This window comes from Panicum virgatum, chromosome 4K (genome assembly GCF_016808335.1).
Source record: "Panicum virgatum strain AP13 chromosome 4K, P.virgatum_v5, whole genome shotgun sequence".
NCBI classification, from domain to species: domain Eukaryota; kingdom Viridiplantae; phylum Streptophyta; class Magnoliopsida; order Poales; family Poaceae; genus Panicum; species Panicum virgatum.
Genome location: NC_053139.1, coordinates 31,863,902 through 32,004,548, shown reverse-complemented (window position 1 = coordinate 32,004,548; position 140,647 = coordinate 31,863,902). Strand labels below are relative to the sequence as shown.

The 140,647-nt window shown below is 47.9% G+C and overlaps 9 protein-coding genes, 1 long non-coding RNA gene and 1 pseudogene across 31 annotated transcripts; 7 read left to right on the top strand and 4 right to left on the bottom strand.

The window, feature by feature from the left end:
• Positions 1-16,793: 16,793 nt before the first annotated feature.
• Positions 16,794-21,778, bottom strand: LOC120703670 (probable transcription factor GLK1). Its single transcript, XM_039987819.1, has 6 exons — positions 21,033-21,778; positions 20,680-20,820; positions 17,954-18,307; positions 17,824-17,883; positions 17,589-17,714; positions 16,794-17,203 (listed from the first exon to the last, which is right to left on the bottom strand). The coding sequence occupies exons 1-6, from the start codon at positions 21,588-21,590 to the stop codon at positions 17,054-17,056; spliced, it is 1,389 nt and encodes a 462-aa protein (XP_039843753.1). The 5' UTR covers positions 21,591-21,778; the 3' UTR covers positions 16,794-17,053.
• A 39,100-nt stretch (positions 21,779-60,878) lies between these two features.
• Positions 60,879-62,480, top strand: LOC120702134 (berberine bridge enzyme-like Cyn d 4). Its single transcript, XM_039985893.1, has one exon. The coding sequence runs from the start codon at positions 60,879-60,881 to the stop codon at positions 62,478-62,480; it is 1,602 nt and encodes a 533-aa protein (XP_039841827.1).
• A 2,080-nt stretch (positions 62,481-64,560) lies between these two features.
• On the top strand, positions 64,561-66,532 carry LOC120703666 (annotated as a pseudogene).
• Positions 66,533-67,345: 813 nt separating this feature from the next.
• Positions 67,346-72,272, bottom strand: LOC120703668. 14 transcript variants are annotated; one of them, XR_005687113.1, is made up of 9 exons: positions 71,725-72,272; positions 71,323-71,545; positions 71,103-71,209; positions 70,431-70,595; positions 70,190-70,294; positions 69,202-70,076; positions 68,740-68,808; positions 68,509-68,650; positions 67,352-67,831 (listed from the first exon to the last, which is right to left on the bottom strand). It is a non-coding gene; the product is annotated as an uncharacterized LOC120703668 (long non-coding RNA). The 14 variants fall into 14 exon arrangements; XR_005687117.1 differs by having other exon boundaries at positions 68,509-68,808; positions 69,202-69,426; positions 70,026-70,076; XR_005687121.1 differs by having other exon boundaries at positions 68,509-68,808; positions 69,202-69,420; positions 70,026-70,076.
• A 2,456-nt stretch (positions 72,273-74,728) lies between these two features.
• On the top strand, positions 74,729-79,240 carry LOC120703665 (agamous-like MADS-box protein AGL29). 7 transcript variants are annotated; one of them, XM_039987813.1, is made up of 9 exons: positions 74,729-74,915; positions 76,397-76,508; positions 76,608-76,681; positions 76,858-76,938; positions 77,187-77,279; positions 77,871-77,990; positions 78,279-78,350; positions 78,611-78,688; positions 78,774-79,239. In XM_039987813.1, exons 2-9 carry the CDS (start codon positions 76,415-76,417, stop codon positions 78,963-78,965), a joined length of 804 nt encoding a protein of 267 aa, XP_039843747.1. In that variant the 5' UTR covers positions 74,729-74,915; positions 76,397-76,414; the 3' UTR covers positions 78,966-79,239. The 7 variants fall into 7 exon arrangements, with proteins under 7 accessions (XP_039843747.1, XP_039843752.1, XP_039843750.1 ...); XM_039987816.1 differs by having other exon boundaries at positions 74,733-74,915; positions 76,250-76,508; positions 76,594-76,681; positions 78,774-79,240; XM_039987811.1 differs by having other exon boundaries at positions 74,733-74,915; positions 76,250-76,508.
• A 130-nt stretch (positions 79,241-79,370) lies between these two features.
• LOC120702133 (putative UDP-rhamnose:rhamnosyltransferase 1) lies at positions 79,371-80,785 on the top strand. Its single transcript, XM_039985892.1, has 2 exons — positions 79,371-79,634; positions 79,691-80,785. Exons 1-2 carry the CDS (start codon positions 79,371-79,373, stop codon positions 80,783-80,785), a joined length of 1,359 nt encoding a protein of 452 aa, XP_039841826.1.
• Positions 80,786-85,548: 4,763 nt separating this feature from the next.
• On the bottom strand, positions 85,549-89,334 carry LOC120703664 (receptor kinase-like protein Xa21). Its single transcript, XM_039987810.1, has 4 exons — positions 89,321-89,334; positions 89,142-89,227; positions 87,232-87,401; positions 85,549-87,107 (listed from the first exon to the last, which is right to left on the bottom strand). Exons 3-4 carry the CDS (start codon positions 87,338-87,340, stop codon positions 85,648-85,650), a joined length of 1,569 nt encoding a protein of 522 aa, XP_039843744.1. The 5' UTR covers positions 87,341-87,401; positions 89,142-89,227; positions 89,321-89,334; the 3' UTR covers positions 85,549-85,647.
• A 3,119-nt stretch (positions 89,335-92,453) lies between these two features.
• On the bottom strand, positions 92,454-99,472 carry LOC120703662 (shaggy-related protein kinase GSK4-like). The gene is made up of 12 exons (XM_039987809.1): positions 99,184-99,472; positions 98,199-98,288; positions 98,044-98,103; positions 97,678-97,950; positions 97,084-97,158; positions 96,926-96,982; positions 95,933-96,073; positions 95,760-95,810; positions 95,560-95,655; positions 95,080-95,163; positions 93,748-93,849; positions 92,454-92,897 (listed from the first exon to the last, which is right to left on the bottom strand). Exons 1-12 carry the CDS (start codon positions 99,274-99,276, stop codon positions 92,802-92,804), a joined length of 1,218 nt encoding a protein of 405 aa, XP_039843743.1. The 5' UTR covers positions 99,277-99,472; the 3' UTR covers positions 92,454-92,801.
• A 5,840-nt stretch (positions 99,473-105,312) lies between these two features.
• Positions 105,313-106,143, top strand: LOC120705175. Of its 2 annotated transcripts, none has more exons than XR_005687820.1 (2): positions 105,313-105,722; positions 105,895-106,143. XR_005687820.1 is itself a non-coding variant. In XM_039989664.1 (2 exons), exons 1-2 carry the CDS (start codon positions 105,362-105,364, stop codon positions 105,938-105,940), a joined length of 489 nt encoding a protein of 162 aa, XP_039845598.1. In that variant the 5' UTR covers positions 105,313-105,361; the 3' UTR covers positions 105,941-106,143. The 2 variants fall into 2 exon arrangements, 1 of the variants encoding a protein (XP_039845598.1); XM_039989664.1 differs by having other exon boundaries at positions 105,813-106,143.
• Positions 106,144-124,765: 18,622 nt separating this feature from the next.
• On the top strand, positions 124,766-127,397 carry LOC120703661. Of its 2 annotated transcripts, XR_005687109.1 has the most exons (4): positions 124,766-125,237; positions 125,388-125,439; positions 126,847-126,987; positions 127,087-127,296. XR_005687109.1 is itself a non-coding variant. In XM_039987808.1 (3 exons), exons 1-3 carry the CDS (start codon positions 125,196-125,198, stop codon positions 127,311-127,313), a joined length of 321 nt encoding a protein of 106 aa, XP_039843742.1. In that variant the 5' UTR covers positions 124,769-125,195; the 3' UTR covers positions 127,314-127,397. The 2 variants fall into 2 exon arrangements, 1 of the variants encoding a protein (XP_039843742.1); XM_039987808.1 differs by lacking the exon at positions 126,847-126,987 and having other exon boundaries at positions 124,769-125,237; positions 127,087-127,397.
• A 3,572-nt stretch (positions 127,398-130,969) lies between these two features.
• LOC120703658 (peroxidase P7-like) lies at positions 130,970-132,568 on the top strand. The gene is made up of 3 exons (XM_039987806.1): positions 130,970-131,298; positions 131,436-131,627; positions 131,787-132,568. The coding sequence occupies exons 1-3, from the start codon at positions 131,065-131,067 to the stop codon at positions 132,336-132,338; spliced, it is 978 nt and encodes a 325-aa protein (XP_039843740.1). The 5' UTR covers positions 130,970-131,064; the 3' UTR covers positions 132,339-132,568.
• Positions 132,569-140,647: the final 8,079 nt, after the last annotated feature.

Sequence of the window (140,647 nt, the reverse complement as noted above, 5' to 3'; positions counted from 1 at the left end):
TATAAGCCCCACGGAGTAAGGCAAAAGGTGCGAACAAGGCCAACTTATTCAGAATGAAGGTTAGAACACTCGGTTGTGCCTTGGGCATAAGTCAGGAATGCGACATTGTATGTAACACCCTAATTCAAATTTTCAGCTTAAATAATAAATTTAATGGGTTTTAATTAAATTTCTAAGGTTTTTGGTGATTAGACTTGCATTTAATCTAATTTTTGTTCCTTAATTAATTAAAATTTACATAGATTAAAACTTTGTTACTGCATTCATGCTGGAGCATTTATTTTATTTGCTTGTGTGCTTTGGGTGGTTGAATTCAAATTTTGTTTGAATTCAAATAGATTTGTTTGAGTTAGAATTAGAATTAGAAAGGAAAACCAAAACAAGAAAAACCCAGCCCAAACCCCAACTGGACACAATCCAATCCAGAAGCCAGCCCGTCATCTCCTTCCCCTATCCCACTCTTTTCCTGGGCCCGCTCTCCGCAGCCCAGCCGGCCCAAAACTCCCACGGCCCGTTCTCCCTTTCCCTCCCACGCTCGGCCCAACAAGCCGCTCCCAGCAGCTCCGCGCGATGCTCTCGCAGATGCTCCTCGGGCCCAACCGCCAGCGATCGAAACCCTCTCCACGCGCCTCAGCCACGCAGCGCACGCCACCAACGCTCCCCGCACCCGCTGACAAACGGGCCACACCAGTCAGCCTCCTCCCGTCGCTCAGCCGCTCGGCCCGCGAAGCTCAGCAAACCAGCAACTCAAGCCCACGTACTCCTTTCCTTTTCCCAGCACATGGCCCACACCCTCTACCCAACTTCCCTCCCCGCACATGCTCTGGCCCAGCCGTGCGCACAGCCGCTGAAAGTGATCGGGTGCTCTAGCCTAAGAGGGGGAGGGGGTGAATTAGGCTCTAATAAAAACTTAGACCTATGGCTCCAACTAGTTTGCACAAAGCTTAAACTAAAACAAGCTATCTAGATGTGCAACTAGGTTGTTCTAGTGTAAAACCCCTATCCCAAAAGAGTTTAGCAACCTATAGCCTTTTCTATCAAGAAACTATTCTATGAAAGTAAAGGCATACAAATTACTAGAATGAAATGCGGAAGCTTAAAGAGCGGGATAGGAGATAGCAAACTCTTGACGCGGGTGTTTATCCCGTGGTTCGGTTAGCCACAAAGGCACACCTACATCCACGTTGTTGTAGCACTCACTAAGAGTATTGCTACTCGGCCACCAAGTCTCTTCCGTGAACACAATCACGGTCACCTTGGCCCCGGGTTCCACTAAGGAGCTTCTCCACAAAGGATGGGGGTCTCCACGTCCCCCGCACAAAGGTGTCGTCGCCGCTCCACACCAAGTCGGAGGGTCGATGACGTTGCCGGCGAGCTCCACGCTCCAAGGTGCCGGCGCACCAAGCTCTTGTTTTGGTTCACTAATGAACCACAGCACAAAGGCTCTAAGCCTTGCAAACTCACTCACTAAGAGCTAATCCTTTACACAACACTCTCAAAGTGTGCTAAGGGCTAAGGATATGATCTTGATGCTTTTGTATGGCTTGGAGATGTTCTTGGGTGTGTGTGGGATGTCCAGCAACTCCAGCAATCTTCAAATGGCCGGGGTGAGGCGTATATATAGGCCACCAAGTCTTGTAGCCGTTGCTCCAACGGTTAGCTGAAAATCTGCGTACCACCGGAAGAACCGATGCCTCTTGGCAGGGTAGCGTCGGTTCATCCGGTCACTCATAACACGAAGTAGCCGTTGGACTCCTGATGTCTGACGCAGAGACCACCGGTTGAACCGATGCTTTGTACCGATGCCTCACCGGTTCAACCGGTGCTGAAGGAATCTTCTCCTGGACGCTGACGTCATTACACCGGTGGTATGCACCGATGCACCGTCGGTTGAACCGGTGCTGAAGAAACTTCTTCTGGGCACTTGACATCGTCTCTGGTACAAAGGACGGCCATTGCACCGATGCCCTATTTTAGACCGTCGGTTCAACCGGTGCCTATAGGCTGACTTGGCTTCGATTCCCTTCTGCACCAAAGTATCAAGGCGTCGGTTCTTCCGACTACCATCGGATGCTCCGATGCCCTGGCGTCGGTTCTTCCGGTGCTCCTGAATCGAAGAGCCTTGCTACGCCTATTTTCTCTTTCTCTTTGTCATCACTTGAACCTAAAAGCCTGAGAATGATCATCTTAACAATCATATTAGTCCAAGTGTTGTGTTGTCATTCGATCACCAAAATCACTCGAAATGGCATCAATGGTGCCATGTTCGTTACAGCCGCCCCTCCTCCCGTTTCGGCCCACGCCTCACGCCCCACACGGCCGCTCGCTGATGCCTTGGCCCCACACGGCAGAACTTTCCCCTTCCTCCGCCCGCTATCCTCGCCGGACTCCCTTTGCTCCGCTCTCGCCGCGCTCCCTCGCTACCCCGTGGCCCCGTTCCACCCCACGCTTGTGCCTGGACCCTTTGGTCAGCCCGACCCGCACCTCGTTCCTTCTAGAAGCCCCGCCCCTAGAACCGGATCACGCCGAGCAGTTGGGCGATCCGCTTCGTCTGCGCACGGATTGCGGCCGCAATCACCGCGACGCCCGTGTGGTGCACGCCTCCCCAAGATCCTCGGTTCCCTTTAATTGGCACCGCCTCACATCCCTACGCACCTCCCACTCCACGCCCTAGCCGCCACCACAAGCCCAGAGTCCACGCCCGTCTTGCCGCTGGAGCCGAACCGCTGCTCCACCCCGGTCACGCCGCACCGCCGTGTTCTAGCCCCGGCAGACTCCGGTGCACCATCACGGGACACGCACGGCCTTCCTGGACGGATCAACAGGCTCGGGGCTCCACCACATCGCTCTTTCCCCGAGCCCCGCCGTGTGCCGCCGCGGTTCTCATCGCCGACCGCCCTGCGCCGCTTCCCCGCTCGATTCAAGCCACTGTAAGCGTTCCCCAACCCGCCTGTCGTTTTGGCATTAGTGGATAGGCCGTGGCCCCTGGAAACCCCAGAGCGCCCGCTCGCCGGCGCGTTTCACCGCGCCGACCCGCCGCCGCAAAGCCAGAGCCGCTACGGACCCCCGTAAGCCCCGTCCAAGCCCGGCCTTGCCCCGCTTTTGCCCCCGGTGGATCTCTCATGCCGCGTAGACGCTTCCTGTAGCAAAACCCGACTCAAACCGAGGCCGGGATCGCGCGACCGTGCCACGCCGGCGAACCAGGGCCGCCTCTCGCCGTGGTGAGTCCCGCCGGAGCACAGAACCGCCACCCTGCATGCTCCAATGTTTTACGCGTGTCACGCTCGTCCTTTTGCACCAGACCGCAACCCAAACGGCCCACTGGAGCGCCGGAACAGCCATCTCCGGCGAGCTCCCGCCGCCTCCGCTCGCCGCCGGCGAAGGCCCACAGCGTGGCGCCGCCATCCGCGCCTCAGTGCGCCCCTGGCCGTCCGATCTTGCGCGGACGGATCGGATTAGAAGGGGCGTACCGGTTCGCTGGCCTTTTTGTAAAAGAGCCCTCAGTCTTCTGCTGAATCAACCCGCGGTCCATCCTTACTCAGAAATATTTGCAGTTCAGTCCTATTTTCTTGCAAGGAACCCCCTGAGTTTATTGAATATCGAACCCGCAGTCCAGCACTAGTCTTTTCACGAGTTAGACCCCAGATTTAATCTTTATTTACGTTTAGGCCCTCGGTTTATGCAGAAAACCCCCTGGAACTCCAGTTTTCTTACAAATAGGTCCCTGAACCTTGTTTTTGGGCTAGATTACGCGTTTTAGCTCCGTTTTAGGCGTTCTTTATGTCCACGCGATCGTTGTAACGCGTAGAATAGTTTTAGACTAGTTTAGTGTGCTGTTTTTATGTATTGTTGTACTGTTTATTAGTGTTAGCCTTTGTTTGCTTGTATGTTTATGTTGTGAACTGTTTTTGGCCATGTGTTCGTGAGTAGACGCTTATCCATCTGAGGAGCCCCAGTACCAGTACCAGGAGCAGCCATCTTCCGAGCACTTTGAGCAGCAGCAGGAGCAGTACGAGGAAGGCAAGTATAACATGAACAACACCTATCACTTTAAATATATTTTTCATACTGCATTTTAATATTGTATGCCTATAAGGATTTTCCTAGCCACATTTATCCTTTAAATATATCCTTGGGTTGCATTTTGGTTAGTTGTGCTAGGTGCCGCGCTATAACACACTTGGTCCTTTTTTAATTAATTTGATTAATGGTATATGCAATTTAATTTCTGAGAGTGGCCCGTTTGAGAGGCTCACGTCTCGTTAAAATATGTTTTGTTAGAAATATGGTTTAGGGGGCCAGCACGGTGCTTACTGCCTGGTTGGCCACTCGCCATAAGGACCGGTTCATAGAGCGACAACCTGGGACAACAGCGCTACCACAAGACTGGAATGGGACGGTCTTGGCTTACTAATTAGGCCATTTTGGTTCGGCAGTAACTTACCGACGGGGCAAGAGGGGAGTCGAGCCTCAATGGTGCCCAGGCTACGAGGCTTGGTGTGCGTACCCCTCGAGGTGGGTACCATCGACGCATTGCCTGAATCCTTAGCGGTTACACCTTACCAACGTGTCCTTTATAACGGCCTCGTAGTGAGTTGCTAGTCATCTCACCTAAGGAAGTGTGATGAACAACTGGCGTAGCTCACGACTTGTGGGTAAAGATGTGCAACCTCTGCAGAGTGTGAAACTGGTATACTAGCCGTGCTCACGGTTATGAGCGGCCCAGATCCTCCTTTTGATTAGTGGGGTTAGCTCCTTCCGACGAGGGGGTGCCTCTCGGGGTTTTGATATGGTTGTGGTTTGGTTCTCAGTAGTATCATGATTAAATTTGACTAATTACTATGTAACTGGGTTTATGGTAATTCATCAACTTGTAGTAAATAGCTTTAATAAAATTTTGTCAAGACTTAAAAGCTAATGCAGTTGAGTCAGCCAACCTTAGAGCCTCATAGTTTGTGTTATACTTGTTGAGTACGGTTGTGTACTCACTCTTGCCTCCTCTCTACTTTTTCCTCTTGGATATGCTACTGCTGCTCAGTTCCTGCCGACGCGAGGGAGTTCGCTCAGCGCTTCCAGGACTACGAGGACTTCTAGGCATTCGTCTCCCAGTCGACGTCCCTGTGGCGCCCTGCTCAGCTTCGGAGAGCTTTTATCGTATTTGTACTTCGCTTCCGCTGTATCAGACATTTTTGTCATTACTGTAATAAATAACATTCGTATTTCAATTTATTATGTCTTATTCGTGATATGTGCTGTGATATACTGTTCATTCTGTTGTATATACGTGTGACTTGATCCTGGCACGTATATGATTGCTCGGTTTATGTCCTTTTATAAACCGGGTGTTACATTGTAGCAACTCCTGATCAACAACCTAAGTCTAAAACTTTGCTCGGGATGAGCAAAGGGCTAGCTTGGGGAGTTGTTGATACTGCTTAAGTGCCATTTTCACCCGTCAACTATACTCAATAATAATGGAAAACTGCATGTCTTACTCACATATTTGTTTCACTAACCTCGTTCCACAGTTATTTTTGAGTTTTGTACATTTCAGATGAGCAAGAGCGGAATAAGACAAAAACACGCAGTAGACGCCATACAACTACACAGAATATCGCGTCCGGCGTCACCCACTTACAAGGAGGGCCCATCTGGCAGAGCAAACGGGCATGCCACGCATAATGCATACAAGAAAAGATATCAGGGCCCACATGTCAGCCTGCCAGAGAAGGATAAGGACGAGAGGCGGCCAGATGGGGCCGGCCGACCCCCGGGGTCGGCCGAACCAGGCCGGCCTCCCGTCCAGGTACATTTCGAGGAGGAGTCGGCCCCAAGTCTCTTGATTACCTTCCATACATGCATTTGGCGGGAACCGACCTCCACTAGTATAAATAGGGCCCCCTCTCACCCCTCTCAACAGACACACACTTCATTCCATTCTCTCCAAGAAGGCTCTCCTCTCTCTTGCTCTCTTAGCGAGGTAGTAGAGCTAGTCTAGTTCTCTTTAGCGAGCAAGTCGTCATCGGGGTCGTTGAGCAATCCTCGGCTCCTGGTATGGCTTTGTATCCGACTTGTCAGACTTCTATTCATAATATAGAGTTTTGCCATGGTTGCTTTACTATCTTGATAGTTTATCAATCCATGCTTAGTTCGTTCATAAGTTATGCTACGGTTTTGGTTAGGCCAGATGATCCGGGTACGGATAGAGGTTCGTTGTGCTTTCAGGCTTGCTCTAGTGTTTTACTTGTCCATCCGAAGGGTGGGAGACCTGGCGGCACTAGAGTAGTGACTTCATACACGAGCGTGGTGCTCGGGTATGCGAGATCCTTCGGATATGACCGTGCTCCACGGTGTGACTGGGGTAGACGGCAGGTGGTGATAGCCCTGTTCGTCCGGCGTGACAGCAGTGTTGCGTTTAGCGTACTCCCTGATGTTCGGGTTCGGTGTAGGAGTTCAAGCAAAGAGGTAACGGGACTGGATGTACTCCGGTGCGGGACCTTCTCCCCGCTATCCCAATTTCCTGCTACATGCAGTCCTAACCATGATCTAACATGACCCCAGCTTTGGATAGAAGCACTAGGACATCTAACCTAGTCTAAGCTCCAGCTGACTTGACGTAGGATAGAGTAGTTCTTTGTTTTATAGTTTCTCTCCTTTATTCCTTCCTCTTGGAGTGTGGATGTGTGCTGTGTCGCATTACCCTTGCTTATTCTTTATCTGTACTTACCCCTGTTAGAGTATTGCCTATTGCTTCAGGCACAATGTCATGGTTAATGTTGAGTACAATACCTTTGTCGCTGCCGTCCTTTGGGACACAAATAAATAACGATACCCTTACTCTCCGGGTGAAATGCTACAACGGTATATCCATGCGCTTGCGGATCCATCTGTAATCACATTGATTATACCACGAGAGTGGCACCCCTTGAGTGCAGTTGCTAGGATGGGTTCGGCGCCCTTATTTCTAGTGATTGCATTAAGGACTGCCAACAGGCATTTCTGGTACTGTTGCCAAGGATTAACCATTCCTAGTGATTGCGCTAAGAAATGTCAACATTGACTCTGCAAGGTTGATGCAATCTGTAATGCTATCAGAGACACGGTCGATGCCAGCATGTAGTACAGAGTTGTCTACTCGCAGACGTAGAATTGCCATTAGATCCTTCAAATAATTCTCGATTGCAAGGGGTGAAACCATGTTGGTTGGGAGCTCTGTGCGATCTTGGACAGGGTCTTGTTGGGATTCAGACATGGGGGCCTCTCGGTCAACGATGGCTTCCTGTCTAGTAGCATCCAAAAGGTTGTCCAGGTCCTCTTCCAGCTTGGAAAGAAATTTAGGTATGGCTACGTCGAAATCGGATTGATTTCGGTCTTCTTTGATGTTAACTGGGAGAGGGATCTCATCGAGTTGATCAACAAAGTTGTCAGCTACCTGATGTCGTGCATCCTTTGATATTTTCGGTGTGCTAGGGTCAATCAAGTGACTGTCAAATCCACCCGAGCCATCAGCTATGAAAACCCAGGAGCCAACGTAGAAGGTGGTGCCTTTGGCAAGTACCATATTGTTGTCGAGAGGTGCCATCGAATTCTTCCGATGATCGTCAATGAAGGCCCCTAGCTGGCGCGCCAGCTGGCGGTATTTTACCACCAAGCTCTCCGAGGTGTACCCCGAGGAGATTAATTGTAGGCAGGGACTCACCGAGATCAGAACGTGATGGTGCAAGGAACACAAAGATTTAGACAGGTCTAGGCCGAGCATAATACCCTACTTCCTGTGTGGTTGTTTGTATTGCCTTAGGTGTTGTTCGATGTTTTGGAGGGCTCCCAGCCTGCCCTTATATAATCTGGAGGGACAGGGTTACATGGGAAGTCCTAGCCAAGTACTACTAGAGACCTACTACGACGGGGTCGAGTAGTCCCCTTGTACATCAACTAATTCTACTTCTATCCGAGTAGTTACAGGAGAGGTAAGGTATATCCATGCGCTATTCCTTACTCTAGAATATCCCATGCCTGTGAGCAGTCCCGCTGCCCCGGGTCTAACAAACTTAGTGTTTTGGAGTTTGCTTGAAATTCTTAGCCCGACTAGCATGTTTGATATTCTTTTGTTTTGAGGATCTAGCCGGAAGCTTCTTATCTAGCTTCGGCTTTTCCATTTCATGCTTATGACGGCTTTTGGATTCAACAGTTTTCCAGACACCAATCTCGGGTTTCTTGGGTTTAACCATCTTTGGCTTTGATTTATTTTGTGAAACCCTAGACATGGCAGTTGGACCGATTGGAGAACCGGTCAGACTAGTTTCGGTGCAACCGGCAACTTTGCCCTTGTTTTGTTAACCCCCCCCCCCCCCCCCCCGCGAGCGTTGAAGTACTAGATTTAGTCTCTGTGCTCTTTCTAGGGGATTTTGGGTCAAATAATTCGGCTTGAGACGTCCGAATTGCATCCTGACTAGCAACATCAGGCAAACTTTTGGGAGGATTATTAGCCGGCTTTTTAATAATTGACTTTTGAATTATAAGAATTGAATCTACACTATGCTTTCTATCAATCAGATCATCCACAAAATTAAGTAAACCACTTATAAAGCTGGCTGTAGACTTACTATGATTTGGTAGATCGTACATTCTCAACTCGTTGATGACAGATATATTTATCATGATGACACCTTGCTCTATTACCTGATAACAGTGAGAATGCAAATTTATGTCAATGCCCTTGTGTAGATCTTCAAGTAATTCTTCAAGTGCCATTATATTGCTGGAATTTGATAGATCGGCCATGATAGTCAGATTGTCGTTCCCCAGTGGAGTCGCCAAAACATGTTAGCGCCGATTCGGGGCCAACACACAAACACGCACGATCGCGCAGCGAGCAGCGATGCTCCTTGCAGAGCGCAGCACCAAACAGTCAGACCGGTATGGTGGACCGGTCAGACCGATCTTGTCGGGCAGCCCGACGTGGATCCAACGAACACCTGCCCAGGAGGGACCCCATCGGGGCAGGCGCGCCTTGGGTTGCCTTAGCCTCAGCAGGCCAGCTAGGGCGTAACCGCCATGGAGACGAAGGAAGAACAGCATGTCGAGGTTGGAAAAGCTAGGGTAAAGAAAAAAGGTAAAGATGATAAAAAGTAGATTGATTTGATAGATTTGATTGGGTTGTATCCCTCAGTCGGTCGTGGCCCTTTATATTTATAGGGTGAAGTGGACTTGTCTCACAAAAAATCTTACTACAAGATCTAAATCTATGAAAATCACAAGTTGTACTCAGACTCTACCTTGACCGGTTAGACCGGTTGGTCACGCCAGACCAGCTACAGCCGCCTCAACCGGTAAGACTGCCTGAACCCACCGATTAGACCGGTCTGTGCCAATTTTGGTCGTTAACACCACTCACCCATTGCGGCAATTGAAACCATCGGGGTGGCCTCTCCTGGTTCCATCGAACATGTACATGGAAAGAAATATGTACCCTTTTGAAATTAGGTTCACGAACAACCTTGATTCGCATCACAGGAGTAGTACCAACTAAACCTTCGACAATATCTTTGAGCCATCTAATAAGGTTGATATGGTGCATTGTATGTGAGTAAATTTAGAAATTATTATAGTATAGTAAAAAATATATGAAAATAATAAACGAGTCTTACAACATTGGGAATTGATCCGCGCGTTCGATTGCCAGATGGCAAGGCAATGGCTTCATGGAAATGTAGGCCTGGACGCTGAGCCAATGCATCCGTGAACATGCATCCATGGCCATGACTTCCACGATGAAAGCTGCCACTATGATGGAACATCTAGCACTTTATGTGCTCAATATATAGAGAACTAAAATACAATCCATGATTTCTACTAAGACACTAAAGTACAATATGATTCATTAATACTACTAAATAAATTATATAACATTCTCAACTTCAAATGGATAAAAGAAATAACTACTATAATGAAAAAGTTTACTACCTCGATCATATGCATGCACATGTAACAAAAGTTGTAGAACTAGTTTTATGGAATCCAAAACAGTTGAGTTTGCATTTTTATGATTTGTCTATGATTTTCTATAGATTTTATCAAATCTGAGCTCGGTTTTTACAAATATGTCCCTAGGTTTAGTGTTTAAGCCCCTACAAAGATCCAAATCTTTGCAATATGGCCCTTGCTCAGATTTGGAGGTTCGGCCGGCCACAATCCGGCCCCTAGGCTTGCTGGCGGCGATGGAGAAAAGGGGAAGGAGCAAGAGGAGATCAAGAAGCACAAATTCTGCTTTTTATGGGTCCAAAGATTCTTTCGCAAAACAATCCATCTTTTTCTGGTTTATCGATTTTACAATGAAAAGTGGAGGGCATTGTGTCTTCGCCAATGACTTCCCCACTAGGTAGGATTTTTTTAGCCCAAGCCCTTATTTGTTAAGGGGAAATGAGTCCAATTTGAAGGCGGCTTCGGAGCGGTCGGAGGTGGCTGGAGCTCAGGCTGGCGGCGGCGGGCTGGGGCGGAGGTGGGTCGCGGGTGCCGGGGCAGAGGCGATGAGGCTTGGGGTGGCGGAGGCGGTAGGGACCACTAGCAGACGCAGGTCGGGGGCGCTGGGCCTTGGGGTGGCAGTGGCGGGCTGGGGCGGAGGCCGCACGAGAAAGGCCGACGCAGGGAGGAGACCTGCGCGGAGAGGGCCGACGAGGGGTGGCCGGGAGGTGTGTAACACCTCCAGTGTTTAAAAGTAATTAGCAAGGTCCTTAACCATGTCATCATGCATAATCATCAATATTAAACTAAATAATGCATTTCTTGTATGTTTACAAATGCATGTGTATGTATGTATGTGTGTAGGTGCATGTACCTTTAGGTAAAATACATCTTTTATCGGTTTTAAATATGTTTGTTCACCGTCGCCATGAAATGACAAATAGATTGCAATGATATACACCCTAGGTGATGTTTAATGTTTATAATTTTTGCAAGAGTAATCAACTTCAAATTTAAAGTGGTCACATGAAAGGATGAATGAATTCAAATCTTAACAAACAAGCTTCGAAAATAAATTCAAAAATAGAGCTCAAATTAACTTTTGCCAAAAACAAAAGTGGTAGTCTTTGCAATTTCCTACAACTTTCGTGTCGAATTTTTTTTCGAGTTTCCACACAAAATTTTTAACAAACCCGAGTCAAAATCCGGTTGACTTCCTATTCTCTCTTCTCTCTCTTCCCTCCTCCTCGCTCTCTCTTTTCTGTTCCGGCACAGCAGAGCAGAGCTGACCTTGCGGCAATGCCGCCTGTGCGGCCTAGCCTGCTGCCACCACCTGCAGCCACGCCCAGACACCCACGCCCCAACGGTCGCTCGGCGATAACCAGACGCTGCCGAGCTCCCGCACGCACGCCGTTGACCCAGGGACGCGAGGAACGAGCCTACTGCCGCTCGTCAATCCCGCTTCCCTCCTCGCTATGCTTCCACTCATGGCCTTCCATGATGAGCACGCAGCGCCCCATCCCATCGCCACTGCGGTGCCCCAACCCTCCTCGCTGCGCCCCTGACCGGCCATTACTGCCGCTCGGCGAACACGCCACCGCGACGCCGCACGCGCCGAGCTGCTCCACTACTGCGCCCCCTCTCCTGCCGAGCTCTCCCCCTCTCCATTTGCTTCGCCAAGAGACGTTCCCACCCTCCCCTCTCCACTCTCACGCTCACAGAGCCGAGGCCGAGCACGCCCAGCACCCAGAGCGGGCGCCGCCGCATGCCATGGACGCCGCCCCCACCTAGCTCGCCGGTGAACCCCATCCTCCGCCCTCCCTCGACCCGAGCCTCCCCTGGGAACGGCCCCCCCTTGGCTCACTGGTCCTCCCCGACCCCTCCACCGCCACCCCAAGCCACCGGAGCGCCACCGCCGCGGACAGAGCCGCTACCGGCCGCCCGCTCACCACGGCCCCGCCTCCTCCGGCCTTCTCCCGGCGAGCCAAGGCCACCCGAAGGTAGCCCTCAGTCTCCTCTTGCTTTTCCCCTGCGGGGCCCCCACCTCCAGTGACCCTCCTCGCTGGATTTCGGCGCACCCTTCCCTCCTCTGTTCCCAACCGGCCAGGGGCCTCCCTGGAGAAGAACCAAAAAGTCTAGGGGTCCAAGTCTAAAAGCGACATGAACTATAGAATCCAAAACAGCAAATTTTGAAAATTCCTAAAAATTTGTAGAAAAATCATAAAAATACAAATAAAAATATTTTAGAATCTTTGAACCTAGATCTACAACTTTTGTTACATCCACTTTTTTATTTGACCAAGATTTGTATCTCTAGATTAAATATTAGTTTTATCCACATTTGTATGTATCTCAAGTTCTACCAACGATCTTTAGCTGATTTTCGGAAAGTATGCTACAACCTATATGAGTAGCTTACTTTACAAATTTGAGGACATTTTGACAATTCTAGCTATAGGTTTCATTAGATCTTGGTTTATGCCTATGTTAAATAGAATTAAATCCACAGGATTCTATACAAGTTTTATTGAGCTTAAATTTTTACAGAAGTCTTACCTTAGTTTCTAGATGCTATAGAAAAATTTTAGGAATTTTTAGTAGTGTATAACTAGTACTTTTGATTTATTCATTAATAAAAATTGTAAATCAAAAACCCTAGTTTACTTCATTAGAAAAATCTCATATTTTTACTAGAGCTTGATTTTGAGTACATGAATATGACTGTAAAATTTGAGCCACTGAAACTAAGTAGTTTACTCTGTAGACTTTTAGTTAAATATATGCCTAGGAAAGGAATCTAAATTCAGATGCATTCTGTGTAGCTCAATTAATTATGAAAACTTTACCACAATCTCATATTAAGGAATCTAACCTACCGGTAAAATTTCATTACCAGAACTTGTATTCTCTACCCTAGAGAATTGTTTTTGTACACTAGTAGTAATAGCTTCATGAGTTGTTCTGATTTATTTGCTACATTAAATAATCTGAAAATTTTACTGCACACTAGTGACCTAGTATAGCATCTCACATAAAAATATCAGCATCATTCTATGCTTTTATCTTTAGTTATAGTTCTCCCTTGTTTTCCATGTGTTAATATGATGAAAAACTTTTTTCTGCATTTTTATAAAAGAAAAACAGCAAACCCAGCTCCGTTGTGAGTTAAGTATAAATAAAATATTACTCAATGAATGATTGCCCAATAAAGTATTTATGAAAGTGTTTCATTCTCCAATTCGGTTTTTGTTGGACTACAACTTTATAGTGAAAAATAAATAAATGAATAATATCACCAAAGTAACTCATATGTATGCATTTCATATAGATACGACTACTCTCGCTGACGGTACGTACGAGCTGGTGCCGGAGTCCGAGAGTAAGCAGCGTGAAGCTCAAGTGAATCTAACTGAAGCCACTGAAGACCCGAACCAAGTTTCGGAAGAGCCCAAGGCTAGTTACGCCCAGGAAGGCAAGCCCCAGAGCATGACCTATTACTTCCAACTTTATGCCACTTATTGTTTCTATATACTTGTGCATTTAAGTTTAGAGGAGTTGATTGAAACCTTAGTTGCATGATCCTAGGTACCTATGTTTGAACACTAGTATGTGTAGGTCGCTAGATAGCTATGCTAATGATTCGGTAGAAGTCGAGTGATTTCCTGTCACTTGCGAGCTTATAGGAGTTGAATGTTTACCACCTACTGCAATCATAAGGCTCGCGACGGGATCATGGGACCCCGTCGGTTTAGTGACAATGTACTAAGGCCGCAGTGTGTGGTAGTGGTTGTTAAGCGTTTGAACGTAATAATCACATGCCGAGAAATATGGTAATCGGTAAGCTTAAGTATCTGATTGGATCAGGGCGTGGGACATACCACCCCACCGTCAGCGGGTGAAGAGTCGTCGTACTTGTAGTCGAGGGCAGTGGGCCTGTCCCGCGAAACGAGAAGAAAGGGGAAATGTTGCGTGGGTGACTTCGCTCCCCATGCGTGTGAGTTAGGTTTGCCTTGCAAGGTTAATAAAATCAATTCGAATTGTTCCGCCGCTCACGAACAATGAGACTGCTTAACACTTTTGCCACATAGAGTAAGAAGTGGAACAATGATGATGATGAATATAGTTGATTGATGAAAAATAATTGTTTTTCACCATGTATGCTATTGGATAGATGCTCACTTAGAAGGGTTAATTGAACAAGAATTTTGAAGCTAAAATCGGAAATTAAGAATTTACTCTTAGTTGCTTTTCGGCGAAACAAACCCTCCAGCCAAAAGCCTTGCATGTCTAGGTAGTGGGCTAAGTATACTCATAGTCGGGTAAGCCTTGCTGAGTATTAGTATACTCAGCCTTGCTTGTGGCTCAACTTTGTTTTCAGGTGATACGTTTGAAGATCAGATAGCTAGCTTGACTTGGCCATATACTTTACCTCCTGGTTGGTCGGTGGAGTGGGATCCGACTCCGGTCAATGATGACAATGACGAGTGATGTCATGTACGGGCTTCATCATGCCATATTGTATCGTCGTTTAGAACTCGCTTTATTTCCGTTGTAGTAGAACTCTGAACTACTTTAATTTTGAATTTCAAGTACCTTTCTGAGATTTCAAACTTGGTTTGTAATAATTAAGACTCTGTAATGTAATATATTTGTGAAATGTTGTACTCTCTGGACTCATCTTCGTGTGAGTTGCATGTAAGCTTTGGGTTTCGATCGACGTATAAGTGGATTCTTCGGGATTTTACCCGACAGCACTGCCGGATTACTCTGTTTGAAGTGCGTGTTAACATGTATTGCCTTTAGGGTGATGGTTAGCGCACTTGAGCCGGATTAATTCGGGCGGTTCTGCCACAAGGCGCCGCGCGGGGAGGTGCGCGGCCGCACACGGAGGATTCCAGTGCGGGGAGGAGGCCACGCGGGGAGGAGATGCAGCGGCGGCGGGGATGCGGGGAGAGGCGGCAGCGGAGGAGGAGTTCGAAATTTTAGCAACCTCCCGGCCTCTGTTCGCGCGCACGAGATCTCAGAAAGTTTGTTAGGTCCACGATATATATAGGAAAACAATTTGTAGGGGCCACCTGCCCCTACATATCATTTTCCAAAAATGTTGATAATTCCTTTAATGCAAAAAAGCTGTAAAACACAACCCGACTTGTACAACAAAAGAATAATATCAAAATCAAATTGCAGTATTTATAATGAATAAAAGTGTTAAAATCGCTATGTGTACCTACGTCACAATACTATCCCATACAACTCAAGTCTAACTTTGTGCTTTCCACACTACTTTACAGTAAACATGTTGAGTTGTATTTTTCGTTTTATTCATTAGTTCTACAGGTTATTATATGCTAATGGTAAACATTTCACGTTTTTTAAGTGTTTTGCAACAGTTCATGTTTTTAAGTGTTTTTCTGCTTTATTTGAATTAAACGAATTTTCTGAGGAATTCAGAAAATGATTCATGGGGATGGGTGGGGGCTCACCCGCCCCTACAAATCATTTTCCATATAACGTTGATACTTCATTGTGCAAAACAAATAGCAAAACGCATCCAAAAGTTGTGAAATTTTTACCATAAGTATATTTTGATATGTACAACATAAGAAAAATATAAAAAAACACATTGCAATTCATATAATGAATAAAAATGGTGAAACTGCAATGTGTACCTAATCCGCAATACTATCTCATACAACTCAAGGCTAACTTTATGTTCTCCGCACTATTTAACCCTAAATATATGTCAAATTGTACTTTTCGTATTTTTTACTAGTTTTATGGGTCATCATATGCTTATAGTATAAATTTCACGTTCTTTTAAAATGTTTTGCTGCATTATTTGAATTAAATGAATTTTCAACAGAATGGAGGTTCACCTCTGAAAATAACTTTTGTAGGGGCGGCTCACCCCAGCTGCCCTTGAAAATGGGCCATTTTAGGCGGGGAGGGGGGTTGAGCCGCCCCTACAAATGCCATTTGTAGGGGTGGCTCAATTTCTACAGTACTCACACCTCTTTCGTAGGAATGGGTGATTTTTTTTTGTTCGCCTCTAAAAAAAATTTCGAGGTGTTACTAAAAATTGTTTTTGTAGTAGTGGCACGTGTTTTGTATTTTTTGATTCCGGTGTGAATCATGAACGAGCTTGCTGTTTGGTAGTGCTCCATCGATTCTTGTGAGTAGTGGAGCAGTGGAAGCGCTACCAAACGTGTCCGCATAAAAAAAAACTCCCCTCCCTTGCCGACCTGTGGCATCTGTGGTTGGCTCCGATGGGTCTTAATCGGCCTAAATATAGTTACAATGCAGTGCTACAGTGTGAAGCCGTGATCTTGGGGTTTGTTCTATGATTGTCCTTCTGAAATGTAATAACATGATCCGCCAGTCTAGTTTTTGTCATGGATGAAGCATTCCCGTTCAATGACAACAAATATATGTTCTTTTGAAACACTTTAGTTAATACTATTTATTCTGTACTACTATAGCGTATGTATTTGTCACATATTTTATGTGTTCCAGTTATGTGTTACAACATACTATCATTTTGTAATATTTTCACTGTAACACTAAAATTTGTGTTACTAAAATAGTTATCTGTAACACGTTTTATAAAAAGAAGTGCAACATGTTACAACCTTTATTTGTAACACACGAATTTGTATTCCTATGAAATTTCTTTGTAAAACATTAATGGATGTGTTACAAGATTATATTACAGAATCTATGTTTTATAGTATAGTGTCCACTGAATATTTTTTTCTTAAGAGTTTTTTGTTGGAAACAGTAGCGCTCATTCCTAGCGTTCATGGACGATATACTAGGAAAAATAAGTGAAAATCGGAGGTAGAGTTTCCAGGACTTCATTATTCTGACAAACAGCACAGTATAGTGACATGGATGTCCTCAGGTTAATTAATTTCTCACAAAGGTTGAAGGCTGTAGTCTTTTTTCCTAACCCTGCACAAGTTAGGAGAATTGTCCATACTCCATATAGATGGTTCGTGAAAATGAAAAAAAAAGGGATGTCGACAAATTCTTTTTGTTGGACTGAGGGGACGAGCAGCTATGATGGAGGACTCGATCATCCATCTCGCAGAGATCATCCACAAGCTGGAGGAACATCTGCTACACCTTGCCTCTGCAACTCGCCCATGACACTGTCTACTGAAGGTGGCTTCAGGCCAAGGGGCAGTGGCAGCCATGGTTTCGATAAAACATCACCGATCGCTGCATCTATGCTCTCACTTGACTGAAAAAATTAAAACAATAGAGATGCAAATTAAAACGAGTTGACATTGCCGCAGCATACGAACGTATGACTTTTTTTCTAAATTTTTGGCTAAAAATAAACAATACTCCCTCCGCACCAAATTATAAGACACCCAAGAATCTTGGAGAGTCAAAAGAATATCAAGTTTGACCAAGATTATAAAGAGAAATATAAAGATTTATGATATCAAATTGATATACTATAAAAATATAACTAATAAAGAATCTAATGGTACTTAGTTTATATAATAAATATTATTATTCTATTATATAAATTTGGTCAAATATAAAAAATTTTGACTTTTCAAAATTGTTGGAATATCTTATAATTTGGAACGGAGGGAGTAGAATGCTAGTACACATACTGGCTGTATCTGTAGCTGGAGCTGCGTATCTTGCTGACTCTTGCTTCCTAGTGCTGGGGGAACGAGAGGTCTGTACATTGGAGGTGGACATGGCAAAACACCCCTCACCGGTGGAGCAGGAAATCGCTGAAAATACAGACAGAGCTTATCAGAATGTGATCTTAGATGAAACCTATATACTGCATGTAATAGCGTTTTCCATTGTTTGAGCTTAATTCGTCGATGAACCCCTTACCGCGGCTGGCATTGGCACTGCCACGCAGGGAGCCACCTGGCCCGGCATGTGTGCAGGCCCCTGCCAAAATGGAATCCGTCAGAACACTAGTCTCCCTAATGATGCATCCCAACGACATGTGTAAACGTACCCTCATGTAAGGGTGGTGCCAGAACGCCGGGTCAGACGGTGGAGGAGCCCACGGCGGCGTCGAGGCACGCGGGACGAGGTGCCGTGGCCACATTGGCACGCGGGGCGACTCCACCCCAGGGGTTGGGTGGCCCCAGACGTGCAACGGTCTTCCGAAGTGCTGCATCGGATGAGGAGGAGGTGGCAGAGGAGGAGGAGGAGGGAAGCCAATGGTTGGCACAGTCCATGCGTTGGAATAATCGGGTCTTTTCGCGGCGGCAGGGGCTCCCCCGGCAGCGTACATCTGCCGTCGCTGGGTCCAGCTCGCTGCCTCCGCCTCCCTTGCTAGCATGTGCTTCCTGTGAGACCGGTACTTCTGCACCGATTTGCAAAGCAAATTGTTAGCATATCAAACGGTCTCAGGCGGACATCCCAACTGCACAAATAGCATTCATCATCAGGAGCTTTTTGATTTATCCATGCAGACTCAAACTCAACTCGCCCAAATGTTTTATATGCTTACCATTTTCACCAGATTTGGTAGTAGGTATGCCAGTTAACTAAATGCTGTCGAAGGCCATACCTCTTATACTGATATAAGTAAGAGTCCAATGTCCATTTATCATAAAAGAGGGTTATACATTAATTAGCTAGATAAGCATCGCCAAGCTTGCATTGTGACAGAAAAAACTGTTCTACAAATTTTTTTTTGCGGGTAAAACTGTGCTACAATTTAATTAGGTTATTAGAGGTTCATATATGGATGGTTGCTTGTCTTACAGCGTTAGAACATTTACTTTTTTCTGTTTACAGTGAGCAGGTGGTCCCACTAAAACAGACATATGGTCCAGATATTACGAACTACAAACTGCCAGGCCAGTGCAATCCGTGAACCTACAGCTCACACATCTGACCGATACAGTACTACAATACAAGTACTAAAGAAAAATCGATGGGGAAAGGACGTGTGACAGTGCAAAAAAGGTCTTCTCTCTTGCAGTGGCTCGTCGTCTCTTGTAACCGTATACGTTTAAACGAAATTGCATTTCAATTATTTGCGAAAGTATATCAATTGCTAGAACCCTCGACGACAAAAGAAAGGGATGTTGTGTATGAATCACTCACCTATTCTTCTGAATTATATGTATCCGCGAGATTAATTTTTTGTTAGAGTTGTAGCTATAAGTGCTACAGATGGGTTGATGAGAGGAATGGAAGTGATTGACACGGGAGGTCCCCTCAGTGTTCTAGTTAGTGGAACTACTCTCGAACGAATTTTTATTGTTCTGGAGGAGCCTATTGACAATTTGGGTCATGTACTGTAGATACTAGTGCAACATTCCCTATTCATAGATTCGTGCCTGCCTTTATCAAGTTATATGATATATCAGGTGTAGAAGTAGGCCAACACTTCTATTGGCAAATACGAGGTTTTCAAATTCATGCCCAAGTACTCATCACTTCTTGGGTCGTAATTATTATTTTGCTTGGTTCAGTTATCATAGCTGTTCGGAATCCACAAACCATCCCGACTGACGGTCAGAATTTCTTGGAACATGTCCTTCATTCAACTAGCTAGTTCACGCTGTTCATCAACCCCCCCACCCAAAACCCCAAACACCCACCCGCCCATCGACCGATACACTGCAACAGACGCATGAGTGGTTCTTTTTTTGAAATAAAACAGAATGTCTTTTTTGCTGTTTACGTTCTCAGTTATTTATTCTTTCGGTTCTCAGGTTATCCTATAGAAACTAGCTTTACAAGGTTTGGTGGTTGTCTAGTTCACGGATAGATATGCCTCATTTTGATGTATTCTTTTTTAGCTGTGTGTATGCTAATTATATGAAGAAGCCAGAAATATTCGTTCAATCTGTTTTTATCAACAATAACATGAATATTAATAAACTTTTTCTTATAAATAAAACGTACCATTTCACGCATGAGGTCAATTTATGGGAACATCAACACATTCTTTTTCTACGCATACAAATTATATTTTCCGTATCATTATAAATAACAAAACTCAGGAAGTTTCAAGTGACTCGCGTGTGTAGTTGGGCTTTTTTTGTTGTGTCTACAATACTGCATACATGTCGAATTAAGTTTGTCTTAAATCAAACTTGGTCAACTTGACCAAATTCATAGAAAGAAATAATAACATTTACAGTACCATTTTGTTTCATTGAATCCACCATGACATATATGTTAACAGTGCATATGCTAGGTAGTATAGTTATTGCTATATTTTTTGTAGAGTTGGTCAAAGTTAATCATGATTGACTTAGGGCAACCCTAATATGACATGTAAAGTAGTGGTTACATGCAAATAGAATATTAACACATGGTTAAAATTGTTTTATAATATTGTATTATGTACATTTTGTTTCCAACATGTTTGTTAAATGGATCATCTTGTCGAACTTGCTATTCCTCTTTATTTTTCATAAGATTCAGTAGTTTTTTGTATATAGATTATGCTTCTTCCAATAGGTTTTTTGTGCACCAACAAAATTAGCTTACTATGACTGACAAAATTGATGATTGATAATACAAGCAGTGATGTATGATAAGTTTCTGCTTGATATGTATATAGTTTTTTGTATATAGATTATTTTTCATGAAGGCTAGGATGTAAATCACTGAATAAAGCTATGCCAGAATGCTCTAAGATATGTATAATCATAAGTATGATTTATCACATATACAGTAATGTGTAGTTATGCAATAATAAGCATTGACACGAACCTGCAAATGACTCGCTATATTATGCCGCGTGAGGGAGTCGATCCCCATGATCTCGAGTATCCTCGACGGCACTGCCTTGTCAATGCCCAGCTGCTCTACCGCTTGAACAAATCTCCGGTGGAGTTCTGGCGTCCAATCCACCTGTTAAGGCATGGCAGAACGTTGTGTCACAAGGCTCAACTAACCTTAATTATGGTTCTGTTCGGCTAGCTTCTCTGTTTTTGGCTTATTCTGGTTTATTCTTTTTCACATAATACTATTGAATCAGTCGAAGAAATCGGGCGGCTGGTCTCATAAGCTGGCTGATTAAGTACTATTTTGTAAGAGAATAGCAAATGAACATGCATGCATACCTTTGCTTTCTTCTTCCCTTGCGAGTGCTTGGTGGTAGACTTGTGCCGGCTCTCAGCCTCCCGCGATGACGATGTCGTAGAAGACGGCGACTTCTCCTCAGCCAACACGGTTCCACCGCCTCCCCCAAAGTTACCATTAGTCCCGGCTACCACATCCTCAGCATGGTTGCAGTAGTACTCTCCTTTCTCTTCTTCCACATCGACGAGGGTCGTATTCTCTTCGCCAAGAACACTACTGCATGGATCTACAGCATCTAACTGCACCGCATCTGCTAAGGGCTGGACGCTGGGCACCTCCTGGTCCATGACACCATCGCTGCCGGTGGTGATTGCCTCGAAGTCGGTGAAGATCTCGCCAGGATCGACTTCAAGGTCCGGCAGCGCATCTCCATCTTCTAGTCTGAGGAAGAAGTCCCCGAAGTCTATCTCATCGACCGTGAAGTTGAAATCCAGGTCGTCCGACACCGGCCCAATCTCCTCCATCTCCATGACGGCGCTTCCACGGCACTCCTCCACATCGGCACACCTCACCGGCGACGACACCGCAACCACAAGCATCTCACTGCAAGTGTCCAACCTGTAGCCACTATAGGTACACTTGATTTATCAGCTAGCTCGCAAATGCAGTGCAGCAGTGGAAGGAAAGGCCCGTTAGGGTTGGTTGTTGTAATGTTTCCTTTGCGCTCCTGCGGTTGAGGGAGCTAACACTGACCATTTGGTGCGATGGCTACTCATTACTCTCCGGGGAGTATTAGGGGTGAAGGGAGAAGGCATGTCGACCACAAGCTCGCAAAGATTTCTCTGATTCGTTTGATGTGTGGCCTTGTCCGTGAGCGCAAGTGCAGCTTGGTCGCTTCTGCGAATTATTGCGGGCTTGCCAGCGAGCCTGTGTGTGGATGAGTGTTTTTGGAGCCAGTTTTTTATTTTCCCTGAAGCAGCTCAGATAGAGAGAGAAAAAGGAGAGAGGTGGACTCGATCTCGTGAAACAGGAGAGAACAAAACATGACAGCGGCTGCATGTATATCGGCTGGATACTGTCGTCCTGCTCCTGCTGCATGCTCGGTCCTGCTCATTCCGTATTTTTAATACAGAGAGAAGGGCTCGGAGTGTAGAAACTAGAAACGCGTTCCAATTATAGAGGTTGGACATGTGTATCAGGGGACAAGGACAGCAACAAACACTTCTTATCTACAAACTGTTCCAGAAAGTACCAGCTTTTAGAAAGTATTTTAGCTAGCAATGGGGATTAGGAATTAAACAAACACCTTGACATAGGCACAATCGTAAGCTTGTGCAGGCATCCAATGACTAGTCACAACAAATCTGATCAGCCAACAAGCAATATATATACAAACCTATTAACACCGTTTTTGACACGTGTCAAGAAACGTGATAGTGTGAAGGAAAGAGTTGCCGATTTAAAAGAAACCAAAATATACACAGAATCAGGCCCGGCCGATGGGGCTGCAGCCGATGGGCCAGAAGAATATTTCAAGAAGATGCTGATCTACGCGGTTTGGTAATCGGCCGATATTATTGTTGCCGACGAGTCAGAAGGAAGGAAGATCCAGATTTTATTAGAATTCTGATGATTCGGTTGTAGTTTTTAATTAGTTTATGAAGTCTTTACTTTTTAGTCAAGTCATGTGTTTGCCATAATCGGCTAGGATTGAAAGCATCTAGGCCCCTAATTCGAGTTTTGGTAATTAATGACAACGGTTTGTGGATTAACGATTTCATTTGAGATAATGAGTATAGGTTGATCCATGGATGAAAGAGATTTGGGTGTGAACGTATGGAGTTTTGGAGATGATGAGCAAAGCTAGGGCTCAAGGCAAAGGTATAAAATAGGGTCTTTCTATTTTACCGGTCACAAGGCGTTTAGTGGATGAAAAGTGACCGGATTTGTTGGATAGATAGCCGTACTATCAAGAGGGGTTGTGTACTCATGCTTGACGGGTCTTTAGTGCCATTTTGCTCAAAATGTCTAGTTGCATGCATGAGGGCTAACGGCGTTTTGAAAAGATTTGAAATAGACTAAGTTCGAGAGCTGACTGAGTAACGGCGGACAGTCCGCGCCTGATGGGCGGACAGTCCGCGCCCGTTCCAGAGAGCTTGCAGAGGCTCTGGTGGGCTGGCAGACAGTCCGGCCCAGAGGCGCGGACAGTCCGCGACCGTTCCAGAGAGCTTGCAGAGTCTCTGGTGGGCTCGCGGACGGTCCGGCCCAGGTGGGCGGACGGTCCGCCACTGTTTTTCAAATGTGTACCAGAAAGGGTGTCTGCCTGGTGTGAGCTTCAAAGTTGAACGGCGGACAGTCCGCCTATGGGGCGCGGACGGTCCGCCGGCTAATCTCAGGTTTGTACCAGAGAGGTTGTTTCTCTGGTTTGGGCTGAAAAGTTATACTGCGGACGGTCCGCTCGTAATGCGCGGACGGTCCGCAGGCTAATCTCAAAGTTGTTCCAGAGACGTTGTTAGTCTCTGGTGGGTTGGAACTCTTAACTGCGGACGGTCCGCCACTAGGGCGCGGACGGTCCGCCAGGGGTTAACGGCTAGTTCTGACACACATTAAATGCACTCTGACTCACTGGTTTATAACGGCGGACAGTCCGGTTTTTGAACCGCGGACGGTCCGCGACTTCGCAGAAAAGAGTGTAACGGCTAGTTTTTGGAGGGATGTCTATATATACCCAATGCCCGGCCATTGGGAGGTTCTCTTGGCCATTTGGATAGCATTCTTGACACATTATAGCTAAGGCATCCCTCTCTCACACACACACTTGCTTAGAGATTGCATTTTTGAGAGTGTGAGAGCTTCCTAGTGCATTGCATCAAGTGTTTGAGCTTTGTGGCATTAGGGATACTTCAAGCAAGCGTCATCAACTTGTTACTCTTGGGAGTTGCCGCTCCCTAGACGGCTTGGAGAAGTGGATTTCGTGGAGCTCCTCCAAGGAGATTGTTGAGGAGCCCCGATTTCGGTTGTGAGAGGTTTTGTGCTCACCTCACCGGAGTGGTGAAGAGCAACTCTAGTGGAATCGAGGTGTGGAGCGGTTCCTTGATTCAAGCCGGCTCAAGATCAAGAGGTTCTTGATAGAGGAGCGGTTGATTCTTGGAATCCACCTCAACGTGGATTAGGGTTGACCGGCAAGTCATCGACACCACGGGATAATTTCTTGTGTCAAGCTTGGTTACTTCTCTTGCTCTCTTTAATACTTGCTTTTACTTTGAGCAATTAACTTTACTAGAGCTTGATTTGTGTCTTGTCACCCTAGGTTGCAAACCCATCTAGAGATAGTAATAGCATGACATAGGGCTTTCCTTTGTTACTAATTAAATTTCTCTAGTGTTATTGGTTTTAGATTTTAAACCGCCTATTCACCCCCCTCTAGTCGGTGTTCTTGATCCTACAAGTGGTACCAGAGCTAAGTACTCCATTAATTAAGGATTTAACCATCTTGGTGTAGAACAATGACTAGTGATCATGGGATTCATGTTGGGAAGCCACCGTTCTTTGATGGGAACAATTATGATTATTGGAAGACTAGGATGTCGGCTCATCTCAAAGCCATGAGTAGAAAGCTATGGAGAGTAGTAAATGATGGATATGTCATTTTGGACCAAAAGAGTTTGACACCCCTAGATGAGGAAAATGAGACACTAAATGATCAAGGGGTTAATGTGCTCTTTAGTGCTCTTGATGTAAATGAATTTAATAGAGTCAAGAGCCTCACAAATGCAAATGACATATGGAAGAAGCTCATGGAAATTCATGAGGGTACATCAACGGTGAAAGAGGCCAAGCTATACTTGCTTAAAGGAAATTTTAGTGAATTTACCATGAAGAAGGATGAGAGCATAGCCGAGATGTTCAACCGGCTAAATGACATTGTAAATGATCTCAAGGGACTTGGATTTGAGGTACCGGATGGGGATTTCAACCACAAGTTTCTTAGATGTCTTCCGGGAAGATATGACACAATTGTGACCTTACTTGTAAGGTCAAATGTGAAGACCGCCACTCCCACACAAATATTGGGAGAAATTCTCACCCATGACATGTTCAAGAAATCTCAAGATGAAGCTCATGGTGGAGAAATTGAAGTGAAAAAGAAAAGTGTGGCATTCAAAGCTCAAGATAGCAAAAATGAAGAAGAAAGTGGGTGCCAAGAAGAAGAATCGGATGAGGAGATGGCTCTCTTTGTCAAGAGATTCAATAAAATGATGAGCAAGAAGAACTTTGGCAAGAGAGGTCAATCATCAAGGAAAAATCCTTTTGTGGACAAGACTTGCTTCAATTGTGGTGAAGTAGGTCATATCATTGTAAATTGTCCAAACAAGAAAAAGGACAAGAAAAATGATGAAAAGAAGAAGAATAAGTTCATCAAGAAGAAAAAGAATGGCCAAGCATATTTTGTTGAATGGGATTCCGATGCAAGTTCCGATGATGATGATGATGATGACAAGCCATCCAAGGGAGTTGCCGGGATCGCCATCAAGGAGGCTCCATCACTCTTCTCTACACCACATTGTCTTATGGCAAAGGGTGGTGCAAAGGTACAACAAGATGGTGAACTTGATGAACTTTCATATGATGATCTTGTTGAAATGCTTAATGATGCCGATGAATTTATGACAAAGGAAAAGGCTAAGTTGAGGGACTTGAAGTTGAAGTTTACTTCTCTTCAAGATTCATATGAGGAGCTAAAGACTTCTCATGAGAATCTCAAAGAAACTCATGAGAAGCTTGAGGAAGCTCACAATACCTTGCTTAGTCATGAAAGAAAAGCAACATTGAGCATTGGTGTTAGTTGTGATTTAATTGATGATAAATCTTGTGGCTCTAGCTCTACTAGTTCTTTGTGCACCAAAATAGATAACTCATCTTGCAATAAATCTCTCATTATGGAAAATGATTTGTTAAAGAAAGAGGTTACTTGCTTGACTAATGATTTGAGAAAATGCTATGATAGTAGAGCAAAATTTAATCATTGTTGGGCAAGCCAAAAGTTCACCTTGAACAAGCAAGGGTTTGGATATATTCCTAAGAAAGGGAAGAAGGCTTTTGTGCAAACTAAAACTACTTTTGTGAAGAGTAGTGGCAAGCCATATTGTGAGAAATGCAAGAAGGTTGGCCATGTTGAGAAGAATTGCTCCAACAAGAAAGTCATATCCTTTGATTCAAGTTACATGCTTATGAAAAATTCAAATGGCAATGTTAGTGCAAAATTTGTTGGTATACCTATAAATGGTGCTAAAAAGAATGCCATTTGGGTGCCAAAAGTCTTGGTCACTAATGTGGTCACTAACGTTCAAGGACCCAAGAAAGTTTGGGTACCTAAAAGAGTTACTTCCTCTTTGTAGGTGAATTACAAGTCCGGAGGAAGACATTGGGTGCTTGATAGTGGATGCACTCAACACATGACCGGAGATCAAATGATGTTTTCCTCTCTAGATGAGAATGTTGGTGGCTATAGTGACATCATCTTTGGTGACAATAGCCGGGGCAAAATCAAAGGAGTTGGTACAATTCCTATCTCAAGCAATCATTCTCTCTCAAATGTATTGTTAGTTGATTCTCTCAAGTTTAATCTCTTAGCGGTCACTCAACTTTGTGATTTTGGATATAAGTGTAGTTTCACTAAAGATGATGTTGTAGTGACTAGCTTGGATGGAAAAGATCACATCTTTACGGGATTTAGACATGAGGATGTATATCTTGTGGATTTTGCAACTAAAGAGGCAAATTTGTCCACTTGCTTATTCACTCAATCATCCTTGGGTTGGTTATGGCATAGAAGGCTTGGTCATGTTGGCATGAAACAACTCAACCGACTTTTGAAGCATGATTTAGTAGTTGGCTTGAAGAATGTGAAGTTTGATAAAAATAAGCTTTGTAGTGCATGTCAAGCCGGAAAGCAAGTTGCAAATACTCATCCCACTAAGAGTGTCATGTCAACCGAGAGACCATTGGAATTATTGCATATGGATTTATTTGGTCCTACAACATATAGAAGTATTGGTGGAAATTGCTATTGTCTTGTGGTAGTGGATGATTACTCAAGATATACATGGGTTTTCTTTCTTCATGACAAGGCCGATACATATGACACATTCAAGAAATTCTTTACAAGGGCCGAAAATGAATTTGAGCTCAAGGTGAAGAAAGTAAGGAGTGACAATGGAAGTGAGTTTAGAAACACAAGAGTTGAGGAATGGTGTGATGTGAAAGGAATCAAGCATGAATTCTCAACCAAGTACACTCCGGAACAAAATGGTCTTGTTGAAAGGAAAAATAGAACTTTGATTGATATGGCAAGATCAATGCTCTCCGAGTACAATGTTTCGGATAGCTTTTGGGCCGAAGCAATCAACACGGCTTGTCATGCCTCAAATAGATTGTATTGCCATAGATTTCATAACAAGACCCCATATGAGTTGCTCATTGGAAGGAAGCCAAATATATCATATTTTAGAGTGTTTGGTTGCAAGTGCTATATTCTCAAGAAGGGAACTCGGTTATCAAAGTTTCAAAGCAAATGTGATGAGGGTTTTCTTCTTGGATATTCATCTAATAGCAAGGCTTATCGGGTCTACAACAAAACACATGGCATTGTTGAAGAAGCATATGATGTTGAGTTTGATGAAACAAATGGTTCACATTATGAACAAGAAAATCTTGATGATGTGAGAAGTGATGGGTTGAGAAATGCAATGAAAAACATGTCAATTGGTGATGTTAGACCAAGAGAAGAAGATGAAGATGAAGATGGTCCTTCTATCTCTACAAGAGTTAATCCTTCAACTTCTATCTCAAATGATCAAGCACAACAAATTGTACAAGATTCAAGTAATGATGATTCTCAAGTACAAGATCAAGTTGGTTCATCTAGTGCACCTTCTCCATCAACTCAAGAACCCATTGCTCCTCAAAGAATTCATCATGTTCTTGCAAAGGATCATCCGGTGGATCAAATCATGGGTGATATTAGTAAGGGTGTCCAAACTCGATCTCGGATTGCCTCATTTTGTGAACATTATTCTTTTGTATCTTTTCTTGAACCTAACCGTGTAGATGAAGCATTGAGAGATCCGGATTGGGTGAATGCTATGCATGAAGAATTAAATAATTTCACCCGGAATCAAGTTTGGGATTTAATTGAGAGGCCCAAGAATTATAATGTTATTGGCACTAAATGGGTCTTTAGAAACAAGCAAAATGAAGATGGAATGGTTGTGAGAAACAAGGCAAGATTGGTCGCTCAAGGCTTCACTTAAGTCGAAGGTTTGGATTTCGGTGAAACTTTTGCTCACGTTGCTAGATTAGAAGCTATTAGAATTTTATTAGCTTATGCTTGCTCTCACAACATAAAACTTTTTCAAATGGACGTGAAAAGTGCTTTCTTGAATGGCAAAATTAGTGAACTTGTTTTTGTTGAGCAACCTCCCGGTTTTGAAGATCCCAAGAAGCCAAATCATGTATACAAGCTCTCTAAAGCTCTTTATGGTCTTAAGCAAGCTCCACGAGCTTGGTATGAAAGATTGAGGGATTTTCTTATCTCTAAGGGCTTCAAAATTGGTAAGGTTGACACTACTTTGTTCACTAAAGATATTGGTAAAGATTTGTTTGTTTGTCAAATTATTGTTGATGATATTATCTTTGGTTCAACTAACCCAAGTTTTTGTGAGGAATTTGGTGAAATGATGTCTAGGGAATTTGAGATGTCCATGATTGGTGAATTGAGTTTCTTTCTTGGACTTCAAATCAAGCAACTCAAGGAAGGTACCTTTGTGTGTCAATCAAAATATGTAAATGATATCTTGAAGAAATTTGGTATGGAAGATGCAAAATCAATCAAGACTCCTATGGCCACCAATGGGCATCTCGACCTAGATGAGGGAGGTAACCCGGTTGACCAAAAGCTTTATCGTTCTATGATTGGTAGTTTGCTTTATTTGACCGCATCTAGGCCCGACATCATGTTTAGTGTTTGCATGTGTGCACGATTTCAAGCCGCACCTAGAGAATGTCATTTGACCGCCGTTAAAAGGATCTTGAGATACTTGAAATATTCTCCTAATATTGGTTTATGGTATCCCAAGGGTGCTCATTTTGATTTGGTTGGATTCTCGGATTCGGATTATGCGGGGTGCAAGGTTGATAGGAAGAGCACTTCCGGTGGTTGTCAATTTCTTGGAAGATCTCTTGTATCATGGTCATCAAAGAAGCAAAATTCCGTGACTCTTTCAACCGCCGAAGCGGAATATATCTCGGCCAGAAGTTGTTGTGCTCAATTGTTATGGATGAAGCAAACTCTTCTAGATTATGGTGTGAAATTTGATGAAATTCTCTTGTTATGTGATAATGAAAGTGCCGTGAAGATTGCCTCTAATCCGGTTCAACATTCAAGAACCAAGCATATTGATATCCGCCATCATTTTCTTAGAGATCATGTGAACAAGGGTGATATCAAGATTGATGGTATTGGCACGGATGATCAATTAGCCGATATCTTTACCAAGCCTTTGGATGAATCTTGGTTTTGCAAGTTAAGAAATGAGTTAAATATCATTGACTTCTCAAATGTGGCTTGAAAATTAGCACATGTGGCATATGGTTCTTTCATGCACTTCTTGTTTCATTTTTATGAATTTTTGAGGTATTTTTGAGCCATTTATGAGTTTTCATGATTCTACTCGATTTATTTTTGAATTCTTGTTGAAACTTGCTCATATGAGTCGTTTGAAGGTTTTCATGCAATATTTGAGATTTTTGGATTTTTATATGAGCAATGATCCCAAATTGGAGTTGGAATTGAGAAAATTGGCAGAATTCAGACTTGTCAGATTTTTGGTAGCGCGGACGGTCCGCGGGTAAGGGGCGGACAGTCCGCCGTTCATGGGACTTGTTCACCAGAGGCTCTGCAGAGAAGTTCTCAACCGCAGAAATACACTGCGGACGGTCCGCCAAAGGACCGCGGACGGTCCGCCAGAGGCTGTGCAGAATTCAACAGAGGCAGTGTCAGTCGGGCTGCAGTGTAAAGATTCAAAGGCGGACGGTCCGCCGGGATATCGCGGACAGTCCGCAAATGGACAGAAAGGTGGGGTCGGCCAGACTTGATTTATAAGAGGTGTCCCTCTCACTCTCCCCCACCAAACCACACATATCCTCCAAAAAGCTCTCTCTCTTTCTCTCTCAAGCACGTGGGGGAGACAACAAGGTCAAGCCTTTTTGGAGTGGTTCCCGGACGGTCCGAGAGCATCCCCGGACTCTTCTCAAGATTGTGCATCATGTCCTCTCGGTATTTCAATGAATCCCTAACTCTTGTTCTTGGATTTCTTTATTGGAAAGAGTTAGGGTTAGATGCTCCGATCTATTTTTTTGACCATGGATTCGTGCAAATACTTGGGGGATCTTATTCCTAGTGATGAGGAGTTGCTAGAGTTAAAGTTTGGTTGGTTGATTTGAATCAAAACTCAAAATGTGGATGAATCAAAGATGAGGGCGATTTTGTGTTCCTGCGCAGAACAGATGGGTCGCGGACAGTCCGCCTGCTGGACGCGGACGGTCCGCAGTGGTAGTTCATGAACCGCGGACGGTCCGCGTTCAGAAGTGCGGACGGTCCGCTAGTATCAGTTTTTTTTCCAGATCAGTGCTGAATTGAGTTATATCATTAAGGATTGATTCTATAACTTTAATAATTGTTCTTATGGTTAAATCTTGATCTTAGGCCACCCCGGAAGATCATCAAGGCCACTGCTTCAAAAATTAAGAAGGCAATGACTTCCAAGAGACAAAGGGACAGTGATGACTCGGATGATGTGGACTATGCTCCAAATGTTAGTGAGATGGCTGCTGCATCTTCAGTGGGAGATATTGGTGATGAGTCTTCAGAGGAAGATACTGAGGGGGTTGACAATGATGTTACAGATTTGATGGGGCTAGATCTACCTAGCCGACAGTGGACTGCAGAAAGCTATGCAAATGCAAGAGCAGTGGATCAGTTCAGCTTGCCTCGTGACACCAACATTCTCTTCTTCAAAACCGAGGTACAAAAAGATGTTTACTTTGGTCATCTAGTTAAGAAAAATGTATTCAAACATCAGACCATTGACCTAGGCTATATGAGACAACATCAAGTCATGTCTGATCTAGTGGATAGATTTCAGCAAATGGGAATAGCTAATTTTCTGCAGCATAGGTGTGATTGGAATGAAACAGTGATACGCCAGTTCTATGCCACTCTAGAGATAAACATGGTTGAGGAAACATTTAGGTGGACAACTGGCAAAAGAACCTATGGTGCTACATTTGCACAATTTGCTGAGGCAAATCAATTGGATTATAATCTCATCAACAGTGAGCAAAGTATGAATGTTGTGTTAGAAAACCCACTAGATGAGAATGACTACCCCATGTTCTATGAGCCTGCACATCTTGGAATTGCTAGAAGCTTTGGGGGCACTCAGGGTCTGAGGCATCATCCTGCAGTGATCAATAAGATTGTTAGAGTCACATTCATACCTAAGAGTGGCAACAAGGATAAAATTAGAGGGCACTATTGGAATGTGATATCTCATATCATGAATGGAAATAGAATCAATGTCATTGCTCTTATCATGGATCAGCTTGCAGATTTGAGGCTAAACATGGAAATGAACTTATATTTTGCTCCATATATTATGTCCATCATCAAGGTCAAAACTAGCTTCAGAGGGATATGTGAAAGCAAGCACACTCCTTTCAGGCCATTCAAGAATGACAATGCTTTTCTCTTAAGGCCTTTGACTCCCTTCCCTGGAGATGATATGGATGCTGAAGCACAGGGGCAAGATGATAGTGATGATGATGCTCACATGGGAGCAGCTGCAGCTCAGCATGCCATGCCACCACCGCATCCTCCAGCACAGCAGCAGTGGGCCCCTCCAGCTGGCTACTTTGACCCATACTTTGCATCCATGCAGGAGAGCATGTCCTCTCAGATTGCGGGGTTAGCTAATCAGATGCATAATCAGATGAACCTCAACTTCCAGAACATGCAGCAGCAGATGTTCCAGCCCATGATGGCTCAGATGCAGGGGTTTCATGAGAGCTTACACTCAGACATAGCAGCTCTTGACTCACGTTTTGAGGATTTACCCTCTTCTGAGCAGTTTGAGCAGCTTGAGCAGAGACAGGAGCAGCTAGAGCAGCGTTTTGATGCTTTCAGCACAGCCTTCACAGGGTTTACTGATCATTTCCACTCAGTGTTTCCGGCTCCAGTGCTGCCTCCAGAGTTCTACCCGCACCAGCCGTTCTACCCACCGCCACCTCCTCCACCAGCCATTTGACCTTATTGGGAATTGATGCCAAAGGGGGAGAAGGAGCTTTGGAGTGCTTGATCTAGGGGGAGCTCATGGACTTCTAATGGAAATCATTCGTTTTCGGCTTCCGCTTGCCACTCTTGTTTATTTGTGTCTTCCATGAACTCTATTTAAGACTTGTGTTTGGATTTGAACATTTGGTTTGTATTGTGTGATGAACTATGTTAGTTTATGCTACTCTTATCTATTTATGTTCATCTTGTGGTTGTGAGGTTGTGCTAACCATGTTAAAGTTCATATCATATATATCTTGTATCTTGTATGCCTCGATTTCCACTTGTAGGGAAAACTCCGTCAAAAGTTTCAAATATATATATGTGTACTTGGTATTCATGAAAATTTATATGCACATATCAAGGGGGAGTTCTCTCTACTCATCGAACTTGGTGAATCTATTCATACCATATTCTGAAATTTTCAAGAAAATGAGTAAGTTCTTCCAAAGTTCAATTCCAAGTCCACCTTATGCCTAGTGTATAAAGTTGACTTGAAAACTTTTATCACTCCAAAATTTAGTGTTGTCATCAATTACCAAAAAGGGGGAGATTGAAAGCATCTAGGCCCCTAATTCGAGTTTTGGTAATTAATGACAACGGTTTGTGGATTAACGATTTCATTTGAGATAATGAGTATAGGTTGATCCATGGATGAAAGAGATTTGGGTGTGAACGTATGGAGTTTTGGAGATGATGAGCAAAGCTAGGGCTCAAGGCAAAGGTATAAAATAGGGCCTTTCTATTTTACCGGTCACAAGGCGTTTAGTGGATGAAAAGTGACCGGATTTGTTGGATAGATAGCCGTACTATCAAGAGGGGTTGTGTACTCATGCTTGATGGGTCTTTAGTGCCATTTTGCTCAAAATGTCTAATTGCATGCATGAGGGCTAACGGCGTTTTGAAAAGATTTGAAATAGACTAAGTTCGAGAGCTGACTGAGTAACGGCGGACAGTCCGCGCCTGATGGGCGGACAGTCCGCGCCCGTTCCAGAGAGCTTGCAGAGGCTCTGGTGGGCTGGCAGACAGTCCGGCCCAGAGGCGCGGACAGTCCGCGACCGTTCCAGAGAGCTTGCAGAGTCTCTGGTGGGCTCGCGGACGGTCCGGCCCAGGTGGGCGGACGGTCCGCCACTGTTTTTCAAATGTGTACCAGAAAGGGTGTCTGCCTGGTGTGAGCTTCAAAGTTGAACGGCGGACAGTCCGCCCATGGGGCGTGGACGGTCCGCCGGCTAATCTCAGGTTTGTACCAGAGATGTTGTTTCTCTGGTTTGGGCTGAAAAGTTATACTACGGACGGTCCGCTCGTAATGCGCGGACGGTCCGCAGGCTAATCTCAAAGTTGCTCCAGAGACATTGTTAGTCTCTGGTGGGTTGGAACTCTTAACTGCGGACGGTCCGCCACTAGGGCGCGGACGGTCCGCCAGGGGTTAACGGCTAGTTCTGACACACATTAAATGCACTCTGACTCACTGGTTTATAACGGCGGACAGTCCGGTTTTTGAACCGCGGACGGTCCGCGACTTCGCAGAAAAGAGTGTAACGGCTAGTTTTTGGAGGGATGTCTATATATACCCAATGCCCGGCCATTGGGAGGTTCTCTTGGCCATTTGGATAGCATTCTTGACACATTAGAGGTAAGGCATCCCTCTCTCACACACACTTGCTTAGAGATTGCATTTTTGAGAGTGTGAGAGCTTCCTAGTGCATTGCATCAAGTGTTTGAGCTTTGTGGCATTAGGGATACTTCAAGCAAGCGTCATCAACTTGTTACTCTTGGGAGTGGCCGCTCCCTAGACGGCTTGGAGAAGTGGATTTCATGGAGCTCCTCCAAGGAGATTGTTGAGGAGCCCCGATTTCGGTTGTGAGAGGTTTTGTGCTCACCTCACCGGAGTGGTGAAGAGCAACTCTAGTGGAATCGAGGTGTGGAGCGGTTCCTTGATTCAAGCCGGCTCAAGATCAAGAGGTTCTTGATAGAGGAGCGGTTGATTCTTAGAATCCACCTCAACGTGGATTAGGGGTGACCGGCAAGTCATCGACACCACGGGATAATTTCTTGTGTCAAGCTTGGTTACTTCTCTTGCTCTCTTTAATACTTGCTTTTACTTTGAGCAATTAACTTTACTAGAGCTTGATTTGTGTCTTGTCACCCTAGGTTGCAAACCCATCTAGAGATAGTAATAGCATGACATAGGGCTTTCTTTTGTTACTAATTAAATTTCTCTAGTGTTATTGGTTTTAGATTTTAAACCGCCTATTCACCCCCCCTCTAGTCGGTGTTCTTGATCCTACAAGGATTTGTTAGCATAGGCTATATATATATATATATATATATATATATATATATATATATATATATATATATATATATATATATATATATATCAGTTGAACGGGACCGAAAAAAGTTAATACACATCCAATACAATAACCCTTTACAATTTCCTTACACTTTACTTTTCCTGTCGGCGACATCGCTATTTTCTTTTTCGGCGAGTTCTTTTAAGTTGATCAAGGACGTCTCACATTCGAGCGACTTGATTTGCTGGTAAGTTTTCATTTTACCGAGTATATCTGAGCTTTAGCTTCCAGGCGTATCAATGTGTGTTCGTTCAGATCTATTAAAAAGTTATCGAATTTGTCTAGGCTTTGAATTCGGGCGCATCGTTGTTTTCTCGTCTAGATTTATTCATAATTTATCTATATCGGCTAGATTTATAGTTTTTTTCCTATATTTTTGGCCATTATCATATCCTTCTGCTCTGAAACATCTTAGATCGGCTATAGAATTTGCGATAATCATCATATTATCATAAAGGCTGATTTAGATCTATTTCAAGTAATAACAAGTAACATTATCTAAGTTACACATTCGTAGCTTCGATCTTGTTACACACGTGCAATCGGCTCTTTTAAGCTGATTCTGTCGTTTTTCGCATCTGCTGGTCTGCCAACGCGCTCATTTACCCCGCACTTACATTTAATATTCTTTTGTCGTTTTCTCTATCGACAGAGTTTGTTGATATGTTTGTGCAAGAGATATTCGGAATCCCAGCCGATACGCTCTCAGATTTAACTTTTATTTATCCCTTGTCAATTGCAGGTCAAATTGACTGGCACGCTTAGTTGACTTTCTGGAGCTTGGCGAACACTTGCCCTCGGATTCCAGTGTGTTAATTTTTGCGTCAACGTATCTTTTGGCACGCCTCGTGGGACGAGAAGCTTCAACATGATGAAAATCGTAGATGGATCTGAAGTCGATGAAGGCAACTACATCCCTGAGCAAGCTTAAAGAAGACCAGCAAACAGATTTGCTTGATGCTGTGGAGAGATATAAGCGTGAATCCTCAAATCATACCGCGCCACCAGATCTGGTGACGTGGTCAAGAAGTTTGACTTCCCATCTCTCCAGCCATTGACAAAAGCACAGCGTGAGAACAAGATGATAGATACGGTCTATCAAGCCATGGGACAAGCATTCATCAAAAGCGCTACAGTCATGGGTAATACAGTGCACAATGCAGTGGTCAAGACCTTTGCAGAAGGTACGTTCCCATGATGCTTGGGGCCTAGTTATATACAACCAAATCAAATGAATTTTGTTCCCTTGGAATCGGCTGTAGCAGCAGCTTTGTCGGCTCTAGATAGCCGACCAGAAGCAAAGTAACAGTCAGACGTCAAAGCAAATCAACGCTGTGATGTCATCACCTCAAGCAGATCCTATCTATTCAACTCCTTCACTTGTTCCTACAGCAGTTCAAGGAGGATCTGCATCTAGATTCCCAAGAGGATGGGATCCAGCTACTGGACTCAGCATGCTACCTGAATTCTTCACTACATCGTCCGCTGCACAGCCGACTACTCAGAGTGCGTGGAATCCGCAAATGGCTGCACAGTTCAACGCATCAGCGCCACCGCCGATGACCCCACAGCAGCATCTCGAATTGCTTCTCCAACCCAAGACTCCTTCAAAAATACTGGTTTCAAGATCTCCTCGGCAGGGTGGAGTCAACTGGATATTTCAGGATCATATGACAGGAGCATTGCGACGCCTCAACGTGCCATACATGGATTCTTCAGCCCAGCAATCAGCTAGTCTATCGGCTCCACAACTGATGGCTACTTCTGCGTTGACAATGTATCAACAGCCAACTAATCAGATGGCTCAGCAGCTACCCAATCAGATGGCTCAGCAGGCCCAGCAGATGGCATCAGCAAATCGGCCGATGACCCCTACATCACCACAACTTGCAGCAGCTGCCAGTCCAACAAATTTGGTTTCTCCTCAGCAAATACCAGTAGTTGGTCAGCAGATTGATTGGACATCTAAAATAGCTGAAGTGATGAGGGAGCAATTTGGGTTAAGGCCAAAGCAACAGTCTATCATGTACAAAATTCCCTATCCTCCGGCTTATGATCAGATTCCTCTCCCACACAAGTACAAGATTTCTGATTACACCAAGTTTTCAGGACAAGGGGACGTTTCTACAGTGGAACATATCAATAGATTCATCCTACAGTGTGGAGAAGCAGCCAATCAGGACCCACTCAGAGTCCGATTGTTTTCTTTGTCTTTGTTTGGATCGGCCTTTGCCTGGTTTACTATGCTTCCAGGAAATTCCATCATATATTGGGCTGATTTGGAAAAGCAATTCCACTAGTTCTTCTTCTCTGGAATTACAAAACTGAAGTTGACAGATCTGACGAGCTTGAGGCAAAGGAATGATGAGTCAGTATCTGCTTTTATTCAGAGATTCTGATATCTCGAGAATAGATGCTACAGTTTGGTTCTGTCAGACCAACAGTTGGCTGATGCAGCCTGCAAGGGACTCTTACCACACATCAAGGAGAAATACACATCACAGGAGTTTGAGAGCATCAGCCAGGTCGCCAGCTGATGACAGGAGAGACTCGATCATACGAGTCAAAGAAGCCTTTTCAGAAGAAGGTGAGCTTTGCTGAATATTCTAACAGTCTTGATTCTGATGAAGAACAAGAGACAGTTGCATCAGCTGAATGGATTCAGAATAATAAGAAGCCGGTGATGTGTCCATTTGGGAAGAAGGAACCCGAATCATTTGGGTTTGACGTCACAAAAGCCGACAAGATATTTGATTTATTATTGTCGGAAGGATTGATCAAGTTAAAGCCATACCACAAGATCCCGTCGGAGGAAGAGCTCAAGAACATGAAGTACTGCAAGTGGTACAATGCCACATCCCATGATACAAACGAGTGCAAGGTCTTCCGATAGCAGATTCAGTTGGCTTTCGAGCAGGGGAAGCTTAAGTTTGAAGGTCCCAAGAGGACGATGAAGATTGATCAACACCCGTTTGCTACCAACATGGTAGACATGACCAAAGAGAAGAGTCCTCCACAAGCCAAGATCCTGACATCATCATCGGCTAATAAATCTGGGGCTGTTGATCCCAATGCAAAGATAACAGCCGATGAAGTCAAAGGGAAGAGTCCGCATGAAGAAGCCGAACGTTCTTTGACGCCACAGAGGCATGTCACGTCTCAGATGTTGATGAATGAATTCTAGCGTGACTGCGAAAGACAGCATCGTAGAGAGGAGGAAGCGCGTCGTGAAAAGGAATATTGGAAGTGTCCTTTCTTTGTCTACTGTTGGGAAGAAGGGTTGACCTTGCCATCGGCAGATAATTGTCCCGAATGCAATGGTCAAGGCAGCCAATCATATAAGAAGCCACGTCATGATGATGGGTCATACAGACGTGAGCGTACTCCCATGCATGATCGGCTAGGAAAAAGGATATCTGTGCATGATCGGCTGGGGGGCAAGACCATGCTCCGTGATCCTGCTGGAAGAAGAGTACCTGCATATGATCGGCTAGAAAAGGACGCTAATGATAGGGTGCAAGATGATCAGCCGATGCGCAGGGATCCAGAGAGGGAGCCATGCACGCATCACAATAGTCAACCTCAATGGTGTCCAGGAGGGTTGACCAGATCGCAGAAAAGGCGTGTTCAGAGACTGCGCCAGCTGGAAATCATAGAAGAAGGACAAGAGTAGACTCTAAATGAGAAAGGATTCAAGTCGCAAGTTTGGCGAGTTAAGTCAAGGGCCGATGATGAACAAGATGTTAACACATTGGCTGAGGATGATTCTACACCAATCCAAGCAGTCGGTTCTTCAGAAAGTTCCTGATGGATGAGTTCCTAGAAGAAGAAGGGAAACTAGGACATGGGTTTACGTCGGCCGATGTGTTAGAGGAAATTGATATTGGAGATGGTGATAGACCAAGGCCGACGTTTATTAGTGCTAATCTAGATTCTGAATACAAACAAGAGCTGAAGAATTTACTAAAAGAATACAAGGATTGTTTTGCTTGGGAGTATTATGAGATGCCTGGTTTAGACAGATCTATTGTTTAGCATTGTTTGCCGATAAAACCGGGATATATGCCGCATCAACAAGGGGCAAGGTGGTGCAATCCTAAAGTTTTGCCAGATATAAAGGCCGAGATCACACGGTTAGTGGCGATATGCCGAATGGATTTCTAATGTGGTTCCTGTGTACAAGAAGAATGGAAAGCTGCGAGTATGCATCGATTTCAAGAATCTTAATAAAGCTACACCGATGGATGGTTATCCCATGCCAATAGCTGATATGTTAGTGGATGCTGCTGCTGGACATAAAGTAATTAGTTTTATGGATGGCAATGCCAGATACAATCAAATCTTTATGGCAGAAGAAGATATTCACAAAATTGTATTCAGATGTCCAGGACACCTTGGTTTGTTCGAGTGGGTGGTTGTGACATTCGGACTAAAGAATGCCGGTGCTATATATCGGAGAGCCATGAATTATATTTTTCATCAACTCATCGGCAAAATTGTGGAAATGTACATTGATGATGTAATTGTAAAGTCAAAGGGGTACCGAGAACACTTGGCTGATTTGCGTAAAGCTTTGGAGTGCACAAGGAGGCATGGTTTAAAGATGAGTCCAAATAAATGTACCTTTGGTGTGTCAGCTGGTCAATTCCTGGGTTTCATGGTACATGAGCGAGGAATTGAAATTAGTTTGAAAACTATCTTAGCCATTGACAAAGTTGAAGCCCCGACGACAAATGTTGAACTTCAATAATTGATCGGCAAGATTAATTTTACCCGGAGATTTATATCTAATTCAGCCGTTCAGTTCACTATTGAAGTTGAAGGCCGATCAGGAATTTGTATGAAGAGAAGAGCATCAGAAAGCATTTTGAAATCAAACATTATTTGGTGAATCCTCTAGTGTTAGTTCCTCCCCAAAAACATAAGCCGTTTAAATTGTATTTATCGGCTGATGAATGTGCTATTGGATTGGCCCTTATTCGAGAATTTGAAGGAAAAGAAAGAGCTATATATTTCTGAGTAAAAGATTGCTGGATGCTGAAACCAGGTATTCTCCTGTTGAAAGATTATGTCTCTGCTTGTATTTTTCCTGCACTAAGCTTAGACATTATTTACTATCGGCTGAGTGTGTGGTGGTGAGCAAAGATGACTTGATTAGATGCATGCTCTCGTTGCCGATTTTAGATGGGAGAATAGGAAAATGGATTTTAGCTCTGTCAGAATTTGATTTGAGGTATGAATCGGCTAAAGCGGTCAAAGGTCGAGTGATGGCCGATTTCATTACACAACATTGTGGACCAGAATTAAATATGGTGGATCTTGTCCCTTGGACTTTATTCTTTGATGGTTCTTCATTTGGAGATGGTTCTGGTATTGGTGTAGTGTTGATTTCGCCTGGGGGGGCAAATTTTGAATTCTCGTTTCCAATTGAAGCATCTACAACCAATAATCAAGCTGAGTATCGTGCTATTCTTAAAGGGATCCAATTACTCCGAGAGATTAAAGCCGATGCAGTTGAAATATTTGGGGATTCTATGCTGGTAATTAATCAGTTGATTGGGGAATATGAATGCAAAGATGATATTGTACGTGTATATCATGAAGAGTGTCTCCGGTTGCTAAAGGAGTTTGAGAAAGTAACTATTGACCATGTCCCCAAAATTTATAATAGTGACGCAAATCGGTTAGCACAATATGCTTCTGGATATCGGTTGATAGAAGGGGTGATGACCTTGGAATTAACAGCCAATGATTGGAGGAAAGAGATTGTTGATTATTTGAGAGATCCTTCCAAAAAGGTGGATAGAAAGATCAGATTCCATGCAATCAAGTATGTCTTATTGGAAGGAGAATTATATTATCGGACGATTGATGGAGTATTGCTCAGATGCACTGACAAAGAGGAGGCAAAAGTTCTAATGGGTGAAATTCTTAAAGGTGTCTGTGGATCCCATCAATCGCCATATAAAATGAAGTGGGTAATTAGAAGGAAAGGTTATTTTTGGCCAACAATGTTAGAAGATTGTTTCGCGTAATATAGGGGTTGCCAAGAATGCCAAAAGTTTGGGAGTGTTCAGAGGGCTCCTGCGTCAGCTATGAATCCCATAATCAAGCCATGGCCATTCAAAGGATGGGGAATTGATTTAATCGGTCAGATATATCCACCGTCAAGCAAGAATCACAAATTTATATTAGTGGCAATAGATTATTTCACTAAGTGGGTTGAAGAAATTCCTCTGAAAAATGTAACGCCGAAAGAGATGATTGATTTTGTCGAAGAGCATATTATCTATCGGTTTGGTATTCCAGACCATTACGACGTCAGAGGAATTTGAGGAGTTTGCCACTGAGATGGGAATTAAATTGTTGAATTTTTCTCCATATTATGCCCAAGCTAATGATCAAGCAGAAGCATCTAATAAAAGAGTTATCAAATTGATTAAAAGAAAGATAGATGAGCAACCTAGAAAGTGGCATACTACACTTAGTGAAGCTTTATGGGCGTACAGGATGGCTTGTCATGGTGCTACTAAAGTGTCTCCGTATCAGTTAGTATACGGGCACGAAGCTGTTCTCCCGTGGGAATTGAAACTTGGTTCACGATGTGTCGCGTTTCAAGATCAGTTAACAACCGATGAATATTCAGCTTTGATGAAGGATGGATTAGAAGATTTGGCTGGCCATCGGTTGAAGGGTCTTATAAATGTTGAAGCGAATAAAGCTAGAGTTGGCCGACGGTATGATAAAAAGGTTAAAGTTAAGACCTTTGCTCAGGGAGAACTGGTTTGGAAACTGGTTTTTCCGATAGGAACAAAAAATTCAAAGTTCGGCAAATGGTCACCAACATGGGAAGGGCCGTTCAAGATAAATCGATGTGTTCCTTGTAACGTATATATTCTGGAAATGCTTGAAGGAGAAGAGTTTTCTAGAGCTCTTAGTGGGAAATATTTAAAGAAATATTATCCTAGCGTTTGGGTAGATGCATAGCCGATTGATCATGGTCAACGGTTGATCGTAATGGCCGATATGATATGTATCGCCCTCAGTGCAAAAAAATCCACATACCCCAGAGATTGATTATAATCAGTAGATGTTTGAATTCAGATTAGTACGGGTTTTTTGTGTTTGTCAGTTGATGCAACGAAGAGTGCTATTTATGGGCTAGATGGAAGAGGTGAATTGGGTGAAAGGACAGAAAATTAAGCGTCGCGTTTGATTTGTGCGGATGGGAAGCGAAAAGCCAAGGGCAAAGAAGAGTTTTTACCCAGCCGTGCTAAGCGTGCCGTGTGCACAGAGTACGAGAAGTTGCTCTAAATGCTGATTGAGACGTTGGTGCAGAAAAGTGATTATAATTCGATTTAATTTCGGAGCAAAAAATAGATTACTGTGAAATTGGGGGACATGTGTTGACAGCTTTTTTTGACACGTGTCAAGGAAGGTGATAGCACTGCTAGAAAACGGGGCATTCGTCCCTGCATGTTAGTACCGAGTTCGACCGGTACTAACGGCTCCATTTTGTACCAGTCAAAAAATTGGAGCCTATTAGTACTGGCTCGTGGCTCCAACCGGTACTAAAGAGCCGGCACCGACACCGATGTGCAACGGCTAGGAGCCATTTAGTACCGGCTGAAGCCACGAGCCGGTACTAAATGGCTCCGAGGAAATTTAGTATCGGCTGGTGGCTCCAGCCGGTACTAAATGAGAGATTTAGTACCGGCTAGTGTTTGCAGCCGGTACTAACTTGCCCACTATAAAACGGGGCGCCTTCTTCCTCCCCGAGCCCGAGCCAACCATTTCTTCACCGAGCTCGGGATGCTTCCATGGCGTGAGAGAGGAGGTGCTGCCCATTTTTTCAATTTTTGTGGGGATTTCACTCATCCAAATGTGTCAAAGGTTTGCAACTTCATCCTCTCTTATTTGATGGACTTTATTCTTTGTTTAATGCTCCATATTTAGAGAAATTTAGAATTTTTAGAAAGAGTGAGTATGAGCTTGATTTTTTTGATTTATATATTGTTTTGAGATGTATAGAACTGATAAATTGAACATAGAGAAGATTTATTAGATAGTTTGAATATGCCTAATTTCTAATGATTTTTTTCAATTATTTTCAAATGTCATGGTTAGTTTGTTTCCTTTTAGGTAGATAATTTTTTTATTTTGTAAATTATTTTTATTCATGTACAATGACGGCATTAGTTTTATTTGTTAATTAATTTAGTTTAGTATTTGAACTGACAATGCTCCCAGGGGCAATATGGGAAGAGTGGAAAACACATGGCCTGCCAAGTGGACCCATGTACGTCGAAGAGGTACAAAATGGCATGGCTGCGGTACATGATGAATTGTAATGACGTCTTTCCAATTACATGAATTGTAGTGGTGTATCTCTAATATTGAAAAATTATAATGGCCTCTTTCTAAATATCCCCAGTATGAACCGGATGAAAAAGGAGGGCAGGAAGGCCTTCACGGGCGCTACACATGTGCTACAGTAGGGCGTACTTGACAAAGCTGCAAAGGGGATGTGTAGATGCAGATGTAGTGTCAAACGTGGACGCTGCAGTGAGACAAAGCTGCAAAGGGTCTGTGAAGAAGCAGACGTAGTGTGAAACGTGGATACCGCTGCGAGAAAAGAATCGAAGCAGAGAGGCCAGTTGATGCTGTCGAATGCAGATCGAGCGGTTGATTGATTTCGGGACGAGGTGGACCTGCTGGCCGGCCGCGAAGCTCCCGCGCTCTCACATATAGAAACTACCTAAGTCCCAGGGCCTGTTAGGCTGTCCGCAGTGGGAACGGTATCTCACACAGTACACCGTTTCCCGTTCGCATTTGGCGCAAAAATCGCCTGCAGCGGGGGTCTCTAAATCATGCGCTAAGTTAGCGCTCCTCCTCCCGCACGGCACATCCAGCGTGATACGGACGACGCAGTACACTGATGCGCGCGGGCCCCCTCGTCCTTCCCGCGCTCGTCCCCAACTACAGTCGCCACAGGAGGGCTGCCGGAGCTCGCCCCTGCTCGCGGTCGAGGGAGGAGCTGCCGGAGCGGAGGGAGATGCGGCGGCGGCGAGCTCGAGGCGCAGGGGGCAGGGCGATGGCATGCGGCCGAGCTCGCGCAGCGGTGGGAGCAGGGCCACGCCACGCCAAGCGCTGGCCGCCCCGCCGCGCCGCCGGGGGCGGGGCCACACCGCGCCGGGCTCCACGGCCCGAGTTCAAGGAGGAGGCCGAGGAGGAGGGGCGCCGAGGAGGCCGAGGAGAAGGGGCGGAGCCGAGGCGGTGGTGGCGGAGGACCCCGAGCCAAGGGGGACAACACCGCGCGCTGATGTGCCGTGCCGCTCTGCCGGGCTGGCCCCCGCTCGCCGAGCCCGGGCGTGCCGGCCGAGGAGGGGCTAGGAGAGAGGAGGAGGCCCGCCTGGCGGCTGCCGTCGAGCTCGAGGCGGCGAGCAGGGAGGAGGGAGGACCATGGCGAGCTCCAGGAGCGGACCGAGCCCGCGCCGGGGGCTGGGCCCCTGCTCCGCCGCGCCGAGGTCCAGGGGGTGGCGGCGAGCTCCATGGCCCGCACGCCACATCCCGGCCCGGGAGGAGGGGGTCGAGCTGCCCTGTGGTGCCCACTCCGCCTCGCCATGGACCTGCCGAGGCCTCCCCGCCATGGACCCGCCGAGGCCCCGCCGGGAGAGGGAGAGGCGCGGCAGCCGGTGCTCGAGCGGGCGGAACTTGGGCGAGGATCGTTGCGGGCTCCGCCATGGCCCAAGGCCAGGGAGGGGAGGGAGAAGGGGGAGGACGACGGGGGCGCCAGATCCGGCCGTCGTGCCGCTCTAGCAGTGCCTGTAGCGCCGCCACGAGGAGAAGCGGGGCGCAGGCCGAGCTCAAGGCCGCCGCGCCATGGCCGCGAGGGAGCAGGGGCTGCGGAGGAGGACGCGCCGGCGGAGCTCGAGGACGCCACGCCATGGCCGTGAGGGAGCAAGGACTGTGGCCGGCGCACGAGCTCTGGCCCGTGCTCGCCGAAGAGGGAGGCCGAAGAGAGACAGAGAGCAGGGGAGTGGTGGAAACAGGGGAGGGTGTCACACTCATTTTATGAAGGCAAATCGAATGCATATCATATGTGCGCCAGGATCAGTTTTACACACATATGATTAACCATAAAGTGAATATCACAACGAGTGCAAGCATAAAGAGAGTATTAAGTAACTTTATTACAAAACCGAATGTCTTAAGCGAATAAATAAACGTATATAGAGTAGCAGCGGAATCTTCTTCAGCACAGGCAGATGACTGGGAGACATACGCCTAGAAATCCTCGAAGTCTTCTGGAAACTCCGGACAGTTGTTATTATGGTCTGAGCAGCAAGTATGCAAGGGTGAGTACACTTATGGTTGGTACTCAACAAGTGGTAGGGAAACAACTATAATATATGCAAGGCTAATTAAAGGAATAGCTGACACAGTTTAACTGCACTCAGCCATTTTAGTTGATCATATTTTATTAGCAAGCATTATCTAGATATAAGTATATACCATTAAACCCATAAGACAAACATATATAAAGATAACAACATAACCATAAGTAAAAACATTGATTTAGATCAACTTCAAGTTCAATTATCATGTGAGGGTCCATGCTGCTCTTGACCGTGAGCACGGCTAACCGGTTAGTTTTACACTCTGCAGAGGTTGTACACTTTACCCACAACTCGTGTTTCCCATGTCGCCCGGGTTTGCAAGGCCCTTAAACACTTTCTTTGGTGAGTGGCTAGGGATTCACTACGAGGCTTTTCCAAAGAATAACTATATGTACGCACTGGTCCCTTTTTCTGCGGTGCCTCAGAAGACGAAGCTTCCTTCACCCGCTCCTCAAAGCATGATAACCCGAAAAAAAATCCACCAATCAAACGCCCCAGCACGACATATAGATCATCTAGTTACTTAGCCAAGACCAGAGCCATATAGTATTGTGGTTGCACTATTTTCCTGGGTGGTTCTCCATGTTCCAATTAACACATATGATCTTGATTAACAAGATTAAACCATCATGAACATGAAGTAAACAAGTATAGTATTTGTATATTATCCAACCATAACCAAGGTAAAGCAACTAGCATAGCTACCCAACATGAAAAAATAAACCCAAGTTGATCAAGGAATAAGGTAAATAATACTAGGCGTGTCCTTAACTCGGTTCCCATCATATTATAGACACATGCATGAACATAAAAGTAAATGTGATAGATTTGGTGATTTCATGGGTAAAAAAAATGATCAAGGGTCCACTTGCCTTCCTCAAACTGCTGCTGGTCCGGCCCTCCGAAGCCTTGATCTTGCTGCTGCTCCTCGAACTGCGGATCGTCTATCACATCGCACACGCACATACAAGCAAACAAGTGCAAACAATAAGAAACAGTACACCAAACAATATAAACAGTACAAAAAGAGGTTACTAAACTATACTACTCGTTACAATGATCGCATGAGCGTAAAGATCATCGAAAACGGATCTAAAACGGAAAAGTTATGGCTAAAACAAGATCTAAGGGCTAAAACATAATTAAACCTTATACTCAGGGGTTAGATCATAAAAACAGGGGCTGCGTAGGACTGCGGGTGCTAATATATAAAACCAGAGAGGTTTAAGTGCAAAAGAGACCATGGTTGACCGTTTTCTGACTAGTTGACTTGGATCCGATCGAATTTGTGCCGTTCGATTTAGATCCGACGGCTAGGGTTCTTTGGGGCGGGCTGGTGGCGGCGTGAGCGGCCGGCGGCGAGCTAGGCGGCGGCGTGCCGCGGTGGGGCGGCCGGAGTAGACCAAATTTGGTCCTCCGGTGCTCGATTCGAGCCGGGATTGGGTCGGGAAGCTAACGCGCGAGCACGCGAACCCGATGGCGGGGCTTGTGCGGGATAGAGGCGAGCGGAGCGGGCTTGCGGCGGCGCATGGCGGAACGGCGGCACCGGCGAGCTAAAGCGGGCGAAGCAGAACACGAAGCTTCAGGACGGCGAAATTGTCGACGGGAAGCAGTGGAACGGCGACGCGACTTGGAGCTCCAAGCTCCAACAATGGCGGCGGCGCGGAAACTAGGGTTTTGCGAAGGCGGCAGCTGCGGCTTCGGGTTTAGGGTTCCAGGGCGCGCGGGGTGCTACTTTTATAGGGACAGACATCCCCTTGGTGTGCGGGCCACGCCGAGGCCGCGGCGGCACGGGATCGGACTCGGGGAGAGTCCTGGCCCGTCCCGAGCTCGGGGACGACCCCGACAGGCGGGCCCTGCCTGTCGGTAGGCCACGGGAGAGGCTTTGGGCCGCGGGGAAATGGTGGGCCGGCGGCGGGGGTTTCCGGGCCGAGGGAAGGAAAAAAAAGAGGGGGAGACGGGCTGGGCTGAAAGGGAGGGAGAAAAAGAGAAATAATTTTTTTCCATTTTCCAAAACGATTCAAACACTTTCAATTTAAATTCAAACTCAAAGATTTGAATTTAAGTTGAAAAACAAGCAAATAAAGATGCAAACCAGCATGAAATGCACACACCTATTTTCCTTATATTTATTTTATGGCTAAATAATTTATTTGATTCCTGACAAATGCTCTAAATTCTAGAAGAAATTAAATAAAATCTTATCGAACCTATGGAAAACCTAATTAAATTTATTTAGGCTCCTAATTTGAAAATATGGGTGTTACAAACCTACCCCCTCAAAAGGAATCTCGTCCTCGAGATTCAGCTGGGCTAGCAAAGAGCTGAGGGAATTCTGCCTGTAACTCATCTTCTCTTTCCCAAGTAGCCTCATCCTCTGCATGATGACTCCACTGAACCTTACACATCCGTATCCTCTTACTCCGAGTAATCCTCTCTAACGTGTCTAGAATTTTGACCGGATACTCAGTATAAGTCAGATCATCCTGCACATTCAGTTGCTCCAGTGGAAATTCCTCCTCTGGCACCCTCAAACACTTTTTCAACTGAGATATATGGAACACATTGTGCACATAGGACAATCGGGCCGGTAGTTCTAGCTCATAAGCTACTTCACCCTTCCGGGCCAAGATCTTGAATGGTCCGATGTAATGAGGTGACAACTTCCCCTTAACTTTGAATCTGCGCAAACCTCTGATAGGTGACACTTTGAGATACACAAAATCTCCTTCTTCAAAGATCAACTCCCTACAGCCCGTGTCTGCATAGCTCTTCTGTCTCGACTGTGCCACTTTCAGATTCTCTCTGACAATCTGTACTTGTCGTTCGGCCTCTTTGATGATCTCTGGGCCGAACAACTAGCTTTCTCCCGTCTCACTCCAATATAATGGAGTCCTGCACTTCCTTCCATATAATGCCTCAAACGGTGCCATCTTCAAACTGGCCTGGTAACTATTGTTGTATGAAAACTCTGCATACGGCAAACTCTTATCCCAACTGCCTCCGTGCTTTAGAGCACAAGCTCTAAGCATATCCTCTAACACCTGATTGGTCCTTTCTGTCTGCCCATATGTCTGCGGGTGGTAAGCTGAGCTGAAGTTCAACTTCGTATCCATAGACTCATGCAATTTCTGCCAAAACCGAGATGTGAACTGAGTACCTCTATCTGACACAATCTTCTTGGGCACCCCATGCAAACACACAATCCTGGATATGTATAGTTCTGCCAGTCGTGCTCCTGTGTAAGTAGTCTTCACTGGTATGAAATGAGCTACCTTAGTCAATCGATCCACAATGCCCCATATCGAATCGTAACCATCCTTTGTACGTGGTAACCCCACAATAAAATCCATACCAATTTCTTCCCATTTCCATTCTGGTATTTTCAATGGTTGCAACAAACCGGCTGGTCTCTGATGTTCTGCCTTGACTCTCTGACACACATCACATATGGCCACGTGAGCCGCAACATCACGCTTCATGCCATACCACCAATACCTTTCTTTCAAATCCTGGTACATCTTGGTGCTGCCTGGGTGAATTGAATAGGCTGAATCATGGGCTTCCTTTAGAATCTTCTCTCGCAGATGATCCACCTCTGGCACACATATCCTCTTTCTGAACCACATGGTACCATGTTCATCCTCAGTAAAATCAGGTACCTTGCCTCTTTTTATCAGCTCCTTGATCTTATCATCCTCAAGCTGACCCTTCCGTATCTCTTGCTCAAGAGTTGGCTCGACTTCTATAGTGATTCCCTCAGTGTGACCAACAAAACAAAGGTTGAGTTTCTCAAACTCCCAACACAATTCTTGAGGCATCTGGCTGACTTTCATTGCATTTACATGGCTCTTGCGGCTCAAAGCATCTGCAACCACATTAGCTTTCCCTAGATGGCAGTGTATCTCCAGGTCATAATCCTTTATGAGCTCTAACCATCTTCTCTGTCTCAGGTTGAGATCATTCTGGGTGAATATGTACTTCAGACTCTTGTGATCTATGTAGATCTGACACCTGTGTTCCAACAAATAGTGTCTCCATATCTTTAAGGCATGCACCACAGCTGCTAGTTCCAAATCATGAGTGGGGTAGTTCTGCTCATGCTTCCTTAACTGACGAGACACATAAGCAATCACATGACCCTCTTGCATCAGCACACAACCTAGTCCTTGCCGGGATGCATCACAATATATATCAAAGCTCTTGTGGATGTTCGGCATAGCCAACACTGGTGTTGTGGTCAATCGTCTCCTCAATTCCTCAAAACTGGCTTGGCACTCATCTGACCATACAAACTCTTTTCCTTTCTCCAGTAGTGAAGTAAGGGGTTTCACTATCTTGGAGAAGCCTTCTATAAATCTTCTGTAGTAGCCTGCGAGTCCTAAGAAACTCTGGATTTCTGACACTGTCTGAGGTGGTTCCCACTTCAACACATCTCTGACCTTGCTGGGATCAACTGCAATTCCTCCATCTGTGATGACATGACCAAGAAACAAAACCTCGTTCAACCAGAATTAACATTTGCTGAGCTTGGCATACAACTGATTCTCCCTGAGCTTCTACAAAACAAGCCTCAAATGTTCCTCATGTTCTTCCTCATTCTTGGAGTACACCAATATATCATCAATGAACACCACTACGAACTTGTCGAGATACTCCATAAACACCTTATTCATCAAGTACATAAAGTAAGCTGGTGCATTGGTCAACCCGAATGACATAACCGTATATTCATACAACCCATATCTGGTAGTGAAAGCGGTCTTGGGAATATCCGACGGCCGTATCCTCAACTGGTGATACCCTGACCTCAGATCGATCTTGGAGAATACCTTGGCTCCTCTCAGTTGATCAAACAAATCTTCTATACGAGGCAACGGATACTTGTTCTTGATAGTAACTTCATTTAATGACCTATAGTCCACACACATCCTCTGTGTACCATCCTTCTTGTCCACAAAGATCACTAGGGCTCCCCATGGTGACGAACTAGCACGAATAAATTTCTTATCTAACAATTCATTTAATTGTTTCTTAAGTTCTTCTAGTTCACCAGCGGACGTCCTATATGGTCTCTTAGCAATAGGTGCAGTACCAGGTAAAAGATCTATAATGAACTCAATGTCACGTTCAGGTGGCATACCTAGCAAGTCATCGGGGAACACATCTGAGTACTCGCATGCTATCCTGATGTCCTCTATCAGGGCAGCCTTCATCTGATTCACCGTACAATCTGCTGGTGTTGGAGAGGTTGCAACAAACTCAAACCTCTCACCTGCTGGGCTGGTAAGGAGCACTGATCTCTTGGCACATTGGATGATAGCATCGTGCTTGGTTAACCAATCCATCCCAAGGATAACATCAATTCCATCCGAATCCAGAACTATAGGTCTTGCATCAAACTCTCTACCCATAATCTGAATTTTAATTCCGTGGCACTGGTACACAGCTCTCATATTCCCCCCTGGTGAGTTTACTAGCATAGCTCTAGGCATGGTGCAAAGCGGTATGGAGTACTTGGCCATGTATTGAGTAGATATAAAAGTATGCGATGCTCCAGAATCGAATAAAACTGATGCAGGGGCTGAGTTGACTAAGAACATACCGAACTAAGCGTCCTGAGCCTCTTGAGCGGTGTCTGCAGCCATGTGGTTGACCCTACCATGGACGTAGTTCTGCTGTCCTCTGTTGCTCTGCGGGGTCTGATTGTTGTTCCTGGGCTGCTGCTGTGGGGTCTGCCTCTGTCCGCTGGCGTTGTTCTGAGCAGGAGTGTTCTGAGGAGAATTGGTGCAACGGATCGCATAGTGATCATGTCCACCACACTTGAAACACGCAGTGGGCCCAGTAGGGGCTGTGTTGTTATTCCTCACAGGAGTACCGGCAGGAGTGTTCTGACGGTTCTGCTGGGGGTTGAAGCGTTGCGCCGACTGCTGATTCTGCTGAACTTGGCGCGGGTACTGATACTGATTCTGCCCAAAGTTGGCATTCTGTCCTCCTGGGCGAATCTGGTTTCCTTGTGGGGGTCCAAAGCACGGGCGCGAGTTGCTAGACTGGCCTTGTGACTCGAACTTCCGCTTCTGCTTGCCCATCTCCTTGCGAGCATTCTCCACGGAGATGGCATTGTCCACCAGTTTCTGGAAGCTATCAAACCTGTGCACCAACAGCTGATATCTGATGGGTGCAACCAACCCTAGCCTGAAGTAGTCCTGCTTCTGCCCATCTGTGGCCACGTCTGTGGGGGCATAGCGGGACAGCTGGATGAACTTGTCCGATACTCACTTACGGACATTCCCCCTTGCTTTAGAGCTAGGAATTCCTGCCTCTTTAGCTTCATCAAACCCTCAGGTATGTGGTGCTCCCTGAATTGAGTCCTGAACTCGTCCCAGGCGATGGTGTTTTGATCAGCATGGGCGGCGGTATAAGCATCCCACCAGTCTGCTGCAGTTCCTTCCAATCTACCTGAAGCATACAGTACTTTCTCCCTGTCTGTACACTGAACTATGTTCAGCATTTTCTCAATGGTCTTGAGCCAGTCATCGGCGTGAAGAGGATCTGGTGAGTGGGAGAAAGTAGGCGGTTTGTGACTCATGAAGTCACGGTGGCGATCCCTCTGTGGCGGCTGTGGTACTGGAGCTTGGTTCGCTTGAGCTTGTAGATTGGCCATGGCGTTGGCCATTTGAGTCAACAGTTATGTCTGCGCAGCAAGGAACTACTACATCCCTGCTGGTGGTGGTGGTGGTGGCCCGTTGTTCTGGTTGTTGCCTCCACTCATGTTGTTGGGTTGCTGGTTGTTGCCTCTTCTCTGACGCTGCACTGGTGGCTGATCAACTCCTGATCCGGACCTGGTGTTCACCATCTGACCGGTTAGACAAGTAAGACTCATGAAGTAATCATGGTAAATTATAGGTGCAAGGATGAGATAGAGACAATATAAAATAAAATAGATAACCCCAAGCTTTACTAACTAGCTAACTTTATTAAAAACTTGATGCAATCATGGTCATCACTCCATAATTACACCGCAATCATTACAAAAAGCCAACTCACAAATGTTCACAAAAACCAAGCATTGAAACACACTGATTAACTAACACACTTAAACAAACATTCACAAGCTAGCGATTACAAAAAGACTCTTTACAAGACTTAACCTAAACTCTTAAGCCTATCATCTAATAGAAACAGTTCTGGTAGCCAAGGTCGCCAAAACGAAGCCTCTTACGCGGGGGTGACAAGGCGGGAAGCGGAGGCTCCTCCTCTGGAACAGGTGGAGGCGCCTCTCCTGCAAGCTGAGCCTCTAGCTGACGAATCCTATGGTGAGCTTCTCTCAAGTCGGTCTTGGGTGTCGTCCAGCTGGTTGACGACACTCCTTAGGTCCGTGTCGACTCTAGCGAGAGCCCGCACTGTGACATTGACGCGGGTCTCCTCGTCCCCTCCAAGTGTCAACTCCGTATACTCTGTCCCACGAGCACGGTGAGGAAGGTGCTGATAGTCTGTGTCCTCCAAGTATCGGCGGTTGGTGTGGTTGAGAGACCAGAGAGCCCTCTTGGCGGCATGGCTGACTGCGCCATGGGTGTGGAGGAGTCGTGTGCGGAGACGGTCATCATGCCTCGGGGCCCATTATCCACCCTTATGTGGACCCGAGTGATGTAGTAGTCGCCGAGCGCAGGGTCTTCATAGTGCCATGTCTCGTACATGGGAGCCACGGGGTTGTGAAGCTCTTCCAGCACGTCCCGAAGCAGAAGGGGAAAGTGACCCTCCTCGTGGAATGAGGTGTAGACGCAGTACGGTGTCCTTTCTTTTGGCGGGTCGTCATCCTGATCATCTTCATCATCATCCTCGTCGTCCGGGTCCTCTGGATCCTCTGGGTCTTCCGGGTCTCCTCCAGCGGGTGCAGGCGCTGAAGCAGCTGGAGCAGGAGGTGCAGGTGGTGGTACTAGGGCTTCATCCTCTGATATCTCCAGGGGCTCCTCCTCTTGTCCTCCTCCAGCGACGGCAGTCGCTGGAACCTGAGCTTCGAAATAGGCCAGTGGCGGGCCTAGATCGTGTGCTGGCGTCGGCGACGGTAGAGATGGTTGTATGTTTCCGTCTGCATCGACTTCCCGGATGTTGCCTTCTTGGTCTTCGTCGAAGAAGTAATCCCTCCCGGGCACTTCCTCAACCTCTTCCTCCGGCTGAGCTGGCACTGGAGTAGGCGCTGGGGCGGGTACTGGCTCAGCGGGTGCAGAAATGGTACGACGGGCGAAGGCACGACCTCCAGTGCTCTTGCGTGCAGTCCGCTTGGTTCTGGCCATCTGAAGAACAGGATAGAAAGGTTTTAGAACATACTTGAAAGAAATGACACGTATGCGATCAAGGATGAGATAAAAGCTATCAATAAGGATTAAGAAAATAAGCATGAAAGAGCATGGCTACTAAGCAAGATAGACCTTAATTTTTCGACCATTTCTATCTAGGCTAACGTCCTACAGTCAACACTGCTCTGATACCACTTCTGTCACACCCGGTTTATGAAGGCAAACCGAATGCATCTCATATGTGCGCCATGATCAGTTTTACACACATATGATTAACAATAAAGTGAATATCACAATGAGTGCAAGCATAAAGAGAGTATTAAGTAACTTTATTACGAAACCGAATGTCTTAAGCGAATAAATAAACGTCTATAGAGTAGCAGCGGAATCTTCTTCAGCACAGGCAGATGACTGGGAGACATACGCCTAGAAATCCTCGAAGTCTTCTGGAAACTCCGGACAGTTGTTATTATGGTCTGAGCAGCAAGTATGCAAGTGTGAGTACACTTATGGTTGGTACTCAACAAGTGGTAGGGAAACAACTATAATATATGCAAGGCTAATTCAAGGCATAGCTGACACAGTTTAACTGCACTCAACAATTTTAGTTGATCATATTTTAATAGCTAGCATTATCTAGATATAAGTATATACCATTAAACCCATAAGATAAACATATATAAAGATAACAACATAACCATAAGTAAAAACATCGATTTAGATCAACTTCAAGTTCAATTATCATATGAGGGTCCAAGCCGCTCTTGACTGTGAGCACGGCTAACCGGTTAGTTTTACACTCTGCAGAGGTTGCACACTTTAGCCACAACTCGTGTTTCCCATGTCACCCGGGTTTGCAAGGCCCTTAAACACTTCCTTTGGTGAGTGGCTAGGGATTCACTACGAGGCTTTTCCAAAGAATAACTATATGTACGCACTGGTCCCTTTTTCTGCGGTGCCTCAGAAGACGAAACTTCCTTCACCCGCTCCTCAAAGCATGATAACTCGAAAAAAAATCCAGCAATCAAACGCCCCAGCACGACATATAGATCATCTAGTTACTTAGCCAAGACCAGAGCCATATAGTATTGTGGTTGCACTGTTTTCCTGGGTGGTTCTCCATGTTCCAATTAACACATATGATCTTGATTAACAAGATTAAACCATCATGAACATGAAGTAAACAAGTATAGCATTTGTATATTATCCAACCATAACCAAGGTAAAGCAACTAGCATAGCTACCCAACATGAAAAAATAAACCCAAGTTGATCAAGGAATAAGGTAAATAATACTAGGCGTGTCCTTAACTCGGTTCCCATCATATTATAGACACATGCATGAACATAAAAGTAAATGTGATAGATTTGGTGATTTAATGGGTAAAAAAATGATCAAGGGTCCACTTGCCTTCCTCAAACTGCTGCTGGTTCGGCCCTCCGAAGCCTTGATCTTGCTGCTGCTCCTCGAACTGCGGATCGTCTATCGCATCGCACACACACATACAAGCAAACAAGTGCAAACAATAAGAAACAGTACACCAAACAATATAAACAGTACAAAAAGAGGTTACTAAACTATACTACTCGTTGCAATGATCGCATGAGCGTAAAGATCATCGAAAACGGATCTAAAACGGAAAAGTTATGGCTAAAACAAGATCTAAGGGCTAAAACATAATTAAACCTTATACTCAGGGGTTAGATCATAAAAACAGGGGCTGCGTAGGACTGCGGGTGCTAATATATAAAACCAGAGGGGTTTAGTGCAAAAGAGACCATGGTTGACCGTTTTCTGACTAGTTGACTTGGATCCGATCTAATTTGTGCCGTTCGATTCAGATCCGACGGCTAGGGTTCTTTGGGGCGGGCTGGTGGTGGCGTGAGCGGCCGGCGGCGAGCTAGGCGGCGGCGTGCGGCGGTGGGGCGGCCAGAGTAGACCAAATTTGGTCCTCCGTTGCTCAATTCGAGCCGGGATTGGGTCGGGAAGCTAACGCGCGAGCACGCGAACCCGATGGCGGGGCTTGTGCGGGATAGAGGCGAGCGGAGCGGGCTTGCGGCGGCGCATGGCAGAGCGGCGGCACCGGCGAGCTAAAGCGGGCGAAGCAGAACGCGAAGCTTCAGGACGGCGAAATTGTCGACGGGAAGCAGTGGAACGGCGACGCAACTTGCAGCTCCAAGCTCCAACAATGGCGACGGCGCGGAAACTAGGGTTTTGCGAAGGCGGTGGCTGCGGCTTCGGGTTTAGGGTTCCAGGGGGCGCGGGGTGCTGCTTTTATAGGGGCGGACGTCCCCTTGGTGTGCGGGCCATGCCGAGGCCGCGGTGGCACGGGATCGGACTCGGGGAGAGTCTCGGCCCGTCCCGAGCTCGGGGACGACCCCGACAGGCGGGCCCCGTCTGTCGGTAGGCCGCGGGAGAGGCTTTGGGCCGCGGGGAAATGGTGGGCTGGTGGCGGGGGTTTCCGGGCCGAGGGAAGAAAAAAAGAGGGGGAGACGGGCTGAGCTGAAAGGGAGGGAGAAAAAGAGAGAATTTTTTCCATTTTCCAAAACGATTCAAACACTTTCAATTTAAATTCAAACTCAAATATTTGAATTTAAGTTGAAAAACAAGCAAATAAAGATGCAAACCAACATGAAATGCACACACCTATTTTCCTTATATTTATTTTATGGCTAAATAATTTATTTGATTCCCGACAAATGCTCTTAATTCAAGAAGAAATTAAATAAAACCTTATCGAACCTATGGAAAACCTAATTAAATTTATTTAGGCTCCTAATTTGAAAATAGGGGTGTTACAGAGGGGGGCGAGATGGACGAGGGGAAAAGAAAAGAAGGGGAGAAGAAAAGAGAGGAAAAAAAGAAAAGAAAAAGAAAAAGAAAATGAGATGTTAGTTGGAGATGATTGAATAAAATATGCGATAGTTGATATAGAGTAGAGATATAGAGGAGGAATGAGTGTAGCGAAACTGGATGTAAAGAAGAGAATCTCGATGACCAGAATGGAATATTATGTTTAGAGTATGGATTTGGAGTACCACGAGTGCGGATAGTCTTACGCTATAGCACAAGTAATCGTCGCGTCACCGCAATCAACCATTGATCATCGAGCCACCGTCACCATCAACGCCATCGTATCCTCTCTGGCCTCCAGACACATCGCCATAGTGTTCCTGCGTGTCGTCCCCTCTCCTACCCTCCTGCGTGCCATCGCCCAGCTGCCTGCATCCGCCCTCCAGCGCACTGGCTCGGTAGCGGCGAGAATCCCTCACAGCCACGCCTTGCCGTATAGCGTGCTGCCCAAAGGGCAGGTGTGCGCTTGCCATCTTCTGCCTTAGGCTATCCACATTCGTGGTACTCCAAATCCATACTCTAAACAGAATATTATATCTTGGTAATCGAGATTCTCTGCTTTGCATCCAATTTTGTTGCAACCATTAATCCTCTATATTTCTACTCTATACCAACTACCAGTCGCGGGACCCACTGGTTAGGATTATTTTATTTTTTTCTCTTCCCCCTTCTTCCTTATCCGCCCCCCTCACCTCCCCCGTCACTCTCTCTCCCCCCCCTCCCCCACCGAATCTCTCCGCCCCTCTCTTCCGGCCATCCCCGGGCCTCCTCCGGCCTCCTCTCTCGCCGGCGGCGGCGCCTCGGAAGCCGCCATCCCCTCTCCACCGGCCGAGCTCTGCGCCGCCGCGGCTCGCAGGCGGGTGAGCTCCGCGCCGCTGCGGCCTGCCTCTCCTCCCTCCCCCTCCTCCTCCCTCGAGCCCCAGCGGGCAGCGGCCTCCACAGCCCCAGCGGGCGGCGAGTTCGGCTCGGCTCCGGTGCGCCCGCCCTGCACCTCCACGGGGAGCTGGCGGCGGGCCTCACGGCGGCGCCCCCCCCCCCCCCCCTCCCGCCCCTGCTCTCCCTCCTCCCACGGCGGGGTGGCCGACGCGGGGGCACGGCAAGGCCGCCTCCCCTCCACGGCGAGGAAGAGCAACCCCGGCGGTGGCCCCTTCCTCCTCCCTCCCCACGCCGCCCCCTTCTCCTCCCTCGTCGGCGCTCCCAACTCCTCCCTCCGCCGCGAGCTCCGTCGGCCTCGAGCTCGGCGGCATCGAGCTCGGCCGGATCTGCGGCGGCGGCTCTTCCAACCTCTCTCCCTCGCCAGATCTAGGGACCATGGCGGAGGCGGACCTGGGCGTCGCGGGGGCGTGGGGCAGCGCCCCCCTGCTCCCTTGGCGGCGCGCGCGGGCGGCGTGGGGCGGCGGCGGCGGCCCGCGGAGCTCCCTCCCCCTCCCTCGCCGGCGGCGCCCCCGGCGGCGCAGTGGGGCGGCCAGCATGCAGCGCGGCGTGGCCCTGCTCCCTCTGCCGCGCAAGCTCAGCCGCGCGCCATGGCCCTGCCCCCTGCGCCTCGAGCTCGCTGCCGCCGCATCTCCCTCCGCTCCGGCAGCTCCTCCCTCGACCGCGAGCAGGGGTGAGCTCCGGTGGCCCTCCTGTGGCGGCGGCAGTTGGGGACGAGCGCGGGAAGGACGAGGGAGCCCGCGCGTCAGTTTACCGCATCGTCCGTATCGCGCTACATGTGCCGTGCGGGGGGAGGAGCGCTAACTTAGCGCATGATTTAGAGACCCCCACTGCAGGCGATTTTTGCGCCAAATACGAACTGAAAACGGCGTACCGCGTGGGATAGCGCTCCCACTGCGGACAGCCTTAGGCCTTGCTGCCCCCATCGGCCATCGCCACGCAACCTCCCTGGTCGAGCGGACGTGGCCTACCAAGAAGGTCTGACGTTTGCTCTATGCTCCTTCGTGCCATTGTGTTCTCATCTGATGTGATTTGCTTCATTTGCTTGATCAGTGATGTTAGCCCTGCTCGCTGCTGTGCTGATCGGTGTCAGTGCTGCTACTGCATGCACTTTAGTTGTTCGATGAAATGCTGGTTCAAGCTGTAGGCTACTTTTGGGCTTGGACTAGCTGCATGGTGGTGTGATTGTATGCTACGGCAAACAAATTTAATGAATTATTTTGTTGTACGAACCATCTATGTCTTATTATTTATAACCTTTAAAATAACAACCCTTCAAATATATAGACAATAGAAATATAACAATCTTAGATGACATCTGAGCAAAAAGATGTCAAGAGAAATCGTGAAAAAAGCACGTTGTGCAATTCGACGCAATACTTTGAGTAAGAATTCCATCGCCATCAAGAATCCTTTGTATAACTTATCAGATTCGGAATGAGTGGTATTCTAGAGAATATGTTCATTTTCAACATTCTAAAGCGTGATGTGAGTTTAAGAATTTGCTAAGTTTCATTGCTTTGTTTTATGTATGTTTATCTGCACAAGTTGCGCTTATTATTCTACGGTACAATTCTACATTCCAATATTGCTTAAAGAAAAATGCCACTATCCAGGATCCCGATGGCCGATGGTAATAACCTTGGCTTCCATTTTTTTAAAAAAAATTGCATGTAAATCCTTATACACTAACGTACGGACAACTATACATATCTGATAACTATACCAACTTTGTCCATAGTACGCACGAGCATATTTGCAATCGGAATCCTAATCGGAACCTAAACAAATCAATCTGAATCCCAATCAAAATCTGGACAATCAAAATCTCACATGGTCACAACACAGTTTGTACACGGAGTGAAAGAGAAAAAAATTAATGGTCTCTATTATATAGGTATAGGTAAAATTATATTACCCGTAGCAACGCACGGGCATTATGCTAGTTTGAGAAAAAAAGGAGTAAATGGCCTATTACATTATATGCCTTATAATTTGGTCATTAAGAAGGCATTACATGGGTTTTTTAATCTAGGATTTTTAATATGAATCCTGACGTTTTGGCATAGATGAGCTCTCCACTTTAGGAGGTGAACCATTATTTGGAGACCCTTTAAAACCTGTCTATCAAGGGGAAGAACTTTCGAAGACTACCAAGCGTGTTACACCACCAACATGTATTTTTGCTTGGTTTATTTGAACCATGCTTGCGATAGTTAAAGCGAAACCGAGAGGATCTGGCCGTTGTCTTTCCCAGGACAAAAACGTACCAAACATCCAATTTTTGTCGCATCAGGTACAAGAAACAATACTCACTCTCGTGTTCTCCGTTAGACTCGGTCTCGTGGGCAGCTTTCAGGCCAAAACACAAATCCTAGCTGCAGACCTACCAAATTAGATTGCTGGATCAATGCAGTCGTGCGCCGTCACTACTACTCTCCTCCCGGTACCGGTAATAATGGTACTGTCAACTTTCTCCTGCTGGTTCCAGCTTGCGATCGATCAGTTTGTCATATGGCCAAATTTATCTATTTTCTACAGTCACATGGCCTCTGTTACCCGATTTTATAGTTGAAGGTTGAAAATCAAACTTTTATGATAGTTTGAGGATGTAAAGTGAATTTTTTTCTTATAATTTTGTACTGACATATCAACCAAAAAACAAATACATTGCAATTTTTGTATCCATATTTAGAGTAAACGGTCTATTTATTCTTTTTAATATAATAATATGCAGCTCTATTGCGTGCGTACTGGAGAAAAAAGAGTAAATTGCCTATTCCATTATGTGCCTTATAATTCGGTCATTCAGAATACATGAAATGGGTTTTTTAATCTAGGATTTTAATACTTCCTCTGGTTTTTATTTACATGTCGTATTAGGTTTGTTCTAAATCAAACTTGACTAATTTTGACTAAGTCTATATAGAAAATTATAGTAACAACTATACTATCCAACCTATGCGCTATCAACATATACTTCATGGTGGATCCGATTAAATAAATTTGGTGTTGAAAATGTTATTGTTTTTTTATAAGTTTGGTCAAAATTTGCCAATTTAGAACAACCTAATACGACATGTAAATAAAAACAGAGAAAGTGTGAATCCTGACGTTTTGGCATAGATGAGCTCTCTACTTTAGGAGGTGAACCATTACTTGGAGACCCTTCAAAACAAGTCATGGGGAAGAACTTTCGAAGACTACCATGCATGTTACACCACCAACATGTATTTTTGCTTGTTTTAATATTTGAACAGTTAAAGCGAAACCGAGAGGATCTGCCTGTTGTCTTTCCCAGGACAAAAACGTACCAAACATCCATTTTTGTCGCATCAGGTTCAAGAAACAATACTCACTCTCGTGTTCTCCGTTAGACTCGGTCTCGTGGGCAGCTAGCCTTCAGGCCAAGACACAAATCCAAGCTGCAGACCTGCCAAATTACATTGCTGGATCAATATAATGCAGTCGTGCGCCGTCACTACTACTCTCTCCTCTCTGTAAGGGTTCCAGCTTGCGATCGATCAGTTTGCCTTCTGCTGATGATCATTTCCATTGCCAACATGATTTGCTTTTAAGAGTTCATAGCCGGCCGCTAGCATCGGTGAATCAAATCAACCTGCCTCAGCTCATCAAGCTCGATCCAGATAAGAAGATGGCCATTGTCCGGCGGAGCCTTGCGCTACCACTCCTCGCGGCTTTCTTCGCCGTCCTGCACCGTGCGGCCTCCGCTGCACCGGCTGCTCCGTCGCCGGATACCTCGTCCTTCCTTCGCTGCCTCGCCGCCGACCTCCCCCCGCAGGTCCTCCACACGAACGCGTCCCCGTCGTACACGTCCGTCCTCGAGTCCTCCATCAAGAACCTGCTGTTCGTGGCGCCGGCGACCCCGACGCCGGTCGCCATCGTCAAGGCGGCCGGCGCCTCCCACGTCCAGGCCGCCGTGCGCTGCGGCGCGCGCCACGGCGTCCGCGTGCGCCCGCGCAGCGGCGGCCACGACTACGAGGGCCTGTCCTACCGCGCCCTGAGCGCGGCGCGCCCCTTCGCCGTCGTCGACCTGGCCGCGCTCCGCGCCGTCCGCGTCGACGCCGGGCGCCGGACGGCGTGGATCGGCTCCGGCGCGACGCTCGGCGAGCTCTACTACGCGATCGCCAACCGCAGCGCGCGCCTCGGGTTCCCCGGCGGGGTCGGCCCGACGGTGGGCGTCGGCGGCCACCTCAGCGGGGGCGGCTTCGGGCTCCTGCTGCGGAAGCACGGCCTCGCCGCGGACCACGTGGTCGACGCCGTCATCGTCGACGCCGAGGGGAGGCTCCTGGACCGGGTCGCCATGGGGGAGGACCTCTTCTGGGCCATCCGGGGCGGCGGCGGCGGGAGCTTCGGCGTCGTGCTGCGCTGGAAGCTGCGGCTGGTGCGCGTGCCGGCGACCGTCGCGGTGTTCACCGTCCACCGCGCCAGGAACCAGTCCGCGACCGCGCTCCTCGCCCGGTGGCAGCGCGTGGCGCCGGCGCTGCCCCGCGACGTCTTCCTCCGCGCCGTGCTCCAGAACCAGGACGCGCAGTTCGAGTCCCTCTACCTCGGCCCGTGCGCCGGCCTCGTCGCGGCGATGGCCGCGAGATTCCCGGAGCTCGGCGTGACACCGCGGGACTGCGTCGAGATGGCGTGGATCGAGTCGGTGCTCTACTTCGCCTTCTACGGCGCGGGGAAGCCGAGGGAGCAGCTCCTGGACCGGGGCGCCGGGCCGGAGCGCTACTTCAAGGCCAAGTCGGACTACGTGAGCGCGCCCGTGCCGAGCCACGCGTGGGAGAGCGCGTGGCGCTGGCTCCTCAGGGACGGCGCCGGGCTGCTCATCCTGGACCCCTACGGCGGCAGGATGGGCGGCGTGTCGCCGTCGGCGACGCCGTTCCCGCACCGGCGGGAGCTCTTCAACCTCCAGTACTACGGGTTCTGGTTCGAGAACGGGACGGGGGTGGCGGAGAAGCATGTGGGGTGGGTCAGGGGGGTGCACCGGGAGATGGAGCCGTACGTGAGCAGGAATCCCAGGGGCGCGTACGTCAACTACAGGGACTTGGACCTCGGCGTGAACGGTGACGACGACGACGGTGGCGAGGGTGGCTACGAGAAGGCGAGAGCTTGGGGGGAGGCGTACTTCAAGGCGAACTTCGAGAGGCTTGCCGCGGTAAAGGCTAAGGTGGATCCCCATGACTTCTTCAGGAACGAGCAGAGCATTCCTCCGCTTCCGTCGTCCCGGAAAGGCTTGTAGAAAGGCAACTATTGAGTTCATTATATAGGACTCTAGATTTGTTTTTTTTTAGCTGGTGTCGGGGAACGATTGCTGCCACCCTAGATGTGCAATGCAAGTTTGAGTCAGACCGGTCCGGCAAAGCATAACAAAATATATTATATGATTGGAAAATAAAATAGGTACAAAAAGACACGATGAAGTGTATTTCAAGGGAGCCGCAGCGAGCAAGCTCCGCTGCAGCTCCACCCCCGCCCCACAGACTGAGCGGGAGCCGCGGCAGCGTGGTCCGGCGGCCAATCAGCAACTCGCTGCGGCCCGTGTGGCCCGCCACTGCTCCGCCACGGACGGGCATGTGGGAGCCGCTGCGAGCGAGCTCCGCCGCCGCTCCACCCCCGCAAGCCGAACGGGAGCCAACACAGCGTGGTTCGCCGGCCACTCAGGACTCAGCGAGTCGCATTGGTGGGTTGCATCAACCCACTGATAACAACAACTACTACTAAATCTAAGGTGCATCTCCATTCAAAATTGGAAACTCAAAAGATACTTTTGATATGGATGCGCTTGGAAGAGACTTGCATTGATGCCACCAAAAAATTACACGCAACTCTCCGCTACTAATTCTGTTTTTCTTTTCTCCCCATCTCTCATTTGAGGAAAGAACACGTTCACCTTTGTTTAGTTGCCAGCACCAAGTCCCACACGCCAGCGACTGAAATCACCTACCTGCAGAGTTCTGCAAAACACCCCTAGATTTGGCACGACTTGTGCGGATTGTGTCACAGGGGTCGCACGTGGTATGGTTGTTGCAATGCAGAAGGCGCAAGTAAAATACACCACCGATCTTGAACCTGACTTATAATATCATCAAGATTCTCAAATTTTCAAAATGCACATTCAAATCTACAAATTTACTAATTGTGTCATGTGAAATCTAAATTATTATTTTCATTTTATAAAATCAAAGTATATTTGCATTTTGAAAGTTTGAGATCTAGACAACACTCGAGCCAAGTTTAAAATCCGATTGGTATATTTACTCCACCAGCCGCCAGACGATGCAAACACCAGACAACATAATGGAAGAGGATTGGCCAAGTGTGGTGTCGTTTGTGCAGATGGAAGTAAGTTGGAGGACTCTGATTTAAACTTAACTCGAGAGGTCTCTCTGTGTAGAAAATAGGTGTTTTTATTTCGGACTACTGCAAATTATAATGCCACAGTACATTTCCACTGTGTATATCCAAAACAAGGTAATTGGTTTTATGCAGTAGTAGAATCGAGATGTGTAAAAAAAAATTTATAAACACACGTACGCAAATTTTATTCCAATCGTACCCCTATGAGCACATCCAAAGAAATGTACCGGCAGATCTGGAGATTCTTGTCGACGGAAACATCGTTTACCACCGAAAAATCTTGAAATAAATTCAAAAAAATACGTGCACCCATGTCAAGTTGAGAATTTGAACCCGAATGGATAGGTTCCGGATCAAACCAACTGATATCAGTTAGCGAGATGTGTAAATTCTTATAAAAAAAAGGAATCCAGATGCCTTCAGTCCAGGGTTCACCAAACCGTCGGTAACCGGTCCGGACCGATTCCGGTTTGGTCCGGTATGAAACCGGTCCAAATTCAAAATTTAAATTTGAATTCAAAAAAAATGAAAAAATCCCAAAAAATTTCTAAAAATACTCCAAGGTGCGACGAATCTAATGGTGTCAAATTTTCTTCAAAATTTGTTCATTTAATATAGTTTGCGGGGATTTGAAGTTAAATAAAAAAATGTGCATATAAAAGTATACAAATACAATGTAAAAGTAGTACAAAAGAGGGTTGGAGGGTTCATTTAGACTAAAATATATTATACAAATATTTATTTAGTATACTTTGCGGGCATTTGAATTTAAACCAAATTTTTTTTTTTAATTTGACCGGTTACCAGTCAAACCGGCCGGTATACCGGTACGAACCGGTTGAACTGCGCCATTTAAATTCAAATTTGAATTTGACCGATTTCTACCGGTAACCGGTCAAACCGGTCCGGTAAACCGGGCGGCGGTTACCACTAATTGGTCGGATATTTTAACCCTGCTTCAGTCTTCCAGAAGGGCTAGAACAGTCGATAGATCTGTCTAGGCCGCCGCCCATGTAGCAAATCGAGTACAAGTGTGCTGATCGAATCCCCTCCAAGCTCGCATCAATTTTGCACCTTTCGCCTCAAAATCATGGCAAGAGCACCAATAATCTTGCACCTGCTCCTCGCTCTGTGCTCGCTTTCCAGCAGCAGCGTCGCCGTCGCCGTCGCCGTCGCCTCAGCTTCCGGCGCCGCCGATGCGTTCGTCGGCTGCCTCGCCGCCGCCGGCGTCCCGCCGCGCCTCCTCCAGACCCCGGCGTCCCCGTCCTACGACGCGCTCCTGCGCTCCTCCGTCCGCAACCTCCGCTACGTCGCGCCGGGCACCCCGTGGCCGCTCGCCATCGTGGCCGCCACCGAGCCCGCCCACGCGCAGGCCGCCGTGCGCTGCGGCCGCCGCCACGGCGTCCGCGTCCGCGCCCGCAGCGGCGGGCACGACTACGAGGGCCTCTCCTACGCGTCCCTCGACCCGCGCGAGAGCTTCGCCGTGCTCGACCTTGCCGCGTTCCGGGAGGTCCGCGTCGACGCCGCGCGCGCCGAGGCCTGGGCCTGGTCGGGGGCCACGCTCGGCGAGGTCTACTACGCCGTCGGCGCCGCTAGCCGCGCGCTCGCGTTCCCCGCGGGGGTCTGCCCCACCGTCGGCGTCGGCGGGCACCTCGGCGGCGGCGGGTTCGGCACGCTGATGCGCCGGTACGGCCTCGCGGCCGACAACGTCCTCGACGCCGTCCTCGTGGACGCCGACGGGAGGCTCCTCAACCGGACCACCATGGGGGAGGACCTCTTCTGGGCCATCCGCGGTGGCGGCGGCGAGAGCTTCGGCGTCGTGCTGTCTTGGAAGCTCCGCCTCGTGCCCGTGCCGGAGACGGTCACCGTGTTCACCGTCCGCCGGTCAAGAAACCAGTCCGCGTCCGAGCTCATCACCAAATGGCAGGAAATCGCGCCGGCGCTGCCGCGGGACCTCATCCTCCGCGTCGTGGTGCAGGGCCGGCACGCGCAGTTCGAAGCCCTGTTCCTCGGCCGCTGCAGCCGCCTCCTCGAGCACATGCGAGCTCACTTCCCCGAGCTCGGCGTGGCGCGAGCGGACTGCGAGGAGATCAGCTGGATCCAATCCACCGTCTACTTCGCCTTCTACTCCAGCTCCAAGCCGCCGGAGCTCCTCCTCGACAGGATCGGGGAGACGGGCCGGTACGTCAAGGCCAAGTCCGACTACGTGCAAGAACCCATCCCACGGCACGCGTGGGAGAGCACATGGTCGTGGCTGGAGAAGCCCGAGGCCGGGCTGCTCATCCTGGACCCCTACGGCGGCCGGATGGCCAGCATCTCGCCGTCGGCGACGCCGTTCCCGCACCGGAAGGGGAACCTCTACAACCTCCAGTACTACTCCTTTTGGTTCGAGAACGGCACGGCGGCGATGGAGAAGCGGATGAGCTGGGTCCGAGGACTGTACAGGGAGATGGAGCCGTACGTGTCCAAGAATCCAAGAACTGGGTATGTGAACTACAGGGACCTGGATCTCGGGACGAATGAGCTGGAGGGCAACGTGACTAGCTACGCGAAGGCGAGGATTTGGGGGAGAAGTATTTCAGAGGTAATTTTGAGAGGTTGGCAGCTGTGAAGGCCATGGTGGATCCTGATGATTTCTTCAGGAATGAGCAGAGCATCCCTCCTCTGCCGGCTGGCAAGGGATGGAGCTCCATTTGATTGGAGGTCCTCGCTTTTGGAATGTATACAGTTCTTTTTGTGGTGAATACGGGATTTCCTTTTGAAAAAAAAATAAAAGGGATTTTCTTTTCCTCTCTTCGATTATTTGTTGATTGTGAATTTGGGATCATCATGGTTAAGAAATTGTTGGGGATGAAGCAGTTGGTGCTCATTATCTCATTGCAACCAGTTATTTCATCATGTTTCAATCAGAGTAAACCTGGATTGCTTGCTTTATCTATACCTTCCATTCTTCCAATCAATGGATGGTGATTAATTGATTTCTTATACTCTACTAGTAGAGTGCACGTGGTGTCGCACGTGTTTTTTGAAAATCAAATAAAATAAAATTATTCAATAATATGTATGCATGAGAAGGACGTGTATTTTCAAAAATCAAATAAGCAACTACAATTAGTATCACAGGCATTAAAATTAAACAAATAAAAAAACAAGTTAAGCCTCAAAAACCACAAAAATATAGATGTTGAATTTATATAAACTCAAGACCCAACTACCTTCAAAAATAAAAATATTATTGAATATAAATACTTTAATCGAATTGATTTATGAAATGTAGCATTTTATGGTACATCTTTTATGAGATCGTTTTCACATATACTTATTCATATAGGAAGACAATAAACAGGAGACACAAGTTTTGGCAAGGAATGACACGGCCACCGAATGGTCTGTATGACTTCTATTCAACTTGGACTCAAACAACCTTACACAAGGATTACATGGTCATATAGCCTCTCGACGACGCAGCGCCCGCACAACTATCACCAACAATTTTCACGCACACGTACACTCCATGGAGACCTAACCTTCTCCCGTTTGTGAGCCACATGCTCCGCGCAGTGGCGGAGGACAGATTGAAGTTGAGGTGTGGCGCAGCTAAGCTAGAAAGAGCTCCAAGCCTCCATTTATGGTGACAATGTAGAGAAAATTACTAGAAAATACAAGCATGTATAAGAAGTAGAGACACTCCTGGTAAAAGATATGGCAACGGCCACACCTTGCCATACCGAGAGCTCCGCCCCTGGCTCCGCGAAAACCGGTCTTCCATGCTGATCCCGTGACTCGTTGTGCTCCTCCGCTACTGCCGCCAACTGCCACCTCTAAGCCATCCCTGCACCTTCGTAACTAACATGTTAGCCCGTGCACATGCTAAACAATATGCTGGACACAACCTGGAACGTGGCCACACCGACGCCCCGACCCTAACTCGACCTGCAGGCACAAGCACACACACGCACCATCCTACTCGACACTGGACGTGAACACGAGCACGAACTTCGTGCGCCAGCGGACATGCTACGGACTCAATCAGACCCTAGAGCAACCTTAATGACTCAATAATGAACGCACGCACTCACGCGCGACGATGCACGCCAAGCACACACCATGGCATGGTTTATTCTAATAGATCCATCCTCCAGCCTCAGACAACAACCATAACAGCTTTCCTGTTAGAGCACTTATACCGTTGTCTGACAGATCCACCTCAATGAGCAGTGAAATTCGTGTACCCTGTTCAAGTGTAGTGCAGTCAACAAACCATTATGATTCATAGAGTTCCATTAATCTACTCACAGATATAGTGAAATAAGCCATTCATCTGCTCACAGATATAGTGAAATAAGATTTCTTCTAATAGTAGTAGTTTAGGGATTGTGGCATACTGGCATTGTGCACATATTCCAACTCTAGATAGAGCTACTCCAGCTGTATGGTAATGCTAAAACTACAGAAGGTTCATGAAGATGTAGAGCATTTTGCATTTAATCCAATTATTTTCTAGTGATACATACCCATGGGAGTACAAGTAGATTTTTCTGCTTAAATAATGGAAACAATTGTTAGAAACTGATTATAAAAGTGATATGAAAACAAGTAGATATATTCTGGAATGGAGTTTGTTCCCGGATATGTTTGCTTTGATCACAGCCCTCCAAATCATTATTCTCCCTGTTCGGATGGCTGGGCTGGAGCTGGCTGGAACACTGTACCGGCTGAAAATCACTGTACCCACTGATGAAATCACTGTACCTGCTGGAAGCAGCTGGGACCGGAATGCATGATCAGCCCAGCCAACCAGCCAGTCTAGCTCATCCGAACGGGCGCATTATCATTAAAGACACAATTCTGAAGAAACATGCAGACATTGCAGATTTCAAAATTTTATCAAAGAAAGAAGAAAGTCTTACTTTTTGGGCTTATTGTGAGGGACCACCTTATAATCAGCTCACAAGGCGAACCAGGAAAGCCACGCTGACGATCCAACATTAATACCAACATTACCATTGGACGGTGTTTGGTGTGTTCTGTTCACTTAGTACCCTAATTCTCCTGAAAGGAGAATAACTCACAAAAATGAGCGGGGTAAGAAATTATAGTTTGCACATATGTCTAAATCTATGTTAAACAGATGGCATTACCTAATAAGTGCACTGTGCATTGAAATGGATATAAACCGAGGGCTGTGGTGCGACTTCTGAAATTCTCAGCTGACGTAGTGAAATTGCAACAGGGTTATTGACATACATGACTTTTCTTAGACCCATGTGCTCAATTAGTGAAATGCATTATATATGCGCTCAACTGAAGTTCATATCATTTTGTTATGTTATAAATGGCGAATGGCTAACTTGTGTTTTTTTTCAAAAAAAACAAAACAAATCAAGCACCACATACCTTGCATTCTACATGAATGCTTTTGTGTTCTGCTCTACATAAATGTAATTGTATCTACCTAAAACTTGCAAGTTCGAATTTAACAGTTTTAAGCAGCATAAGTCATGCCTCCATATTTTCAGTGTTAAAAGTTCGCTGCAGCTCACATCGTCCACCCCGCTCCAAAATGCAGGAACATAATAGGTGGAAAATACTTGGATGTTTACCTCTGTAGCTTCTTGGGCACCCTGTGCTATGGCTAGGTGGGGTCCGAACCACTTCTAATCAAGTGTTTTTTTTCATGAAATAATCCTCAAGTTGTGTACTCAAAACACCAAAGAAAAATAGAGATGTCATATCCAGGATTTTGAGATGGCTGAAGAAAACCCAAAGCCTGATAATGAAAAGAATTATCCCCACATCCTCCATACTATAACCACATCCACCTGATTCTAACCAAATGATATCTGATCAGCAATACATGTCGTAACAACCTAACAGATATCTAACACCGGATGAATAAGCAGTTTCAGTTTTGAATAAGGTGCAAATGGAATCAACACAGAAAAAGCTATTAATGCAAGTTTGTCTATCATCTATTTTTCAGTGAAAGGATAAATGCAATTTTTATTTGTACAGTTTAAGAAATACAAGGAATGTAAAACATCTTTTTTTTATATAAGAGCAAACAACAACATTTCATTCAAGAAGACCTGCCACAGGCTTTGGGTATGGAGGTAACCGCGCTTTTAGGTTTGAAAGGAAATATTTTTTTGCAGGAACTAATACAGGTTATCTCAGCAGTAAACCCAATATAGGTCATTTCATGAAATCATTTTTTATTGTCTAGTACAATAAGAACATGCAATGGTATTGAGAAAGCATATAGCAGGGTATCAAGCCATTGAATCGTCCTATTTTTTAGGTTTCCACCAATATCATTTGGACATGTAATTAGAATTCTATGTTAAAAAATCATTGCTTTCAAACCTAAAAGCGCAGCTGTGGCACACAATAGCACAGACAAATCGAACAAAAGAGCAAAACTTACTTAAGCTAGTGCGTGTTTCACCAAGTAGTTGTTATTTGCAGCTCCTTCAAGCTACAGAGGGAAAAAACTGTGTCATGCCATTTTAGTATTTTACACGTAATTATAACCAAAAGGAAACAAATGGGGAGGAGCTTGCGTAACCAAAAGATACAAGAGATAATCACCAGACATCCAACCAGGCAACCAGTAAGCAGGTATACTGCTGCAATGCTAGAAGTTGCTCTAACCCTTCCTTTGAATCCAATTCTCTAGTTAACTCTACTGTGTCCCTAATGGAACAAAAAAGAATTAGTTGAAGAATTAATTAGTGGACTCAAACTGATACTGAAACTAAACACAATTGCAATCCTCGAAATTAATCATTTGCAGGCTTGCAGTACCAAACTGAGATGCAATGTTCCAAACCTTTGCTAGACCCCGCCGTTTGTTTGGTCAAACGCTCAGCCCCTCGATCATACCTTCAGAATTATGAATCATTCCAATTTGCTTAAGGTTAAGAAGCTCTTGTCGAATTTGTAGGATCACCTTTGTGAAGAAGTCTAAGGTCACTACAAGCGCTTCCAATGCAACCTAAATGTCTCAAAACAAATGTAAAGAAAATTAATTACCACTTTATGAAAGCAGAAAAAATGGAAAATTGTTTTTCGTAACTATAGCTTTGATAGCGAGTAGTTGAGGAAAACGCATACAGCATTGCAAACACAAATTATCAAACTAAATAATGGATTCGAATAGTGAGCTTTGTACAAACAAAAATCTACACCTTACATCACAAAGTTGAAACCCAGATTATGAACTAAAGCAGCATCAAGACTCTGCATAATGAAACCTAACATGTTATGATTATTGCTGAAAAATAACTACAGTAGGTTCTCTAAACACTGCAAGATCTGTAATTACATTGTTAACCAATCTCTACCTTTACCAACAGAATTCAGGGTGTTCCCACTCGTACGATGCAATCAAGTCGAAGTCAGTCTCATAAAGACATCGTTACTAACCCAACTAACTAAGAATGCAAGTCAACACCTCAACGAGTCGATAAATCTACTTAGCTGGAGGTGGATGCTTGCTAACCTCCTTCCTGCGGCGATCGAGTACAGCAAGGGCCTCCATCCCTTCATGAGGCTCGGCAACCCTGTGCCTCATAAACTCTGGAGGGCCGGAGACATCGGTTAAATCCTCTAGCATTAGAATCTCAGCATTATACATTTCGACCAATTCCTTGGATGAAAAATTATGATGAATGATGCTAATAGAGTGCCCGTGCTAGCACAAATGATGAAAATTGCAAAACCTGGGTACAAAATGCTTTGACAACAGACTCCATCTGTTCCAAAGCCTAGAGCAATTATTTATGCTTGAACTGAAAAATTGAATCAGACGCATGAACAAGCAAGACAAACTCTCAACGCGTGAACACTGAACAGGCATAGCCTGATCCATTATTCTTCACGAACGAGCTGTCTGAGCATTGATAAAACTGAACTGAACATTGGCAATTGCATCATCATGTGTACCTGAACAGATAGATGGTTGGTAAGTGGTAACCTTGCTGAACTAAACTGAACAGATCACGCGATCTAAACAAAGTTGAATGTATGTATGTATATATGTTTCTAGCTAGGAAGAGTAATCTACTGTTTAGTACGTAACTGAGCCTAACAAGAAATAGGACGAGTGAATCGAGATGGCTTACCATGTTACAAAGGAAGGGGATCAGGAGCGACATAATTCTTGAGAGTGGGAGATGGCCTGGCGCGGGTGCTGCTCGGCTTTTACGGCCAGGTGAAGGCGATGGCATCCAGGAGACCAAGACGATGCAGAGGCAAAACCCCAGGTGGCGACCAACAACGCCCGCCAGTGGAGCGCTGCCCAGCCGCCGAGGTCGGCGCGGGGCGGGCGGGCGGACGGACGAAGTGGGGGCGAAGCGGTTGGAGCTCGCCTTGTTGCCGAGGAAGACCAGCCGCGGGGGCGCGCGGTGGAACTCACGGAACATGGGGCGGGTGCCAGGGCCGCAGACGAGTTGGAGCCACCTCCTGCAGACAAGCATGGGGTCGTCAGGCCCGACGCGGAGGAGGGCGTCCTCGACGAGCTCTGTGGTGGCTGGCCAGCCCGCCTTGGGGGAGAAGCGCGGAGCGGTGACGGAGAAAGGAATCTCGATGCTTGCGCGGCTGCCCAGCGCCCTCCACCACCGACGCCCGCGCTTGCCCCTGCACGGCGGCCCACATCCTCCGGCGGGGACGGCGGCCGCGCCCGCGCGTGGGGAATCCGCGGCGGGTGGCGCGCGTCGCCTGCTGCGCGCGACTTGCCCTCCCGCGCGCCGCCTGGCCGCTCCTGCACCGTGCCCACTCATCCCGCACGCCGCGCCTCGACCTCCGGCCGCCCTCCCGCGCGTAGACACCGTTCCCGAGCCGCTCCGGTCCCGCGTTGGCTGCATCCCGCGCGGAGGGAGGTAGGCGCCAGGTGATGGAGAGAGACGTTGGAGGGAGGGCGCCGCCGGTGGGATCCGAGGTGCGCAGCAGCGCAGGGGCGGAGGCAGGAAATTTTTTCATTATTAGTGGGGCCAATTATATAAATTTATATAAAAATTAATTAAAATTTAAATTTCTAATGTAAATTTGGGGGACCATGGGGACAGGCCCCTGTCCGCCCCTGTGTCCGCCCCTGGAGGTGCGCCGCCGCCAGAAAAGGGGATCTCGTAGCATGGGGGCGAGGCGTGGGAGGGGGATTGGATCGGGCAACATGGTCCTATAGAAGGAAACCCGATCATCAAGAGGCGCACGGCGTGCGATGACCGCGGGGCCGGGGGTGGGGGCGCCGGCGTGCGGCGGGACGTGCGAGGGTGGCGATGCGGCGAGCAATAGAGTGAGGTGCGGCGAGCGGTGTGCAGCGACGTGTGGCGGGACGTGCGGCGGAGTGGGGCAGGGAGGAGATGGCGATTGATGGGCGGAAATTCCGGGTGGGTACAGGCGCGCGGCTAGGGCAAGGGTCGGTGCAAGAAAACAGAGGGGATTGGCAGAAACATTTTAGAATCATCAATTTTTGCATTGGTGGTTTTGGGCCAGGGGACAATCAAAAACTTTCTGATGAGTAGGCCCTCTGTGAGAAGGTGGGGGTAAGACTTTTAGTGGGAGTGACTTTCAATTTCTTTAGATCCTTATAGCACAGAAGATAGATAGATCTATAGAATAAAATGCACCGACGGTCTTTAAACATGGCAGCAGGAGTCATTCCGGTTTCTAAACTCCAAAATTGTACATTCACCTCAACAAATTTGGTTATAGTTTCGTAAGAGGTCCAAATCTCTATTTTTTCAACTAAACATATCTAATGGTAAACTGGTAGGTGATGACGGGGACATGTGATGCCCACATGTCAGCCCGGTCTCTCTTCTTCAATCCCCTGCGGCAGCTCCTGGTAGGGGCGCAGGCGGAACACGTTGTGGCATGCTTGGCGCAGCCCCGGTCGGCGACGGCGAGCGACGGCACGGCACAGTACGGCACGGCAAAGGCAGCAAGGAGGCGAGAGCATGGCATGGTCCAGGCGGGGCGAAGGTCACCAGAGGGCGAGGAATGGCGAACAACGGCGAGGGTGCGGCACGACGAGGAGTGGCGGTGCCGACGGGAGGAGCTCGTCGGGGCACCTGCATGGCAAGGAAGAAGATGGGGTGAGCGTAGGAATTGGTCGAGGAGAGGAAGTAGAAGCTCCCAGTGCAGGGAATCGAGAGGAGGCTCACCGAAAGTGGCGAATCAAAGATGGCCGGTGGTGGGGAAGTAAGGGGCGGCTGCAATGATGGTGGTGGCTAGGGTTTTGGGAGAAAAGGGGCCTGGGCTTTTAAAGGAACAGGAAGAAGGAAGGGTGCCGCCGCGGCCGGCGAGGAAGGAGGAGGAATGGGTGCTGCCACGGCCGGCGAGGAAGAGGAGGAGCGGAGCTGTGCCGGTGAGGAAGGAGGAGGGCTGCCGCCACGACCGCGAGGAAGGAGGAGGAGGGGGTGCCTCCACGGCCGGCGGGAAGAGGAGCGGGTTGGGCCGGCGAGGAAGGTGGAGGAGGGGTGCCGGTGGAGCAGAGTGGCAGCGAAGGGAGCGGTCGGGAGGAAGGAAGAGGAAGGAGGGAGATGGGTCTGACATGTGGGCCCCACATATCAGGTCCACATCAACGTCTAGTCAGTTTGACACGTTGACGGTTTAACAAACCTAACAGTGATTTAGACCCTATATGAATCAATTAATAAGTTTGGAGACTCAGATGTGCATTTTACTCCTATCTATACTATGCAGTTGGACCATCAATTTTTTAGGAGAGTGCAATAACGAAGTGTTCCATTCCATCCAGCCCACGGCCTACCTCATCTAGCCCGTGTTTAGTTACAAAACTCAAAATTCCAAAAAAAAATTCCGGCACCTGCATGGAGACTTAAATCTAGACGAAATAAAAAACGTATTGCAACGGCTGTCTGTAAATGGCGAGACGAATCTAATGAACCTAATTAGGCTCAATCAGACGCTAAAATGCTACAGTAATGCTACAGTGAACAGCCTCTAATGCCGGATTAATTAGACTCATTAGATTCGTCTCGCGATTTACATACGAGTTCTGTAATTATTTTTGTGATTAATCTATGTTTAGTACTTCAAATGTAAAAAAATATCTTTTCAAAAAAATCTACGGAGCCCAACTAAACACCCCCCTGGTTTCTTCCCCTTCCCCTTCCCCTGCCCCCACAGGCCCACACCCGCCGCTCGCCCCAACCAGCAGCTACAGGCCTCCTGTCTTCGACGTCGCCGGAGGTCCTCCCGCCGCCGCGCTCTTCCTGCCCTTCCTTCTCTCCTGTGCTGGCGGGGAGAGGAGCGGAGATCATCTGAAGTTGGAGCGGTTCCTTCTTTGCTAGTAAGTCAAAAGCCCCAGCCCATTGCTGTTAATAATTGCACACTAGCGAGCTTTCTTGCGTTGGATCTTCTCCCCCCCGGATTTGCTGCGTGTGCAATCGGATCCGAATTTCCCTTTCTCTGTTCCCTCAATCGCCGCGCGGAGGAGATTGATTTTTCCTCCATTAATTGAGGACCCCGATTGGCCTCCGCCGCCTCCTTCCCCCACACCGTACCGCACCAGGAAGGAAGGATGGAAGGATGCAAGAAAGGAAATCGCCAATCGGATCCCGTCTCCATTTTTGGCAGCGTTTCTTCTATTTATACTCCCTCCTGCCCTCTCCCTCCTTCCTTGCATCGACGCATCTCGTCTTGCTGAGAAAAGAGAGAGACCTCGAGGGCAAGAAGGAGAGGAAAGAAGCCTCAGGGCAGCCACGACGATGGGGAGGCCGAGCAAGGGGCGGCAGCGCATCGAAATCCGCCACATCAAGGACGCCGACCGGCGAGAGGTCACCTTCTCCAAGCGCAAGTCCGGGCTGCTCAAGAAGGGCTCCGAGCTCTCCCTCCTCTGCGGCGCGCACGTCGCCTTCGTCGTCTTCTCCCCCGGCGGCAGGGCGTTCGCGCTGGGCACCCCCTCCGTCGACCACGTCCTCCGCCGCTTCGACCCGCCCCCCGGCGACGAGGACGACGGCGACCTCCTCGCGCTTCTTCAGGACGGCGACTGCATGAGTGCCGCGGACCGCGGGGCCGTGGAGGCCATCGTGCGCCGGACGGAGGAGACCAAGGCTCGCGCGGCGGCTGAGAAGGCTCGGATGGACGCCGTCGGGGAGAAGGTGCGCCAGGCTGTGGTCAAGGCTGGCGGGAAGTTCTGGTGGGAGGCGGACGTGGAAGCGCTCGGGGAGGCTGAGCTGCCGGAGTTCGCCAGGGAGCTCCGCCGGCTCAGGGACAACGTGCAGCGCCACGTGGACCAGCTGTTGGCTTCTGCTTAGTCTGCGCAGATGCAGTAGTGCCGTGGTGGGGGGCTCTGCAAAAGGTCTTTTAGTTTGGTTCGTGCTTGGTTGTTGCTAAATTGCTTAGTATTTTGTCTGAGGAGGCTCTCAAAGGAACAATAATATTAGTGTCATTAGCCTATCAAAGGACAAGAAATGGGTACTGTGATTGGTATTAGTGGTTAATTTCGACTTGCTAATAAGTGAGCAGGGGCATTCATAACTCATAAGTTGTTTTAGTATACGAATTCAGCTGCTTCTCTTGAATATCAGCAATTCATTAATCATGTTCGCACCATCCTGAAATGTATGGTGATTTTGATTTTCCCATTCAAGTTTGAAATTCCATTCTTTTGTTTGTGCCCAGATCTTGCAAGATTTCTCACAAGTAGTCAAGTACTATGATTATTTAAAATCGATGAATTTATGTCATGCAAAACGGAGGATCTGACTCCTGTCATTGTACACCGACGTTTCATCTTGTTCATGTGATGCCATCTGTCTGAATTGAAAGGAGAGCCAACATATCAAGATGACAGAAGCATCGTCTTCCAAAAAGCGACCACGCTCTCCTAATGATAATGATGAACATCCTCTAGGCAGAGATCAAATCTGCTCAAGCCTTGGTGGGTGCTATTCTTTCTCCAGTTTGGTTGCCTCTCTTGTGTGTCTTCAGTCATAGAAAACTGAAACTATTACTGTATTTAACAGTTCTGATGATGCAGAGGACAATCTTACATTCAACGATACCATGATAGCTCTTCAATTGATGCGCACCCAGTTTCCAAAGCTGGAAAAGGTACTTTGTCTCCCTTATAAATATGGTCTCATCTTTCCAATCCTTCTATAAGAGAATAATGATCACACAGAAACATGTTTTATTATTTTGTACTTGTTAATCAGGTGTACTTGTTTCATTGCTTCTTTTTTTTTTGGTACTGAGTAAGTTACATCCTATTTTGCCATCACTTGCAGCTTGTGGTGCAGCCATTCGTTTTGCAGTCACAATTGTATAGCAGTGTGAAGGATAGAACACAAGTTGACAGAGACTTGGAGGTTTTCTTTTAAACTCATGTTATTGCTCTTTTCTGGGACATCAGTGCATTGCTTGTTTTACGGAACAATACATTTCTTGTCTGTATTTCTGTGTTGGTTTCTAGAATTATCATGTGACCATGCTAGATTTTATCACCGGTCAAATTCAGAGATTTGATATAATAACAAAAAACTAAATTTCTGAGAGTTTTTTTTTCTTGGTTATCACTATGACAATGAAAAATGAAAAAGGCCTTCTTGTTTTGCAGTCATTCAAGAAAGGCAAAGTGCTGCGTATATTCAAACTTAGTTCTGGGCAGGATGATCATGCAATCATGTTCATGGATGATTATTTGAAACAGGTATCTCTATGCCCTGGCATTTATAGCCTCACTAGATGACAGTAATTGGACTATGAAATACCATCATAGATATGTGAACAGGTGCATGTTGAACATTCTGTTGTAAAAGGGCAAGAGGCAGTCATTTCCCTTTGCAGTTATGTACAAAATATTGAACAGAATAATTTGTTCATTAAAAGTTTTGACCTGGTATTGTCACCATGTGAATTTAGTTCCAGCTGTTACTTGTATAGTTTGATCAGATTGTTGCACTATGCTATGTTTAGGCATTTTTTAGATGCCTGAAACTGGTGCATGCTTTTTTGATGAATTCTGTAATTTTCATGGATTATTATGAGAGAGGGAAACGTTTAAATAACAGATGGGCATCTTATTTACTTTATATTTGAATATTAACTTTTTTCCAAATGCATTCACAACTTACAGAGGTGAATATGTTCATCTTATTCTCTCCTTTTTCATACTATAACTTTAGTTATAATATGTTCAAATACCAAATTACCAATATATAAATCCATCATATTTGCTTTATGTTTTTCATAATAAACTATTAATTTATCTTCTTCTTTTTGTTGCATGGAACATATGCAGGTTGCTTTTGCAATTAAGTGGTCCGGGGGTGAAGACCAAGATGGTAGTGAAGTGTTTGAGTGGTTTGAGAGATATGTTGTCCCTTCAAAACTGGATGTTAGCATTAATCAATTAGAACTGGTAAGTATCAAGAATTTGGTGTTAGTTACTTCCGTGCAGGATTAGATCTTGACCTTTTGTTTATTAGAGGTAATTATCATTTGCTATTGAGAAATATCAATGGATTACGGTTGGAATTTTTGTGTTGCTATTCCTTAGACGGCATTTCATTCTAGTCTGTAGTTTCTTAAATAAAACTAGGTGATGAACCAAGATATAGTATGCCACTGTGGTAAAGCTTTCCACACCAATGTTTTCATGTACTGAAATAAAATAATAGTCGAATATATCTGATATCTCTGATTGCAGTGTTCACTGTTATCACGCGGTGGTGATGTTACAGACAAACATATAACACTTTTGATGAATGCTGGTCTTTTGGTAAGTAATTTCCTCATTTGTTTTAAGATCATTATCACAGGTAGTGTGGACATAATTTCAAGAAAGTTATGTTCAAATTCCATTTGAAATACCGAATGAATATATATGGCTGTATTTACTTTATTGTTTGTTTCTGTGCTTATCAGTTAATAAGTGTTGGCTACACCTAGTTTGGTAATAAAAAGATTAGATCTTGGTGACTAGTGCTCACTAAGTACTAACAGTATATTACTGTTTATTGTGGTCATTTTTCCTTCCAGACATGCCAACTTATTGATCCAAACATTTACTGGTTTGCTATTCCGAGAATTGGCCCCATATTGAAAGGCCTATCCCAGGTTTGTGCACCTTGGCAAATATTTTCAGTTTTGCATAGTTGTTAATATGGACATCTTTTACAGATAAGTTAGTTCTGTTGTGCAGGGTAGGAAGGAAATTCTTTCGCTGTTGAACCGCAAAAAGTACAAGGAGATGCTACTCTCTTCACTGGAGAAGACAAAGCTAAGATTATCACCTCTTGATACGCGATTCCTCCTTCGCGATTTGATTGGATCCGGTCACATAGAAACAGTTCAGACGCCCACTGGTTTACTTGCTCGCATAACAAGAGATTGATAAAGCTGCCTGTTGTAATTCTGCTCATTTTTCTGCCTTATCTGATAGGCATTGCATTCCACTTGTTAACATCTTTTCATCTTTTGAGAGAAAGGAAATTTTCCTATTCATACGACAAAAGGAGAAACCGGGTCTAGAAAACCTGTGGTGTTCAGAAAAAGAGAGGCACCTCACTGTCTAGTTTGTCGTGTAGCAGCATCCACCATCCATGTCTGGTGGTAGTTATTTGAGTACAAAATCACTGTTGCGATTCACATCGGTGGCTGGTTTGTTGCGATTTGTGGCTTCTGACTGGCTGGTTCCCCAATTTGCTATTTGATTGGAGAATTCACGAGCATATCCATCAATCTCCCTGAAAAAAAGGCTCTGGTTTCCGTTGCCAAAGCCATCAACCACGCCTGCAGCATGCACGTCGTGCTGCTGCCATGGCTGGCCTTCGGCCACATCCTCCCTTTCACAGAGCTCGCCAAGCGCATAGCTCGGCAGGGCCACCGGGTCACCCTCCTCTCCACTCCGAACAACACCCGCCGGCTCATCGACATCCCTCCCGACCTCGGCGGCCTCATCCGCGTCGTGGACGTCGCACTGCCGCGCGTCGAGCACCTGCCCGAGGGCGCCGAGGCGAGCATCGACCTCCCCTCCGACGACCTCCGCCCTTACCTGCGCCTGGCCTACGACGCCGCCTTCTTCGGCGCGCTGTGTCGGACGCCTTGCGGGCGCCGGAGCCGCCGCGGCCGGACTGGGTCCTCACCGACTACGCCGCGCACTGGGCGCCCGCGGCCGCGGCGAGGCACGGCGTGCCGTGCGCGTACCTCAGCCTCTACAGCGCCGCCGTGCTCAGCTTCTTCGGCCCGCCGGAGGCGCTCATGGGCCGCGGGAGGCACGCCAAGACGGCGCCGGAGCACCTCACCGAGGTCCCCGACTTCGTGCCGTTCCCGACCGCCGTCGCGTACCGCGGCCACGAGGCGCGCGAGATGTTCAGGCCGGCCGCCGTCCCGGACGTGTCCGGCGTGGCGGAGCTCTACCGCTCCGGCATGTCCATCCATGGCAGCCAGGTCGTGGGCATCCGGAGCAGCAGGGAGCTCGAGCCGGAGTGGCTGCGGCTGCTCGCCGAGCTGTACCAGAAACCGGTGATCCCCGTGGGGCTGTTCCCTCCGCCGCCGGCGAAGGGCGTCGCCGGCCACGAGGCAACGCTGCGGTGGCTGGACGGGCAGGCTCCCGGCTCCGTCGTGTACGCGGCCTTCGGCAGCGAGGCGAAGCTGACCGGCGCGCGGCTGGAGACGATCGCGCTCGGCTTGGAGGCCTCCGGCCTGCCGTTCCTCTGGGCATTCAGGGCACCCGGCGGAGATGCCGGCACCGGAGGAGAAGGCGACAGCGGCACGCGCGGCTTGCCGGCCGGCTTCGAGGAGCGGGTTAGCGGGCGCGGAGTCGTGTGCCGAGGCTGGGTGCCTCAGGTGAGCTTCCTGGCCCACGGATCCGTCGGGGCGTTCCTGACGCACGCCGGCTGGAACTCCGTCGCCGAGGGCCTGGCGAACGGCGTCAAGCTGGTGCTGCTCCCGCTGATGTTCGACCAGGGCCTCAACGCCAGGCATCTCGTGGAGAAGAAGATGGGCGTCGAGGTGGCGCGGGGCGAGGAGGACGGCTCGTTCGCGCCCGAGGACATCGCGGCTGCACTGAGGAGGGTCATGGTGGAGGACGACGCCGAGGAGTTTGGGGCTAAGGCCAAAGAGCTCGCCAGAGTGCTTGGAAATGACGAGGCCGATGATCAGTGCCTGCGAGATTTTCTGAGGTACCTGTCGGAACACAGAAGGGGCCCATAAGCAGAGAACTCTATCAGCGCCCTATGTTCTTCTTCCAGTTTTTTTTTTTTTTGAGTTTTCAGCCAACATGCAGTATAATGAAGTGCAGTGTTTGGAATGTGTATTAAATGTAAAGCATAGGAATACAATTTTTAAAAAAGAATATGAGTATTGGACAAGAAAACGTTATGTATTTTCTATAGTTTTGAAGAAAATAGAAAATATTGACTTATTATCAATGTTTTCAAATGATATAATCAAGTCTAGTCAATTAGACCGATTAGTCGAGTCTAGTTGATAGTCTAATGGTCTGAGGTTGGGATGAAAACGGATCGGATACGGACGGGTATCACTGATATCGTATTTGTTTTCATATTTGTGTTCGAATACGGAGTCGGATACATATAGTATTAGTTTTTGTCGGATAAGATTATAATGGATATCGACATTATAAGAATTTAACTTTTGAGCATTCGGATACGAATCAGTTACGGATAGTGGATACTCAAAATTGGAATCGGATACGGATAGATAAAAACCCTTTTAGACCGATCGAATTCGAATACGGTCGGAAAATATCCCTAGTCTGAGGTCCTGACTGAATGTCTTAGTACCTAGGACGTATCATTGTTATGTGAGTTTCCATAATCACCTAGACGATCTTCTTCATAGAATTTTAATTACATGTATTTGTTTACAAGTGCATAATTCAAACAACAGTCATGTATCATCTGAATACTCCAAAAAACTAATACAGTATGGCCACCGATATCAAAAAAAAAAAAAAACGCGGCCGGGGTGAAATGGCTCCACCGTATTTCATTAAGAGGAAGCGACCACGGCTTCTCTGACCGCGGAAAACCCCCCCGAACCCTGGCCCATGCCCACAAAAGCCATACCTTGCGGCGAGCACAGCGAGAGAGATTTTTTTACCCCTGCACTGCCTGCCGGAAAATCCGTCCCCAGCGGGGATCGAACCCCGGGCGGCAGGCAGGGGGCGCTACTGAGCGCTGCTAGGCAAGTCGGCCGGCAGGCCGTTCGCTGGCCACCGATATCACTCTCACACAAAACCAGTTGTATGGCTCTATTTGCCATGATATCACAAGTTGCCTTGGGCAAAATCTCGACATCACAGGACCATCACAGGACCTAGTCACCATTTGGATTCAGAAACAAATTCAGCAACAACTTCATTAAAAAAAGGTCAACAACAACTATTGGATCTCTCCATTTTCTTTTCTCATAGGATAGAGAATTCCTCCTTTTTTCGCAACCGTGTCTAAGCACATATTTCATCAAGAAAAAAGCAGTTTACAGACATTTCTTGCAGTTTACAGACATTTCTTGCAGAAGGCCAAACAGAAGTTGACCTACCCAATTACACAAAAGACTAAAAATAAAGAAAAAAATAAAAAAAGGCCAGAAAAACAAAGGCATGCAAACTAGCTAAACAAAGACCACAACAACCCGGGGGGGGGGGGGTGCTCCACTCACCCTACCAAACCAAACCAAGCGACAAAAAACATCTTAAGCTACACAAAGTGCGCCATCACCAAGTCGCTAGCTGAGACCCATTAACAACATGGGGGTGGCCAAGCATTCACCAGAACATCACCATGACGGCAAAGCATCAGTCGAGGACGACTAACAAGTAGAAACCATGATGGAAAAGCATCCATCGGAGTTAAGGGCGGCAAAGCATCCACCAGACGAGTGATGCAGGGGCGGCAAAGTATCCGCCAGCACAACGGCGCCAAAGCATCCATCGTAGTAGTCTCAGTTTCAATGAACATGGTGATGATGTGTTGATAGATCACAGGTAGGCAAAACTGATAAGACGGCAAGCCACAAAGAAATCAAACTGCCAGCAGTATGAGCATGAAGGAATCACAAGACGATGCCCTTAACAGGGATATGACGCACCAGACATCATCATCGCCAATCCGAAGCATCGGACATGGTTTTCACCAGGAATCCAACCCCAAGTCAAGGGCTGCCTAGAGCTGAACATGAAGCACCGCAGCCTTGCCTAGGAACACACTGATTCGGGAGGAGGGGTCACCGAGCCGGGCCGGCAGAGGAGGCATGAAGGTGTCCCGTAACGACGCCCCTAGGAGGGACATGATGCACTGGGCGCCATCATTGCCGGTTCGGAACACTAGACATGGTTTTCATTAGGTAACAAACTCCATTTCCGGGACCACATGCGGACGGCACCAGGGGAGGGCGAGCCGCGTCGGCGACCGGCCAAGGGCGCCGACGCGGGCAGGCCCAGAGGCAGCGGCGGCCCCGAAGATGCGAAGGGCAATGGTACCGGCCCTTGCCAGCAGAGGCCGACAGGCCGACAGAGGCCAAAACCACCTCTGGCCGGTGGCCACCGCCCCTAGAGACCACCTGGCTAGGGGGAACGCAAATCCGGGCCAGAGACGATCGTATTTGGAGCCCAAAAGCCGAGATGACGATGAGTAGCCCCACCCCTGACTGGCACCACCACCATCGACAAGAGGGCTCCCCCAGGAAGGGGTGCGTAGATCCGGGGCCAAGGTGGGCGGATCCAGCATGCATCAGCCAGAAATCGGCAGACAACGATGATCTGGCGACCTAGGTTTGGGAAGGGGCAAGTGGCGTGGCAGCGAGCAGGAGGGAGAGGGAGAGGGGGAGCACGACGCGGGGGCTGGCTTCAGCATCGCCGCCGGCGGCCTGCCGGCCATCAAATGGGGGGGGGGGGGCAGGTAGGGTGACGTGGGGGTCCTACGGAAATCCATTTGAAGTGGCCGCTTCGACGATAGGGTTTATGCTTGAAACACAGAGGACTCAGTAATGCCAGCTTTGAGACCACATGAGAGTCCTTGGGGATAAAATAAAATGGAAGGGTATTGCCTTGCTGTTTCAAGGGAAAACCCTATGTGAGGGAAGCCCTTGCTGTAATACAAATTTTCAGCGGATTAGAGTGATTGTTGCCGGGATAATTAGGGTTTAGAGCTGATATTTGCCCTTGTCACTATTGTTAAAAGTTTACATCTTCATGGCATTATAAAAATATCAATCCTTTACATAAGTACAGAGGTTTTTCTCAGCTTCCCCTCCCCGTAGCAACACATGGGGTATCATCTAGTTATACTATATTTTTTCGTTGCTTGCCCACATTAGGTGGCTACGTTCCCTTCATCATGAACAGCCATAAGAGCAGCGCATGCCTTCTTGATGGCATTCAACTTCTCAACCACACTGTCCATCTTGATTCTTTGCCTTGGAGAGCCCTGACAGCATGCTAGAGCAAGTCTAAACACAGGATGAATGACCAAATCCATGACATCTTGGGTGTTTCCACTGTAGGTTGCACTAGCATCCAGTATTTCCAGTAATTTGTTTGGATAGGCCATCTTTACGTGATTGACTAGACTTGTCTCACCAAGGTTGAAACTGTCAGTTGGCCTCTTTCCGGTAAGCATTTCCAATAGCAACACCCCATAGCTATATATGTCACCATCCGTGGACACCCCATACCCCGAGCCATACTCTGAAAACATATATATATATATATATATATATATATATATATATGAAGGATTTAGCGGTTAACTAATGAGTAGTAAAGCAGTGGGTTTCACACTACAATTTCACTTGGATAAATAAAACACTGATGTTACCATTTTTTCACTAGAGGAAAAAACTATTGAAAAGATGCTGATGATAATAATATTAATAATAATAGTAGTAGTAGTAATAATAATAATAACAATAACAATAATAATAACAACAATAACTGACCTGGTGGAACATATCCAATTGTTCCTTTAACTGCTAATGAGCTGCTTTCACTGCCACCATAATTTTTCTTCCATAGTTCAGCATGCATTATCTTTGCTAGACCAAAGTCTGTTACATGTGCAACTAAATCATCATCTAAAAGTATGTTGCTTGGTTTAATGTCACAATGAACTATGGGTGGCTCAATATTGTGGTGGAGATATTCCAACGCTGCTGCAACGTCAAGAGCAATGTGCAGTCTTCTCATCAAACTGAGCCTTTTGGCTGTCAGGCTATTTTTCAATGTGTTTGAATGCAGCCACTCGTCTAGACTTCCATTGCAGATAAATTCCAGGACAAGTGCCTTGAATTCACCACCATTATGGTCCAAGCCACTGCACACTGTGATCACTTTCACAAGGTTCCGGTGCCGAATCCTTCTTAGGGCGTTGCACTCGGTCAAAAAACTTCTACTGGCTCCTCGGAGATTAAGATTAAGAACCTTTATTGCCACAGTAGCTAAATTATCATCAACGACGAAAGTTCCTATGTATACATTGCCAAAGCTTCCGGAACCAATCAAATTGCCAGGTGAGAATGACTGTGTTGCTGAACGCAGCTCATCATAGGATACCCTCTCATGCGTCTCACTGAGAAATAAGTTATCTTGATAAACAGTGTTCGATTTGACCCTTCTCTTGATGCAGCAGTATGCAGCAATAGAGAACAATAAGAAGATCAAAGTTCCAAGAATGCAGAAGACTACTAATAATAGGTGCATTTGATGCTGAGAACGCATAGATGCACATGATGGGAACTGCAAGAATGGTGGACCCCCGCATAACATGCTATTACCTATGAGCGACAATATAGTGGCATTAGAAAATATTCCTGTATCAGGAACTGGACCTGAAAGGTTGTTGAAGGAGAGGTTTAGATGATTTAGAGTTTTGATGCTCTCTAGGAATTCTGGTATGGGGCCTGTTAAGTTATTGCTAGAGAGATCCAAGTTTTCAAGCACCCCCAATGTTTTCAGACCGTTTGGAATTTTTCCTTGTAGCAGATTTCCTTGGAAGTGTAGCAATCGTAATTGGACACAGCTTCCAACAGCGTCTGGGATTGCACCAGTCAGCTTATTCATTGAGGTCGATTGACACGAGGTTGTTCAAGTGTCCAATCTGTGCTGGGATGGAGCCACTCAGAGCATTTGTGGAGAGGTTGAGAAGTATGGTTAGGGAAGGAATGCTCAGTATCTCTTGTGGGATTCGACCGCTCAAGAAGTTACAGGAAATATCTATGGACACAAGAGTTCTCAGGTTACCAAGGCTTGGTGGAATGGTATCGCCCAGAAAGTTATTGGATAGAGAAAGCTTGCTCAATTTTGTGATATTGCCAAATGATTGTGGAATCTGTCCTTCAAATCTATTATGGGACAGGTCAAGATCCTGGAGACTAGGAAGACGACCAATATCCACCGGTAAGGGACCTGTGAAGAGGTTATCCTCCAGGTTTAACTTCGTAAGTCTTTGAAACATCCCTAACCCTGCCGGTATAGTTCCAGCTATTTGGTTTCTAGCAAGGGAAAGCCATGAGAGCTCTTTAGATAGGTTGGCGATGGTAATCGGCACAATACCTACAAAGTTGTTTTGTTCAAGGTCTAATAATTCCAACTTGCTACAGTTGGTTATGGATGTGAGGAAGTCCCAATCCCTACGTGAGGCTTGCAACTGATTGTACCCTACAGAAAAGTACTTCAGATTACCGTGACTGCCAATATCCCTTGGAATCAGACCATGGAATTGATTTCCACGTAGAAGAAAATATTCAAGTGCAGACACATTTGAAAAGGAGGCTGGGATTAAACCTTCGAACTGGTTCCCCGTTGTGCCGAAAAACTTGAGATTAGGAAGCTGAAAGCCAATATCATGTGCCAGGGAGCCCGAAAGCTGGTTAAAAGAAAGATCCAAGTGTTCCATGGATGACATATTGAAGATGGATGGAGGAACAGGACCCTCCAACTGGTTACTCTGGATCATTAAGAAAGCCACTTTAGTTAATCTCCCCAGTTCTGCAGGAATTTGGCCATTTAATCCGCTAAGCGCAAGATCTATGGCCGCCAACGATGTCAGGTTGCAGAGCCAGCTTGGTATTTGACCCTGCAGGTAGTTGCTCTCGACGCTAAGATTCGTGAGGGCTGTAAGGTTGGACAGAGTAATGGGAATAACACCCGTAAGATTGTTGTGGCGAACATTGAATACCTTTAACTTCGATAGATGACCAAGAGCATCGGGGAACAATGAACCAGACAGTTGATTCACACTCAAGTTCATGGTGCGAAGCTCTATGCAACGGCCCAGGCTGACTGGAATCTCACCTACCAGATTGTTTTGTGACAGATCAAGATCTTGAAGGTGAGTGAGGTTACCTAAATGTGGGGAGATGGTGCCACCTAGGTCTGAACCCCGCAAACGTATGGCCGTGACACGACCTGGGTGCCGGCGATCATTGCAGGCGATGCCATTCCATTGGCAGAAATCGGACGACGGCCTGTTGGTGCCGTTGTCAGAAGCGTCCCAAGAGGACAGTGCCTGTCCTGGATCATTTGTTATGTAAGATTTGAAAGACAAGAGCGCTGAGAGGTCATCTTTGACACCGTAGATACACACAGAGCTGGATGCGAACAAGAGGATGTGGGTAAGAAGAGAGAGCATCGAGACCTGCCATGTAGTACATGGGTAACATGCCATCTTGGCCTTCATTCTTCAGCAAGATGGGTGTGGGTATTGTGGTCTTCAACACTTGCCCGCTGCAGTACTGCCTTCTCATGGTGTGCAAATCGCTAAATAAAGGCAACTTGTGGCCAAAATATCTGCTCCATGTTTGTGGCCTGAAATTTTCATGGACCAAGTACAGAACAGTTTGGTGTTCCATGATTGCTAGATTTTACGTGCAATATATTTAAAATAATATAATTGTTGGAAACTATGAGTGGAAAGCTTCATCCAAAAAATATGGATTCACGACGTTTGACTCAGCAAAAAAAAGGGGCATGGTCCAGGTAACACTGTTGGTATTGAATATACAGCTACTGGTGCATTATTTTTTAACATGCAGCAAAACACAGTGCAATATATGTTTAACCTTAAACCTTTTAAGCAGAGTATAAGTTCTATAAAGCGAATTTCATTTTGGAACAATTTACATTCAACATGACTACAATAATTACTCGCAAAAAAACAAATGTCTACAATAATTGTGACTTTGAACGTAATAATCTCTCTATCGTGGAAATAACTGTGTGATAATGACAATGTTATTTTTCCTTTGAGATGTACTTAAAAGTGTTGCATGAAGTCAAAAGATGAACTATTCCAATGACGTTAATGTTGTGACATTGGACCAATACAATTTTTAGAGTTGGAAGTCTCGTCTGAAAGATGACATTGGCAATAAGGCCATGAAAAGAACCGTAAGCTCATAATGACATGTCGAATTCTGGTGTTCAGATGGCACAATCAACTCTAGTCAAAATGTGACAAAATGTTGGAAAGTTATACGTGGTCCAGCATAATAGCTGCAGTGCAGTATCCTTGAAGAATCTCCATTGGAGTTGTGAAATATATCAACAATTTTTTTAGTATTATTGCACAAATTATTAGCTATAGTTGACAGATGGTCACTCAACAGTACTTATTATAATTCTGTGCACCACACGAATTGTTTTTAATATCTGCCTGATTATCAAAGAAATATTTTCAATAAAGAATTATCAGCGACAATTGATTTTGTGTACCATTTATTCACAAGAATGATTTATTATTTTTACTACTACCATTTCACAAGAATTATCTAGAGACAATTCCCTCTAAGTCATTATAAAAGTTCTCGATTCCCTATGTGCCACTAAAAAATACAATATCATATAAGCCGCTACTCCAAGTGTTTAGACCCTCCGTGCCACTGCCGTTAGTTTGGGGGTGGAACAGCAGCTAACGGTGACTTAAAATGTCCGAATTTGCCCCTCCTACAGATGGGCTCTGCTGCAAGTCAGCCGCCCTATTTACCTCTATTCAGGCCCTGTTTAGTTTGTTTAGTTGAAACGCAAAATATTTTTGCGAAAAAGTATTGCTAATTTGAAGTACTAAATAAAATCTATTTACAAAACTTTTTGCACAGATGGGTTGTAAATCGCGAGACGAATTTAATGATGCTAATTAATTCATGATTAATCCATATTTAACGGATGGTTACTGTAGCATCATTGTTGCAAATCATAGACTAAGTAGGCTCATTAGATTCGTCTCACGATTTACATCCCATCCATGCAAAAAAATTTGTAAATAGATTTCATTTAGTACTCCATGCATGTGTCGAAACATTCTATATGACGTTTTTTTTCCGTTTACGGGGTTTATTGGGTGTGACTAAACAGGGCCTCAGATATGTCTCAACTTTCTCACCTAGCCCCCTCATCCCTATCCTATTTTCCCGCCACTCCACCTTCTTTACCACAAAGCAGAGCGGCCGCACGGCGGCGAGGCTTGGCTGGAGCCTTGCCGGCGGTGAGCGGCAACGGAAGAGGATGGGAGCGCGCGCATAACACATTCCAGGGGGCGGTGAGGCTCACCGGCGAGGGGCTCCTGCGGGACGAGGCGGCAGCGGGGGTCTTCCACGGCAAGGAAGGCGGCGATGGGCGAGCTCCGCCGGGAGGCCCTGTGCAGCGGGGGAAAGGACTGAGTGAGTGCCGAAATCGGTCGAGGAAGCGAAGGAGAAGATGCAGCCGCGAGGAATTGAGGAGAGAGTCACCGGAGGAGGGGGATTTGGTGGCGGCCGAAGTTGGGGAAGAAGAGGAGGAGGCTGCAGTAATGGAGGTGGCGGTGGCTAGGGTTTGGGGTAAAGGAGGCCAGCTGCACTTAAAGGCGAGGAGGAGGTGGAGGGGCGCGGCGCCCAGGCACGCCGTCGGCCGCTGGCATCTTCCACTGCTAGCTCCTTCCACCAGAGTAGTAGCCAAATCCTAGGTGGGGGAGGGCTTGGTGGCGGAGGAGGACCAGATAGCGACCTGCGTTGGACTAGGGCGCACCTGTGGGTGGCCGCGGACTCACCGGAGGCAACCTGAGGTAGGCCTACCGCGGGCGCATCACCGGCGGCGGGAGGCGGTGGCCGGCGAGGGCGGGCTGCGCTGCACCGGGTGGCGCCCGTGCCGAGGCAGGGCGCAGCGGTGGCCCGACCAGGGGCTGCGGTGGCGCGGGGCTAGTGGCGAGAGGCGCTCGCTCATGGCGGTTGAAGCGGGCGGGCGGCGCCGGCGAGGACGCGAGAGGGAAGGCGAGAGAATGGGGGAGCTTGGAAGTTGTGAAGAAGACTGACGTGCGGGGCCCATTGGGAGGTTGGAAGTTAAGGAAGAAGTCTGATGTGCGGGGCCCACCTGTAAGAGGGGCAAAATGGACATTTTAAACTGCTGGTAGCTGCCATTTCACGAAAAGCTAAGAGCATCTCCAGCATCTCTACTAATAATATTTTTTATATTTTTAATAGCAATTGCTGTAGAGCACCTCCCATTACCTAAAGGGCAAGTTTTTAGTATTGGTAAGAGGGATAGGTAGTCTGCTAGAGATGCTCTAACGGTGGTGATATGGAGGGATCTAAAAACTTGTAACATTGTAACTTGAAACCAAAAGCTAACGGTAGTGATATGGAGGGGTCTAAAAACTTGTAGTGGCTCATGTGACATTGTAACTTTTCTAGTAGCACACAAGGAATTGAGAACTTTATAATGGCTCACACGGAATTGCCTCAATTATCTATGGTTGGAACATATATTGTTGTTGAGAATGACAATTAAGTACCAGGAACATTGAGATGCATTTGAGAATGTGGCTATCGGTGACTATACTGGAGCATAGCTTTTGAGGGGAAAAAGTCCCAGTTCAACTCTTCCGTTGCCTTTGACAAAAAGAATACATTATGAATTGACCAGAGAATTTTCTTTGCCTGCATATTTTTCTGTTTTCGTATTCATCTTTGAATATTTTTCCCCTAATTTTTCAAAAAAAAAATTGTCCCCTACTCCCCTTCATTAGGAAATTGATGTTTTAGAAATGTATACTCTTGGTGATGTAACTTTGTTATAATTTTTGACTGTATTATAATAAAAGTAAAAACAATATGAAGATATTTTCATAACAAAAGCAGCAGTTTTTGTATTTTTTACATGCATTTGAAGTTAAGACAAGTAAATTTTGATTACTTTTTGGCATGCCAAATATTTAAAATAATATTACTGTATAAAATTATTAGTGAAGCACTTCATCTAAAATTATGGATTTAGGAAGTTTGACTCAGCAAAAAAGGGGGTAAAATTGTTGGTACTGAACGTACACCTAATATTGCATTATTTCTATTATGCAGGAAAACAAAGTTCAGTATCTATTTAACCTTAAGCTTTTTTTTTCAGGTGGAGTAGAAGTTCAATAAAGCGAGTTTCATTTTGAAACAATTACTTTCAACATGATTGCAATAATTACTCGCAGAAAAAAAAACGAGTACCATCTTTTCACCTTTGAACGCAATAATCTCTATCGTCGTCGACGACATAAATATGTGAAAATCGACAATGTTACTTTTCCATTGAGATGTAGTTTGTTGGCGTGTTGCAATGAATTCAAGCGTTGAACTATTGCAATTATGTTGATGTACTAACATTGGACCAGTAAACTTTGTAGAAGTTTTGAAGTTTTGAAGATGACATTTGGCAATAATGCCATGATAAGGACCATAATAAACTCTTAATGACATGTAGAATTCTGTGTTCAGGTGGCAAAATCAACTCCGCTTGAAAGTGACTGAAGAGGTTGAAAAGTTATACGTGGTCCAGCATTAGTAGCTGTCAATTGGAGTTGTGAAATGCATAATTCTTTTAGGCTAAATTAATTTATATTTAGTATATACTCCACAAATTATTGACTATAATTAATGTATGGTCACTCAAGAGTCGTCTTTATCATAATTTTGTGCACCACAAGAATTAATCTTACATTCCTATCCCAATTATAATTAATTAGCAGTGGCAATTGATTTTGTGTACCATGTATCCAAAAGAAATATTTATTAAATTTTCAAAAGAATTATCTATTGTTAAAACATGTAGTGTGTTGAAAATGACAATTAAGTAAGTGTGGCCAATAGGAACACTGAGATGCATTTGGGAATATGGCTATCACTGACAATACTTGAGCATTGCTTTTGTGGAAAAAGAAAACAAATCCCGTTTCAACTCTCTCATTGCCTTCGAGTCTTTGACATAAGAATACATTGTGAAATGGGCCAGTGAATTTTCTTAGGATGCTATTTTTTTATATTCTTCTTCAAATCTTTGTCCCCTTGGAGCTGGTTGTGTGTGGCTTCCAGCCCTTCGTAGGAAAATAGAGGTTCAATACTGCATTATCAAATGTTAAAGGCCGGTAAAGGTTACGAGCTAATAACTAATTGGTTGTAGATTGTTTACAAGAAGACCACACCAGCTCTGTGCCTAACCACTGTTAAGGACGAGGACAAATTTGAGTTCAGCAAGGTCCTAGAGGCTATTAAGGTAGGAAGGCACTAATTTGTCCTTTTCTTATATAGTATCTAAGTTCTGTTAAGCTTGATTAGTGGGGCGGTGGTGTAATTCTAGAGATGGTAAAGGGCTCCAGATTTTGACCTAGAAAATTTAAAGACCGGACCCTAAAAGGGTCGGGCTCTGATATACAATTTTAAGCTAAAATATTTAAGACTCATGTTGGCGCAGACCACTAGAGCCATAGCTTATTACCACCGCTATGTAATTCCTCCAAATCACATGCGAAAAAAGCTGCTAGCCAAGTTAGTCTGCGCAATGGATGACCTAGCCAATGGTTTGTTTACCTGCAAACATTGTGGTCAGATCGTGGTTGAGCCAGAACCAGATGCGAATTGACCATCATCATAACAAGAGCGGGGTAAGACAGATTTACATGGTTACATCAGTTGCGAATAGTACAGGGTAAATAGGTACATGTGCGCTACAGACATGAAACGTGAAAAAGCATAAGCTAAATAAGTTACCCTCCATGCTAAACAATACACCAACCATCCCCTCCAGCAATACGTGCCGTTCCTGGCAGAACATGGGCACAATAGACACCTCGGGTTTCAATATTAGTTTTTTTTTCTCTAAGGCTGGCTCAACTTTTCAACAAGATGGTCAGATCAAGTGCGGGAAATGCAGATTGCCCTTTGGCAGTACCAGCTGCGATGTTTCCGTACATCCTTCCTATGGTCCAGTCCCAAATAAAGAATTAAATCCTGATTGCCTTCGAGCATGCTCTGGTAACAGCTTGCTGATAAGCTCCGGTGGTGCGTTCGCTAGCTGCAAAGGAACAAAAGAAAAATGATTTTACAGCTGAAGGTTAAAGGAAAGTATCTCTGCAATAATAATTAGTGCAGACAATACGGATGCAAGACTTGCTGCCTCTGAGGCCTTCAACAGTCACCACTCTTTATCAAAAAAAAAACACAGGTCACCACTCAACCCCCACCATAATGGCACCCCCATACCTTCACTTCTTTCAGTGCATGTGCATTACTGTTCACAGCTCCCTCACCTCACCAGTCACCACCTCCTCTACCTTCCAACAACTACCACATTCCACAAACCAACACCCTAAAATCTAAAGGTCCTTTCCACTACCCATCTCCCATCAACCTCGCGGCCTCACTATCACCCACCCTACCATTTACCCAAATTTTTACAATTCAGATCCCAGGAATATTCATACTAGGTGAAACCCTGATGATTCCACCAGCCGCCACTACTGCCTGAAGAACAGCACAAGTGTGGTGGTATTGTGTTCCTTAAGACATGCTATACATGGCACACAATATAGAACATAGCAAAACGTCAGCAGGTTTTAAAACTCTGCTGCCCAAGGCGTGGTTGTTGCCCAAGACAAGCTGGGTCCGCCTGAGCCTAGGCGACGCCTTTAAAACACTGCCGCTGACTTGTCAAGGACTCATGTTTAGTGCATGTGATTTAGCCACTAATGCCTATCAGGTGTCAGTGAAATGCCACCAAAATATATACAATGAAAGAATATAAAATGAATCTACTAATGCCGATTTCCTGTGGCCAATTGACACTTTCATATATAGTCAAGATCTCAGAAAAGGCTTATATTTAGGAATAGAATGAAAAATAAGATTGCCCTGAAATCACTTACTTCCTGCTTAAAGTTGAACAGTGGAGGGAATGGGCGTCCATTTGGGAGCCTTGCATGTGGTTCTCGTAACTCGTCAAAGAATGAATGAGCACACACCTCAAGCTGGAACAGTAATTCAACAAGCAATGAACTCGGTGAAGAGGGGAGAAAGATTCCATTACTGTACATTTATATTCACCACATATGTATTATACCTAAACTTTACACATTTACCATGATACGTGAAGGCAACATGACTAGGTTGGCAGAATGGTAGGTCACAGGTGCTACGTTAGCGCACTTATAACAATTTGTGGATGGCGTATTTGTTATCGTCACACTACTATGTTGATTTGGTGCAAATTTTAGTTTCTGGCTTTCTGCTACCAAGCACAGGCAACAAATTATGCATAAATTGAGACAATCAATTCTATATTTTTAGCGCTTAGGTGTAATGTTTTTAGCGCCTATATGGTACACTTTATTTGAAATCCATTGCAAAGCACTCTATATTTAGAATTTCTTTTTTTAAGTACTGTCATCGTGTCAAGAATGTGTATGAGAAACATAAGATTAAATCTGTGTCCAATTATGCATGATTGAGACAATCAATTCTGTATTTGGAATATTTGAAAAAACACCAAATTACAACAGGTAGTTTCTTATTTTGAAAACTTTTGACCACAATGCCAATACCATTTGAAAACTTTTGACCACAATGCCAATACCAAAAATCAGGACTGATATTAGTACAACTATATATGCCACCGAATAATGTCCTATGTTCAAGATACAACGACCCAATGGCATGTATCCCTGGCCACGTGGCCTATTGTGGAACATGTAGTCATTCATGGGAATGTTTAGCCCCCTACTGTTGTTCCCTTCATCAAAAGATCACAGGAAAATACAATAATTATTAAGATGTTGAATTTATTAACAAGATGCATATGCAGATTCCAGGCAAATCCTGCATCATCCTTAAAAAGTTAGTAAGCATTTGATCTCCCAGTGGATTCGAAAAATGTGTTTGTCCCTCCTTTTATTCTATCAATTTTGATATTTCCTCAACCTCGAAAGGGCACAAGTTCTTGCATTCGTTTGAATCAGCACGCAAGTCCTCCAAATCAAATTGGAGTTTCAAAATCTGCTGTCTGCCAGTATTTAGAATACTAGACCTGAGTCACACAAATGATCGGAATGGGACCCTTTATTCCAATGTATCAAATATTAAGCAAGATGATCACCAACAACTATCAGGCTTTACTAGAAAGCTTAACCACGGGAATACTCATAACAATTCAACCTAGTCAACAGACCATTAATGAGACAACCAGAGATGAAAACACTTACAGCGCTACACCGCAGATTTGGTGAATACTGGAGAAGGCGGGAAACAAGATCTATTGCTTCTGGAGGCATTCGCTTGTGGAAGATCTGCAGCATAACCATTGTGATAAGAACTCCATTGGCAACATCAAAGAATAAGGGAGATCATATGACAATAGAAAATTCTATCGCTAGATCATGTTTTACACATGACAATAATATATACATTGGTATTTTCCATGGGTTGCAACTTATTGAGATATCCAAAGTAGAAAAATGAATGGATCTGAAGTTCGATTTTAATGAGGGGCAGTGTGATCCTATATGGTCAAAGGAAATTTATCGAAATTGAACAATAGCTACTCTGCTGGAAATTCACATGTAGGTCTAGTTTAAGGGAAGAACTCAAGTGAGAAACCCACTGATATTGCGTGAACTCCACCAGAGTGAACATATCAATAGATTTTATTTAGGAGTTTCCATGAAGTATAAATGTGCACATACCTTGTGCCATGGACACGCTTTTATCTGAGGAAACTTGAATTCTGTGTAATTGGGATTCATACACCGGATTTCCTCCCGTGTTGGAGTACCCAAAACCTACATGGAGTTCATCTTTGTTCAATTCTGAAAATTACCTAAGTATATAGCAAATAATTTCCTCAAATAATTAATTATAGAATGAATGCAAACCCATCAATTACCTTGATAATCTCAACAAGCTGGTCCACAGCACTTTCACCAGGAAACAAAGGCTAATACATTGCAAAAAGAAAAAGAGTCATTCAGTGTAACTTCACTGCTGAAATCAAATTGCAAAGGCTTAAAAGATGTAAAGAAATGTAAGCCAATAGAGGAGGGTCACTAAAGCACTTACTTGACCAAGAAGAAGCTCAGCAAGAACACATCCAGCGGACCATATATCAATAGATGTTGTGTATTCAGTTGCACCAAATATGAGCTCAGGAGCACGATAGTAACGTGAGCATATATATGATATATTTGCTTCACCTTTAACCTGATGAGTTGGTGTTTTTCAAAGATAAGATTCGAAGGTCTCAGTGAAAAAGTCACAAGTGCTGGTTTACAAAATGTTTGGATTTGGATGGTAATCAAAATTGGATTTGGAATTTTATCTGGAACAGACTTTATGAATGGAAGGATAAAAAAAGGTTCTCATAGTAAGCTTTGCACAAAGAAACCAGCTAACACCACATAGTACTACTTCCTATTCAGACACCTCAGCACATTGTTCTGTAAAGTTTAATATTTAGTTAGCATGATATCATAATATTGTTGAGTAAAAAACAAAATTCATATTAGTTTGGATCAAAGGTCAGGTTCCAGGTGCCACAATTGAAAGTTTTTCTAATAAAATAAATCCAAAATTCCAAATTCGATGCACGCATCCTTAATGTTTATAACCCAGTCCCACAAAGCCTGAGTCTATAAATCAATACTGCTTATTAGCGGCATCCCTTATGTGGCAAAAAATACATTACGTAAAGAAGCACAATGTTTCCACTGGAATTAGCATGCCATCCATGCTAGAGTCCCATAATCATTTGATGGCATACGAATTAGCAAATGCACATACTAAGACCTTGTACCATCAACTCATGGCACATTCATCAATAGAACATGTAAGTACCAAGATTTTAGCACTCCCGTCAATCATTTGATGGCATACAAATTAGCAAATGTATATATTAGGTATACATATCAACTCACAGCACAGCACAAAAAATAGTAAATTTCCTACTTTTGTGCCTTAGTAATTTATGATGTTCAATTACATTCAATTTTATACAAAATCTGAGATGAAATGAAAATAATATTCCTGGCTCTTATCAATAGAGCATGTACATACCAAGATTTTAGCACTCCCAAAGTCACAAACCTTGACTTGGTGGGAAAGAGGATCCACCTATCAAATGATAAGAATAAGCGAAGCTTAGATTTTTTTCCATTCAAACATCACCAACAGGAAGTCAGGAACAGACACATCTAGGATAAAAACTAGCATACCAAAATGTTCTGAGGCTTAATATCTCGGTGACAAACTCCAGGTACAGTATGAATATAAGCTAAACCCCGGAATATCTGCACAATATATCAAAAATAAACGTCAAATGTTAAAAAACCACTTCTAGCACGTCTTCCCTGTGTCCCATGCCGTGTGCCCATCCGTATCTCCGCCTCCCCAAACGACAGCTTACTTGCTCCAAAATCTGGATCCCTTTAATCTTTTCCGCTTTCCATCTAATACCAGAAACAATACTAGTAGTAATAAAAAAATAGAGGTAGCAAATCAATCAATCAAGCACTTTAGCGTGAATAATTTGAGCAGATCGATTGGGCCTGCATCTTGCAGGAAGGCCAATTTCGGTGGTGATCAACTGGTTTTGGGTGCAGTAATTAATCTAGAGTTTGGCGATTGTGGCAGACTCGATTTCAATTAAGTGATGGGAGTTTATGGTGGGCCTGGTTTCGCGGCGAGCAGCAAGATACCGTCGATTTAGAGTCGGAGACACAGACGGGCACACGGGGAAGGAGACAGGGAAGCCGCAGCCCTTCTAGCACATGCATATCAAGGTAGCATGCAATTCTACCACGGCCCACCTGGTACATGTACAGTTTAACATATATGAGGGGCATCCTCTGCTTCATGTCTTTGTAGTGTTTCAGAACACGATAAAGTGACTCTGGAACAAACTCCATGACTAAGTTAAGGAAAAGTTCATCTCTACTTGTGGTAGAGAAGAAACAGTGCTTCAAGGAAATGACGTTGCAATGGTCAATCGATCGCATTATCTGCAACTCCCTATTCTTGTATCTTTTGTCCTGTAAAACCTTCTTAATGGCAACAGTTTCACCAGTCTCAATGCATTTTGCCTGCGCCAATGCAGACACCATCAACAAATGAGTCAATGTGAGAAACAAATGCCAAATCGTTCAAAATAATATGGCGAGCAAGCTATCCCTGACCTGGAAGACAACCCCAAATGATCCAGTTCCAACAACTCGCTCAGCCATATAGCTAATGGTCTACAAAACACAAAATGACAAGGTAAGTCAGAATTGGTATCACCCTCATCATGAAACTCAGCACGACCAAGTGAATTTCTTCCTCCAAAACCTACCCTTTTTGGCTCACCGTTTTTTCCCCCAATTGTGGTCGAGATTATATGTCCTGTAACTGCATCATTTCCCCCCATAACAGTGGCGACGTGCTGTCGTGTAACACAAACAAAATGCAAGCCATACGCAAAATATGAAGCGTCAAATCAGTGAGGAGAAAAAAATAACTTTGATATACTTGTTGAGTTAATTCGGCATCAGCATTTGGTTGCTTCACCTGGTTAGCGGCAGCAACATTAGAAGAAACCAGCACATCACGCTAGCATTGCCCTAATTGAGCAAACCATAACACTACCGAGTATTTCCTATTCATGGAGACCATATCCAAACAGCTAAGCCACAAACTCAATCCAACGGAAACCACGGAGGTGTAACAGCTAGGACAGCTGCCACTTCACACGAACCCCAACTAAAGTCAAACATCAAAACCGGTAACTGAGGTAGTACCTAGTACAAGACAACTTCCGGAACACATTACGCGCGGCTTTAGCCACCGTTTAAAGCGCCGCCAGGGTGGAAACGCTTGCACGGCCAGCACGCAAAGCTGCGGGAGAGCATGGAACAGCAGCAGGTTCCCTCCCCGGGAAGCAAAGCTATATCTACCAGAGCTCCAACGGTCTCCAACGAAACACGCCCGTCAGGCTCCAAATCAACACAAGAGCGGCGGGGTGGGGGGTGGGGGCGGCGCAAGGCACGCGGCACTGGCGGAATGAAGCAGCAAGCGAGCAGCCCCAATCCTGAGAAGCGGGCAGCACAGATCGCGCGAGGAGGCCGGAGCCTAGCCAGGACCCGCCTCCCGAGACCGGGAAACGCCGCGGCTAACAGATCCGCGCCGCACAGGAAGATCCAGGAAGGAGGAAGGGGAAGCAAAGCAACCCTAGCCGGCTAGCCCGCTAGACAGCGGAGGGGTCCCGTCCATCCATGCCCCCTCCCGAGGCGAGCGTGGAGGGAGGCTGGCGGGGACGCGCGCAGCGCAGCGCAGCTCACCTTCTCGTCGGCGGAGACGCGCGGCGGGTCGACCTCTATGGCGTCGGCGTCGGCGGCGGCGGGGGGCCCACCGCCGGGCGCGGTGGTGGCCATGTGGGGCGCTCGTCGCTCTGCGGCTGGCTGGCCTCTCTCTCCCTCTCTCTCTCTCTCTCTCTCTCTCCTCGGGATGGGGGCGGGGACGGAGAGCTGCTGCTTCGGGGGTGGTGCCACTGCTAGCGTGGCCGCGAGGAGGGGGCGGCCATGGGGTGGTGTGGGCACTGTCCCTGTCTGCCCACTGCCCACTGCCCACTGCCCACCACCACCACGCCGCTTCGCCTTTTTTATTCCTTTCCGGTCTTCTTCCTTCCGCCCGTTGGGCAAAGCAGAGCACGCGGAGCATGGGAGCTCTCTGCTTTGCCTCGGTTTCGCGATGCCCGAGCGCGGCGTTGCCAGCGAATTTGGGAGTTCTGGGCCGCCAGCCCACTATCCCTGACCTGGAACGCATGTGGCCCAGAGTGTTTTTTTTTTGTCGGCGCCTGTGTAGCCCATGGCGAAACTATGTGATGAATATGGGCTAGGAAATGAGACCAGCACATAGATGATAATACCGTTCCTCCTGTCAATCCTATATATCTTCCGCAAGATTTTTTCTTCTTCATTTTCTAATATTTGAAATTCGTGCAAACAACTGTATTCGTCGGATCTCGCTCACCCCTGCTCCTCCTCAGCCGCCCCGCCAGCCGCCACCGCCGCCAACCTCACGTGCGCCCCTCACCCCCCCCCCCCGGCGTGCTGCCTCGCCAACTCCCGATGGACGTGTTGCTCCGCAACGCCGCCCGCAGGCTGCGCTGCCCCGGCCCACGCACGTTGACCAGCTGCTGCTCGGCTGCCCCTACATCCCAGCCTGGCGCTCCCTGATCCGCGTGAGCGCTCCGCCGCTGGCTGGGCCGCCGGAGCCCTGCGCGCTGCCCCATTCCGTGCTCCGCCGGCGCCGCCGCAGACCCGTTCAACATTTTTATTTTAATATTTTCAACATTTTATGTTTTTAATTTCAATATTTTATTTTTATAGCTGCAACATTTTGAAAGTCAAATGTTGAACCTTTTTAAAAAAATGCTGAGTTCATTCTGTTAAAATGTTGAACATGTTTGTAGTAGATAATTGGGCCAAAGTGGATCTTAAAGATGAATGGCTTATCTATCTTCCACGAGATAGATAGGAGCCCCCTCCCTCCCCGCCCAGGATGCATTAGCACTTTGATGGATCTTTTATATTTTTTTGCCACTTCCAAAGCCAGAAATATATTAATTATATTTCTGGATTTTTTGAGTCAGAGATATAATTAATATACTTGGCTCAAGTACTCAACTTACCCTTTTAAAATAGATCATTTTGCATGGCTACCAGCACAAATTGTAGAATTAAACATAAGTTGACATAGTACCATTTTTATATTAGTATTATTACGATCATTTTGCCTGGCTAGCAGAAGCCACATTTTGGTTTTTTCTTCTAGTGCTATACAAGTCATGGAACTACTCCATTAGTGGTTTTTGCCTTGTCCACCCGTCTTCCCAAAACCTTAATTGTTTTCCATTTTTAACCACAAATGGAGGGGTGTGCAGGGAGTCACTCGGTACCGCCTACGCGATACCAATGGATGACGACTTGACCGTGGCTTGTCTAGGTGGAATCCTAGAGATGGGTTTCAGACTTTGAGTCGCTGTTGTGAACAGAGTTGGTAGACCGCAGAGTTGTGAAAAGAACAAAGTCAGGAGAGTTGTGAAAAGAACAAAGTCAACTGCATGCCCGCGGTTGGTGGTATCCCAGCCGCCTTGCCTCCTTGCCACATGTCCGGTTGCACCGCCGGCCGACCTTCTCCCGTTATTTTTCTTTTGTAGGCGATGGATTGGTTGGAGCCGCGGTAACGGCTCTAGAGGCGGTGACGGCGAAAGGAGATAGGGAGACAGCTGTGGGAGGAGGAAGAACCGATGTGGTGGTGCGGGAAGGAGGCGGCTGGAGATAGTGGGCAGGGGAGGATGTGCAGGGAGTCACTCGGTACCGCCTACGCAATACCAATGGATGACGACTTAACTGTGGCTTGTCTAGGTGGAATCCTAGAGATTGGGTTTCAGACTTTGAGTCGCTGTTGTGAACAGAGTTGGTAGATCGCAGAGTTGTGAAAAGAACAAAGTAGATGTTGAGTGCTACGTACATCTATGAAAACGAATCGGTGTTACAAGAATAACGATCCAGGAGAATAGGAAGAGACAAATTGGACACGGAAATAAGACTGAATATTCGTGGTACGACAGGTTCAGATAAGTGTTTTATTCTTGCCTGCCTATCACTAATAAAATTCCCTGCATACAAGCCGAACAGGCACGCTGACAGTTTTCACGCCACGACACAAGTAAGGGGCCGTTTAGTTTCCAAACAAAAAAAATTTGGGTGTCACGTCAACGGTTTGATCAGATGTCGGGATGGCTTTTCGGACACTAATTAAAAAAATAATTTCAGAACTCACTTGGAAACCGCGAGACGAATCTTTTGAGGCATTTGACCGCATCATTATCACACGTGGGTTACTGTAGCACTTATGACTAATCATGCACTAATTAGGCTCAAAAGATTCGTCTCGTCGTGTACATCCAAACTGTGTAATTAGTTTTATTATTTAATTACATTTAGTGCTCCATACATGTGTTCAAAGAGAAAGTCACAAATTTCGAGGTGAAAATTTTTGGGAACTAAACGCGCCCTAAGCTACCGTGATGGATTGGATCCTTGTCCGGGCGGGGATCATTGCTGGGTCGGAGCGCTTGCAGCAGCAGCAGCATTCTCAGAGATTTGGCATCTGCTTGTGCCTTCGTCTGACAGACAGCAGCACCAGCATTGCCAAAGTTCACAGTAGCCGCCAAAGTTTTCACTGCTTTCGCCTATGCATGTACGCGTGCAGCCGTCCTCACTAATCAATCCCCAGCACGGCCCTTTATAGTTGCCACTGAGGTGATCCTTGCAGGCAACGGACACCGACTCTGCATGGACCCGATCCAGCCATGAAAACATTTATGCAACAAATAAAGGTTAAATTTCAAAAAACAAAACAAATAAAGAGGCCATGAACATTTGTGCAACAGTCTCAGGTGTGGTTGAGGCATGTGAGTGCGTGTGCGTACCGCCACTGATGACGAGTAGGAGGACGACGAGTAGGAGGACGGCAGAGAGATTCTTTGCTGAAGGCGCCATTGCTTGTTTCAGTTGAAGAAGATCGAGCGAGGAGATTTGTTCCTGGAGAAGTCAGGCATCAATCATATACATGTCCAAGAGCCACGTGCTCTTAACAAAAAAAGAAGAACCTATCACTACCCGACGGGTGGATCCAACGGACTTGCCAAGAATATCAAGCTGGGAGAAAGCTAGCAACTCTGAAAACTATGGTGCTGTCCTGTCCTGAGCCGTGTGATCCCCTAGCGTTTTCCACCGCAGAAGAAGCCGAAGCACGGACCGGGAAACAATGTCTGGTATCTTTTCAAAAAAAGAGACAATGTCTGGCTCAGCCTGCCAGCCTGGGTGTATTTGGATTCACGATGCAGCTGCTCTGCTCACTCCACCATCGTGTGTGTAGAGTTTTTTCTGTAATGTAATCGTACGTAGCTACTCTCATCATCAGTATACTATTGTGTGTATGTCCTCATACTCATTTATCATTTTGAATATGTTCATATACTTATTCTAAAATACTTTATATGAAAGTTTTCAAAAGCATCCCTATTTTTAAAATGTACAATGGTTATACCTTAGTATTAATATATAAAAATAAGTATGTCCATATACTCTATGTATGGTTACATACTTAACATATATATCATCATAGATATTCTAGTATGAACACATACTCCACGTACATAATTTTTGTTAGATCCGTGTGTGTGTATATATATATATATATATATATATATATATATATATATATATATATATATATATATATTATATGTTCTTCAGGAAACAATAAAACCTACTTCATCTGGTCACCATCCGATATTATTTTGTGAAACATGTATACTCTAATTTTAGTTAAATGTGATAAGACTTTTTTGACATGGTTGTTGATCTATAAAAGTATTACATGGAATTTGACCAATTTTAGGCATTATTATTATTTTCCATAAAGTTGTAAATACAAGTTTGAATTATCCATAGCAAAGATTTGGACCTTTCATTTATATTCTTGGTATCATATAAAGTGGAACATATTTCCTTATATATGATTTTTTCCTATAAATTTCTAATTGTGTCTTTTTTGAGACGCATGTACTTCAAATTTTAACTAATATAAATAATTCACTTAAAATTCATTTAATCTTTAGAAAAATTAGCAAGGCATTTCATAAAATTTCAAAACTCTTTACAAAATGTAAAAATTCTTTGGGACATATAAAACTACTTTTTGTACAATTTACGTCACCAATATTAACATTTGTAATAATCCTGTGTCCCATTTATGCTACGGATGCTGCGGCCGGTGGGACAAATGATCTCGTGAAAACGCGGCAGTTCACATTTCGCTGTGCAGGATCGAAATTTTGGCTTTATCTCTTCCTCGTGCGCACATTCTATCTTACCTTTATCCACGGTGCTAGACCATTTGATCCAGAATCCTTCTTTCAAACGAACTGGCTTAAGCATCTCCAACAGTCCACCTATCCTAACTTAGTTAGCTAAAAAAAAGAAAACTGCCTCCAAAAAATACATCCAACAGGCTTTGTAAACGTGCCCATTAGCTATCCAGCTAGGCAAAGTGGCAGCTTCGTTCGGCAAAAATGCCGCGCCACGCGGCTCGGTATCGAGCACCCACCCCGCCCCTCGGCTCCCGCCCCTACTGCCGCAGCGCCACCGTCCGAGCTCCCTCCCGCCCCTCCATCACGCTGCCCCCACCCCGCCACCGCCGCCAAGTTCCCTCCTCCGCGTCGCCCCCTCCTCCGCGTCGCCCCCTCGCCGCGCCGCCTCGCCCCCGGCGGCCATGCAGGGTGTCGCTGCCCCTCCGCCGGCTACAGGGGAGGAAGCAACTGGGTCGGGGCGGTTGGGGAGGACGCGGTGAAGCTGGGGAGGGCAGGATACAGCGGGGCCAAGGAGGGCGCGGCTGCCGGGGAGGGCGCCATGGCCGGGGGCGCGGTGGGGCTAAGGCGCGTGCGGCGGCCAGGGAGGGCGCGACGGCCAGGGACGGTGTGGGGGAGGACGTGGCCGGCGGTGGGCTTGGGGCGGCGCGAGGAGGGAAGCTCGCAAAGAAGGAGATGGATGGGGCCCACTAGTCGGCGGGAGAAGGGATGGAGTGGAGGAGAAGACAGATGGAGAAGCCCTTGGATTTCCCACCCTTTAGATAGCTTAATGGCTAGCTAAATAAGATATGACTAGTGTAATTTGAAGAAGCTCTTGGAGATCCTCTTATTCTTTATTCTCTCAAACAACAAGTAGTCAACTAGATGGCACAGCTATAGGTGAGCAGCCTCTGGATGGCTGCTCGGGGCTCGGGCTCTCACGCGGCGCGGTGCTACAGCCCGCAGGTGGAGGCGAGCGATGACTCGGCTATGTGTGGCAACAGGTACAAATTACACGCGTGCCCGTGGGCAAAAATCCCATAGGGTGACGATACGGGTGTCCAGATTTGTGCCCATGGGCATGGATACAAGTTTCTATTTGATAAAATTTGATGGGTTTGAAAAAACTCTACCATACCCGCTCTGTAGGCGTACCTGCACTTGATGGTCTAGGCTACTAGGGATGGATCCAACAAGTGCGGGCGGCTCGTTGGACCGGGTAGCCACACGTGGAGCGGCCATGGGCGGAGCAGCAAGTGACTTGGTAGTGGCAGGCGGCCGACATTGGCTTTTTCCCCCTGCTGAATACTGTTCAAGTTTGGATATTTAAGGCATGTTTGGGAGCACTCTACTCCAAAAACAGCCACTCCACTCCAACACTTGTAGTCCATTCTGTTTGGAAGAGCTCCACTCCACAAATCTCAGAGGCCTAATTCCCTCTGTCCCACCGGCCCAACAAGCAAGCAGCGGCCCAGCTCAGGCCATCTAAACTCCTCTCACTTCCATGCGGGCCCACTTGTAAGTTATCTTCTACCTCCCTCTCCACCTTTCCTCTACTTCTTCCCTCATCCTGTGTATGCCCCGAGGGTTGGGCGGGCATGACTGAGAACCGGGTGCGGTGGAGGCCACCGCCGGCGTGCCCCTCACCCACGCCGAGAGCCGGGCGCGGCAAAGGCCACTACCGGTGTGCCACTTGCCCGCGCGGACGCCTCCACCCACGCAGTTCTGAGAGCTCGCAGATCCGGCATGGGAGCCCGAGCTACACGCGCCCCACGCTGCCGCCTACCGTAGCGGGCAGCGGCCGAGGGCCCAGGGGCAGGGGGCAGGCAGGCCTGGGGCAGCCAGGCAAGGGCGCACCACGCTCCGCACAGCAGCGCACCGCTAGTTTGCCACAGCGCCACTGCGCACCGGCGCATGCCAGTCGACCGAGGCAAGCCAAGTGTGAACCAATCAACCAAGGTGAGCAGTAGAGCACTGGATTGGAATTTATTCATATTAGCAGTCACATGTAGTAAGGAAGTTTTTCTAAAACTTGAATGCTATTCGTAGGTTTGAACACTATAAAAAACAAGCTAAGAAGCAAGATGGGGCAGAAATTTTTGAATAATTATTTGACCACATTCATTGAAAGAGAATTCTTCTTGCAAGCGAAGGATGAGGACATCATCAAATATTGAAGGATCGTAAAGTTATCTTGTAATTTGTAAGCGTCCTTGTCACCCATTTGTTGTTTTAGAATTTTATTCTCTATTCCACTTTGATACGTTGATCATTTAGTACGTATATGTTGCACAATTTCAAATTATGAACAATTTGTGTTGTCGGTACTCAATTATGCGCTAGTAATATGTATGTCGGGCTGTTAATTTTTTTTGCACTACTTGAAATTTTGAATACCAACATTCCAAATCCTGAGCCCGCCCCTGATTACTACCCTACACAAACACAAAAGAGATGCTCAAATCTGAGAAGAATTAGCTCTGCTGCACATGCTCATTTGTATATTTCCAATTGATGAGCGAAAAAATTGTGAGAAGAATTAACTTATAGATGAGCTCTCGTTGTCCGTTTAAATCCCAGCTGCAACATTTTGCATAACCCTTGATTGATCTTCTCCCTTGTCACCTCCAAAAACTACGATTTGTGCAGTTCCACGATTAGTTGGAACAGGAAGAAATCAATTTGAGCACTTCATTCCATCATGATCGGGAGAGGGAATGCATAGTTGGTTGATAATGGCAACAAGTTTATTTAGTTATCTAGCCAGCATGGATATTATGAGGAGCAAAAATCAAAATTAATCAGCACTGAACCAATAAGGCCAGCAGGGGTAATCTACACAATTTAGAGAGTTTAGGGTTAAAAGTACACTGTTTAAAAACCCAGGGGGGATAACCTACACCTATATAATCTACACTTTTTCCAAACTTATTTATCGAAAAACATAGGGGTATCAAAATAAATACATTCTAACCCTATATAAGTTTAGTTTCTTGTGCTAATTTGCTACGTACTCGATCATCATCAGCGTCGCCAGATACGGCCATGTGACAGCTAGCGAGCCAGCTTATGGGCTTATCCACCGTTGAAACTTGGCCTAGCACAGACAAATGGGGTTAGTTGGATAGAGATAGTTTTAAATAAATAAATGGGATTTGCTGGTTGAGAGTTATCATGCAACAGCTAGCTTGGTTCGTTATTAGCATCTACGCATAAGGTCCGGGTGTTTGATACGGGTACAGCCAGGTGTGTGTATATATATATATATATATATATATATATATATATATATATATATATATATATATATATATATATATATATATATATATATATATATATATATATATATATATATATATATATATATTCTCTTAGAGTTTTTTTAAAAAACTTTTTGCATAAAACAAGTACTTCCAGGGGGCGAGCTAGCATCGTTGAAATTTGGCCTAGCAGGGACGAATGTTGATGTGGACACTTCTGGTAGTGCTTAATTCAAAAACATAGCTATAGCTTCAGCAGTTGACTTAAAAGTATATCCAGGGAGCGAGAATCAAACGATGGTGTTAAACATGGGCTAAGAATTAGTACTACTCGTGAACTGAGCAGGGTTCAGCTAGAAGATAGTAAGGGTCCCTATGCTTGCATTCTTCAGAATTTAACAGCAGCTACTCTTTCAGTGGTTGGCTACATATTGTGGTTATTTTATCAATTTCAAGATCTACCCACTCAATCTTTTTTAGCTCCTTACAGAGTAATGTTGCTTACGTGTATTTATAGGAATAAGTGTATGTGTGTCTATATAAACGTCTGAGTCTGCAGTGTGTTTCCTAAAAAAAAGTGCCTACTACTCCCTCCTCTTTTAAATGCCGTATATAATAAAGTGCCTCGATAGGTTTCTACATATGTTTTTTTTTTTGAATTCGTGGCATACGGGTGTATAATATAATATGAAAAATAGTACCATATCACATGATTAATGAGCCCATGCCTTGTCCTCATCTAAGTACGTCACAAAGAGAGCTAGGTGCCTAACATCTATGGATAATAATGTCCTCGATCGCCGTTATGCATGTTTGAGGCTATGGTCCTGTTCGGTTCCAAACTTTTTTTTAGAAGTTCCTATCACATCAAAAAGAATTTTATTATTTTATAGTATTAAATAAAATCTAGTTATAAATGTTTTTTGACAGCTGAGTGCTAATTGTCGGTGTGTCCCGACCCGGGGGCCCGGATCCCAACTAGTAAATGCTGCGTGTTTCCTCGTCCCAGATGATGATGCAAGAGGCAATCACAGTAACGCACGGTTTATCCTGGTTCCGGCCGCGGGGCCGTACGTCCAGCAAAGGGGGTGTGCGAGGGCACTGTATTATTTTACACCCAGAGTGCTTGTAGTAGGGGGTACCAGCAAGACGAGAGAGGGAGAGAAGCTCCCAAGTCTTAGCTAGGGGTGGAGTCGGTTGAAAGGAATGCTTAGTTGTTCCTGAACGTCCTCTTAGAGAGAGAAGCCAGAGAGACCAAGCAGACTCGTGTTCAGCCCCCGCTAAGGGGAGCCCGCCTCCTCCTTTTATAGTCACAAGGAGGGGCGGCGTACATGAGTCGGGCGTGGAAGTCGCCGTCCTCCCCTGAATCGCGGGGTACAGTGGTCGGACATTGTAGGAAGTATACTGTGGGAAGGCGGCGTGCGTCGCTGTCGTCCCGGATTTCGTCCTTGGTACAGCGAAGATGACGCCGGTCGTCCGGTAGTGTCCCAGCGGCAGAAATGGCGCGGGACGGCCCCGGACCCCCTGGTCGGAGTGCGGTCGTACGCACTAGAAGGTCCGGGGGACACGTGACGTTACCGGACCCCTTCCCTAGTGGGAGGGGAGTCCGGATGATCGGTGTCGGCAGAACAGGAACGGGGGCCGTGCTGGGCCCGTCTTGTCTCGCGTTGCATGTCCCATAGTGCCGCTACAGCCTTCTGGATGGCGGAACGGTGACCGAAGTCAGCGGATGGGAACCCGGTCACATCCACTGTGGAAATGGCGGCCTGACGCCGCCCGCCCATGGTGCCGTGGCGGAATGGCTGATCTTTAATGCCTTCGTACGGCGGGCGGTTGGGCGGCGGGGCCGTTTGTCCCTTGTGCCGAGAGACGGCCTCGAGCGAGGCGGAGATGAGTCACCCGCTCGAGGGTGGATCCGCTACCCTCGAGCGAGGCGGAGATTGTCTAGCGGGCCCGAGAGGGACCCTCGAGCGAGGCGGAGATCGTTCCGCGGGCTCGAGGGGGATGTGAATGGGCCGCGTGCTGGGCTTCATTGAATCCTTTCCTTTCTTCCAGATTGGAAGGAGGCCGTGGGCCTAGTTGCTTTAACAGGTGTGTGTGTTTTTAAAAGCGGTCTTAGTACCCCGATTAGAGTGTCCCTAATTGTGATACCCGACAGTAGCCCCCGAGGCTTTGGTTGAATCAGTGGGTTCGGCCAAAGGGTAATTCGGGGATTTCCCTTTTGATGTGATCAGTCAATGTCGCGCACCCGCCAGACGCGCCTAAGTATCAGCCCGGCGGATGTGACAACACGCCGGTCGGGATAGTACGCCCGTGGGGGGAGTACTTCGAGGCACGCGCCTATTTGTTTGTTTGTTTAAAGGACAAGACGTGTCCGCACGCTGTCCCTCACGTAGGGCCTTGGCCTCGGCGTTCCCGGTCGCCTTGCGGCGCGTCGTTCGAGGGCAGCCGGCCAGAGCCGACGCTGCACCGCTTGGCATCCAGGGGCTCAGCTCTGCTTTATTTCGTTCGGTCGTGTCTCGGCGCGGTGACCGAGGACCTCTTTTGCTCGTGGAGCGCCGCGTCGTCACGGGTGATACAAGCCTCCACTCTTCGCCAAGCTTGAAGCTTTGTGCCCGGCGCAACTATAAATAGGGGCCGTGGGGTTCCCTTCCCTCTCCAACCTCCCAACTCCTTCCAGCATTGCCTAAATCTTGTAATGTTTCCTTTGCCTTTTTGTGACCGGCCCTCAGATGGGGTGCCCTGGCTTTTTTAGGCTTTTGGCGCTAGAAGAATGCTTGCGAGCGGTAGGGGAAGACCGGAGTGGGCGTGCGCTCCATCCCTTAGGTTCAGTGGGATCAGCAGAAGAGCATTGGGCCCGTGGGGTCCTGCTTCCGCGATGTCCCCTAGTCTGAAGGGGGATGGAGACGCCTGACCATGGCGTCAGTGCCAGGTTGGGCGGCTGTTTTGCGTATCGTCCCCCCCGGCGACAAGGTTGCTCTCGGGGAGACGGTGCGGAGGGCGCTGTCCGCCAGCTCGACCCCCCGCATGGTCTTCGGTGGAGGAGACGCTAGAAGAAGGCTTGCGAGGAAAGCATCCCGCTGGACCCGTGTGGTCTGGGGGCTGGTCCTCGCATCCCTAGCAGCCTCGCTGTTGCGTCAGCTAGGGGCTCGGTGCCTTTCTTCGTCGCTCGCTCCTCCCCAAGACAGGGAAAATTGCCACGTAGGTGGCAACGTGTTTGTATCTTTCGATGGCTTCGCGCCGGTGGCCCTTTGTAATCTTTATTTGCATTGAGCAATAAAGTTTCCTTCCTCCTCTGCGGGGAGGATCGCCGAGGGTATAGGGGTGTACATAGAGTCATGACCCTCGAATATGTGTGAAGTCACCTTCGCGGGGGCGCGTCAGTGCACCCGTGGGTGTAGCCCCTGAGGCCTTGGAGGAGAGTTTGTGCTCGTCCAAGGGCTATAAACGCTGCCCCCCTGTGTAGCTTTACTGGGGCGGCTGCCCAGCATCTTTTTTCAGCCGGCATCGGCACTCTTTCAGCCGGCCTCGGCACTCTCAGTGCTGGTACAGTGGCCCGGCGCTTAGCTTAACCTTCAGGAGAGCGTACGTCAACAGCGGAGGGTTTGGTTAAACACGTGGAGCTTCACAATGGACAGTTGTCGACTTATTCAAGGGTGTGGTTCGAACCGTGGTGTGCGGGGAGCCCCCGAGCCCAGGCCCGTGTGAAGGCGTTCAGGGGAACCCTCGACTTCGATTACGACCCTCGTCGCCCTTCCGCAGGGAGGAGGGGTGAAGCGCACCATGCTACCCATGCCCGGGCCGCGAGCTATGGCTGCTTCAGTGAGCTATTAGCGGGTTGTTCAAGCAGACGTCCATGCCCCATTCGATAGGGGTCGGCTCGTGGTCCATAGACACGTCCTATAAAGCGCTCGCGAGGGTTCGCTAGGCGGGGCTCGAACCCATTCGGTAGGGTTCGAGGGCTCGATGCTCTCCCTCGATGGGATCCCCCTTCTAGGCACCCTCGACTGGCCTTGAAAACTGCGTAGGATGTCTCGAACTCCGCGTTCGAGGGTAGCTTGTATGGCACATCCCTGCAGTCCCTGACTCTGGTGATCTGGGGCGCCTGTCGAACCCCCTGAAGGGCCAGGCTTCGACCCCCTGATCAGTAAGGCCTCGAAATGCGATTCCTTCGAGGGTGAAGAGACCCTATGAAGGAATATTCCGTCGTGATCTGAAAACGTCGCAGAGCCGCGAGCCACACGCGTGCGGGTCTTCCGCCGGTAGCGGGCGACGTGGGCGCGCCTTTTCAGGCGTCCGCCTCGGGCAGACGAAGCGGCGTGGGCGGCGGCTGACGGATGGGATAGCGCAACAGTCGCGCCGCGCCCGCTGGTTACCGTGCTGCATTTATTGTCGCGTGCGCGCGTGGGAGACTCCGCGGTCGTGGGGCCCATCCGTCAGCGATAGCAAAATCTACCGCATTCAATGCGGTAGATTTGGGCCATGGCTGCGGATGCGCCCGTCATGGTGAATAAATATGAAGAGAAAGGGGAGGTTCCGGGTTCACCTGGCCATTTGCCTTCATTCTGCTTCGGCTTCTCCGCCTCCCCTGCATCCTGAGCCCGCAGCCAAGAGCGGAAGGAAGAAGAGAAAGGAGAGAGAGAGAGAGAGAGAGAGAGAGAGAGAGAGAGAGAGAGAGAGAGAGAGAGAAGGGAGAAAAAAGCACATTAGCCATCCAGAGCTTTCGCTCCCACATTCCCCTTCGAATTGAAGACATGTCGGACATCCAGGAGCCCTTGCCGTGGGGGAAGTCCTCCGCCACCGTGGCGGTCCTGGAGCAGCTGGTCGCCGACCGGCTGCTGCCACGGAACCCAGACTTGGGGGCGCCGGCGTGGATTTCCCCGCACCCGGACGAGACCGAGCCGAAGCCCCCGCAAGGCTATGTCGTGAGCTTCGTGCGCCTCCACAAGCGAGGCTTCGGCGTTCCCGTCAGCAGGTTCATGCGGGCCTTATGCGACTACTACGAGGTGGAGCTGCACAATTTCAGCCCCAACTCCATCTCGCAGGCGGCGGTCTTCGTCGCCGTCTGCGAGGGGTACCTCGGCATCGAGGCCCACTGGGACCTCTGGATCCATCTGTTCCGCGGTGAACTCTTCGTAGAGAACGCGCGGAACCAGCCGAGGCGGTACGCGCGCGCCGGTGGCCTGACGCTCCACGTCCGCCCGACCCGGAGGAACTTTTACATCTCGAGCAAGATGATGACGAACAACGCTGGGTGGAGCCGAGGGTGGTTCTACCTTTGGAACCACAAGGACGCGCTTCCGGCGTTCACTAACAAAGTTCTCCGGGAGCGACCGCCGAAGTGGGACTGGGCGGTGTCGCCCCCAGCGCAACAGGCCAAGCTCGAGGGCCTCACCGACGCGCTGGTGCGTCTGGCGAAGAAGGGGCTGACGGCAGCGGCCGTCATCGCGAACTTCCACCGGCAGAGGGTTATCCCTCTCGTGGAAAGGGCCCTGCCGATTTTCGAGCTCACCCCCGGGAGCAAGGTTGAAGGCTCGAGGACGTCGAGCAAGCTTCTCTCCCACACCAACGCCGCCCGGAGGGCAAAGTACGCGGTGGCAGAGTTCCCCCAAAATCCCGCAGATCTTTGGAGGATCAAGATGCGCCCCGAGCCGGGGTATATTTCCCTGGTAAGTTTTGGCTTCGAACTCGTCGTGCGTCGTGTAGTTCCCCTTTCCTGACCCTATCTTGGGTGTGTTTTACAGGGGTTGAGGTGTGGCACCTCGAGGCCCCCGGTCCCAGAACAGCACCTGATCAATCGCCTTCACGCGGAGAAAATGAAGAGGCGGAAGGACGCGGCGGAGACGAAGGCCGAGAGGAAAAGGAAGAGGAAGGCGAGGCACGACAAGGCGTGCAAGCTCGCTCGTGCGGAGGGGAAGCCGCAACCCGCCACACCCGAGTCCTCGGAGGAGGACGAGGAGGAGGCCTCGGACGCCGAGGACCACGCTCCGAGGAGGGACGGGGAGGGCGCGAGGCCCCCACTGTTATACCTGTGGGACGAAGAAGAGGGAGCGACCGTGGCGCCAGAGGAGCCGAGGGCCGTAGCGGGGTATCGGCGAATCCCTCCCTCGAGGGTGCGACGTGGGAGTCATCCCCGCCGGCGGCCATCGAGGAGACGCCCGCGCCCCAGGTGCTGATCCGTGGCGACGAGGCTGCGGCGGGAGAGGAGTCGTCCGTGCTGGCAGCCTCAAGCCACCGGGCCGACACGAGGGGGGCGCCTTCGGGGCAGTCTTCGAGGGACAGCTTGATGCCCCGGGCTCGAAGGAGCGCCACGAGGAAGCGGAGCATGAGTGCTCGATCTGGGTAAGTATTTTGGATTTCGTTTTTGTTACGTATTTGGTGGATTTCTCGATCCTGCTCAACTCGCGTCTCTTGATTTCCAGCCCCGGGGCCGTTCCCAAGGATGCAGTGCGGCTTGCCCCGGCCAAGGCTCTCAAGACCGGGGCACGCAGCACGCCGCACACGGCGCCGCAGCCCCAGCCCACCGTGGATCTCGAGGCGGCGGCCGCTAGGCTACGGGAGGCCATGGCTCGAGGGGCCCAGGCGGCGCTGCAAGCTCGGGCACAGGAGGCGGAGGGTGACGCCGGTCAGAGCGACGCCGGCCAGCATGGTGCTGAAGAGGCTGCTCAGGCGGCCGATACCGGCGAAGAGGCCAGCCAGGGCAGTGTCGGTGGCGTTACCCAGGCGGCCATCGAAGTTGAGGCCGGTCAGGGCGACGCGGCCAGCGCCGCCCGACCGGATACGGAAGGAGAGACCGGTGGGGGTGCGCAGGAGCGCCCTACCGACCGTGTAGAGGAGACCCTTGTCTTCGAGCCCTCGAGGGTCGAGGGCGGGGGCGTCGCGGAGGAGGGTACGGCGCAAGAGGCGCCGGCGGTGAAAGGAGCCCCTGCGCCGGGGCCCACGGAGGCCCTGGAGGAGGGTACCATTGCAGTAGTGCCTCAGCCAACGGCGCAAGGGGGTGCGACAGCGGTGGTGGAGCTGCCGGACAGCAGCGAGGAGTACGGGGATTCGATGGACATCGACCCCGCTGCTGCGGCGAGCGCTGCCGCACACATCGCCGAGTTCGCGTCGGCCAGCGTGGGCGTGCTCGAAGCGGGGGCGTCCGAGGGGAGCCACCTCGGGGCGATCGTCCCGTCCGGGGTCTCCTCGGAGTTCCTCCGCAAGGAGCAGGAGGAGGAGGAGGCCTGGAAATAGCAGATGGGCGTCAGTCGCGAGATCTTGCAGGCCCTCGACCGCGCCTATCAGCTCCATCAGAACGCGGATTACCAGGTCAGCCTAGTAAATATTTCCCCCCGGAAACTGCTCGGATTCAGTTTTAGCTTTTACGCGTCTTCACCCACGCCCTCCCCCTTTGCAGCAGCTGATGGAAATCTCGCGCGAATAGAGCGCCGAGATGAACCGGCTGTACTCCCAGATGAGCCAGCTCGGGCAACACAACGCCGAGCTGGTGCTCAAAAATATCGATGCCCACACAAAAATGGCCGATCTGGGAGCGCGTCAGCAGGTGCTGGAGGAGGAGCTGGCGCGGGTTGCTGGTGAGCGAGACGTCCAGAGGGCGGCAGCGGAGCAGAAGGCCCGGGAGGCTGAGGCGCAAACCACCGAGCTGCAGCGCCTTCGGACGGCGCTCGAGGAGAGAGCTCGAGAGGCGGAGGTGCAGAGTGCTTAGCTGCGGCGCCTCAGTACGACACTCGAGCAGTAGAAGGCCGAGCTCGTCCATAAAGAGGTGGCCGTGGTCGCGCTCACCGGGACCCTCCGGGAACAGGGCGAGGCCCTCGAAGGGAAGGAGATGGCTCTCCAGAACATGGGGGCTGCCCTTAAGGAGAAGGAAGCCTCCATGTCCTTGCTCGAAGAGGCCGCTCGAGCCCAGAGGGAGGAGGCACAGAGGAACGACATGGGTGAGTACCTTCGATTTTTCGTTGATTTGTTACTTTTCGTAACTGACATTGGTTTTCTTTGCTCAGAGCTGAGGCAGAAGGTGGCGGACGAGACCGCGGCGAAGGAAGCGGTCCATATCGCGCTCATGGCGGCGCAGATGGAGTTTGCTGAGCTGGAGCAGACCGCCGTGAGCGTGTGTCAAGAGCTCGAGGGGGAGGGTGCTGTCTCGGGCAGTTCGGTGATCAGCCGCTTGCGCGCACTAGGCGGCCGGATTGCTGAACACGCCAAGAGCACCTTCCGCCTCGGTGTCCTGCGGGCTCTCGCCGTGGCCTCGACACACTACCTTATGGATCTCCAGAGGGTGTCGTCGGGGTACGTCGTTCCCGATGATGCGGATGCGGACGCCGCGTCGGTCATCATAGACGAAGCCGATGCAGCCGCGGAGGAGTTCGCCACCGTCCTCGCCGAGAAGCTAGAAGCAGACATCCCTCTCATCGCCGAATTCGACGCCCCTGAGGGCCCACAAGGGGGGATGATAGCCTGTAGGAAAACTGGGCCTCGAAGCCCATGTAAATAGATTAGTGTTTATCACAGTCGCGCTTTGTAATCGCACCTTATGAATATATGAATATAAGAGGTTTTATTTTCGCAATTTGAATGTGTGGCCCGTCGAGGCCTTATGTGTTCGAGCCTGTGTTCCTTTACTTTATTCCCGTGTTCTTGTATGTGACTTGGACGAACGTCTGCGAGGGGGTTCGCGTTCATAAGCAACGTAGGCGTAGGGTGGTGAGGGGGGTGCCGTATCCCGGAGGCGTAGGCGGCCCCGCGACTCGGCCGGCCCCGTACCGTAGTTGCTTACGCCTCGCGTCTGTTTTTTCGAAGGATATGAGAAACTTAGGGTCGAGACGGAAATATTTCGAGAAACATTGGTGATTTTTTGGGGACGTTCGGGGGTTCCCCCCGTAGTAGCCCCCGAGGGAGGCTCGACTTTGCCGAGGGTAAAGCCGAGCGTACCTCAGAGTTAACGCGCATCCTAGCCTTTGAGGGCCCGGATGGTTCCCAAAAATAAACCAGTAAAGCGTACTTTATTATTTCAGGGAATTGAAGATGCGAGTACAAGCAAATGTACAAAAAACTTGAAGTTCTAGGGATAGAAGCGACGTAGCTGTTGTATATTCCAAGCGTTGGTGAGGACTTCGCCTTTTTCGTTTGCCAGCTTGTAGGTGACAGGTTTGAGCACCTCGGCGATTATGTACGGTCCTTCCCATGGAGGTGAGAGCTTGTGGCGGCCACTACTGTCCTGTCGAAGCCTCAGCACCAAGTCCCCTTCGTTGAGGTCTCGGCGCCGGACCCTCTGCACTTGGTACCTTTGCAAGGACTGCTGGTAGCGCGCAGAGTGGAGGAGCACCATGTCTCGAGCCTCGTCCACTTGGTCCAGCGAGTCTTCGCGAGCTCGCTGGTTTCGTTGCTCTTGGTATGTCTTGAGCCTCGGCGATCCGTACTCCAAGTCAGTGGGGAGTATAGCCTCGGCGCCGTAGACGAGGAAGAACGGAAAAAAACCCGTGGCTCTGCTCGGGGTCGTCCTTAGGCTCCAAATGACCGAGGGTAGCTCTGTGAGCCACCTCCGGCCGAACTTGTTCAGCTTGTTGAAGATTCTTGGCTTCAGTCCGTGGAGGATCATGCCGTTGGCACACTCCACTTGCCCGTTCGTTTGTGGACGTGCCACAGCCGACCAGTCCACACGTATGTGGAAACTATCGCAGAACGCCAAGAACTTCTTACCTGTAAACTGGGTGCCGTTGTCGGTGATGATCGAGTTCGGGACCCCGAACCTGAAGACGATGTCGGTGAAGAATAGAACTGCTTGCTCGGATTTGATCTTGCCGATGGGTCGAGCCTCGATCCACTTGGAGAATTTGTCGACCGCCACCAGCAAGTGGGTGAAGCTCCCGGGCGCCTTCTTCAGTGGGCCGACGAGGTCCAGTCCCCACACGGCGAACGGCCACATGATGGGGATTGTCTGCAGAGCATGGGCCGGGAGGTGTGTTTTCCGGGCGTAGAACTGGCAACCCTCCCAGGTTCGCACGACATCGGTGGCGTCGGCGACCGCGGTGGGCCAGTAGAAACCTTGCCGAAATGCGTTACCCACGAGGGTGCGCGGCGCGGCGTGATGGCCGCAGATGCCGGCGTGGATGTCGCGGATCAGCTCCTTGCCCTAGGGGACGGGGATGCATCGCTGCATGACACCCGAGGGACTGCGCTTGTATAACTCGTTGTCGATTCGGACGAAGGACTTGGCCCGCCTGGCGAGGCCCCGCGCCTGACCGTGGTTCGAGGGTAGGACCCCTCGAATCATCCAGTCAAGGTACTGGATGCGCCAATCTCGCGAGGAGGGTGCCTCGTCGACTTCCATTGCTTCGGCCTCGTCCGCAGAGGTGGTCCCGAAGTCAATGTCCATGGGCTCGACCTCGTCTGCCGGGGGGTTCTCACCGGAGCGCCCAGCGGACGAGGGGCCTGACTCCGTCGGGTCCCTGAACTCGACGGAGGGCTTGGTGATGTCTCGAGCGAAGATGTTCGGGGGGACGGTGGTCCGCCCCGACGCGATCTTGGCTAATTCGTCGGCGTCCTCGTTGTACTTGCGCGGGACATGATTGAGCTCTAGGCCGTCGAACTTGTCTTCGAGGTGGCGCACTGCATTGCAGTACGCCTCCATCTTCGGGTCGTGACAGCTAGACTCCTTCATTACTTGGTTGACGATGAGTTGAGAGTCGCCGCGCACGTCGAGGCGCTTGACGCCGAGCTCGATGGCGATGCGGAGGCCACTAAGGAGGGCCTCGTACTCCGCCATATTGTTAGACGTAGGGAAATGCAAACGTATTACGTACCGCATGTGTTCCCCGAGGGTTGGATGAAGAGTAGGCCGGCTCCAGCGCCGGTTTTCATCACCGATCCGTCGAAGTACACTGTCCACCATTCGCCTTGGATTTGCGGTGGAGGTAGCTGAGTGTCCGTCCACTCAGCCACGAAGTCAGCCAAGATTTGGGACTTGATCGCCTTGCGGGGGGCGTAGGTGAGCGTTTCTCCCATCAGCTCCACAGACCATTTGGCGATTCTACCCTCGGCTTCTCGGTTGCGGGCTATCTCTCCCAAGGGGAAAGACGAGACCACGGTGACGGGGTGGGCTTCGAAGTAGTGGCGCAGCTTACGCTGAGCCAGAACCACTGCATAAAGCAGCTTCTGAATCTGCGGATAGCGTGTCTTAGTTTCAGACAACACCTCGCTGATGTAGTACACCGGCCATTGGACGGGCAGAGCATGGCCCTCCTCTTGTCTTTCGACCACGATCACCGCGCTGACCACCTGGGTCGCCGCAGCTACGTACAGATAGAGAGGCTCGCCATCCGTGGGTGGCGTGAGAATGGGGGCACGGGTGAGCGATGCCTTCAGCCTTTCGAGGGCTTCTTGAGCTTCGGGGGTCCATGTGAAGCGCTCGGTTTTCCTCAAGAGTCGGTACAGGGGTAAGCCTTTTTCGCCGAGACGCGAAATGAAATGGCTAAGGGACGCTAGGCATCCCATGACCCTCTGTACCCCCTTTAGGTCTCGGATCGGTCCCATCCGAGTGATGGCCGAGACTTTGTCAGGGTTGGGTTCGATGCCCCGCTGGGAGACAATGAAGCCCAAGAGCATGCCTCGAGGCACCCCGAACACGCACTTCTCGGGGTTAAGTTTTACCCCTTTGGCTCGTAGGCAATCGAATGCGATCCTGAGATCAGCAACCAGGTCGTTCGCCTTCCTGGATTTCACAATGATGTCATCGACGTATGCCTCTACGCTGCGCCCTAGACGGTCTCCGAAAACGTGGAGCATACACCTCTGGTATGTGGCTCCGGCGTTTCTGAGGCCAAAGGGCATCGTGACGTAGCAGTACATGCCGAAGGGTGTGATAAAAGAAGTCGCGAGCTGGTTGGACTCTTTCATCTTGATTTGGTGGTAACCGGAATAAGCATCAAGAAAGGATAAGACTTCGCATCCCGCGGTAGTGTCTACAATCTGATCGATTCGTGGCAAAGAAAAGGGAACCTTCGGACATGTCTTATTTAAACTAGTGTAATCCACACACATTCTCCAGCTTCCACTCTTTTTCTTCACTAATACTGGCCGAGGGGTTGGACTCGCTTCCCTGGCGTGACGCCGTGGAATGGTGACTTGCTGGGGCAAAGCTTGTCCAGTCCGATCCCCATGAGCTCCAAGGTGGGGGCGTACATGATGTTGAGGCTGCTGCCTCCGTCCATGAGCACCTTGGAGAAGCGGGTGTTACCGATGATGGGGTCGACAACGAGCGGATACCGTCCCGGATGCGGGACGTAGTCGGGGTGGTCCTCGCGGCCAAAGGCGATGGTATCCTTCGACCAGTCGAGGTAGGATGGCGTGGCTTTGGTGACGGAAAAGACCTCGCGGCGCTCATGCTTGCGCTGCCGAGGAGTCATATTCGTCGTTGCTCCTCCAAAGATGAAGAAGGCGTTCTCCACTGGGGGGAACTCGTCATCTCTACCTTTGTCGCCCGCGTCCTTCTTCTTGTCTTCGTCGTGATGCGCGATGCAGTTGTAATACTTCTTGAGCATTTCGCACTGCTCGAGGGTATGGTTGACCGGGCCCTTGTGGTAAGGGCACGGCTTCTTGAGCATGTCGTCGAATTGGCCACCACCACCTCGAGGGGGGCCTCGAGGCCCTTTGCGGTCTGGGGCGGCAGCGAAGGCCTCCTCGGAGTCCTCTGCCCGCCCTGGCTCACGCTGGTTCGGTGGGACTGGCTTCTTTCCCTTCCTCCCCCGCTCCTATTTCTTGGCGGGGGCGTTGTGCTTGGCATTGTTGCCCTCCGCGGGTGCGTCGTCCTTGCGCTTGCTCGATTTGTCATCGAAGATGGCACCAACGGCCTCCTCACCGGCGGCGTAGTTGGTGGCAGCGTTGAACAACTCATTAGTGTTGATGGGCCGGCTTCTCGCGAGCTCATGCACCAGGTTCCTGCAGGTCGTACCCTCGAGGAAAGCATTGGTGACCTCGACGTGGGTGACACTAGGGAGCTCGGTGCACTGCTTGGAGAAGCGTCGCACGTAATCACGCAGGGACTCGCAGGTCTTCTGGCGACACCCTTTGAGATCCCAGGAGTTCCCAGGGCGCACGTACGTGCCTTGGAAATTGCCCACGAAGATGTGGACCAAGTCGGCCCAGTTGTGGATCTGATCCGCAGGCAAGTGCTCGAGCCACGTTCGTGTGGCGTCAGCAAGATGAAGAGGAAGGTTGCGGATGATGACCGCGTCCTCCGTCGCGCCGCCTAGCTGGCACGTTAGGCGGTAGTCATTGAGCCAGACTGCAGAGTCAGTCTCGCCCTAGTATTTGACGAGGGTGTTGGGTTGTCGAAAGCGCGGGGGAAAAGATGCAGTTCGAATCTCCCGGCTGAACACCCAGGTGCCCGGAGGCTCCGGTGACTCACCCCTGTCGTGCTCAGGGTCGAAGCGTCCACCCCGTCGAGGGGTGTACCTCCTGTCGTCGATGACGTTGCGGGCGTCGCCGTCGCCAGCGTGCCCGCGAGTGTCACGGATTCGCTCCCATACGGGAACTCTCCCGATGCGCTCGTGCACCGAGGGCGCCCTCGCACCGGGCGCTACGGCTGCGTTGCCCTTCCCCGCTGGGGGTGTGTGCACAGAAACCTCGCGGTCCTGATGCGCAGTCCCATCATGCTGCTCCGGGGCCTTCGAGCGCATACGAGACGCAGAACTCTCGGCCTGCTGCACGGCAGCTTGCTCGATGAGCTCCGGTACCTCGTGGCGCAGGTTGCGGCCCGAAGGTGTCGATGGCTCGGGCATAGCTTGAAGTAGGTAAGCCGCAGCGATGAGCTTCTCGCCCGCCGTCTTCAGTTCCGGGGATTTGTCGACGTTGTCGTCGGCCAGGATGCGCTCCCGGGCAACACGTCCCGCCGCCTGGGCGTGTGCACCACGCACAGTACGCTGCTGCTCGAGTGCGGCGCGTAGCTCCTGGGTTTGTTGACGCTGCTCGTCGAGCTTGGCTTGAAGCTCGTTGAGCTGCGCCAGTTGAGCTTGTCGCGCCGCTGAACTTGACGAGGAAGGGGCGGCAGGCGGGACCACCAGTTGCTTCGGCCGCACGTCCGCCCCGCCGTCCCCGTCGTTGCTTGGAGCATTGTCGTCCTGCTCGTCCGCAAGGTCCGCCATGAAGCACTCCCGGGAAGGATCGAAATCCCCCTCGCTGGAGTCTTCGGAGCAGGTGAGGCAGTAAGCCGTCGCCAGCTGGAACGAGCGAAGAGCGTCGGGGTCGCGAACCCCGGAGTAGTCCTCGGCCTCCTCGGCCGCGAAGTTGTTCATGAAGAAGTCGATGTCGTCGGCGATCGAGCTCGCTGTCTCGGGGTGGGATTCGTCAGGGGACGACGCGATGAGGCTGCGAATCGACCGAAGATGATGACCCGGCAGATCCTCACGCTCGATGAAGTTAGCGCTGGTTGACGAGGCGTGGGCGGCAGTGTTGCGCATCCCGAAGGGGAAGGGCGACGCCGAAGTCGAGTTCCCCCTAGGAGGCACTAATGCTGCCGTAGGCGATGGTGCTGGCGCAGATGACGCCGAGGCACGTGATGACGAAACGGTGGCCCCGTTGGCCGTGATGCTGAGTTGCGACATGCCAGCCTCGACCCACGTGGGGGAGCTGTGGCGTGCCGCACGACGCCGCTCCGTGCGTGCTTGTCGCGAACGCTGACCCGAGCGCCTGTTGCGCCGGGCTGGCGAATCGGAGCGATGGGGTTGCGTCCGGAGGAGAGGAACTGCATGAGGTATCCGTTGCCGGTTGCCCTGAACTCGAGACTCCCGAACGAGATCACGCGTCCCGCTGGGAGCGGATCCGAAACACCCATAGGGTGCGGGTTGGATCTGCTCGTCATCCCTAAAGATCAAAATGGGAACGAGAGAGAAAATGTCACGCAGCGGCCCCTACCTGGCGCGCCAACTGTCGGTGTCCCGACCCGGGGGCCCGGATCCCAACTAGTAAATAATACGTGTTTCCTCGTCCTAGATGATGATGCAAGAGGCAATCACAGTAACGCACGGTTTATCCTGGTTCCGGCCGCGGGGCCGTACGTCCAGCAAAGGGGGTGTGCGAGGGCACTGTATTATCTTACACCCGGAGTGCTTGTAGTAGGGGGTACAAGCAAGGCGAGAGAGGGAGAGAAGCTCCCAAGTCTCAGCTAGGGGTGGAGTCGGTTGAAAGGAATGCTCAGTTGTTCCTGAACGTCCTCTTAGAGAGAAGCCAGAGAGACCAAGCAGACTCGTGTTCAGCCCCCGCTAAGGGGAGCCCGCCTCCTCCTTTTATAGTCACAAGGAGGGGCGGCGTACATGAGTGGGGCGTGGAAGTCGCCGTCCTCCCCTGAATCGCGGGGTACAGTGGTCGGACACTGTAGGAAGTATACTGTGGGAAGGCGGCGTGCGTCGCTGTCATCCCGGATTTCTTCCTTGGTACAGCGAAGATGACGCCTGTCGTCCGGTAGTGTCCCGGCGGCAGAAATGGCGCGGGACGGCCCCGGACCCCCTGGTCGGAGTGCGGTCGTACGCACTAGAAGGTCCGGGGGACACGTGACGTTACCAGACCCCTTCCCCAGTGGGAGGGGAGTCCGGATGATCGGTGTCGGTAGAACAGGAACGGGGGCCGTGCTGGGCCCGTCTTGTCTCGCGTTGCATGTCCCATAGTGCCGCTACAGCCTTCTGGATGGCGGAACGGTGACCGAAGTCAGCGGATGGGACCCCGGTCACATCCACTGTGGAAATGGCGGCCTGACGCCGCCCGCCCATGGTGCCGTGGCGGAATGGCTGATCTTTAATGCCTTCGTACGGCGGGCGGTTGGGCGGCGGGGCTGTTTGTCCCTTGTGCCGAGAGACGGCCTCGAGCGAGGCGGAGATGAGTCACCCGCTCGAGGGTGGATCCGCTACCCTCGAACGAGGCGGAGATTATCCAGCGGGCCCGAGAGGGACCCTCGAGCGAGGCGGAGATCGTTCCGCGGGCTCGAGGGGGATGTGAATGGGCCGCGTGCTGGGCTTCATTGAATCCTTTCCTTTCTTCCAGATTGGAAGGAGGCCGTGGGCCTAGTTGCTTTAACAGGTGTGTGTTTTTAAAAGCGGTCTTAGTACTCCGATTAGTGTGTCCCTAATTGTGATACCCGACACTAATTCGCGAGACGAATCTAATGAGCCTAATTAATTCATAATTTGCTACAGTGATGCTACAGTAACCATCCGCTAATCATAGATTACCATACCTCATTAGATTCGTCTCGCAATTTAACCCCCAGGGTTCTGTAGTTAGTTTTATAATTAACTTTTATTTAATACTTCTAAATACTAAAAAGTTCCAAGGACTTAAAAAAAGTCCCTGGAACCAAACCACCCCTATATTGAGTCGCTATTGCTTTCGGTTAAAGGCGTCCACAATGCTAATAGCTAGTACTAGCTACATAGTCTGTTGATGTGGAGGTAAGAGATGAAAGAAAAAATTATTTTATACTATTGGACCCACACTCTTCTCTCATATGTTCTTGAGCTACGTGAAATAGACTAACTATTTGTTCGTCGCTAGTGAATACTCTCTCTCCTACTTTTTTATTATCACATCAAATCTAGCTAGCCAAATAGCTTAGCTAGTGCGAACGGGGGCTCGTCAGATAAGAAAGCGGCGCTGACCCCAGTTTGCTCTCGGTCATTACAGGATTGAAATCCCCCATCAATTGGCAGCCTGTGATAGCGACACGCGAACTTCCCGTTTCCCCACAGCATGCTAAATGAAAGCGATTGGTTATTTGTAATATGGTGCACAATAGTAACAGACATTTATGGCCCGTTACAAATAGTTAATTATTTGTAAAGGACGTTGTTGTCACCCGTTGCAAATGTTTTAGCTCAGCTCGATCGTGCCCTACATCACAATTGTTAACACCTGCTCCTGTTTGCTCGCACGCCTGCATTCCACGGGCCAGACTGGACGCATGGCGAACAGCGCTCGTCCCGACAGTTTTGCAAAAAGACCCTTCTACTTTCTTGAAATCAGCCAACAGTCTAACTCAGCCAACCAGAACAGTAAAACGCTATATTATTTTTTGTCTAGGTCCATGTTGTAAATTTTATTTCAACGTGAAGAAGAGAAAAATCGAGAACTCTTGTCATTTTTACAAAAAAAACCGCCCGCATGACATTTTTTGGAAACACCCCTCCCCCAGTCCAAACCCTACCAGCCCACTCACTCTCATCCCCCCTCTCTCTCCTTCCTTCTCCTCTCCTTGCCGCCGCCACCACTCTCCCTGCTCTCCCCCCGCCCACGCCTCCGCATCCACTCCCCGTCTTGCTCTCCGCCTGCCTCCACCGCCGCCGCATCATCTCCCCGGCTGCCTCACCCAGCTCGGCCCCCAGCCTCCGCCTCCCCGGCACGCGGCTCCAGCCTCCGCCTCCCCGGCACGCGGCTCCAGCCCGACTACAGGACCTCCCACGCTAGATCTCGCGAGGGCGTGCTCGGCGTGGCGGCCGGCAACCCCCCGGCGCGGAGGCCCTGGCCGGGCTCGGTCGCGGCACCGGTGGCCTCGGTAGGATTGGCCCGCCAAATCTCATGCGGGCAGGGACAGGAGCTGCGGTGGCATGGCGGGCGGCTGCGAGAGTGGCGTGCGCCTGGACGGAGCAGCGGCAGCTGGACTTGTAGAGCTGTGGTCCCTCCCTTCGCTTTCCTACAAGCCGGCATGACCACTGCCGTCGCTCGAGCTCAGGGAGTTGTCTGGAGCTTGTGCGGCCTCAGAAGGGTGGGGAGCGGGTGCAGCCGCGCAGGATCCGTCGGCTCATCGAGTCCACATCGGCACGAGCACCGCACCTGAACACTCACTGTGCCGCCTCATGCCGTCATGGGCGCAGTCGTCGCTCGCCTCGCTCGCCGCGCGAGATTTGGCGGCGCACAGAAGGCATAGGATCTCGGCAGGTGCTAGACAGCAGCTCTGCTAGGTGGTCACCGATGGGGCGACGGCGTCGATCTCGGCCTTGGCGATGGCGGAAAGGACCGAGAGGGTCCGGCGTCAAGGTGGGCAGGTCCCGCGCCAACAGCAAGTAGATGCCATTCGCGCAAGCGGAGTTGGAAAACCCCCACACCCCACCCCACCCACCGGCATCTGCAGCTTCCGTGCCCCCTCCTGCTCCTTCCTGCTCCCTATTGCTGGCACCATCAACCTTCCATGGATGATGCCCTCATTGTGTTCGATCAAATGTGCATAAAGGTGTACATTGTTTTCTTTTATACCCGTTCAATTTTGCTCACATATCTTTATAGTTGTGCTTTGCATATTTATTAAGTTTAGAGGTTAGTAGAGAGATTGACATAAGTTAATGAGTTTAGGGCAACTGCAAAACACTTACTGTAATTCTAGGCACACTGTTTCAGGCTCTCTGATGCAGGCAGGAGGTGGCTAGCCCTTCCAGGTAATTTGATTTCCTTTCTTTTCTTTGGTCCATTGCTATAAGGATTTATTTTACAGTAGTCTTCATGTTACATGAAAACGCTTCTCTTAGTCATATTCTTCTAGCTACGAAATCTAATTTATCACATTAGTATTCCTCACCATTATAGGGCATGAGTTATCATAACAATATAATACCATTTTACTGATAGTCTGAACTTTAAGACATTAAGTGGATCAATATTGTTTCCTGAATATTTCAGGAATGCTTGGTTGTTTAACTTCTTTGGTTCTATTATTTCAGTTAATTCTTAGAAATACCAAGGTAGTGCTGTTAAGATTCATAGATTTCTGTGATTACTGAGCTTATATTCAGCTTTCCCTTTTTGCCTTGCTCAAGCTTTCGAAGCTGCAGGTAGAGAGCTCAATGCTTAGGATCATTATTAATGCACATTTATTCAATTGCTGTCAAAATCCTCATGACAATCGAATTGATGTGTACCATGGTCTTCTTTGCCACTTCAAAAGCACCTACAGATCTCAAACTTCTTTAGCTCATGTGGTCCATTGAGAAAATTTGATAGTTATTTAGATAAAGATAAATCTGGTTGCATGGTGAGCTTGGCAGTCCTGCTTAAACCATCCTTCTTTCTTGCATATTCATATAGGTACTACGTCACCAATAGATGATAGTTCTGAGCCTACCAAGGATGCTACTTGCAAATCACTTACTAATGAACAAGGATAAACACATTTCTATCTTTCAAGTCTATCTGTTAGTTTATATATTAAAGCATTGCCCAAGTTTTTTTGCTTGCCATTTGATAAGTGAAAATCTTTGTTCATCTGTTCGCATGTCTACATGCAATTATGCTGGGTTGCCCCTCCCCCTGCATCAATTTTACAGACACGAGTACTTATATTGCATATCATGTTCCATTTGTCACGAGGTATCCTGATTGCAACTTCCATGTATACTGGACATAAATCATGTGTAGACTTTGCTAAAGGAGATAAAAACACATGTCTATGTTTTCTTTTGGTTCAATTTATAGGTTTATAAGAAGCAGAGAAGCGGTGAAACAGCGTATTATGTCACAAGTATTGTCTGACTATAATAGAAGCAAATCAACCTTTCAATTATGTAAATCTAAGTGGCACTTGAATTACTCTTATGTTACTCTGTTCTTTGTATAAAATATTGATGTGCCTATCAACGATGGTTCAGGTCTACAGTTAGGATGGTATTGCTCCAGCACTTACGAGGAGAGAAATTGTTTATATTTTGAGAAAATAAGAAAAGTGTTTCTGCTACAATGTGTGTTTGAAAATGTTAACTGCATTAGAACATCACACATTCCAGTGTATTTTTTTTGTAATCTCACATTCCATTGTGATTTTCTTTTATTTTTTTTGTAACTGTTTTTAGTATAAAACAGTTATGTGCTGAAGTGCAAACACTAAAATTGGAGGATCGTTAGCTCGGCCCTTTCTGATTTCTTATCTGAACTGATGAAGAGTTACAAGACCTGTGTAGCATCTTCATTGTGATGTCACTATACCATTCTCAGTTATACTTCCTACACATATTTCAAACAATCTCCTTAACAAGTATTGTAAAGATGCTATATCCCTATGATTCAGTTTTGCTTTTGGATTTTTTGAGCAGAGTATGGATCTCTCGGAAAGGCATCGTCAAGTGTGATGTGTTTGGTCCTATATCCTATGTTCGTTGGAGAGATGAGCATCTGGCAGTGGGTTTCTCAAGCATTACGAAAACTTGCCTCTGTTCTGGACAAGCAGCTACTGCAAGATGCTTGCTCCCTCTACCTGCAACCTGAACGAGTTTCTTTCAGCAATATTCAGATTAAAATACTAATAAATAAATGCATATAGTTAATATGTTGATAATGTGCTTGCCTCGACCTATGTTAATATGCTGATAATTTGCTTGCTACCGGAAGTGGTGGTTTCATATTGAATTTATCTTATACCATGTATATAGTTTATTGTTTTTTATTGTCTTATTATTGTTATTTGCATTTGATTGTTGAAATGGTAGGGCGCGCATCGTGCGCCGAATGTTCTAGTAGACTTAACCAGCTCCGTGCCTCCCCCTCCTCCGCGCCGCCGTGGATCCCTCTGCCCATGCCCGCCAGCCGCCCTCCGCCCGAGCCCGAGGTCTCATTCACGCTAGCTCCCCTTCGCTTGCCTCCACCAGCCTCCCTCGGCCGCAACCGGCAGCCTTGTTCTGTCATTCACAAAATTCATGATGAATACTTGAAATTTTTTTCTTGAATATGTAAGGTCTTATATAGTTCTGCATCTATAGCTTAAATTTTGTTTGGATCCATCGAGTTTTGAGTGAGTAATTTGAAATCGAAGTCTCGAAGCTTTTTGTCCATTCTTTGTGTCTTGCTTTCTGAACAGCTTGATCCGGCGCACGTGCACACCTCGGGGATAGCGGAGCGACCCACGCGTAGACAGACGTCCGGCTGAGCGGGGGTTATTCCCTACAACTGGGAGTTGAAGCCGCGCAAAAGGAGAGCCTCCGTCTCCCCTGCTGCTTCTAGCTGGCGGCTCCCGCCACTGCATGGCTTGTCCACCCACCGCCACGCTTTCCACTTTCTTGTTTCTCCCACCGCCGGCCATCGACCACCGCCCACCGGGTGTCCAGCCTCGCCCGGGACGCCGGCCGAACCGCCACCACTGTCGGGCGGCTGCCACCCCTCGACCTCCTCTCTATAGCCCCCGACAATGGAAGCTACCCAACCCCTCGGAAACCTAAAACCATAACTCTAACCGCCGCCCCAACCACCACCCCTGTTGGCGGCGACCTTGCTGCCTGCCACGATCCCCCCACTGACACTCCTCGCCGGTGGCAGCCCGGCGGCGCAACGGCAGCGGCAGGAGCTCTGGCGGACCAGAGTGGGCTGCGAGTGGATGTTCTGCGACGCGTCGCCTATCACCTGCGCGCGCTACTCCTAGTATTTGCGATTGGATCGGATCAAGCAGAGCACGCACGGTAGCGTGTGGGGGCTCGCAGCGCGCTGCGGCACTCAGCCCTCTCGCGGCTTGCGGAGTGCGCGGCCCAGGTGTAGGCAGGCGGCCTGGAGCGCAGCAGCACGGGCACAGGTTATACTCTTTTATCTGTTCTTCTGAAGCTCGTTCTTATTAAAGCTTTATTTCGTGAAGTGTCACTTTCAAGCTACAGCTATCAACTCCATGATCTTTAGTAGCATTTATTTTCTTTGCATTGATTAATCCTCATGTATTGCAGCATGTCCTTTTGTACAATTCAATTAGCTAGTTTTTTGTTGGCTCGATGATTGTAGGGCGGTGTATGGTAGTTTGTACTAAGTGCAGTATGTATTTGGTCAGTGGCGAAGCTTGAGCGAGTAATAGGAGGGGGGCAGCTATGGTACTTTGTCTTGAAAATCAATGAACAATAGCTGGTTTGTTGTTCATTTAGTGCAGATTTTCAGAAGTCAGGGGGGCATGGTCCCCTTTCAAATGCACTAAGCTCCGCCAGTGTATTTGGTTGCTGTGTATTGGAGAATGGCAATGGTAGATTAGAAATTTAGAATTACTCAACTTATGTGCTCTGTCCTTTTGTTTCTTTATAGTCATGTCAATAGTTAAGTGTCTCAATAACAATTAAAAAGCAAACTGGTCTATATTTGAATTTCTCTTCAGGACCAGTTTCCTAATGGATTGGAGATAGCAGTTACTAAGAGACTTGATTCACATTCTGAGGTGTTATGAAGTGCTTTTGCAGGTTCAAGGTGGCTACTAAATCATAGCTGGTCCAGGACGCATGCGGCCAGTTACCAAATCATGTGTAGCCCATTAATTACTTTTGGTAGATCATTGGTAACGGGCTACACATGATGCTCGTTACCTTTGATAGGTCAAAGATAACGGGCTTCAAACGATGTACGTACCTTTGATGTGCTTTAGTAACGGACGTTGCTTAAAGCCCATTACATGATGCTCGTCATTGGTCTGTTACCGATGATGGGTCATTATTAGTAACGTAACAAGGATAACGTTGGTTATATGCTCGTTGGCAATGTCTATCTTCATCCAATACCAATTAGCAAGTTTTCTAGTGTTATGGATGTAACTGTACTTTTATTCCAGTCAGGCACTAATTATATGAGAATATATCAGATGCAAACCAACCTCTCTGTGCAAACTATGGAAACTTCAATCTGAGCCATCAGATCAACATCCAAGGGGAGGGGCGCAGAGAGGTGGGAGGGGGGATTTGTAAAAGTGTGATTACCCAATCCAAGGGCGGGTCCATATTGTAAAATTATCCTATCTCCCATACCTCTTGGATGTTGATCCAATGATTCAGATTGAAGTTTTCATAGTTTGCACGAAAAAGTTGGTTTGCACCTGATACGTTGCTCTAATTATATATACCCATGTGCTATTTTACACTCTAGGTGAGTTATACCCAACTAATTGCTGAACAAACAGTACTGACCGCTGCGCGCGAGTACTGAACACCATTTTTGCTGAGCGTCATTCAATAATTCGGTAACTCGGTTCAGTAATTTCTGTCAGCTCGGTTAGTAAGTGCTGGGTTCAAATATAGACTTTTCCCTAAAATTTAACGTAGAGAATCACAGGGGATCATCAGTTTCTTCAGTGACATAATAACACTGCTATCAGACAATGACTTCCTATAGAAAACCAAAAAGAAGGATAACAGGCATGTTTCGTGAGAGAAGGCAAGGACTACGCGGCCTACCATCTTTACTATTTGCATGCGTCTCTGTAGTGGCAAGACACATTTGTGCGGCATATGCATGGATGTAAATTGAAAAGCAAGATTGCTAATCAAAACTCAGAAATAGTTTATTAATTCTTAGCTTAGACAAAGTTTAAATGCAAAATAGAGGAATCGAAGGTATATTTTCCCGTGGCTAGAGCGCTAATAGACGAAGACCCTACGCTTACACACTCTACACACCCAAATCAAGCTGGGTGGCGGTTAGCATCGAGGCGTACTACCACGTCGAGCCAAATGCAGCTAGTAGCTAGCTCGTGTGTAGTTTGCGTCCGTGACGCCTCCGCTCGGCGGAACTTCCTTCCTCTGATGATATGGCATGCATCATCTCGGGCGAGAAGAATCCCACATGAGTGGACCCCGCTCAGCCAAACGCCTTTCTTTTTAATAAATATAATATGTACAAATACTCATGTGTTATCGGAGCAGAAACGAACAAAAGAAGAAGGACAAAAACACGTAATGATTCGAGCGCGAGGCAGGAGCGCCGCACCGGGCCCATGCGTGCGTTGCCGCTAGCGACGTGGCCGCCAGCCTGGCCCGTGCTCCGGGGCCCGGTCAACCAAATCCGGCTCGCGATCGCGGCAGAGTTTGGCGCGGAATTTTGTACTCGGCGCAAGCAGGCGCGGCGCCACCGCCATGCACGCACGCGAGCCGCGAGCGGCGAGCCTAGCTAGCCCCCCTAGCAATGCGCGAGCACGCGCGAGCTGGGCGCTTATAAATTGGAGGCCGCCTCCTGCGTCTCGCCTCATCCATCGAGCTCGATCTCCCTTGCAGTTGCATTGCCCTCTGCCAATTCGATTCTAGCTAGCTAGTAGTAGCAGCCGCACGTCGTCAGCTGCCATTATGGCCACGTTCGCAAGGCCGACGGCGGCCCTGCTCGCTCTCGCCGCCGCCGCCGCCGTCGTCGCCGTCCTCGGCGGCGGCGCGGAGGCGCAGCAGCTCTCTCCAAACTTCTACTCCAGTTCCTGCCCGAGCGTGGCGACCATCGTGCGGCGGGGGATGGCGTCGGCCGTGCAGAAGGAGCGGCGCATGGGCGCCTCCATCCTCCGCATGTTCTTCCACGACTGCTTCGTCAATGTGAGAGCTGCCTGCCTGCTGCTGCTGCTAACTAGCAGTGTTCCACCACCGCCGCACCGCACCGAATGTGGGTAGGGTGGGATGGGGGCAGAAGTGCTAGCTGAGTTAGCTGACGCCTTGGCCTGTTTTGTCGCCAGGGATGCGACGGCTCCATCCTGCTCGACGACACGCCGACCTTCACCGGCGAGAAGGGCGCCGGGCCCAACGCCAACTCCGTGCGCGGCTTCGAGGTCATCGACGCCATCAAGGCCCAGGTGGAGGCCTCCTGCCGGGCCACCGTCTCCTGCGCCGACATCCTCGCCCTCGCCGCCCGCGACGCCGTCAACCTGGTGAGTCCCCGACCGACCTGCTGCGTCGTCGTTGGTGCCGACCGCTTATTACATAGTACTCCGACCGGCGACAGCTTTACACGCCGTGCACACGTGGCTATCTAGACGTCTAGTCTAATTAATTAACCGGCCGGCCGGCCAACTCGTGCGTGCGTGCAGCTGGGCGGCCCGACGTGGAGCGTGCCGCTGGGGCGCAGGGACTCGCGCACGGCGAGCCAGAGCCTGGCCAACGCCAACCTCCCGGGCCCGGGGTCCAGCCTCGCGACGCTCGTGTCCACGTTCGGCAGGCAGGGCCTGTCGGCGCGCGACATGACGGCGCTGTCGGGGGCGCATACCGTGGGGCGGTCGCAGTGCCAATTCTTCCGCGCCCGCATCTACACCGAGAGCAACATCAACGGCAGCTTCGCGGCGCTGCGGCAGCGGGCGTGCCCGCGGTCGGGCGGCGACGGCAACCTCGCGCCGTTCGACGTGCAGACCCCCGACGCGTTCGACAACGCCTACTACCAGAACCTGGTGACGCGGAAGGGGCTCCTGCACTCGGACCAGGAGCTCTTCAACGGCGGGGCGCAGGACGCGCTGGTCAGGCAGTACAGCAGCAGCCCCTCGCAGTTCGCCGCCGACTTCGTCGCGGCCATGGTCAGGATGGGCAACCTGCTGCCGTCGTCGGGGACCAGGACGGAGGTCAGGCTCAACTGCAGGAAGGTCAACTAATTGATTGATGTACGGTGAATAATGGCATGCGTGTACCTTACTGATCATCGATCAAGGCCTTGGGAACCAAGGTTGTTTTGGTCAGATAGATGTACGTGTATGTGAAAGGAGAATGCAAGCAAGCACTGATCTGCTTAAGCTCTGTCGGGCAGGGAAGTGTAAAAAGATATGGTATTTGTATGTCAATTACATGATTCATAGTAATATATGCACAAGCTTTAATTGTCATATACTCCTATATATCACTGTTTCTTCCAGTGGCGGAGGACCCCATGTGGCAAGGAGTGGCAGCTGCCATACCTTGGCCAAAATAATTCAATGGATACGAACTTGTTTTCAATCTAAATAAAGTCATATTTATAGCGTTTCTTTCTCAATTTCTTAACGTTTATCTATCCCGCCATACCTAATTTTTTGGCTGCCCTCCGCCACTGGTTTCTTCCTTGTCATTTTGTCAAATTATTGGCGGTTCGATCGCCCAAACTTGATTCTATACTGGCCGGTCACATCACAACAAAGTTCCTTGTCAAAAGATCGATGTTCGTTGCTGCAAATTAAGCACCCTGTCGCTACTGGAAATCATGATTTCCCTGTGGGTGAAAACCCGACAGAAAAATTAGGAATACCAGCAGTAGGAGGTGGCTTTATACAACGAGCTAGCGATCCAAACCGTGCGTGTGTGCCCAGAAACGGCCCATCTCAGGTTTCTTGGTCCATTTAGTATTTTTGTTTTTATTTCCAACTAATTAAAGCATTCTTGTGAAGTAACACACAAAAATAATATTCTTATATACACCAATATATTCTCCATATATATTAGACTATATATAAGTTGTATTGTAGAAGTTTTAATAATTTTTAAACATTTACTATTTTTAGTACTTTCAATGAATTTATGCATGTTCATTGAAAGTAAATACAATTTGAAGTACATGTATCTCAAATAATATTAATACAATCCCAAAAAATTATAGTTCAAGGACTTCAATTCCATATAGCTCGTATCCTAAAAATAGATGAAATTTTTTTAATATTGGTTCAGAATGATTCAAGCTTGTATTTACAACATTACTATAAAATATTGATAATAATACTAAACTTCTCTGAAATTCTGTAAATAAGAATAGAATCAGTTTCTTGATGTATAAGCTTGATATAAAAGTTTCATAAGATTTTACAAAAATTAGAGGTACATTGTGTCACAAAATGGATAGATCTCACAATGTTTCATACAACTTAGGTCAAATTTTAAAGTTTATACACCCTAAAGTATTTTCTTCCTCATATACATTTGAAATTTGGACATAACCTAACCTTTAACCTCATATTAATATTTGTGGATTTACATTGCTTCTTGTTGTGCCAAAAAGTTGTTTTCTATTTTTTAAGTAACTAACTATAGCACCTTGGAAATTAGCTTACAAATTACCTTATATACCCTAATACATGTTTTTTACATGTAATAGACAACATCCAAGTTGTCATGTAGGAGTTTGAACAATTATTGGACATATTTGGTATTTATATTATTTAAATGAATTTCTACATGGTTATCGAAAGTAACTCCAAGTTGAATTATATGTACCTCCAATAGGATTTGAAAAATTGTATAAAAATTATATTCAGGCTCATATGTTCCATTCTAGCTCATGTATTAGAGATAGATAAAAACATTCAATTGTCTTTAAGAGACAATTCAAACTTCTATCTCCAAATCATATAACAATTACAATAATAACTAATTAGGTTAGAAAAATCTACAACCTGACATGGCAATGTATTTTGGGGATATAAGCTTGTAATAAAAGTTATAAAGGTTTTTCTAATTTCTATTTGTTTGGAAGCAAATAAGCCACATGAAAAGATTTGAGTTATTTTCCTATGTGTTCTTTCAAAACTGACAAGGAAATGCGAATTTCCCTATGGGTTCGAGTGATTTTCCTGTGTGTTCTTTCAAAACCGACAAGGAAATGCGAATTTTCCTTGTAGATTCAGGTATTTCCCTGTGCGTTGTTTCAAAATCAACAAGGAAATTCTAGTTTTCCTGCGTGTTCAGTTATTTTCTTGTGAGTTGTTTCAAAACCGACAAGAAACTGTGAATTTCCCTATGCGTAATTGAAAAAACCCCTCAGAAAAATTGAACACGCACAGGAAAAATCAGTTTCCAGTAGTGTATATCGACGGCTGGCTGCCCTGTATGATCTTTGTGACAAATTGAGCCAAAATCCTGATAAATATGATGAAATTAAATTGTATCATGTATGCTTCAAATTAAAATAAGCCTGTTTGGTTAGGGAAGTTTTTTCAATAGAAAAGAGTGTAAGGATCGGGTGCTCTAGCTTAAGAGGGGGAGGGGGTGAATTAGGCACTCTAAAAAAACTTAGACCTATAGCTCCAACTAGTTTGCACAAAACTTAAACTAAAACAAGCTATCTAGATGTGCAACTATGGTTGTTCTAGTGTGAAACCCCTATCCCAAAAGAGTTTAGCAATCTATAGCCTTTCCTATCAAGAAACTACTCTATAAAAGTAAAGACATACAAAATGCTAGTATGAAATGCAGAAGCTTAATGAGCGGGATAGGATATAGCAAACTCTTGACGCGGGTGTTTATCCCGTGGTTCGGTTAGCCACAAAGGCACACCTACATCTACGTTGTTGTAGCACTCACTAAGAGTATTGCTACTCGGCCACCAAGTCTCTTCCGTGAACACAATCACGGTCATCTTAGCCCCGGGTTCCACTAAGGAGCTTCTCCACAAAGGATGGGGGTCTCCACGTCCCCCGCACGAAGTGTCGTCGCCGCTCCACACCAAGTCGGAGGGTAGATGACGTTGCCGGCGAGCTTCACAGCTCCAAGGGGCCGGCGCACCAAGCTCTTCTTTTGGTTCACTAAAGAACCACAACACAAAGGCTCAAGGCCTTGCAATCTCACTCACTAAGAGCTAATCTAGCACTTACACTTTACAAGGCTAGTGCTAAAGGCTAAGGATATGATCAATGGGCTCTTGTATGGCTTGGAGATGATCTTGGGTGTGTGTGTGTGACTTCTAGCAACTCCAGCAAGCTTCAAATGGCCGGGGGATGCCATATATATAGGCCTCCAAGTCGTGGAGCCGTTGCTCCAACGGCCAGCAAAAATCTGCGTACCATCGGATGAACCGATGTCTCTGCATGGGGTAACGTCGGTTCATCCGGTCACTCTCAGACCCGAAGTAGCCGTTGGCTTCTCTGACACAGTTGCAGCAGTTCTAGGGACCATCGGTTGAACCGATGCTTGGGGTGTCGGTTCAACCGGTCACACACAGCAACTGGACTAGCCGTTGGGCCTCTCTCTTCTGCTGACGTCAATGCACCGATACTATGCTCCGATGCCTCGCCGGTTCAACCGGTGCTGAAGACTTGGCTCCTGCGCGCTTGACATCGTCTCTTGAACATGGTACGTTGAATGCACCGATGCCTATCATGAAGCCATCGGTTCAACCGGTGCTTCACTTGATCTTCACATGATCTCCAGAGGCGCACAGACTTGTGCCAATAGCCAGGCCGTTGGATCATCCGACAACCATCGGATGCACCGATGCCTATAGCATCGGTTCTTCCGGTGCTACTGATTTCAGTAGAACTCGTCCAATTCAGCGTTTCTTTGAGTTCTTTCTTCGTGTTTTGCTTTGCATGGACTTTTTACTTTATCCCTGGGATCTAGAAATGTTCACTTAACAATACCATTAGTCCCATTGATTGCGTTGTTATTCGATCACCAAAATCACTCGAAATGGCATAAATGGTGCCATGTTCGTTACAAAGAGGAGCATACTTCAGCCAATATGCCCTTTGGATAAAATTAACCTGTATTGTATCTATGTTGTCAGTATTTACTTACCTATGTTAGAGTTTTCATAATATCAACATGATCTCTCATTTTTAATGAAAAGCTTAAATATATATTATCGAAGGGCTTAGCTCACTTGACCCTGCACGCTAAAGTGGACTACACTCATCTCATCATAAGATAATAACGAGCCAACTCGAACTTCATAACGAACAAAACCAAAACCCTCTTTAAGTCGTTGTTAGTCCAGTACATGTATTATGTTAGGCCTACCGGTCATACACTGCAGGCACATGGGATGAGGGTCATACGTCTTGGTCTCTTGGAGTTAGGCTATCCGCAGCGGCGTACGGGAAGACTTCCTGGAGGACCTGTTTACCGTAAAATTTGCTGCAGCGGCATACTGGAAGGAGCACGGTAAAGTAGCGCACACCTCCCATTCCCCTATTTGCAGAGGAGGTTGAGGACGCCGCTACCGGCCGAAGTGTCATGGGCCCACGCGACCCACCCCACGTCCGCGTCCTCCTTTGCCGCCGCCGCCGTCCGCACCGTGCCGGCGGTTCCCCTGCGCACCGGACGTCGGAGTCGTGCCCGCCCGCCGCACCGCTGTGCCCGCCACGCTGCTGTTCCCCACGCCACGCGCTGTCGCCGCACGCGGCCTTGCACCGCCGCCGCCCGCGATCCCGCGCCCTGCCGTGGCCTGGAGGGAGAGAGATGGAAGGAACGGGGGAGGACGCCGCTGCCGAGATCCGCACGATCCGGTGGCGGTCGTTGCAGAGACGATCCGGTGCCGACCTCCACCCCGCCGCGCTCCCCGGGCACCTCCGCCCCGCCGCGCCACCGTCCGCCTTCGAGCCACTGCCTCCGCCTTCGAGCCGTCGCCTCCGAGCTCCAGCAGTGCGTAGAGGAGCCCATGGGCAGGGAGGGGCCGGCGCCGTCATGCCCAGACGCCGCCTCCTCATACTGCTCGCACCAGCCCCCGCTGCCTCGGCCGGCTCGAGCCCCTGGCGCGGCCGGGGTTGCACGCGGAGCCCGCGGCGGCGGAGGCGGTGGCTTCCCGCGGCGCCTCCACGGGCCCCAAGGCGCCTGCCGCGGCGGAGGGAAAAGAAAAGGAAAGAAAAGAAATAAAGAAAAAAAGAGGAGGAAGAGAAAAAGAAAAAGAAAAAAAGAAGAAAAGAGAGAAAGAAAAAGAAATGGGAGGAAGAGAAAAAAGAAATGTATTTGATGAAATGAGATGGTAGTTGAAAAAAGAGAGAGGGAAAAAAAGAAAAATCTGACAGGTGGACTTCACTTGATGGTAGTTGGTATAGAGGATAGGATATATAGTACGACGGGTGCAAAAAAACTGGATATAGATGAGAGAATATCGATGATCAGAATAAAATATTTCTTTTAAAAAAGAATTTAGAGTACAACGAGTGCGGACATCCTTAGTTTGTGGCTGGTGGACGGAACCAGAGCTTGCCAAGCCCACCTCTCTCTCTGCCAGCTCAAATGTAAATCTGAGGTCGGACGATCCAACCGCCGCTGGGCTTGCTCTTTTGAGTCATGTCTGGTGGTACATTCGGTTTCTCCGATAAAATCACGGTGGTTCAGTTTGGACGATTCAAATCATGTCTGGTGCGTGCAAAGTCTGCACGTTTCTGTTCCACAGAAACAGAGCAAATTCTCTGAGTCACGAATATGTTTTGCCTTTGGAAAAAAAATGGAACGTATGCAATGTAAGCACTCCTCCAGGTGCCTAGCTACAACGTCACATTCTGTGGCCCAAACCTCTATATATAGCGGCGATCAGCGAGGCCCACTGCGTCCCACATTCCAAGCGGCTGTGCACAAACGCAATGTGTACATCAGATAGATATTTCGCTAGTCACGAACATGCTGGCCATACAAAAAACGCACGTCTGCACATGCAACTTTAGCAAGGCTACAAGGAGGGGAAAAAAGAGATTTAGCAGACGCAACGCATGCATCTATAAGTGGAAATATATATGGAATATATAAAAAAAAACAAGGTTCGTAAGACCGCTTCACGGCTTTTCGTTAAGGGAAATATATAGAATTCTACAGTAGAATACAGCTCCGCATTTTTATAGATTTATTTATATTATTGCTTCTGAACTGCTGACCATATACGGAGTATATATATGTTAGCTTCAATTCACTTCCCCACATGGATATACATATCTCGCTCTCACCCCACCAGGACAAGAATGGTCCATGGCTAGATGCCCATTCGTGTCGTTCTCAAGCTCACGCCGAGGTCAACCCACCCATGCAGCCTCGACGGCGACCCTGAAACAACGAAAGCGTACAGCGACACAGCGTGGCCGCACCTGTGTTGCGCATTTCAACCGGCATGATGCATGGGTCAAACTCCAAATTAGCAGTCCCGGCCGGCCGAAACACGCACGCAGTACACAAACTGCAGCTACAGCCGACATCCAGTGCCACGAACAGAGATCTTCCACCATCCAATCACCCAAGTTGGCCGGACTACGACGACCACTGCTACGGCACTACGACACACCGCAGTGGCCCGGGCCAGGCCCAGGCAGCGTCTGCTCTCTTTTTTTTTTGACACGTACTGGTGCACAGACGTGCAGTGCGTGGTGCGGTACCGGAGTTGTGGAGCAGAAACTCACACGCACTGACATGCACATGCGCTCGCGCGACGGCGGCGCCGGCACATGCGAGCAGGGCGCGCGGCCGGTGGGTGGTGGTGGTGATGGTGGTGGCCACCGACGCGCGCGCGGGCTCGCGGTCGCGGAGGTGCGCGTCCACGTCCCGTGCACTCTGGCACGGCGACACATCCCGACATCCCGTCCACGGCGCGGCGTGCGCCAAGATCGAGCGGCGGCATGCCTTCGGCGCGGCATTGATCTGCGTTACAGCTTTATGGCGGATTGGCCGGCCAGGTTTGGGATCCTTTTGCCCTTCCTCTTCGTCTCAAAACCTGTGCCTGTGCAGCAACAGCGGTCAGATGTTAATTTACCCTTTTAAAGCTTTCAGGTAAAGGAAAAAAAATAAAATGTTTGCCTAGATATATAAATGTGGACAGTGAACACCGCTCTATCTTTGGTGAGCAGTTCCCAATTTTCTGATATTGATAACCTACTAGTAGATAAGTCTAGGAGAAATAGAAGGAGCTTAGGAAAAGCTACCATGCAGGGTTCAGGTTTAGGTACCGGAGATTGGACAGGGCAAGCACCCTAATGATAGTGTGGAATTTTCTAGAATATTAGGGGGTTAGGGATGAAATAAAGGAAGAAAATAGAGAACTGGGGAGCTTTGTATGCAGAATAATCTTGATTTCATTGGGATCCAAGAGTCGAAAAGGAGACTTTCCATGACAATTACCTAGGCTCCCTGTCTGGAGGCAAAGGATTTCTGCTGGAAATGCTTGCCTTAAGTTGGAGCTGCTGGAGGGTTCTTAATGGGGATGAATAATGATACCTTTGAAGATTGTCAGTGGGAACTGAAAAACTTTTCTGTTAGCTGTACTGCTAAGTGTAGAATTGATAACACTTTGATTAAAAAATCCAACTACAACTAGAGCATCTCCAATAGCTTCCAATTATTCTCCCCAAAACTGGGACAAAAAAAATTGGAACTATTGGAGCGTGTTTGCAACAGCTTATCTTAGTGCGAGTTCTTGTTACAGTTGCCATACATATCGGTTCATTTGGGGAAAGAGGAACTGAGTTTATACTACATTGGCAGATGCGCCTGTGGTGCGATGGTTGAGGCCGCCCGCTGCTGCGCCTCCCCGCCCAGGCTTGAAGCCTGGGTGCTGCATGGTCGTTGTGCCCCCCTCCAAAAATATAGTGCTGCGCAGATGGGTAGCGGCCGCTACGAAGTGTGTGTGCGTGAGGTTCTTGCTGGCTATTGAGGTTCGGGGGGGGGGGGGGGGGGGGGGGGGGGGGGGGGGGGCTATTGAGGTTCGGGGGGGGGGGGTCCCTACCTTAAGGGCTATGTCCAGGGGATGTCTCTCCCCTTGATCGAGTCTTTAGTTTAGACTACATTGGTGCTAAAATGCTAATTGCTAGGGGACAGTTTTATGCTTCAAGGCTTCAAGATTCAGTTTTAGGCTCATAGTTGATTTTTGTCTCTTGCCTACTTTGTTCCTTGAATAGAGTATTGCAAACAGTCTTTGCAGCCCGTAAATCCAACAGTGGAAAGCAATTAACTCAGTATACATACCTATAGCTGGTATAGAACAACACGGATGAAAAAACAATTGCTACTGACTTTCTTTTATAAATATTGGTTCGCTGCTAACCTTGGGAGGGGCCATGGCCTCTGCCCCCCCCCCACCCACCCTGCACTATGGTCAATAACGAGACACAACATATGGTGACTTCGTCTATTTTGAGAATTTGTTGGATCAGTCTTTTGGAGGTGCTCATTAGGATAGGTTGCATACATGTGTCCATAGGGATAAGTATGCATACGTGTATATGAATATCTGTATTTG

Bases quoted from the DNA above. Each gene is read 5' to 3' on its own strand.
- LOC120703661 (XM_039987808.1), top strand. From the start codon at position 125,196: ATGGATGATGCCCTCATTGTGTTCGATCAAATGTGCATAAAG. The intron at 125,238-125,387 runs GTGTACATTGTT...CTGTAATTCTAG, and splicing joins TCGATCAAATGTGCATAAAG to GCACACTGTTTCAGGCTCTC. The intron at 125,440-127,086 runs GTAATTTGATTT...TTTTTTGAGCAG, and splicing joins GAGGTGGCTAGCCCTTCCAG to AGTATGGATCTCTCGGAAAG.
- LOC120703658 (XM_039987806.1), top strand. From the start codon at position 131,065: ATGGCCACGTTCGCAAGGCCGACGGCGGCCCTGCTCGCTCTCGCCGCC. The intron at 131,299-131,435 runs GTGAGAGCTGCC...TTTTGTCGCCAG, and splicing joins TCCACGACTGCTTCGTCAAT to GGATGCGACGGCTCCATCCT. The intron at 131,628-131,786 runs GTGAGTCCCCGA...GCGTGCGTGCAG, and splicing joins CCCGCGACGCCGTCAACCTG to CTGGGCGGCCCGACGTGGAG.
- LOC120703670 (XM_039987819.1), bottom strand. From the start codon at position 21,590: ATGCTTGTGGTTGCGGTGTCGTCGCCGGTGAGGTGTGCCGATGTGGAG. The intron at 17,884-17,953 runs GTACGTTTACAC...CCATTTTGGCAG, and splicing joins GGCACCACCCTTACATGAGG to GGGCCTGCACACATGCCGGG. The intron at 17,204-17,588 runs GTATGTGTACTA...TAATTTTTTCAG, and splicing joins TCCAGCTACAGATACAGCCA to TCAAGTGAGAGCATAGATGC.
- LOC120702133 (XM_039985892.1), top strand. From the start codon at position 79,371: ATGCACGTCGTGCTGCTGCCATGGCTGGCCTTCGGCCACATCCTCCCT. The intron at 79,635-79,690 runs GCCTACGACGCC...CGGGCGCCGGAG, and splicing joins TCCGCCCTTACCTGCGCCTG to CCGCCGCGGCCGGACTGGGT.
- LOC120703664 (XM_039987810.1), bottom strand. From the start codon at position 87,340: ATGAGAAGGCAGTACTGCAGCGGGCAAGTGTTGAAGACCACAATACCC. The intron at 87,108-87,231 runs GTCTCGATGCTC...CAAATGATCCAG, and splicing joins ACCCATGTACTACATGGCAG to GACAGGCACTGTCCTCTTGG.
- LOC120705175 (XM_039989664.1), top strand. From the start codon at position 105,362: ATGACTGAGAACCGGGTGCGGTGGAGGCCACCGCCGGCGTGCCCCTCA. The intron at 105,723-105,812 runs GTGAGCAGTAGA...TGCTATTCGTAG, and splicing joins GTGTGAACCAATCAACCAAG to GTTTGAACACTATAAAAAAC.
- LOC120703662 (XM_039987809.1), bottom strand. From the start codon at position 99,276: ATGGCCACCACCGCGCCCGGCGGTGGGCCCCCCGCCGCCGCCGACGCC. The intron at 96,983-97,083 runs GTATGCTAGTTT...ATCATTTGATAG, and splicing joins TTAAGCCTCAGAACATTTTG to GTGGATCCTCTTTCCCACCA. The intron at 92,898-93,747 runs GTAAGTGATTTC...GTTCCTTTGCAG, and splicing joins TGTTCAACTTTAAGCAGGAA to CTAGCGAACGCACCACCGGA.
- LOC120702134 (XM_039985893.1), top strand. From the start codon at position 60,879: ATGGCCATTGTCCGGCGGAGCCTTGCGCTACCACTCCTCGCGGCTTTC.
- LOC120703665 (XM_039987813.1), top strand. From the start codon at position 76,415: ATGACAGAAGCATCGTCTTCCAAAAAGCGACCACGCTCTCCTAATGAT. The intron at 76,939-77,186 runs GTTTTCTTTTAA...CTTGTTTTGCAG, and splicing joins AAGTTGACAGAGACTTGGAG to TCATTCAAGAAAGGCAAAGT. The intron at 77,280-77,870 runs GTATCTCTATGC...GAACATATGCAG, and splicing joins TGGATGATTATTTGAAACAG to GTTGCTTTTGCAATTAAGTG.